The sequence below is a fragment of the Entelurus aequoreus genome, linkage group LG05 (genome assembly GCF_033978785.1).
Source record: "Entelurus aequoreus isolate RoL-2023_Sb linkage group LG05, RoL_Eaeq_v1.1, whole genome shotgun sequence".
Classification (NCBI taxonomy): Eukaryota; Metazoa; Chordata; class Actinopteri; order Syngnathiformes; family Syngnathidae; genus Entelurus; species Entelurus aequoreus.
The window spans coordinates 83,719,618-83,834,617 of NC_084735.1; the positions used below are offsets into that span (position 1 = coordinate 83,719,618).

At 38.6% G+C, this 115,000-nt stretch overlaps 2 protein-coding genes across 5 annotated transcripts in view; one reads left to right on the top strand and one right to left on the bottom strand.

The window, feature by feature from the left end:
* The window catches only part of rab24 (RAB24, member RAS oncogene family), a 15,364-nt gene extending 106 nt beyond the window's left edge, over positions 1-15,258 (top strand). The window contains exons 1-9 of one of the 2 annotated variants that reach the window (XM_062049086.1): positions 1-310; positions 2,830-2,989; positions 3,110-3,181; positions 3,284-3,362; positions 4,752-4,819; positions 6,581-6,680; positions 6,890-6,940; positions 8,915-8,974; positions 14,553-15,258. The exon at positions 1-310 is cut by the window's left edge and continues 106 nt beyond it. In XM_062049086.1, coding sequence (XP_061905070.1) covers positions 2,873-2,989; positions 3,110-3,181; positions 3,284-3,362; positions 4,752-4,819; positions 6,581-6,680; positions 6,890-6,940; positions 8,915-8,974; positions 14,553-14,629 — 624 coding nt within the window. In that variant the 5' untranslated portion in view covers positions 1-310; positions 2,830-2,872 and the 3' untranslated portion in view covers positions 14,630-15,258. The remainder of the gene's footprint in view (positions 311-2,829; positions 2,990-3,109; positions 3,182-3,283; positions 3,363-4,751; positions 4,820-6,580; positions 6,681-6,889; positions 6,941-8,914; positions 8,975-14,552) is intronic. The other variant, XM_062049087.1, reaches the window with a different exon arrangement.
* A 7,892-nt stretch (positions 15,259-23,150) lies between these two features.
* Positions 23,151-76,857, bottom strand: nsd1b (nuclear receptor binding SET domain protein 1b). 3 transcript variants are annotated; one of them, XM_062049090.1, is made up of 25 exons: positions 76,674-76,857; positions 70,309-71,108; positions 69,814-69,952; positions 69,559-69,731; positions 63,102-69,474; positions 58,482-58,594; positions 58,136-58,397; positions 57,969-58,069; positions 57,811-57,853; positions 57,502-57,722; positions 55,878-56,015; positions 53,152-53,275; positions 52,872-53,072; positions 52,629-52,808; positions 43,748-43,904; positions 43,366-43,571; positions 37,469-37,581; positions 37,235-37,381; positions 34,766-34,888; positions 34,590-34,706; positions 29,484-29,625; positions 29,301-29,407; positions 29,030-29,231; positions 25,000-25,660; positions 23,151-23,754 (listed from the first exon to the last, which is right to left on the bottom strand). In XM_062049090.1, the coding sequence occupies exons 2-24, from the start codon at positions 71,089-71,091 to the stop codon at positions 25,017-25,019; spliced, it is 10,809 nt and encodes a 3,602-aa protein (XP_061905074.1). In that variant the 5' UTR covers positions 71,092-71,108; positions 76,674-76,857; the 3' UTR covers positions 23,151-23,754; positions 25,000-25,016. The 3 variants fall into 3 exon arrangements, with proteins under 3 accessions (XP_061905074.1, XP_061905073.1, XP_061905072.1); XM_062049089.1 differs by having other exon boundaries at positions 23,151-23,897; XM_062049088.1 differs by having other exon boundaries at positions 23,151-25,660.
* Positions 76,858-115,000: the final 38,143 nt, after the last annotated feature.

Here is a 115,000-nt window from a genome sequence, read left to right on the forward strand (position 1 = left end):
TTTTTTATTTTAAAACACAATCAATGAATTAACAGCATTTATAACGTCCGAGCTGTGTTCATGGTATTTTTCCCGTGACGACTTTTGGAGTGGCAGATTTCCCTGTGGCCATTGCGCAACACGCTGACGAACCGCAGCTCCTTTTATTAGCTAGTGAGGCTGGGCGAAGATGACAAGCGGCTTTCTGGCACCTTCGGCCCGGTAAAGACTCCATGTAGACGCCGGTGTTGCCACCACATTTTATTGCCGCTTGCCGCCGTCATTGTGGAGTGACTTGGATGCTGGTCGATATTTCCAGCTAGCTGCTAAGGTAAGCGTCGCCGCCATCGTTTCTTTATTGCCTGTTTTTCCCCAGTTTCATTTGACGAATTTGGATAAACCATTGTTGATTATGTAAATCAACGATGGAACCGGTATTATCAGACAGGTTCGTAAAGACGATTCTAGTGAGGGAAGTACAATGTCCCTCTAATAAGTATTCAGAAAGTTAAAACCGGTGAAAATGCACGAATTTCTGGTCAAACTCCTTGTTATTAAGTCAATGGGGCTCAAGATTTTAGCTCTGACCTTTTTTTTTTAATTCCGACTTTCAAAATGCCATAACTTTCTAAATATTGACCCCCTTTTTAAAAATGTTGGTAACAAACAGACATAATTTTTTTATCTTCGTGTTATGAATGTTAGCTACCTCTCTTTGTTTATAATGTCTATTTTCTGCTGGATCTACTCTCTATTTTATGCTGCAGCTGTTATATATATACACCGTAATATTGTACATGGTAATTGTTCTATATTATATAAAATATAATATAACCGTATATATCATATACTACATATTTTTAATATGTAAATATTACATGTTATATTTTATATTGCTACTACGGTACATTTTAGTCTACTTTATACCTGCATTATCCTTTCCATCCTTACACTTTCCATCCTTTGTAACTGAGCTACTGCGTGGAACAATTTCCCTTGTGGATCATTAAAGTTTGTCTAAGTCAGTGGTTCTTAAACTCCCGACGTTCGTATTACCGTTTAAAATTAAAATCGTGATTGATAAACTCACAGATTGGTGCTACTGCTCATTTACTGGAGAAGCATGCTAGCGCCAGCTTAAATGCTAACACGAATACAAGAGACATTAACGTCTTACCCCAAACTAAACTTACAGTAAAGGCCAAAAGTTTGGACACACCTTCTCATTCGATGCGTGTTCTTTATTTTCATGACTATTTACATTGAAGATGGTCACCGAAGGAATCAAAACTATGAAAGAACACACGTGCACACTCTTGGCATTCTCTGGATGAGCTTCAAGCACACCTGTGAAGTGAAAACCATTTCAGATGACTGCCTCTTGAAGCTCATCCAGAGAATGCCAAGAGTGTGCAAAGCAGTAATCAGAGCAAAGAGTGGCTATTTTGAAGAAACTAGAATATAAACATGTTGTCAGTTATTTTACCTTTTTTTGTTAAGTGCATAACTTCACATGTGTTCATTCATAGTTTTGATGCCTTCAGTGACAATCTACAATGTAAATAGTCATGAAAATAAAGAAAACACATTGAAGGAGAAGGTGTGTCCAAACTTTTGGCATGTACTGTATATGAACACATTACTGTCTGAGCAACTAAGACAGTGGTTCTTAACCTTGTTGGGGGTACCGAACCCCACCAGTTTCATATGCGCATTCACCGAACCCTTCTTTAGTGAAAAATAAAATGTTTTTTTTTTTTCAAATTCAAGACAAAGTTATATGTTTTTGGTAACACTTTGGTATGGGGAACATATTCTAAGTAACAAAGACTTAATTTAGAGTTTTTTGGACACTAGGGGAACATATTCTAAGTAACAAAGACTTAATTTAGAGTTATTTGGTTAGGGTTAGAGGGTTAGGGCCAGGGTTACAGGGTTAGGGTTATAATAAGACTTAGACTTCGTTTCTATTGTCATTCAAATTTGAACTTTACAGCACAAATAAGAACAAAATTTCGTTACATAAGCTCATGGTAGTGCAGGATAAAAAAGCAATAAGGTGCATATATAAATAAATAGATATATATAAATATATATATAAAATAAATAAATATATGTATATATATATTTCATAAGGCCATGCAGAATAAGGCATTAATAAGTACTTAATAATGACTAGTTAAGAGCCAATATGTTACTAATTTGCATGTTAATAAGTAACTAATTAATGGTGAATATGTTCCCCATACTAAAGTGTTACCATGTTTTTTTACTGGTGCACAAAATGAACATCACCTTGTTCAAAGAACAAAACCAACACAGTGCATAAACTCACAACAAATTACACACCTGCAAATCAGTGTGACTTCTGCTGTTGCCGTATCCGTAATACGCCGATAGGGAGAAGTTTTTATTTACACGATAAGTCGGGTGTGTCTTGACCTCCGCCGAACCCCTGAGCCCGACTCACCGAACCCCTAGGGTTCGATCGAACCCAGGTTCAGAACCACTGAACTAAGATATTTAATTGTGCACAATTAACCAGCTATCTGGGCTCTCTTAGAACAGAGTGATCGATCTAAGCTCAAAGAAAACCTGTTTAGTTCTCGTAAAAAACAAACTCTTTTACCAATAAAAATGGAAGAAAATAAACATATTTAATATGGTTCTTAAAAAGACAGAATATGTAATAGTTCTTCTGTCAATGAAAGTAAATTATGTGTCTGTGTGGTATTGAATGTTTTGAATAAAACTTGGTTCAATGATTTCTGTGATAATTCTGGTCACAATAACCATGGTATGAACCTGTCATATCGTTGTGTTTTTAATTGCGATATTTCATTTCCACAGCACCCTTCCTTGCCATCCTAACCTGGTCCTGACCACCAGGAAGATGAGCGGCATGCGCGTGGATGCCAAGGTGGTGATGCTGGGAAAGGAGAGCGTGGGCAAGACCAGCCTGGTAGAAAGATACGTTCATCAGCGCTTCCTGGCCGGACCCTATCAGAACGTACGTGAGCGTCAGCTGCTCAAACTTGAATGAACAGAGCTCGTTTTATGAGAGCTTCATGAAAACGTCATTAGTCACTGATGGGAATTGAGAATGTGTTACTAATGATCGTGTCCTTAGCAGACTATTGGTGCTGCGTTTGTGGCCAAGCCAATCCAAGTGGTAGACAAAGTCATCACTCTGGGAATATGGGTACGTCTTTAAATCTCACATTTTGCCCAGGGACGAATTCAAGAACAAGAAGACTTTTGAACGGGCTTGATTGGATGAGTTTGTCTTCTCTTGCGCAATCAGGACACGGCCGGGTCGGAACGCTACGAAGCCATGAGCAGAATCTACTACAGAGGGGCCCGGGCGGCCATCGTCTGCTATGGTAAACAACATTTTTATTTGCATTTATATGATCTTTTTATTGTGTTCAACTGCTGTATTTAGTGTACTTTAAAAAAAAAAACTGTCTTGAAATTTCCCCCACAGATTCAATGTCATTGATTGATTGATTGAAACTTGTATTAGTAGATTGCACAATGTATTTATTTTCAACATTTTATGTTATATTATTTATTATGTTAGTTTTGTTTAAAGTAATGTATTTATCATCATAATTAGCTTTATTAAGTTATTTTAAGTAATTAAGTCAATGTATTAAATCAAGGTTAAAAAAACATTTAAATGGATGTCATGAAAACGTGTTAAAAATATTTCAATTAATTTAGTCTTTTTACATTTTTAAAATCGAAAACATTTGATTTTAATATAAAATGTATTATTTTCAACATTTTATGTTATATTTTTTATTATTAGTTTTGTTTAAAGTAATAGTTTAATGTATTTTGATTGATTGATTGAGACTTGTATTAGTAGATTGCACAGTACAGTACATATTCTGTACAATTGACCACTAAATGGTCACACCCGAATACGTTTTTCAACTTGTTTAAGTCGGGGTCCACGTTAATCAATTCATGGTAAGTCATGTACACTTAGATGTTTTTTATTGGAGCAGATCTGAATGATAAATGCAGAAATTACCATAATAATACCCTTTCCACTTCCTGTCTACAATATTAGTTTTAATTTCACCATAAAAATGTAAAAGTATATATTCCCGTGCTTTTAGAGAAATTTATTTTCTACACATTTAACATGAAAAAGTTAATAATTTAATATTAATTTGTGTATATTTATAAGCACTTGCTTGTTACTTTTATTATGTTATCTTTTGTAAATTTCCTTAAAAAAAATCATAATTAGTCATGGTTTTCTTTATAGTAGACAACAAAATAAAACAAATCCTTTTAGGACTTTCATATACATTTATTTGTTTGAAATGTAACCAAAAAAAACCTAAAAAATTGTAATTAATTTAATGTGTATAATATTCATAATCACTTGGTTGTTACTTCCTGTCTTCAATTTTTTTTAATGAGTTTTTAAAATTATGTCTGGATAATCATTCCCCCAAAATCTGTAATAATTATTAATAATTTAGCTATTTCTTTAAAAGATGAAAAATCCAATCTGCCAGAACTTTCATTCCAGTTTGAATGCAAATTTATGAACAAAATGTATTAGTAGTATTTATTTTCTGTGCTGCATAATGTTGTTCCTCGTGTGCATGTATACTTTTGTTAGTGTGTAAGTGAGATGCAAGTATGTTACTGAATATGAGTATGATACCAGTTTGTATGTTATTGTTTGTGTGATACTAATGTGTCATACTCCTATGTGTTATTAATAATGTTTTATTGTGGACTTGTAGATCTGACGGACAGCAGCAGTTTCCAGCGTGCTGCTTTCTGGGTGAAGGAGCTTCAGAAGTGTGAGGAGGTAGGAGAGTTAGTTACGTTCTGCAGAGTGAGTTACGTTCTTCAGAGTCAGTTTCTACAGTCCGTTTCTTCAGAGTTAGCTTCTTCAGAGTCAGTTCATTTACCTCAGCGCCAGTTTCTACAGATTTAGTTAGTTACTACAGAGACAGTTTCTACAAAGACTATTAGTTTCTAAAGAAATAGTCTCAGAGATAGTTTCTACAGAGTCAGTGAGTTTCTACAGAGACTAAGTTTCTACAGTCTTACAGAGACAGTTTCTATAGTCAGTTTTTACAGTCAGTTTCTACAGTGTCAGCTAGTTTCTACAGTCAGTTGTTTTTTACAGTCAGTTTCTACAGTGTCAGTTCGTGTCTACAGTCAGTCAGTTTCTACAGTGTCAGCTAGTTTCTACAGTCAGTTTCTACAGAGTCAGTCAAATTTCTACAGTCCATTTTTAGTGTCAGCCAGTTTCTACAGAGTCAGCTAGTTTCTACAGTCAGTTTTTTACAGAGACAGTTAGTTTCTACAGAGTCAGGTAGTTTCTAAAGTCAGTTTCTACAGAGTCACCTAGTTTCTACAGTCAGTTTCTACAGTGTCAGCTAGTTTCTACAGTCAGTTTCTACAGAGACAGTTAGTTTTTACGGACAGTTGGTTTCTACAGAGACAGTTAGTTTTTACGGACAGTTGGTTTCTACAGTCAGCTAGTTTCTACAGTCAGTTTCTACAGAGACAGTTAGTTTTTACGGACAGTTGGTTTCTACAGAGACAGTTAGTTTTTACGGACAGTTGGTTTCTACAGTCAGCTAGTTTCTATAGTCAGTTTCTACACAGTCAGTTTTTACAGAGACAGTTAGTTTCTACAGAGTCAGCTTCTACAGAGTCAGTTAGTTTCTACAGTCAGTTTCTACAGTCACCTAGTTTCTAGAGTCAGTTTCTACAGTGTCAGCTAGTTTCTACAGAGACAGTTAGTTTTTACGGACAGTTGGTTTCTACAGAGACAGTTAGTTTTTACGGACAGTTGGTTTCTACAGTCAGCTAGTTTCTATAGTCAGTTTCTACAGTTAGTTTCTAGAGTCACGTCGTTTCTACAGTCAGTTTCTACAGTGTCAGCTAGTTTCTACAGTCAGTTTCTAGAGTCACGTAGTTTCTACAGAGTCACCTAGTTTCTACAGTCAATTTCTACAGAGTCACCTAGTTTCTACAGTCAATTTCTACAGAGTCACCTAGTTTCTACAGTCAATTTCTACAGTGTCAGCTAGTTCCTACAGTCAGTTTCTACAGAGACAGTTTTTACGGACAGTTGGCTTCTAGTCAGCTAGTTTCTATAGTCAGTTTCTACACAGTCAGCTAGTTTCTACAGAGTCAGCTAGTTTCTAAAGTCAGTTTTTAGAGTCAGCTAGTTTCTAGAGTCAGTTTCTACAGTCAGCTAGTTCCTACAGTCAGCTAGTTTCTACAGTCAGTTTTTTACAGTCAATTTCTACAGAAAGTTAGTTTCTACAGTGATAGTCTCTAAAGTCAGTTTTTGCAGAGTTAGTTTCTACATTGTCAGTTTGTTTTAAAGTTGTCTTCTCCAGAGTCAGTTTCATCAGTCAGTTAGTTTCTACAGTTTCAACAAAGTCAGTTAGTTTCTACAGCTTCAACAAAGTCAGTTAGTTTCTACAGTGACAGTTTCTGTGGTGTTAGTTTCTACATAGTCAGTCAGTTTGTACAGTTGGTTTCTTCAGAGTGCGTGAGTTTGTCCAGAGTCAGTGCACTGTCCTTAGTAAAGTGTGCCTGCTTGCAGCACTGTCAGATCTACTTGTGCGGCACCAAGAAGGACCTGCTTCTAGAAGACCGCAGCTTACGGCAGGTCGATTTTCATGACGTTCAGGACTTTGCTGAAGGTGAGAACATCCAACTTTTTAAGAGGAACATTCATGGAAATCCTCTCTCACCTAATGAGGAACAGGAACTTTTTTCCCCCCTCACACTCACTCATTTTCCTTCTCATTTAATTACTGACTCACGTACTTATTTACTAACTTATTTACCTACTGACTTATTGAATTACTTATTGACTGACTTAATTTCTTACTTGCTGTTCTGCTTTTAGAAATCAATGCGCAGCATTTTGAAACCTCCAGCAAAACAGGAAGCAACGTTGGTGAGTCACCCTCTATTTCCTGCAGGCACACTTACTCGTGTACATCATGTGCCGTTGACTATTACAACATTGGTTGTTTGCGTATCGTTACCACATTGGTTGTGTGACGAGACCAGCGATGCAGGTTTTCCTGTCCGTCTCTAAGGGCCTGAATTTGACGAGAAAAATATTTGTCGCTAGTCACTTTTTTTCCCCAGAGGAGTTTGAAAACTGGTTAGATATCACCACAGAGTCACTAAATTGACCCTTCCTGCCCCCTCTTCTTATTCTCTGGCAGATGCTTATCAGGTGTGTTAGGAAGCAGAATTACAATGCATTCTGACACCTACTGTTCACAGTTGTAACCACAAGCTGCGTTTCAAGCAGTCCCATCATAAAATGATAATATGTTATGGAAGTTCATCTATTTCATGAACGTTGACATTCAGATAAAGCAGTGTTTCCCACACATTCATTTATTTGTGGCGGCTCGCCACAAAAATTTTATTTATTTATTTTTTGTCCTGTCCAGCTTCTCAGGCAAATCATATAGTTCAGTGTTTTTCAACCACTGTGCCGCGGCACACTAGTGTGCCGTGAGATATTGTCTGGTGTGCCGTGGGAAATTATGCAACTTCACCTAATTGGTCCAAAAAAACATTTTTTTGCAAATCAATAATTATAATAATGTGCCGTCTGGTGCAGTGTTTTTTGGTATGTAAAAAGTTAACGTAAGGCTTAAACCAAAAATGAACAAAAGGCAAGTCCCGCTAGGAAAAGGCACTAGAAGCATAGGGATGGCCGTGCAAAACAAAAGTAAAACTGAACTGGCTACAAAGTAAACAAAAACAGAATGCTGGACGACAGCAAAAACTTACAGCGTGTGGAGCGGAGACGGCGTCCACAAAGTACATCCGTACATGACATGACAATCAACAGTGTCCCCACAAAGAAGGATAGAGTACGCACAACTTAAATAGTCTTGATTGCGAAAACAAAGCAGGTGTGGGGAATAGAACTCAAAGGAAGGCGTGAAGCTGCTACAGGAGAACAACAACAAAACAGGAAGGGTCACCAAATGAACAGCGCAAGACAGAGACTAAAGTACTACACATAGGAAACAACAACAAACTCAAAATAAGAAACGACAACCTGGTGGAGTTTCATTTTGTAACCTTTTCGGCTGGTGGTGTGCCTCCGTATTTTTTTTTATGAAAAAAATGTGCCTTGGCTCAAAAAAGGTTGAAAAACACTGATATAGTTGATGTAGATGCCCATATCGGCTGTTCAGATTTACTTCACAAAAGAGAAGTGTAGGATCAAGATTTTTGGAGCTCTTTGTTCAGTGGATCAGATGTTTGATGAAGCTTTGTGTCTATCTACCACCACTACTGTTTTCTGTTTATTTGTTACTGACTGTGGCAGGACACCTCTGCCTCTGTTTCACTTTATGTTGCTGGTAAATAATATGGTTGTAGTAGTAGGCTAAAGTTAAATTATTTAGTATGCACTAATGAAAGGGACAGAGCTTTAAGAGACATTTTAGCTTTTATATTTTATAAGATATATTTTTTGTAAGAACCACAATTAATAAATATATTTCAGTGAATAACTTATTGTTCAAATCTGTATATAAATATGTACATAAAGTGTTGTAATTATATTGTAAAATAGATGGATGGATGGATGGATGGACGTTTAAAACAAAACTGTCATTAATTAGTAAGCATACATTTTTTGAGCCTTTTTAGAGAAAATCATATCATTGTAGTAAATTATGCAAAGTACTCGATGATGTCATGGTAGCCACGCCCCCACCGCCACAGGTATCTTGGCAGTTTATGGGAAACACTGTAAAGCTTATCTTAATTGTTCTTTAACTTAATCAAAGCAAAGTCTATAAAGAGCAGTCAATGTAAAATAACAACTATATTTTTGCTGTTGGAATTGAAGCCTAGAATAAAACTAAAGTCGTTTTTCTGCTTCCGCTAACAGACGACTTGTTCCAAAAAGTGGCTGAGGACTACAACAACGCAGCTTTCCAGAACATGACAGGTGAGACACCTTTGATTCATGATCATAACTATTGGGATTATAGTCATATTTGTCCAGTCAATGCAACGTTTTCTCATCTTCTGTGCATTCAAACACAGTTCACTCAATTCTTTAGTTTCTTGTTTTCAATATAAACACGACATAAAAGGTCCAATCTCGTTCATGAAAACATTTGATGAAGTCGGTCACTGGCAAACTAAGAACATTAACTTTGTCTTTACACGCAGTAGCAAATGTGTGATACTAAAAGTACACTACCGTTCAAAAGTTTGGGGTCACATTGAAATGTCCTTATTTTTGAAGGAAAAGCACTGTACTTTTCAATGAAGATAACTTTAAACTAGTCTTAACTTTAAAGAAGTACACTCTATACATTGCTAATGTGGTAAATGACTATTCTAGCTGCAAATGTCTGGTTTTTGGTGCAATATCTACATAGGTGTATAGAGGCCCATTTCCAGCAACTATCACTCCAGTGTTCTAATGGTACAATGTGTTTGCTCATTGGCTCAGAAGGCTAATTGATGATTAGAAAACCCTCGTGCAATCATGTTCACACATCTGAAAACAGTTTAGCTCGTTACAGAAGCTACAAAACTGACCTTCCTTTGAGCAGTTTGAGTTTCTGGAGCATCACATTTGTGGGGTCAATTAAACGCTCAAAATGGCCAGAAAAAGAGAACTTTCATCTGAAACTCGACAGTCTATTCTTGTTCTTAGAAATGAAGGCTATTCCACAAAATTGTTTGGGTGACCCCAAACTTTTGAACGGTAGTGTATTTGTCATAGGAGTATTGTAACTTTTTTAGAGGGATTTCTTTGTTTCATAAGCTGCTGCTTAAATCACATCATCATCAGTGGTAGCTTAGATAAATAGATTTACTGTGCAGATAATTTTATTGCACTTTTGCATATGCATCCACATTTACGGATGTATGTTATATTGTCTTTGTGTCTTTATTGCTTGCAAACCTCAAATTGCACCACGTTCGTGTTGTTGCTGTGGCAACATCAGGAGCGACGTCGTCGCTGCAGTGAAGTCACAATTATTAGATTTTTGTTGTATGCGATAAATTTAGCAAACTATCAAAAGATCCAGATTTGCCTTTTTTACCAAAATGCAGATTATGATGTTTGGGTTAGTGGATGCATTCCGATGCTTGTCTACTCCAATTTTCCGCTCCTAGTCCTCAAATTTATGGTAATTTCGCCTTGCAGAGCGGAAAGCCTCTCCGAGATGTTATCTAGTTTGCAATTTAGTTCAGAAAGTTGCCACAGTCTGAGTGCCTACAGCTTATAGGTACCTTGAACGTGGGCCCTCGTCTTCCGAATTTGTCGATACACCAGAGTAACGCTCAATCCAATTAGCAGATGCCTTGGTATTTTATTTCGGAGTAGGTAAATATAATCGAATTACTCAACAGGAAGAATTGCCAGGCACATGATCCTCCACTTCTCCCATGCGTTCATTGTGTTCTGGTCCTACCGAGCTTCTCCTTGAGAGACCAGACAATCCATTCCATGTTTTAGACTTGGAAAACTGAGCCTCCAAAAAAGTTGAGAAGGAAAGCAGGGAAAGGGAAGCGTCTGTCCGCCTTTGTTGAGGAAATGCGAGAAGTTTTCGATTGATTGATTGAGACTTTTGTTAGTAGATTGCACAGTACAGTACATATTCCGTACAATTGACCACTAAATGGTAACACCCGAAGAAGTTTTTCAACTTGTTTAAGTCGGGGTCCACGTTAATCAATCCATGGTAAGTTGATCAATAGTTGAAATATTGCTACATGTTGTTCTACACAAGAAACCAACAAAACAACGTTTTGATTAGATAGTTGATGCATGCGTTTGAGACTAATTTGATTGGTGGAAAATGACGCTGATTGGACAAAATGTGCGGGGAAGTTGCGGGCACTGGTCAAAGTTGTGAAGCTGCATAGTTCACTGGCATTGTTTGAATGTGTGTAACTTCCTGGAGGGACCGACTAATGTGTAAAGTCGTGACACAATAGAGGTAATTACACACTTGTTGCGAGTCGACGAATGACTAAAGAGCAAAACGTAAGGCGATTTTGTTTTATTTGTTTTACTTACACTACCGTTCAAAAGTTTGGGGTCACATTGAAATGTCCTTATTTTTCAATGAAGATAACTTTAAACTAGTCTTAACTTTAAAGAAATACACTCTATACATCGCTAATGTGGTAAATGACTATTCTAGCTGCAAATGTCTGGTTTTTGGTGCAATATCTACATAGGTGTATAGAGGCCCATTTCCAGCAACTATCACTCCAGTGTTCTAATGGTACAATGTGTTTGCTCATTGGCTCAGAAGGCTAATTGATGATTAGAAAACCCTTGTGCAATCATGTTCACACATCTGAAAACAGTTGAGCTCGTTACAGAAGCTACAAAACTGACCTTCCTTTGAGCAGATTGAGTTTCTGGAGCATCACATTTGTGGGGTCAATTAAACGCTCAAAATGGCCAAAAAAAGAGAACTTTCATCTGAAACTCGACAGTCTATTCTTGTTCTTAGAAATGAAGACTATTCCACTAAATTGTTTGGGTGACCCCAAACTTTTGAACGGTAGTGTACATTGTTGCAAACTGCTCCTATTTAAAGTAAGTATGAATTGAAAAAAAATGTTAAAATTATATATTATAAAAGCTAATTACTTTTCACTTTTTTGTTGTTGTAAAATGTTTTTATTTTATAGTAAAAAAAAGTCATACATTTTACAAAAAATGTTGTTTTTGTTTTACTTATATTGTTGTAAATTGCTCCTATTTAAAGTGAATATGAATAGAAAAATTATATATACATTTTAAAAATATATATCAAATTATATATTATAAAAGCTAATTACTTTTCACTCTTTTATTTGTATTAGTTGTGGTGGTAAAATGTGTGTTTGCCAATAGTCGACGATCAATCCAATCTGCAGGATTTATTCAAGAGAAAAACAAGACGATATGTAGTTGTGTATACTGACTGGTCACTAGGTGTCAGTAGCGTGCTCCAACACTTGCCTAACACAGTGAATGTCCTAAAGTTAACAAATATAGTTATGAAATGAATACAGGCTTTCATTTCAGTCAACGAAACAGAAACGAGGCTAAACTGTGGTCTAAAGCAGTTAGTAAGGTTCTGGGCTCTGCATGGCGCAGCACCAGGACGACATATAACCCTTGATTAATAGAGAAAGTAACATTCATAAAGCTTTTATGTATGCAAACCAGTACAAGGATCGTTACCTTTGCAAAAGACGCGCCGCACCTCCTGGGCGAGGAGTCGGGTTCCATTTCCAGTGGGCTTCGGTCAGCATTTGCTCTCTAGTGACAGTCAAAGTTGGAATCAGATGAGAATGATCTCTTACTTTATAAAAACACAAGATCCTTTTACGAATATTTAAAGAAGACTCGATGATTTAACCTCCTTTGAATCGAATCTTCCACTGTTTGAAGACAACTCTAATAGCTACATAAGGGGACTTGGTACAGATCCCTAATTTAGCAGTCCTAGCTCGTTATGCTAACCTGGATTTGAGTGTGTTCCTTCCATAAAGCAGTGTTTTTCAACCACTGTGCCGTGGGAGATGATCTAATTTCACCTATCTGGGTTAAAAATATTTTTTACAAACCAGTAATTATAGTCTGCAAATGATGTGTTGTTGTTGAGTGTCGGTGCTGTCTAGAGCTCGGCGGAGTAACCGTGTAATACTCTTCCATATCAGTAGGTGGCAGCCGCTAGCTAATTGCTTTGTAGATGTGGGAAACAGCGGGAGGCAGCGTGCAGGTAAAAAGGCGTCTAATGCTTAAACCAAAAATAAACAAAAGGTGAGTGCCCCTAAGAAAAGGCATTGACTATTGGCTATGCAGAACAAAACTAAAACTGAACTGGCTACAAAGTAAACAAAAACAGAATGCTGGACGACAGCAAAGACTTACTGCGGAGCAAAGACGGCGTCCACAATGTACATCCGAACATGACATGACAATCCACAATGTCCCCACAAAGAAGGATAAAAAACAACTGAAATATTCTTGATTGCTAAAACAAAGTAGATGCGGGAAATATCGCTCAAAGGAAGACACAGGAAAATACCAAAAAAAGGACCAAAATAGGAGCGCAAGACAAGAACTAAAACACTACACACAGGAAAACAGCAAAAAAGTTCAAATTAGTCACGGTGTGATGTGACAGGTCGTGACTTTACACCTACTTTGAGACAAGAGCTATAGTGATGCATGCTTGGTTATGCTTTAAAGCAGGGGTCACCAACGTGGTGCCCGCGGGCACCAGGTAGCCCGTAAGGACCAGATGAGTAGCCTGCTGGCCTGTTCTAAAAATAGCTCAAATAGCAGCACTTACCAGTGAGCTGTCTCTATTTTTTAAATTGTATTTATTTACTAGCAAGCTGGTCTCGCTTTGCCCGACATTTTTAATTGTAAGAGAGACAAAACTCAAATAGAATTACAAAATCCAAGAAAATATTTTAAAGACTTGGTCTTCACTTGTTCAAATAAATTCATTAATTTTTTTTACTTTCCTTCATATAACTTTCAGAAAGACAATTTTAGCAAAAAAATACAACCTTAAAATGATTTTAGGATTTTTAAACACATATACCTTTTTACCTTTTAAATTCCTTCCTGACAATTTAAATCAATGTTCAAGTAAATTTATTTTTTCTATTGTAAAGAATAATAAATACATTTTAATTTAATTCTTCATTTTAGCTTCTGTTTTTTCGACGAAGAATATTTGTGAAATATTTCTTCAAACTTATTATGATTAAAATTCCAAAAAATTATTCTGGCAAATCTAGAAAATCTGTAGAATCAAATTTAAATCTTATTTCAAAGTCTTTTGAATTTCTTTTAAAAATTTTGTTCTGGAAAATGTATAAGAAATAATGATTTGTCTTTGTTAGAAATATAGCTTGGTCCAATTTGTTATATATTCTAACAAAGTGCAGATTGGATTTCAACCTATTCAAAACATGTCATCAAAATTCTAAAATAAATCTTAATCAGGAAAAATTACTAATGATGTTCCATAAATCCTTTTTTTAAAAGTTTTTCTCTTCTTTTTTTCGGTTGAATTTTGAATTTTAAAGAGTCGAAATTGAAGATAAACTATGATTCAAAATTTAATTGTCATTTTTTTCGTGTTTTCTCCTCTTTTAAACCGTTCAATTAAGTGTAAATATCATTAATTATCAATAATAACATAGAGTTAAAGGTAAATTGAGCAAATTGGCTATTTCTGGCAATTTATTTAAGTGTGCATCAAACTGGTAGCCCTTCGCATTAATCACTACCCAAGAAGTAGCTCTTGCTTTCAAAAAGGTTGGTGACCCCTGCTTTAAAGTCATATCCAACAATTGCGACGACTTTTTACCGTCAACCGAGTTTCGTTTTTTTATGATTTCTGCTGGTGGTGTGCCTCCGCATTTTTTTTCAATGCAAAAAATGTGCCCGGGCTCAAAAAAAAGGTTGAAAAACACTGCCATAAATAAAGCATTGAGCTGGACGGGATGTGGTTATCATGTACGACTGTTCTGTGTTTCAGCCGAAGAAACAAGCGTCAACTTGGGCCAGCAGAAACACTCGTACTACTCCTTCCAGTCGTGCTGCAACAGCAACTGACCCACCAGGGTGGCGCTTGGCGACTGGGAAGAGGAACATGGGAAGTGGGAAAAGACACTAAGAACTGACCCGGACATGAAGACTGGTCCTCATTGCTGTGCTGGTGGTCTCTGGCGGACCTCCTTCAAGGTGGACAGCTGCTGTGACGTGTGTTGTTTTGGAGTCCATTGACAAGAAAACTCTTAATTTCACTACAAAAGCCTCTTTTTTTTATGTGGTTTGAAGCCAGAAAGCTCATGAATGGTCTGGTGGTTGACGCATCACATGAGCTGTCATGTCCTCCTATAAATGTGGGGGGGGGGACTACTTTTCTACTTTCAACATTCATTTTCCTTCTTCTTTTTTTGTTCCTCAACCTGCAAACATCAAGATGTGGTCAAGACACGGAAGAAGTCTTAAAAGGCACAAACGCTCATAATCACCTCAGAAGCTGTATTTAACATTATTTATTGTCTTTTTCAAAACCAGATGACACTTTTGCCTCGCAAACAATGAAAATATTGTTCAAAACTTTTACATAAGAATGTTCTCCTGGTGTTTGTAAAAAAAACAAAACAACAACCACCTGGCAGAATAATGTGTGATTTTGTGTAATCATCTCAAAATGTGGCCTAAATATTGACCTGATGTCCCAACATGTTCTAAATAAAGGTCTAACATTTCCTCACCCCAACAGGAAGTGACGAGTTTTACAGCTAACAGAAAAATACCCGTTGAGGTGAGCATCACCTGACTTAGTTGTGGCTCATTCAGGGCTGCTGGGATATCACAGTTTTCTATACCAGACCTGGGCAAATTAAGGCCCGGGGGCCACATGTGGCCCGTTGATCTTTTCAATCTGGCCCGCCGGACATTCCCAAATCCTTTTTTTTTTAGATCTTTAAGATGGAAACTGTAGCTGCCATTATGACGTGCAGTGATGTTTTCTAATGACCGTTTCCACAGACGCGGAAGGAGATTTTCACAACAAAGTTCTAAAGCTTAGTGATATATAGCAGTGGTCCCCAACCACCGGGCCGCGGACCGGTGTTGGTACCGGGCCGCACAAGAAATTAAAAAAAAAAAAAAATTTTTTTTATTTTTTTTATTTATGAAATCAACATAAAAAACACAATATATATCAATATAGATCAATACAGTCTGCAGGGATACAGTCCGTAAGCACACATGATTGTATTTATTTATGTTAAAAAAAAAAAAAAAAACATTTTTTTTTTTTTTTTTTTTTTAAATACACCCCCCCACCCCCACCGTTCCGTGGGACAAATTTTCAAGCGTTGACCGGTCCGCAGCTACAAAAAGGTTGGGGACCACTGATATATAGAATAGAACAACGCAGTGCCCGCGGGCACCAGGTAGCCCGTAAGGACCAGATGAGTAGCCCGCTGGCCTGTTCTAAAAATAGCACAAATAGCAGCACTTACCAGTAAGCTGCCTCTATTTTTTAAATTTTATTTATTTACTAGCAAGCTGATCTCGCTTTGATCGACATTTTTAATTCTAAGAGAGACAAAACTCAAATAGAATTTGAAAATCCAAGAAAATTTTTTAAAGACTTGGTCTTCACTAACTGACAAAGAAACAGATAACAGATTTGGTGTCCAGTTCAAAGTGTGACATGATTTATTTAAAAATTTGAGAGTTGACTTTTGTATTTTACATTATTATTTGTACAAACATGGTGCAAAGTAATTCATGATTTGTTAAAACATTGTAGTGGCTAGCTAGTTAAAATGGGATATTGTGATTTCACAAGACTGTCTTAGAAGTGATCATTTGAAAATGTTCAATTTGAAAAATGTCCACTTAGAGAAAATATAAAAATAAAGTGTTGCATATTGATATTTATCTGTTTCTATATATATTTATTGTGAGAAATCATTAAGATGATCAGTGTTTCCACAAAGATAATTAATTATTAATAATAACATAGAGTTAAAGGTAAATTGAGCAAATTGTCTATTTCTGGCAATTGTGTATAAAAATGGTAGCCCTTCGCATTAATCAGTACCCAAGAAGTAGCTCTTGGTTTCAAAAAGGTTGGTGACCCCTGGAATAGAAAGTACTTTATTGATCCCTGGGGGAAATTCACTATATATCAGATTGTAGGTGGGTTTATTTTGTACCCTTCGCGTTCATATTTCACTGATTGTTGCATTTTTGTAGCGTTTCACTTGATTGTAAAATATGTCAATCGAAAGGGGGTGTGACGTTCATATTTTGTCAATATTCAGTGTTTTATCGTTCATAGAAAAACGTAAAATTCCATTACGTTTTTTAAGGCGGTCTGTCATAACGTTTCTAGCATTCAATCAGACATTATTGTGAGGTTTTGTATTAGTGTTCCTAAAAATGGATATACCGGCCCCCAGACACATTTTTTCTGTCTAAATGTGGCCCCCGAGTCAAAATAATTGCCCAGGCCTGTTCTATACTGACACAAACACAATATTCGTAAGTCACGATTTTTGACGTTTCATGTGATTAATATGCCATCAAATTGTCCGCTTTTCATGTCTAAAGTGGAACGCTTGCTTGAGGGCACTACAGTAATTTCACGTTTGCCAGACCTAATAAGCTAGCATGTATGACATCATTTACATCAGGGGTCACCAACCTTTTTGAAAGCAAGAGCTACTTCTTGGGTAGTGATTAATGCGAAGGGCTACCAGTTTGACACACACTTAAATAAATTGCCAGAAATAGCCAATTTGCTCAATTTACCTTTAACTCTGTTATTATTAATAACTAATGATATTTACACTTAATTGAACGGTTTAAAAGAGGAGAAAACACGAAAAAAAATTACAATTAAATTTTGAAACATAGTTTATTTTCAATTTCGACTCTTTAAAATTCAAAATTCAACCGAAAAAAAGAAGAGAAAAACTAGCTAATTCGAATCTTTTTGAAAAAATTAAAAAAATTATTTATGGAACATCATTAGTAATTTTTCCTGATTAAGATTAATTTTAGAATTTTGATGACATGTTTTAAATAGGTTAAAATCCTATCTACACTTTGTTAGAATATATAACAAATTGGACCAAGCTATATTTCTAACAAAGACAAATCATTATTTCTTCTAGATTTTCCAGAACAAAAATTTTAAAAGAAATTCAAAATACTTTGAAATAAGATTTAAATTTGATTTTCTAGATTTGCCAGAATATTTTTTTTAAATTTTAATCATAAGTTTGAAGAAATATTTCACAAATATTCTAAAATGAAAAATTAAATTAAAATGCATTTATTATTCTTTACAATAGAAAAAATAAATTTACTTGAACATTGATTTAAATTGTCAGGAGAGAAGAGGAAGGAATTTAAAAGGTAAAAAGGTATATGTGTTTAAAAATCCTAAAATCATTTTTAAGGTTGTATTTTTTCTCTAAAATTGTATTTCTGAAAGTTATAAGAAGCAAAGTAAAAAAATTAATGCATTTATTTAAACAAAAGAAGACCAAGTCTTTAAAATATTTTCTTGGATTTTCAAATTCTATTTGAGTTTTGTCTCTCTTAGAATTAAAAAATGTCGGGCAAAGCGAGACCAGCTTGTTAGTAAATAAATACAATTTAAAAAATAGAGGCAGCTCACTGGTAAGTGCTGCTATTTGAGCTATTTTTAGAACAGGGCTACTCATCTGGTCCTTACTGTTGAAAAGAGCCATACTGGACCAAAAATACAAAAAAAAAATCTGTCTGGAGCCGCCAAAAATGTAAAGCCTTTTATAAGTGTTATAATGAAGGCAACACATGATGTAAGTGTCTATATTAGCTATAATAGCCTACTATCAAAATGACTATGTGTCGCAGGCTGACGGAAATGTTGAAATGTAATATTTATTCTACACAATTTTTATAACATTGGAAAACATTACTAAAACTTAGGCTTTTCAGAGGGTGAGAAAACTCCTGGAAATGACTGTCTTAGAATGGCCAAAGGTAAAGATGTGTGTGTTCAAGTTGAAGGAAACGGAAAGTGCAAATAAAATGAGCTCCAATACGAGGCATAATGATGCATTATGTCCGTACAGCTAGCGTAGATAGCATGTTAGCGTCGATTAGCTTGCAGTCATGCAGTGACCAAATATGTCTCCGTAACAAGTCAATAATATCAACAAAGCTCACCTTTGTGCATTCACGCACAGCATAAAACGTTTGATGGACAAATAGAGACAAAGAAGGAGTGGCGTAAAACACGTCTTTCTGTGGCAGAATCGAGGAAAGTTAAAGTACCACTGATAGTCACACACACACACTAGGTGTGGTGAAATTACTCTCCGCGTTTGACCCGCCCCCCGGGCGGTGAGGGGAGCAGTGAGCAGCGGCGGTGGCCGCGCTCGGGAATCATTTTTGGTGATTTAACCCCCAATTCCAACCCTTGATGCTGAGTGCTGTACATTTAAACAAACTATGGTGCATTCAAGGACTTCCGAAATCAGTAAGACAAAATGGCGCGGTGAAGGATGTTTAATGTAAACAGTGGGATTTCTAACAATTAGGAAGGTTTGTGTCATGTTTGTCCTACAGAAACCATATTAAAACAAAAAAAAAATGTTTCCTCATCTTTTTCCATTTTCATACATTTTTGAAAAAGCTCCAGGGAGCCACTAGGGCGGCGCTAAAGAGCCGCACGTTGCCGACCCCCGCTTTAAGTGAAGGATGAGGTTAAAACAAATAGAAAAGCGCGATATAAATCTAATCCATTATTATTATTATTATTATTTAAACCCATACCCACATTACGAGTTAACCCACTTAAACTTGGTCATTCATAAACTGCAGTTTTCTACCTTGTTGGATCTGAAGGTTGTCATATTTGAGTTGTTGTGATAAAAATGACACATTAGATACGAGATGACGCTCCAATGCTGAAGTTGAACTGAAATGCTGACAGAATGTCGTGTGAATGTAAGAAGAGTCTGAATGTTGGAATGGTTTGAAGTAGTTTGACTGTCCAGGATGAGTGGAATGTGGAACGGTTCCAATCGGTTGAAGAATGTGGGAATTGTGGAAGTTTGAAAAATGGCCGATTAATTTTGAATGGGGAAAATGTCCCTGAAAACGGGGAATTCTTGGAAATCCCGTTATTTTATTTTTAATTGTTGAAGTAGAGCACACAATTTTGAACAGGCTGAATATTTTGGAGTTGGAAGGGTTTGAATAAAATGAAAAATGTGGAGATTGTGAAACTTTGAAAAATGATGGATGGATGGATGAAAAATGTCCCATTCATTTTAATGGGAATATCATGGAAATTTGGGAATATCGAGAAAAGCGAGATTTTTTTGGTAAATGTTAAAATACTTAAACGTTCTGAATGAGTTGAAATGGTTAGTGTTGGAATTTTTCTAATCGGTTGAGATATGTTGAAGTAGTAACATTTTTAATTGAGAAATAGTATTAAGGAATTCCTGAAATTTCGGAAAAAAACGATAATTTTTCCAGTTCGAAAAACAACTTTGTTTTTTGTCTTGATTAAGAGGAATGTTTGGATGGTTGAAAAATGTGGAAAGAGTAGTCGCCAGAAAAAAGGGTCAAAAAAGGGTTTGAAAAAACGGGAATTCCTGGAATTTTTTTGAAGTTGGAAAAATAATAGTTTGACTGTCCAGGATGAGTGGAATGTGTTGAAGGTGGAATGGTTTGAATCGGTTGAAAAATGTGGAAATGGTGGATGTTTGAAAAATGGCCAATTCATTTTGAATGGGGAAAATGTCCCTGAAAACTGTGAATTCTTGGAAATCCGGGAATTTTTTTTTTTAATTATTGAAAGAACACACCTTTTTTTTTGACAGGCTGAATATTTTGGAGTTGGAAGGGTTTGAATAGAATAGGATGAAAAATGTGGGAATTGTGAAACTTTGAAAAATGCCCCATTCATTTTAATGGCAATTTCATGGAAATTTGGGAATTTCGGGAAAAGCGGTATATTTTTGGTAAATGTTAAAAGACTTGAATGTTCTGAATGAGTTGAAATGGTTAGTGTTGGAATTTTTCTAATTGGTCGAGAAATGTTGAAGTAGTAACATTTTTAATTGAGAAATAGTATTAAGGAATTCCTGGAATTTCAGGAAAACCGGGATTTTTTCCAGTTCAAAAAACAACTTTGTTTTTTGTCCTGATTAAGAGGAATGTTTGGATGGTTGAAAAATGTGGAAAGAGTAGTCGGCAGAAAAAAGGGCCAAAAAAGGGTTTGAAAAAACGGGAATTCCTGGAATTTTTTTTAACTTGGAAAAATAATAGTTTGACTGTCCAGGATGAGTGGAATGTGTTGAAGTTGGAATGGTTTGAATCGGTTGAAAAATGTGGAAATGGTGGAAGTGTGAAAAATGGACAATTCATTTTGAATGGGTAAAAGGTCCCTGAAAACTGGGAATTCTTGGAAATCCGGGAATTTTTTGTGTTGTTGAAAGAGAGCACACATTTTTGAACAAGCTGAGTATTTTGGAGTTGGAAGGGTTTGAATAGAGTGAAAAATTTGGGCATTGTGAACCTTTGAAAAATGCCCATTCATTTTAATGGTAATATCATGGAAATTTGGGACTTTCGGGAAAAGCGGGATTTTTTGGGTGAATGTTAAAAGACTTGAATGTTCTAAATTAGTTGAAATGGTTAGTGTTGGAATTTTTCTAATCGGTCAAGAAATGTTGAAGTAGTAACATCTTTAATTGAGACATGTTAAAGGAATTCCTGGAATTTCGGGAATTTTTACAGTTTGAAAAAACACTTAGTTTTTTGTCCTGATTAAGAGGAATGTTTGGACGGTGGAACTGTTGAAGTGGGTTGAAAAATGTGGAAAGAGTAGTCGCCAGAAAAAAGGGTCAAAAAAGGGTTTGAAAAAACGGGAAATTCCTGGAATTTTTTTTAACTTGGAAAAATAATAGTTTGACTGTCCAGGATGAGTGGAATATGTTGAAGTTCGAATGGTTTGAATCTGTTGAAAAATGTGGAAATGGTGGATGTTTGAAAAATGGCCAATTCATTTTGAATGGGGAAAATGTCCCTGAAAACTGGGAATTCTTGGAAATCCGGGAATTTTTTTTTTAAATTGTTGAAAGAACACACCTTTTTTGACAGGCTGAATATTTTGGAGTTGGAAGGGTTGGAATAGAATAGGATGAAAAATGTGGGAATTGTGAAACTTTGAAAAATGTCCCATTCATTTGAATGGGAATTTCATGGAAATTTGGGAATTTTGGGAAAAGCTGTATATTTTTGGTGAATGTTAAAAGACTTGAATGTTCTGAATGAGTTGAAATGGTTAGTGTTGGAATTTTTCTAATTGGTCGAGAAATGTTGAAGTAGTAACATTTTTAATTGAGAAATGGTATTAAGGAATTCCTGGAATTTCGGGAAAACCGGGAATTTTTCCAGTTCGAAAAACAACTTTGTTTTTTGTCCTGATTAAGAGGAATGTTTGGACGGTGGAACGGTTGAAGTGGGTTGAAAAATGTGGAAAGAGTAGTCGCCAGAAAAAAGGGTAAAAAAAACAGGAATTCCTGGAATTTTTTGGAACTTGGAAAAATAATACTTTGACTGTCCAGGATGATTGAAATATGTTGAAGTTCGAATGGTTTGAATCTGTTGAAAAATGTGGAAATGGTGGATGTTTGAAAAATGGCCAATTCATTTTGAATGGGGAAAATGTCCCTGAAAACTGGGAATTCTTGGAAATCCGGGAATTTTTTTTTTTAATTGTTGAAAGAACACACCTTTTTTGACAGGCTGAATATTTTGGAGTTGGAAGGGTTTGAATAGAATAGGATGAAAAATGTGGGAATTGTGAAACTTTGAAAAATGTCCCATTCATTTGAATGGGAATTTCATGGAAATTTGGGAATTTCGGGAAAAGCGGTATATTTTTGGTAAATGTTAAAAGACTTGAATGTTCTGAATGAGTTGAAATGGTTAGTGTTGGAATTTTTCTAATTGGTCGAGAAATGTTGAAGTAGTAACATTTCTAATTGAGAAATGGTATTAAGGAATTCCTGGAATTCCGGGAAAACCGGGAATTTTTCCAGTTCAAAAAACAACTTTGTTTTTTGTCCTGATTAAGAGGAATGTTTGGACGGTGGAACGGTTGTGGGTTGAAAAATGTGGAAAGAGTAGTCGCCAGAAAAAAGGGGGAAAAAAACGGGAATTCCTGGAATTTTTTGGAACTTGGAAAAATAATAGTTTGAATTTCCAGGATGAGTGGAATATGTTGAAGCTGGAATGGTTTGAATCGGTTAAAAAATGTGGAAACGGTGGAAGTTTGAAAAAATGGCCAATTCATTTTGAATGGGAAACATGGTCCCTGAAAACCAGGAATTCTGGGAAATCTGGGAGTTTTTGGAATTTTGTCAAGGGAAAGCCCGCGATTCCCGAATAGGCTGAACCGTTTGAAGTTGGAACGGTTTGAATCGGGTGAAAAATGTGGACGGTAGAGCGCGGCAAAATCTGGAGAAGAAGAAGAAGAAGTTGAAAGAAAAGCGTATGTGTGAATGCTTTGGAGCATTCACACAATTATTAAAATGGGAATTTTCCATTTGCAGAAGTTCTACTTTTATTTGGCTTCATGTTGGAGCAGGGAGGGAAACAAAGACAACAAAAAGAAACAAGGCCGTACAAAGTGCTTATTTCACAACATCTTCTCTCTCTATATATATATTTAAGTATATGTATACATATATAGTATATATGTATACTTATGTGTACTGTAGCCTAGTTCTTCTCTTTGATGGGAGCGTGCCAATTAAATGGAGCAATGAGGCGTAAAAAGTTTAGTCAGTCGGCTTCAAAAATGTCTCCGGGGGGGGGGGAAAAAAAAAGACACTTTAAGGCTTTAAGATAAAACACACACGTAATACCTTATTAGGACACAGGACACACTTCCAATCGCCGTGGTTACAGTAATAACATAAATAAAATGACTGCAGTCGCGTTTCAGTGTTAAGACTGCAGACCTTCTCTCCTTTTTTTTTCTCTTTTTTTTCTCTTCTGGAAAGGTCCCTCAGCCTCGAGCTTGAGGAACAAAAGTGTGAGGACTCACTCAGGAAGTGACGGAGGTGACGGTTCCTACATCGAGCGGCGTCTTCTTCTGCCTCCCTAAAGCGTCGCTCTCCAATGAAGACTCGTCCAACCTGATTGACGAGGTCATCAATGTCCGAGATTTTAGTCCACAGGTTTATTCGGAGTCAACAGCGTTCTGACATCAAGTGCTTCACTCCGACACGCGTCCGTCCAGTCGGTCATGTGACCCTTGTTGCGTTGTCATGACTCGGCACTAAAACAACAACGTGTGATCGAACCTCCTCGTTAAAGATCCAATACAAGAGCTGCACTACCTTAGCTACACAATATTACTACAGCACCATCAGAATCTAAGATTATACATTTAACTCATGAAATATTAGGACATTTAAATAAATTAAACGTTATGTAATCATAACAAATGACTTGATATGAACCAATCTGACGAGTTGGAGCCTATCCCAGCAGACCAATTAACGCCTCTTTTTAATGAGTGCAAATTAACTCATTACCAGTGTTAGAAAAAACATTAGCAACAACAGCCGTGGCTGTAGGCAACCTCTTAACCAGTTCCACAATTATCAGACACACTTGAAAGTGTTTCCTACACACTCTCTTATTTTATTTCATCGCTCGCAACACGTTATGATGGGACTGGCTTGTGGCTACAAGGGTGCCTTTCAACAAGGCAGCTGCTCGGCCAGAGAATAAGAAGACGTGGCGGGAAGGAACGGTGTTGCCCACCTAGTGACTACATTGAGCGAGCGTTTTTACAACACACGTGTCATGGCCAATTGTGCAATTTCCACGACGGTGTTGTTGTGCCACAGATAGATTGCAGTCCTCTGGGGGGGAAAACACGAGCGGTTAGCGTGGCGCTAGCTTAAAATAAACATAATAAAGTTAAAAAGTTAAAGTACCACTTAAAGTCTCACACCCACACACACACTAGGTGTGGTGAAATTACTCTCTGCATTTGACCCATCCGCTTGTTCCACCCCCTGGGAGGTGAGGGGAGCAGTGAGCAGCAGCGGTGGCCGCGCTCGGGAATCATTTTTGGTGATTTAACCCCCAATTCCAACCCTTGATGCTGAGTGCCAAGCAGGGAGGCAATGGGTCCCATTTTTATAGTCTTTGGTATGACTCGGCCGGGGTTTGAACTCACGACCTTGTGGCATAATTAAGCATTTTGTAGTAAATACTGGAGAGCTCTTGTACTGGATCAGGTGAGGCGTGTATTGTAATACTGAGGAGTTTGCATGCGTATGAAAGTATTTTACAGTTGAAGGTGACAGTAAAACAGTAGCAGAAGAGATTATTATTATTATTATTTTGTTATTTTAATGTCAACACACCTGCTGGCGAGCTTCCGTCAGTCATCATCATCTTCATCTTCATCGTCTCTGATCTCAAGGTATTCCAAAGCTGCATCTTCCTCCTCCTCCTCCTCCTCCTCCTCCTGCCTTCCCACTTCTCCTTCCTCCTCGTCCTGTTCTTCTTCTTCCTCCATTAGCTCCTCCTCCTCCTCTTCGTCCTCCAGGACGTCCCTGTCCTCCTCGTAGGAGGAGATTGGCGAGTACTGCGGGAGGTGAAAGAAGCTGGCAGGTGGAGGTGAGGCAGCAGGTGGGGACACGGGAATGGTGATGGGTACCGGGATGGAAAAGGCGGGGAAAGACTCGGGGGCAGAGCCTGTAGGGGCGGCGCCGACATCCTGCACCCTGCTGGGGGCGGGGCCGGAACCCGCCGATACGCCCGGATCGGAGGGTGCGATGACGGCCATTCCCAAGCCCGACGTCAAGCCCCCGGGTCGGGCGTCGTACTCGCGGATCTCCCCCGGTTCCAAGGGCTCGGGTCCGCAGGGGTCGTGCTCGCTGCAGGACAACTTCCCGTCCAGCTTGGACACGAAGAGCAAACCTTCGCGGTGGCGCTCGCAGAAGGAGTTTGGACACATCTCGCAGAAGGACGACGCCTCCTTGCCGCAGACGTCGCACTGATGCCGAGGACACTCCCAGCGTCCTGCCGGTCCAAAATAGAAGACATTTCTAAAGCAGGGGTGTCCTAACTTTTTCACTTGGGCTAAAAAATTTGACTGGGGGCCGAAAGTCTACTGTATGTAATATATGTATATATATATATATATATATATATATATATATATATATATATATATATATACACACACACACACACACACACACACACATAATATATATATCAATCAATCAATCAATCAATGTTTATTTATATAGCCCTAAATCACAAGTGTCTCAAAGGGCTGTACAAGCCACAACGACATCCTCGGTGTATATATATATATATATACACACACACATACATACATATATATATACGTACATATATATACCTGTATATATACACACATATGCATATACACATACATACATATATATATATATATATATATGCATATGTGTGTATATATATATACTGTATATATGTGTATATATATATATATATATGTATGTATGTATGTATGTATGTGTATATATATATATATATATATATATATATATATATATATATATATATATATATATATATATATATATATATATATATATATATATACACACACATATGCATATACACATATATATATACACATTTGCATATAGACATATGTATATTTTAGGGGTGTAACAGTACGTGTATTTGTATTGAACCGTTTCGGTACGGGGCGTTCGGTTCGGTTTGGAGGTGTACCGAACGAGTTTCCACACAAACATATTAAGCTAAGCTTAAGTCTTAACAAGCTGCTCCGCTTCCTTCTGCCTGTCTCTGTCAGAACTCTACACAGCACCCAGCATTGTCCCACCCACACAACCATCTGATTGGTTACAAACAGAGCGGTAACAGCCAATCAGCAGTGCGTATTCAGAGCGGTAACAGCCAATCAGCAGTGCGTATTCAGAGCGGTAACAGCCAATCAGCAGTGCGTATTCAGAGCGCATGTAGTCAGTGCTTAGTGTTTAGCAGGTAAGCATCAGGCAGCAGACTCTCCCCAAATTATAATAAACACCTCCCAGTCAACTACTAGTAACATCACTATGAGCCCGTTGACCTTCTAGAAATATAAAAGGCAGCTCAGCTCGCTCGCAGTCCTGGCTTGACGTGAAGGCTAATTCGCTTTTAGCGTAACGTTAGCTCAATTTGCGGTGTGTATGTGTGTGCGTGTGTGTGTGTTACGGACAGCAAAGCCCTGTCTGTCTGTTATTTCACTTTAAAGGCCTACTGAAAGCCACTACTACCGACCACACAGTCTGATAGTTTATATATCAATGATGAAATCTTAACATTGCAACACATGCCAATACGGCCGGGTTAACTTATAAATTCCCACCACACTTCCGATTGAAAAAGCCTTCGGAGGATGAGTATGCGCGTGACGTCAATCATTGAACCGGAAGTATTGGTACCCCATTGAATACAATACAAAAAAGCTCTGTTTTCATTTCATAATTCCACAGTATTCTGGACATCTGTATTGGTGAATCTTTTGCAATTTGTTTAATGAACAATGGAGGCTGCAAAGAAGAACGTTGTAGGTGGGATCGGTGTACAGCGGCGGCTGTAGCAACACAAGGATTACTCACTTGGATAGCAGACGCGCTAGCCGATGCTAACCGGCCACCGCACGGATGATCGGGTGAAGTCCTTCGTCGCGCCGTCAATCGCTGGAACGCAGGTGAGCACGGGTGTTGATGAGCTGGGCAGATGAGGGCTGGCTGGCGTAGGTGGAGCGCTAATGTTTTTATCATAGCTCTGTGAGGTCCGGTTGCTAAGTTGCTAAGTTAGCCTTAGCGTCGTTAGCAACAGCATTGTTAAGCTTTGCCAGGCTGAGATCTATTAACCGTGTAGTTACATGTACATGGTTTAATACTGTTGTTGATCTTCTGTCTATCCTTCCAGTCAGGGATTTATTTATTTTGTTTCTATCTGCATTTGAGACAAATGCTATCACGTTAGCTCGTAGCTATCACGTTAGCTCGTAGCTAATGCTAAAGAGCTTCGTCGATGTATTGTCGTGGAGATACAAGTCACTGTTAATGTCCATTTCGGGTTCTCGACTCTTATTTTCAAGAGGATATAGTATCCGAGGTGGTTTGAAATGCAAATCAGTGATCCACGAAAAAGGAGAGAGTGTGGAATCCAATGAGCCTGCTTGTACCTAAGTTACGGTCAGAGCGAAAAAAAATATGTATTTCACTGCATTCTAGTCCGTCACTCTAACGTTCCTCGTCCACGAATCTTTCATCCTCGCTCAAATTAATGGGGTAATGGTCCGAATAGCTCTAGCTGCGTTGAAAACAATAGGAAAATATGAGGGAGTGAACAACTGACAACGTCATCACGCTACTTCCGGTAGGGGCAAGGTTTTTTTTATCAGAGACCAAAAGTTGCGAACTTTATCGACGTTGCTCTATACTAAATCCTTTCAGCAAAAATATGGCAATATCGCAAAATGATCAAGAATGACACATAGAATGGATCTGCTATCCCCGCTTAAATAAAAAAAATTCATTTCAGTAGGCCTTTAACTTTTTCTGTGTTGATTGAGCTGTGTTGAAGCAGCAAAAAAGGACAGTTTGTTAAATGAAGAGTTTCTGTCTCTGATAGTTGATATAATAATGTAACTGCATCATTAAGCCTACATGAACTCCATGGTGTTCAGGGATGAATAGTCTCTCCTATTGCTATTGTACTATTTTTTCAGCTACATTAATCATTAGTAATGCAGCAGCCTAGTTTTGAATGGCAGGGTCCCTGCTATCACATGTTGATAAAAATATAACATTTACATAATAAAAATCAACTACAGGCTTCCCAAATGCTGTAATAAATTAAGCATGATGAGTTGACTTGAAACTGTTTAATGTTGCACTTTTTATATGTAGAAGAAAAGTTTTGTCATTTTATTAAATCTGAGCAACAACTTGAGGCAGTTTAATGTTGATTAACGTGGGCAGAATTATTATAGTGTTCCCAATGTTAAAAGGATAAAGCCATTGTTTACAAATTTGGTAAATAAATAACCAAAAAATTCATATTTTGTTGTTTTCTTACTGTACCAAAAATTAACCGAACCGTGACCTCTAAACCGAGGTACGTACCGAACCGAAATTTTTGTGTACCGTTACACCCCTAATATATATACATATATGCATATACACATATATATACACATATATACACACATGTATATACATGTACACATATATATATACACACATGTACACATATATATATATATACATTTGAACCAACGTGAACAGCAACCAAGTTGATGGTTCTTTTCCCTGCGTCCGATCCTGAACCGAACCGGACGTCCTTTGAGGTGTGCAGCCGCATAGAGTAGAGATTTACCTGCAGGTCTCCTGGTGAGGTTGAGACAGTCTGCATGGTAGACTTTAGGACAGCCGGGCTTCTTACAGGACACCATCTGTCCACCGTCTCCGCAGCTGAAGCACTCGTCCTCCCTCTCTTTGGTCACCACCACCTTCTTCTTCCGCCTGCCGTGACTGCGCCTTTTCAGCTTGCGGCCTTTGTCGTCCGATGGCGGATTGTTCTGAGGGAAGCAGGAAGTCGTTAGCAGCCACCATTCGGTCGGGTTACGTTCAAGGAGACGACATCTGACCTTTGGCCTGACGCCGAGGAAGCCGCTGCAGTTGGACGCTCCGCATTTACAAACCGTCTTGCCGTTGCCCAGACACTCCAGGTTGTAGTTGAAGGTGAGTTCCGTGCCTGGGAGCAGAACCGTTATTGAATGACAGAATCTGGCTTTTCGGAATTGGAACTCTTGGTGGGGCAAGAAGCGTACCCGCCGGGACGTCGACCAGGGCGAAGAGTCCCACTCGCGTGTCTCCGCTCACCGTCCACTTCTGGGTCTCGCAGTTGGGCTGGCAGCAGTGGTTCATGAAGCGAGCCTCGTTCCCTTTTGGCCCGGCATCGATGATGCGGTCCTAAAACCAAGACCGGGGTCACACTTGACACAAAATACATTCTTCATATGTATAATATGAAAATAAAATACACATCAATTAGTGTTGTCCCGATACCAATATTTTGGTACTGGTACCAAAATGATTTCGATACTTTTCAGTACTTTTCTAAATAAAGGGGACCACAAAAAATTGCATTATTGGTTTTATTTTAACAACAAATCTTACGGTACATTAAACATATGTTTCTTATTGCAAGTTTGTCCTTAAATAAAATAGTGAACATATTAGACAACTTGTTTTTTAGTAGTAAGCAGTGTTGGGACTAACGCGTTACTTAGTAACGCCGTTAGTTTCGGCGGTAACTAGTAATCTAACGCGTTATTTTTTTATATACAGTAACTCAGTTACCGTTACTGCATGATGCGTTACTGCGTTATTTTACGTTATTTGTATGTAGTATCGGCTAGAAACTGAAGATCTGAGTGTGTTTTATTGGAGCGCTCCGGTGGAAAAGAAGAGGCGTGCTTTCCCCCACCCACAGAAAGCACACCTCCCCGCAGGGGAGGCGTTCCTCCAGAGCCGTACTTCGGGTCTAACAACCTTCACTTTACCCGGAAGAGGGTCTTTACAGCTGAGGGTGAATGACAAGCCCGGCAGTTTGTTGCAACTTTGTGACTTTATTGCACGCAGCCATCCACCAAGCTAGAGCACCTGCACGCACTCACTGTCGCCGCTCCCTCACCTCTCTCGCCCACTCACTCACTGACGTCACTCACCTCTCATACTGTCATATCTTAAAGGGCCACACACACACACACACACACACACACACACACACACACACACACACACACACACACACACACACACACACACACATACGCTACTCTCGTAACAACTAACAAGACATCATGGCGAAGCCAGAAGTCGAGTTTTTTAACATGGAGACATTCTCAATACTTTTCTCTTGTCGAGCACAAAGAAAATAACATTTTAGTTAAATGTAAGTTGTGTCTTGGATCAAAGATCCTATCTATTTAGAGTTAAAGTTAAAGTGCCATTATGTTGCAGCTATTTAAAATAGTTTTGTCAATTTTTTCTGGCCTGAAATAAATTGGCCCTTTGAAACATATCTTTGTCTTTGTGTGTTGTATGTAGACCACATTGTTTGTGTGTTGTATGTAGACCACATTGTTTGTGTGTTGTATGTAGACCACATTGTTTGTGTGTTGTATGTAGACCACATTGTTTGTGTGTTGTATGTAGACCACATTGTTTGTGTGTTGTATGTAGACCACATTGCTTTCTGAGTTCCGTGATGCAAATGCATGTCAAGTTGATCAACAGATTGTATTATTCTCCAGTGCAATAACAGTACTGAAATGAAGGCTAAAAGGGCATTAATGGGAGCCTTAAAAAAAGGGGGGGGGAAAAGAAGTAACTAAATAGTTACTTTTCACAGTAACGCATTACTTTTTGGTGTAAGTAACTGAATTAGTAACTGAGTTACTTTTGAAATAAAGTAACTAGTAATTGTAACTAGTTACTGGTTTTCAGTAACTAACCCAACACTGGTAGTAAGTGAGCAAACAAAGGCTCCTAATTTAGTCTGCTGACATATGCAGTGTCATTTATCATTCTATTATTTTGTCAAAATTATTAAGGACAAGTGGTAGAAAATGAATTATTAATCTACTTGTTCATTTACTGTTAATATCTGCTTACTTTCTCTTTTAACATGTTCTATCTACACTTCTGTTAAAACGTAATAATCACTTATTCTTCTGTTGTTTGGTACTTAACATTAGTTTTGGATGACACCACGCATATCAATTTGATACCAAGTAGTTACAAGATCATACATTGGTCATATTCAAAGTCCTCATGTGTCCAGGGACATATTTCCTGAGTTTATAAACATAATATACTTTTAAAAAACGAAAGAAGATGTTGTGATGCCAAAAAATATCGACGTAGTAGTATCGACTAGATACGCTCCTGTACTTGGTGTCATTACATGAATGTAAGGTGTAGATCCACCCATGGCGTTTGTTTACATTTTGACGCCGGTGAGCTACGGTGTGTAGTGAAGCATGTTTAGCTATTCCTCGTCCTGCAGCCATTTATTTATTTACTTACTTATTTATTCCCTCTTACAGATTGAGTCAAGACTAATGTGTTCGAAATTACTATAAAACAAAAAGAGGTAAGATTAAATTAGCTCTGCTTCTTTCTACTCCTTTTCGGACATGCTGTAATGAGGAACTGGAAAAATGTGACTAGCCATCAACCAATTATCAGCGCCGATATTTGTCATTTTGACATGTATCGGTATCTGCCATTTTTGTCTTTTTACTACAACAGACCTACATCAACACATACAATATATACATATATGATACCAGTATTTAGTACTAAAAAAATAAACATTTGTGAAGTAGATAGTAATAACTACTGCTCCTGCAGGAAAGTTCCCTTTTTTTAAATCAATTTCAGAATAAAATTACTCTTTTTGTAAATAATTCTCCCCAAATATGTTTTGATATGTGACAGGGCATTTATTTGAGTTCTTGTGAGAATTCTTCTCCGGTCTCACGCAGCCATGCCCCTTTCTCAACCTCTTGCAGTGCTGGTCACTGCTACAGTGTATCCCCAGCGCTTCGATTTTTAAGCCGGGAAATCCAGTTTTTGTCCTTCTTTCCTGTTTTGTTTGTATTCGCTACTGCAGTGATGGAGCTGCAAGTTTCATGTTCCGGGATTCAATCTAATAACGCGACAGAGATGGATGGACATGAAGACGACAGAAAAGATATCTCTGCCAAAAATCTAAACTTTCCGTAAATAGTTTGACAAATAAGATACTTATTATATAAGTAAAGAAGAGCAGGCAGCAACTCACGCATTCTCATCTAGGAATAAATTATGTCAGCCATCTTGAAAAATGTCTCAACTATAAGCTACGTGAGGGAGCCCAGAACTGTTTTTGTTTAAATGTTGGAAATATTTCAGGGTTCCTCACGAGGAAACCTTACAATATATTAAATCCATAAATCATTATAAATTGTATACAATGTTTTTGATGAAAAAAACTGGCAGCTCAGTCACCAATATAAAAAAATGAATAAATGTTCTTTTAATGAATAAATTAGCATTAAAATTCAAGCAACAGAGCTGCCAAAATATTGTTGTTTTAATGTTTTTTTTTGTTTGTTTTTTAGCGTTTTAGTGTCTTACTGTATATGGAAAAAAACAGTACCAAAGTAGATTTTACGGTAAAAACTCTTTCAGCGGAATTTACCATAAAATCTATTGTCAATTTTACAGTCTACAATTTGATTGATAATTTGTTTTGAAATCATAAGCCAAGCAGATATTTAAGTACCGGTACAGTATTTATTTTTATTTTAACCAAAAAAATAGTTTGGAATACATGATAATATAATAATTAGATTTTAATAATATTGAATTTTGCAATTGCATGCAGTATATGATTTTTAATGTCAAAAGGGAAAGAACAAATATATTTAGTAAGAAAAGATTAAGCATTTTATTTCAAGCTTTCGCGGGCCACATAGAATAATGTGGCGGGCCAGATTTGGCCCCTGAGCCTTGGGTTTGACACCTTTGATATAGACATGGATAGGGATCATGTTTGATAAGAAATTATCGAGTTCGAACCTATTATCGAATCCTCTTATCGAACAGATTCCTTATCGATTCTCTTATCGAGTCCAGATAGGTTGTTGTAGATGGAAAAAAACACACAATATTTGGTTTAACAAAAGCTCGCTTTTATTATATAAGAAAACAATTTAATCTAATAAATAAATAAATATTGACTGTTACCCCTCTAAAAAAATAAAATAAAAAAAATAAATATTGACTGTTGTTACCCAAAGTATATTAAGTGGGAATTTTCAGAGAAACAAATATATAGAGTAACACAAAAACAAGCTGTCTCTGTGATCACTATAGGTGTATAAATAATAATATAGTGTTAAATAAAATCAGTCCCTTGGGCACAAAACTGGAAATAATACAGCTCTCCAAAAAGTGCAATTCTGCTGCTATTTGACATAACTGTTTGTTATGATGCTTTGACATTTTTGCACTTTATTTCTTTATTGAAAGAAAATTCTATGAAGAGAAAAGTTGTTTGCAAATGTGGTTACAATGCTAAAAAATGAAAAGTTAAAGCTAAAAAAAGAAATACACTTTATTGAGTTATTATTATTTCATTATAGGGGGAAAGATGTTATGAGCTAGGGAATATAACAACTACACTACCCAGCATGCAACGGGGGTGACGAGCATGCGCGGTAGCCCCGAAAAGTGTTGCATGTCACCACCCGGCAGCTAAGAATGAGGTTATGAGCACGCTGTGAAAGTAAACGTCAAGAACTCAGCCAACACGCCTCGTCTGCATTATTTATAATTAGACAGACAACACATATACAGTGTGATTTTGTTTTGTGTGCTGCGGTTGCTTTAAGAACGTTGCGACAGCTGCCGTAAAGGAGGTGCGTTGCTAGCCTGGTTGCTATGTTTCCGGTTGGTCGTAAAAGTGTTCGTCATGTGTTTGTACCCTGCTCAAATTTCTCAGTAAAGTTATTCATTGGATTATACCTTTTTGTTTTGAACTTTATTACACCTTGGAGCGCTTTTTCCTGTCCATTTTTTTCCTACTTTCGCTATCTGCGCCTAATGACTGAGCTACGTGACGCCATTTCTTGTGATGTCACACGGAGCATTTCTGGTCGGGACGGGATTCGTTCCGAGGGATTCGAATAAAGAACCAACTCTTTTTTTTTACTATAGTGGTCTCGATAACGGGTACCGGTTCTCAAAAAGGGATTCGAGTCCGAGGACTCAGTTCTTTTCTTATCGAACAACCGGGAAAACCGGTTTCGAGTATCATCCCTAGACAGGGACAGTGAGAAAGTGCAATGTGTAGCGCGCAGAGACGAGGCGTTGTGTTGTACCTTGTCCAGAGTCAGCATGTAGAAGTTACAGATGTCGTGTTCCTGGGCGTGTCTGATCCTCCACCTGCACTCCTCCTCGTCGATCACCTCCCCGACGTACTCGCTCACAAACTGACCCTGAAAGGGAGACACAACCTTCCACCAACCGCTTCCCGTAACCAGTAACAAGGATGTACCTTCTTGATGTCGTGGACGCAGCGGAGACCCCAGCCCCGGGACAGCGTCCTGAAGATCTCCACCTGGCTGTACTGACGCCTGCTGAACGCCTGGTTCAGGCAGCGCTCGCCCGCCGGGCACACCTGCGAGGTCACAGGTCGTTATTGACAAAACATGACCATCCGTTTTATAGGCAGAAATATGTGGCGGTAGAACACCATAATGTATCCCAATGTACATCTTGTTGATAACACTTTTGGAGGGGTGGAGTAAAGACAGCAAAGAACATGTTTGGTGCAGAACAGAATAAAAGTGCTGATTGATAGTTGATAAAGATGTCACTCAGTTAATTCAGTTTTTTTAAGTAAAAAAATGTAATTGCAACAAAGCCCCTCAAGTAAGGGTGGGTGATACTAGGAAATTTGGTATCGATCCAATACCAAGTAATTGCAGGACTACTATCGCCGATTCTGCTTTTGACTTGAAATGCCAGATCCTTGAATAATTTGGGGAATTTGCCTCTGTTAGTTGATTATCAGGGCTCGAATTTAACCACGGCAACTGGGACAAAAGCCGCGACCGCCCTCGTCATTTGCCGTAAGTCCTAAGAAATTCACCAACATTTGCGACAAGAACATGCCGTGACCGCCCTTGACTTTTTACTTGTTAATGGACGAGGGATGTAACGGTAAACGGTATAATGATAATTTGCGATAAAATTCCAGGCGGTTAGTAATACAGTCTAATTTTTTAATTACCGAAAAAACGTCATTTATTTATGCATTTTAGGCAACACCAAGTCAGGCGCATACACACTAGCGTCGTTTGGCTTGATAATCATGGCGAACTAAGGACACGGACTTTGCTCGGGACATTTCCCCTCGGAGTAAACGGAGCCAAGCGCTTGGTTTAACGTCATTTCCCCTCGCTTCCCGCCTTGTTTAAGAGTGCACTGCTGTGTTTAGATGGAGACAGGTGTGGACAATATTGGAGACAGACACACTTGTCCCCACACTAAAAGTATACAGCGAAGGAGAAATCTATTTGATGTTTTGCAGCAGGGGATGTGTCGTGAACGTTGTCACAAATTGTTTATAAAGTCTTTACTTTGTTGACTGGGATGTATATCCATCCATCCATTTTCTACCGCTTGTCCCTTTTGGGGTCGCGGGGGGTGCTGCTGGGATGTATATATATGTATGGGTGGAAAAAAAATCACAAGACTACTTCATCTCTACAGGCCTGTTTCATGAGGGGTTCCCTCAATCATCAGGAGACGTATATATATATATATATATATACATATATATATATATATATATACATATACATATATATATATACATATAAATATATATATATGTATATATATATATATACATATATATATATATATATATATATATATATATATATATATATATATATATGCATATATATGCATGCATGCATGCATGGAGGCACAGCCTCGAAATAAAATAATGTTTGCCTTGGTCCCCTTTTAACTTGCCTTGGTGCCCTAAAATATGAGCCCTCCTTTAAGGCAACACTTGCCTTGACCTTAAAAAGTTAACATTCGAGGCCTGGATTATGATTATAAGAACACATGAAAAATACGTAATGCACATCAAATGTTTTAGATTGAAATACAACAATGTAAAACAATGTAACAGTACACTTAAGCATATTGTCATTCAATCCATCAAACTGGACCGTTCTGTTTGTCTTAAAAGATGGAAAAATGATTCCCTTATTCTGTTCTACTACACACAATTTTGTTTAAAAAAAAGTCAGTGTTGCAAAATAAAAAATCAACAATGTAACATAAATATAGATCTTAAAATTTAAACAAAACCACTAAAATAACAGCATTATACACATATTTGTGAAAAATAAAGTCAGTAATCAGTCGGTGTTGCTCAAAAAAATCCAATCACATCCAAATCATAATTTTTATATATTCCGATAATCGATTAAAAAAAAAAATCATTAAAAAAAATATATACATATTGTTTGCCTTTTGCAAATAAGAATAATATAATTGATATTAATATTATTATTGAGCCACTATAGACTAATTGTAAGCAACTTTTGGCCTGTTTTTATTTAAAGTCGCTTGATAATCGCAGGTTGCACTTCTTTTGGGCTTGTTTTTGAACGCACGGTTGCTTATTTGGGCTTGCTTTTCTGTCCCTACAATAAAGCACAACATGAGTGCCCGCGACCCCGTAAGAGACAAGTGATAGAAAATGGATGGATGGATGGATGGATGAGTGCGCCGGTGGGTAATGTCCTGGTTATCGTACTCCCGGGTTGACTTGGCACGTCCCCAAACACACAGATGGGAGTAGTATTATTTTAGTTTGCATCTCAATCTGTATGTGTAGTCCGATTCAGATGTGTGTGTGTATCTCAAGCCTTTGAAAGGGAGGTAAGCAGGCAAGACACCTATTGAATGTTACTGGACAGGGTGTTAGGCCTTTTCGTACCTGCGGGTGACACTCGTACAGCAGCATGCGGTTGATGCACTCCGAGTCCATCCCGCACGGGCTCTCGTCAGTGGCCTTGCAGTTGCAGCGCGGAATCTCCGATAGGTCGGCTGTGACGATCTGAACCTTTCCTATTGGTCGATTCACCTGCAGGACGTGGAAAGAAGCTCGTGTGAGGACGACCAAAGAAATATAAAGAGGAAGAGGACTATCCATCCCATAAAGATGTCTGACCTTGATGTGTTTGTACGGCGGAGGCTTCCTGTCATTCTTTTTGTCCTCCTGAAGCTGCAGAAGCTCTTTCTCGGCCTGAAGCTCGCGAAATCGCACCGCCGCATCATCCAGAGCTGCAGAAGTACACAACCAGCACACTTACACGTTTGTCCCAAAAGGAGCCATTTTGTGGCAAACATATGTAACCCGAGAAAAAAAACTCTAGTTTATTTAATTCACTTGTATTATTCAGCGGGTCGTCATTATGTCCTGACGTCTCAGCGCCGCGTGGTCATGTGACCGAGCGCGACCTATCACTGCTTTATATAATAGGAGTCTACTGGGGGGACGAGCAGCGTTGGAGCGTAGGAAAGTGGCTGTGTCCACATAGTTTGATGTCTTTAGGGTTTTCTCTAAATGTCCAAGTTACCTGTGGCGGTGGGGGCGTGTTTAGGGGTGTGGTCAAAATGGCATTACATTATTATGTATTATATATTTTCTTAAAAAAAGGAGAAAAAAATTGTATGCCACCATTTAAAACAAATCTGTTATTACTTAGATTATTTGAGCAGTAAAGTTGACATCAAACAAATAAGTAGATGAAAAAGCAGTGAAGTTAGCACGTTGTGTAAATGGTAAATAAAAACAGAATACAATGATTTGCAAATCATTTTCAACCTATATTCAATTGAATAGACAGCAAAGACAAGATACTTAAAGTACGAACTGGTAAATATTGTTATTTTTTGCAAATATTAGCTAATTTGGAATTTGATGCCTGCAACATGTTTCAAAAAAGCTGCCATAAGTGGCAAAAAACACTTAGAATGCTCATCAAATACTTATTTTAGGTGAACAGGCTAATTGGGAACAGGTGGGTGCCATGATTGGGTATAAAAGCAGCTTCCATGAAATGCTCAGTCATTCACAAACAAGGATGGGGCGAGTGTTACCATTTTGTGAAACAAATGTGCGAGCAAATTGTCGAACAGTTTAAGAACAACATTTCTCAACAAGCTATTGCAAGGAATTTAGGGATTTCACCATCTACGGTCCGTAACACCATCAAAAGGTTCAGAGAATCTGGAGAAATCACTGCACGAAAGCGGCAGGGCCAAAAACCAACATTGAATGCCCGTGACCTTCGATCCGTCAGGTGGTACTGCATCAAAAACCGACATCAGTGTGTAAAGGATATCACCACATGGGTTCCGGAACACTTCAGAAAACCACTGTCAGTAACTAGAGTTTGTCGCTACATCTGTACGTGCAAGTGAAAACTCTACTATGCAAAGCGAAAGCCATTTATCAACAACACCCAGAAACGCCGCCGGCTTCGCTGGGCCCGAGCTCATCTAAAATGGACTGATGCAAAGTGGAAAAGTGTTCTGTGGTCTGACGAGTCCACATTTCAAATTGTTTTTGGAAACTGTGGACGTCGTGTCTTCCGGACCAAAGAGGAAAAGAACCATCCGGGCTGTTATAGGCGCAAAGTTGAAAAGCCAGCATGTGTGATGGTATGGGGGTGTATTAGTGCCCAAGGCATGGGTAACTTACACATCTGTGAAGGCACCATTAATGCTGAAAGGTACATACAGGTTTTGGAGGAACAAATGTTGCCATCCAAGCAATGTCTTTTTCATGGACGCCCCTGCTTATTTCAGCAAAACAATGCCAAGCCACATTCTGCACGTGTTACAACAGCGTGGCTTCGTAGTAAAAGAGTGCGGGTACTAGACTGGCCTGCCTGTAGTCCAGACCTGTCTCCCATTGAAAATGTGTGGCACATTATGAAGTGTAATATACGACAACAGAGACCCCGGAGTATTGAACAACTTAAGCTGTACATCAAGCAAGAATGGGAAAGAATTCCACCTGAAAAGCGTCAAAAATTGGTCTCCTCAGTTCCCAAACGTTTACAGAGTGTTGTTAAAAGGAAAGGCCATGTAACACAGTGGTAAAAAGGCCCCTGTGACAACTATTTTGCAATGTGTTGCTGCCATTAAATTCCAAGTTAATGATTATTTGCAAAAATAATTTAGTTTCCCAGTTCGAACATTAAATATCTTGTTTTTGCAGTCTATTCAATTGAATATAAGTTGAAAAGGATTTGCAAATCATTGTATTCTGTTTTTATTTACCATTTACACAACGTGCCAACTTCACTGGTGTTGTACAACATGCACACGACCAGAACATACAAACACCTAAATGTACAGTATAATAATTATAACACACCAGTAAATACAAAACACAGGACATACTATTTTCAGTACTTATGCAGATGTTCAAGTCCATGGTTCACTTAAATAATTGCTCCTTCACACCTCACTCCTGCAATGCACTATGTATTTTTAGTTTTTTTTACCTTTATTCAAGTTTTCAGTAGTTTTCTATTATGTTGGCTCTATAGTTTTGTTTTAAAGCCTCTAACATGGTTTTTACGGTCCTGGCCTTGGTTATTTGAAAAATGCCAGTTCCTCTGAGCTTGTAGCACAATTTCCTGGGTCGGAAGATCTCTTAAGATACTGTAGCGAAGCATGTGGTTGTGTGCCTTGTACATCACAAATGCTGTGTTCAAATCGATTAGCTCATGCAATTTTAATGTGTTTGATTTAATAAAAAGAGGATTTGTTAGGGCACTACATTCGGCATGGTTAACTACTCCGATAGCTTTCTTTTGTAATAAGAAAATTGGTTGTATAATTGTTTTATATGCGTTATTAATTATACTATTAACGTATATTTTTCCTTACATAATATCGTTTCGCTCTATTTTTCAATTGTTGCTGCTTATTGTACAACGTTTGTTGAGAATGTTTTTTTTTCTACAGATTTCTCCAATCCTTTGAGTGACTCTTTCTTTATTAAAATTAAAAACTAATCTAGCATCTGTTCCTGGTGATATTGTAGAGTGTACTTGTGTTTAGAGACTTCTGTCGCTCCTGGGAGCTTTGCACTCTCCATAAAAGCCGCCAATGTCATCTCAAATTATCTACATTGCTGTCCGCGGGTATATCTCGGATGTATTAAATATTGTATAGTATTGTACAATGTGGAAAATGTGGCCGTTTGTGTCTATTGGTATGAGCGTTTGAATTGTGTACACATGAATAGATTTGTCCGGTCCCGTCTCTTGTACAGGCCGGGTTTTGATGGAAAGTTTACACGGGACTGTGAAAAGGCAAAAACCCTGAACCAGCACCAAACTCAGCAGGATTTAGCCTGAAAGGAACTCTGATCGAGCTGGTAGGAGGCTCGTTTGTTGCAGCCGCTCTTAATCTTTGTTTCACATTTTTGTATCTGAACTGTATGGCAAAGAAAAAACAACATGTACTTACTACATGTTCACTGTAAATATTGCTACATATGGGATTTGTCTAATGTCTTTTTGTCTAACCACCTCCAAATGGGGCGGTATAGCTCGGTTGGTAGAGTGAGTGGACGTGCCAGCAACTTGAGGGTTCCAGGTTCGATCCCCGCTTCCGCCATCCTAGTCACTGCCGTTGTGTCCTTGGGCAAGACACTTTACCCACCTGCTCCCAGTGCCATCCACACTGGTTTAAATGTAACTTAGATATTGGGTTTCACTATGTAAAAGCCCTTTGAATCACTAGAGAAAAGCGCTATATAAATATAATTCACTTCACTTCACTTCACAAATATGGCAGCAAGTCAAAAGTTCGCTCCCAGAGCTGAAACCTTCCTCTGATATCGCTAGTCCAAGGGTGCCCCAAACGTTTTTCCCTGAGGGCCACAGACTGGCAAATAAAATTGATACGGGGGCCATTTTGGTAGTTTTCACCTTCAAACCAATACAATATATAGATTTTTTTTCAAAATAGAGAAATTAGAGAATGCAATTTTGGTAGAAATGTTGTGTGAATGCCATACTTGCCAACCCTCCCGATTTTCCCGGGAGACTCCTGAATTTCAGTGCCCCTCCTGAAAATCTCCCGGGGCAACCATTCTCCCGAAATTCTCCCGATTTCTACCCGAGCAACAATATTGGGCGCGTGCCTTTAAGGCACTGCCTTTAGCGTCCTCTCTCACCTGAAACCTTCACCCCTTAACGGCCGCATGCTGTCCAGGCGTCCGCTTTTCCTCCATATAAACAGCGTGCCGGCCCAGTCACATAATAATGTAGCGTTGGACGGGTTTAAAAATGGTCTTTACTCGAAGATGTCAATAAATGCTGACACATTGTATGATCTTTTAACCGGTTTAATGATAACGTTAATTTCAAGCACACAAGTGAATGCGATGCATACTTGGTCAACAGCCATACAGGTCACACTGACGGTGGCCGTGTAAACAACTTTAAAACTGTTAGAAATTTGCGCCACACTGTCAACCCACACCAAACAACAATGACAAACACATTTCGGGAGAACATCCGCACCGTAACACAACATAAACACAACAGAACAAATACCCAGAACCCCTTGCAGCACTAACTCTTCCGGGACGCTACAATAACATCTACGGCTTTTGGAGCTCAGTGCACAACTGCACACACAACAAGAAGGAGACGAAGCAGGAGAACAAAGGAAGAGACATGGCGACGACGAGTAAGAAGAAGAAATACGCTTGCAAGTTCCAAAATGATTGGAAAAAAGAATTTAATTTCATCCAGGACAGCTCAACCTGGTGAATGCTGAAGGGCCAAAGCCAAATTGAAATGCTATCAGTTAGCACACTGGCAAGATAGCATCAGGCAACAAAAAATATGAGCAAACCGAGCTACAAATGCTAGCATGCTAACAGTACCATGGTAACAGTTAGCATTAGTGAACTATCAAAACATATGACACCGAGGTGCGTACCTAGTTAAAAAGCCTAGCATTGAAATGTTAGCATGCTAAAACGCTAACTGTAACATGCGTCAAGAATCAAAATGTATTACACCCAGGTGTGTACCTGAAGAAACTGTTTTAAATGCTAGCATGCTAACACTAGCATGCACCAAGTACCAAAATAGGACTATGGTGTATACGAACAAAAATGAGTTACAAAAAACCCAGCATACTAACAGGTATCATTTGTCAAGTGACAAAACATTTGACAAGAGAGGGAATATCAGCAAAAAAACCACCATGCTAATATTAGAGTACATATTAGATATTATATGATATTACAAAATAAAAAAATACCTACGGGCCGCACTTTGGACACTCCTGCACTAGTCCAACCATTAATATACTTGTGCTACATTGATATATTATTACTAGGGATGTCCGATAATGGCTTTTTGCCGATATCCGATATTCCGATATTGTCCAACTCTTTAATTACTGATACCGATATCAACCGATACCGATATCAACCGATACCGATATCAACCGATATATGCAGTCTTGGAATTAACACGTTATTATGCCTAATTTGGACAACCAGGTATGGTGAAGATAAGGTACTTTTTAAAAAAGTTAGTAAAATAAGATAAATAAATTAAAAACATTTTCTTGAATAAAAAAGAAAGTACAACAATATAAAAACAGTTACATAGAAACCAGTAATGAATGAAAATTTGTAAAATTAACTGTTAAAGGTTAGTACTATTAGTGGACCAGCAGCACGCACAATCATGTGTGCTTACGGACTGTATCCCTTGCAGACTGTATTGATATATATTGATATATAATGTAGGAACCAGAATATTAATAACAGAAAGAAACAACCCTTTTGTGTGAATGAGTGTGAATGGGGGAGGGAGGTTTTTTGGGTTGGTGCACTAATTGTAAGTGTATCTTGTGTTTTTATGTTGATTTAATTTAAAAAAAACAAAAAAACAAAAAACGATACTGATAATAAAAAAAACGATACCGATAATTTCCGATATTACATTTTAACGCATATATCGGCCGATAATATCGCATCCCTAATTATTACCCATGATAACATTATGCCTATCATACCTTTCCTGTAGGTGGCGTCGACACCTTTTCCCATCCTGTCCTTGCTGTTGGCGTCCACGTCCATATAAGGAAAGACTCGGGCCTGGTAGGTCCACAGGTAGTCGTTGGAGCCGAAGAAGTGAACGGGGAACTCGCCCACGTCGTGCCGCATACGCTGGATGTTCTCCGGGATGGTATTGGGATGGCTGACCTCGGCAGGCCACCACCTTGGCGAGGACACAAAAGCAACAGAAAGGCATTACTGCAGACCACCATCATGCATCCCATAGGGCATCCTTGTTGTGGTTGCTGGTTTACGTCACATAGCCTAAAAGTAGGTTGTTCAACAGTAAAAGCTGTTTATTTAATACACAGACTACAAAGTTCAAAGGTCACCACTCACCTGTAGCGTCCGACCTTGACCCACAAGATGTCCTTGTAGTGAGGTTTCTTCCCCGCCTTGCAGTCGTTGCAGTACCAGCTGCCTCTGGGCATCTCAATGTTTAGACACTCGCGGTGGAAGGCGGCGGGGCAGGACTCGCAGCACAACAGACTGCCCCCTAAAGGACAGAGGGCAGCATGTCAACTGTGAATTACAGTCGTGGTCAAAAGTTGACATACACTTGTAAAGAACATAATGTCATGGCTGTCTTGAGTTTCCAACAATTTCTACAACTCTTGTTTTTTTGTGATGGAGTGATTGGAGCACATACTTGTTGGTCACAAAAAACATTCATGAAGTTTGGTTCTTTTATGAATTTATTATGTGTCTACTGAAAATGTGAGCAAATGTGCTGGGTCAAAAGTATACATACAGCAATGTTCATATTTGCTTACATGTAGCTTGGCAAGTTTCACTGCAATAAGGCGCTTTTGGTAGCCATCCACAAGCTTCTGCTGGAATTTTTGACCACTCCTCTTGACAAAATTGGTGCAGTTCAGCTAAATGTGTTGGTTTTCTGACATGGACTTGTTTCTTCAGCATTGTCCACACGTTTAAGTCAGGACTTTGGGAAGGCCATTCTAAAACCTTAATTCCAGCCTGATGTAGCCATTCCTTTACCACTTTTGACGTGTGTTTGGGGTCATTGTCCTGTTGGAACACCCAACTGCGCCCAAGACCAGTGTTTCCCACACTATCATTTATTTGTGGCGGCCCGCCACGAAAGAATTACGTCCGCCACAAAAAAACAAACAAACCAAAAAATATATATATATTTTTTTTGTCCTGTCCAGCTTCTCAGGCAAATCAAATAGTTGATGTAGATGCCCATATAGGTTGTTCAGATTTACTTTACAAAAGAGAAGTGTAGGATACTTCTCTTGTTGCCTTATTTGTCTTTGACCACTACTGTTTTCTGTTTATTTGTTACTGACTGTGGCAGGACACCTCTGCCTCTGTTTCACTTTATGTTGCTGGTAAATAATATGGTTGTAGTAGTAGGCTAAAGTTAAATTATTTAGTATGCACTAATTAAAGGGGCAGAGCTTTAAGAGACATTTTAGCTTTTATATTTTATAAGATATATTTTTTGTAAGAACCACAATTAATAAATATATTTCAGTGAATAACTTATTGTTCAAATCTGTATATAAATATGTACATAAAGTGTTGTAATTATATTGTAAAATGGATGGGTGGATGGACGTTTAAAACAAAACTGTTATTATTAATTAGTAAGTATACATTTTTTGAGCCTTTTTAGAGAAAATCATATCATTGTAGTAAATTATGCAAATTACTCGATGATGTCATGGTGACCACGCCCATAGTCACGCCCCCACCGCCACAGGTATCTTGGCAGTTTATGGGAAACACTGAAGACCCAACCTCCGGGCTGATGATTTTAGGTTGTCCTGAGGAATTTGGAGCTAATCCTTCTTTTTCATTGTCCCATTTACTCTCTGTAAAGCACCAGTTCCATTGGCAGCAAAACAGCCCCAGAGCATAATACTACCACCACCATGTTTGACGGTAGGAATTGGTGTTCCTGGGATTAAAGGCCTCACCTTTTCTCCTCCAAACATATTGCTGGGTATTGTGGCCAAACAGCTCAATTTTTGTTTCATCTGACATCACATGGACAAAGATAAGACCTTCTGGAGGAAAGTTCTGTGGTCAGATTAAACAAACTGAGCTGTGTGTGTATGTAAGTGTATGTAAACTTTTGACCACGACTGTATATGCTCTTACTTTATATTACCTCCACCAAGGTGCTGATGCGACATTTCTTGGCCTTTATCCTGAAGTTAATGTGATTTAAATGAAAGTATTTTAGGCCTTGGCAGAGACACTTCTTGTCACTTTTTGATATAATCAACATCGGATTCTACTAAGCCGCGTCCATCCATCTTATTCTGCTTATCTGGGGTCGGGTTGCGGGGGCAGCAGCCTAGGCAGAGAAACCCAGACTTTCTTCTCTCTGCTACTTTGTCTAGCTTCTCCCAGGAGATCATGAGTCGTTCCTAGGCCAGCTGGTAAACATACACTACCTTTCAAAAGTTTGGGGTCACATTGAAATGTCCTTATTTTTGAAGGAAAAGCACTGTACTTTTCAATGAAGATAACTTTAAACTAGTCTTAACTTTAAAGAAATACACTCTATACATTGCTAATGTGGTAAATGACTATTCTAGCTGCAAATGTCTGGTTTTTGGTGCAATATCTACATAGGTGTATAGAGGCCCATTTCCAGCAACTATCACTCCAGTGTTCTAATGGTACAATGTGTTTGCTCATTGGCTCAGAAGGCTAATTGATGATTAGAAAACCCTTGTGCAATCATGTTCACACATCTGAAAACAGTTGAGCTCGTTACAGAAGCTACAAAACTGACCTTCCTTTGAGCAGATTGAGTTTCTGGAGCATCACATTTGTGGGGTCAATTAAACGCTCAAAATGGCCAGAAAAAGAGAACTTTCATCTGAAACTCGACAGTCTATTCTTGTTCTTAGAAATGAAGGCTATTCCACAAAATTGTTTGGGTCACCCCAAACTTTTGAACGGTAGTGTAGTCTCGCCAAGGTGTCCTGGGTCTTCCTCTGCCTCCTAGCTGTCGGACGTGCCCTGAACGCCACCCTTCAAGACCCTGATTGCGCCTAAAAATTCTGTCCATACAAGTTATGAACAGAATCGTTGACAAAGGGCAGCCATGGCGCAATCCAACCCTCACTGGAAACAGGTCAGACTTACTGCCGACTAAGCTCTGACACTTATCAAACAGGGAGCGGACCGCCACAGTCAGAGCACTCCCCACAAGACTTCCCCAGGGACACGGTCAAATGTCTGCTTCAAATCCACAAAGCATATGTAGACTGGTTGGGCAGACACTCATGCACCTTGAAGGACCCTGCCAAGAGTATAGGTCTGGTTCAAAGTTCCACGACCATGACAAAAACCACACTGCTTCTTCTGAATCCAAAGTTTGACTATCCTGAACAGACCTTACCAGGCAGGCTGAGAACATTGTACCGAGCTGTGGCACATTTTAATGATCAAAGCAAGTATTTGTATATTCATGATAGTGACACAACTGCCCCGTGTGCCTTTTGCTCTACTTAGCTATAACCACATTAGCGCCTCCAACACGGAGGTGCTAATGCATGCTTTTATTTCCTGTAATTAGACTATTGTAATGCTCTCGGCTCTTCCCAAAAAGAATATATATGTATTATTACAAACTCAGCAGCATGCATGCTGACGAGGACCAGAAGGCGGGAGAACATTACATCAGTTTTAAAGTCGCTGCATTAACTTCCCGTCCGCTTCGCGGTCCATTTTAAAGTTCTATTAATAGTTTTTTAATGACTTAATGGCCTTGCGACGTCTTATCTAACAGACCTGCTTTGACTGTATCAACCTTCGCGGATCCTGAGGTCCTCTAGCACTGGCCTTTTATCTTTACCAAATTCCAGGACAAGACCCACGGTGAGGCGGCATTTAGCCACTAGGCCCCCACCTGTGGAACAGCCTGCCAGAGAGTTTCAGGACTGCAGAGACTGTTGAAATAATTAAAAAAAATAGGCTAAAACCACACCTTTTTAAATCAGGCTTTTTACTGATCATGTTAAACTCCCATGTTTTTGTTTTTTGTTTTTTTTAATTGTGTTATTTTTAGAGATGTCCGATAATATCGGCCTGCCGATATTATCGGCCGATATATGCGTTAAAATGTAATATCGGAAATTATCGGTATCGGTTTTTTTATTATCTGTATCGGGTTTTTTTAAATAATTTTTTTTATTTTTTATTAAATCAACATAAAAAACACAAGATACACTTACAATTAGTGCACCAACCCAAAAAACCTCCCTCCCCCATTTACACTCATTCACACAAAAGGGTTGTTTCTTTCTGTTATTAATATTCTGCTTCCTACATTATATATCAATATATATAAATACAGTCTGCAAGGGATACAGTCCGTAAGCACACATGATTGTGCGTGCTGCTGGTCCACTAATAGTACTAACCTTTAACAGTTAATTTTACTCATTTTCATTCATTACTAGTTTCTATGTAACTGTTTTTATATTGTTGTACTTTCTTTTTTATTCAAGAAAATGTTTTTAATTTATTTATCTTATTTTACTAATTAAAAAAAAAAAGTACCTTATCTTCACCATACCTGGTTGTCCAAATTAGGCATAATAATGTGTTAATTCCACGACTGCATATATCGGTTGATATCGGTATCGGTTGATATCGGTATCGGTTGATATCGGTATCGGTAATTAAAAAGTTGGACAATATCGGAATATCGGATATCGGCAAAAAGCCATTATCGGACATCCCTAGTTATTTTCCATATTATCTATTGTTAGTATTACCATTCTCCCAATGTTATGTTTTTATTAACTTATTAATGTATTATTTTGCATATATTTTATCAAAGTTCCATACAATTTTCTAGATGACGTTCATTTTAGGTATTCTCCGGTGTGGACGCCCTAATGGTGGCGTTTTTCCTCAATCCTCAGTGCCATGCCATGATTTGTTTTGTTTTTGTCAATAATGCTGTGTGTGCGTTTATGTATGTATTTTCTTTTCTTCTTTTTTTTTTGTGTCTATACAGCATTCTTTGTTTGCCACTTTCCTGTGCATGAAAAGTGCTGTATAAATAACGTTTGATTTAACTACCAATTAATAATACTTTAAAATAAGTCATGTGGTTCTATTGTCAGGGTTTCCCCTACATGTGATTGATCGTGGCGAGGCGCCACTGCAAAATAAAAGCGGCCACACCTTACAAATGAAGGTTGTTTTTTTTTTACATGAAAAGGAATGAAAGTAATACATTGTATGAATGTATATATATACATAGCTTATTTTTTACGCACTATTAACTAGTGATGCACGGAAAATTCGGCCGCCGAAAGACTTTGATCACCAAAATAGCAGTGCCAAAACAGGATGTTGTGCTGACGTAAGTAAGACGCGATTGTCTGGAGCGGACGCAGCATGTTTACGATGTACACATATTTATTTGACATACAGCGCAGGCCAAAAGGTTGGACACACCTTCTCATTTCAGTGCGTTTTCTTTATTTTCAAGACTTTTTACATTGTAGATTGTCACTGAAGGCATCAAAACTATGGCACCTGTGAAGTGAAAACTATTTCAGGTGACTACCTCTTGAAGCTCATCGAGAGAATGCCAAGAGTGTGCAAAGCAGTAATCAGAGCAAAGGGTGGCTATTTTGAAGAAACTACAATATAAAACCTGTTTTCAATTATTTCACCTTTTTTTGTTAAGTACATAACTCCACATGTGTTCATTCATAGTTTGGATGCCTTCGGTGACAATCTACAATGTAAATAGTCATGAAAATAAAGAAAATGCATTGAATGAGAAGGTGTGTTCAAACTTTTGGCCTGTACTGTATACCTATAGACAGCGATCTACAAAATGTGTAATGTGCAAATGTGAAGAGGACATTGGCGCTCATGACCAAGGCGCTGCTGCCTGTACATTGGCTTCGGTGGATAGCGGCTTTGGCTGTGGCTCATCTGTGGCACGCGCACAGCCCCGCTTCACACACCAGCCCTTAGAGCCAATCCTTGTCCCGACGTTACGGATCTGACTGGCCGACTTCCCTTACCGCCTTGTTCTAACTTGCCAAAGGCTGTTTACACTGGATATACGGCAGTGGCGATTGAAATAAGACTTTTTTCTGATTTATTCGTAGCACAGAGTAGGTTGTTGCACTGCAGCCAAATTAGACAATCAATGAATAAATGCTTGGCTTTGTCCCACCCACGGACACTGAGCGTCTCTGGAAGTGAATATAAAGTGGGCTCGGCCTCGGCTGGCTAGGACGCCGGTCTTCCGCATGATGATTGGAGGATCTGTCTGAGGCTGAATCCCTATTTGATTGACAGCAAATTGAGTGAATCAGTGATCTTGAATTATAAACCACTGCCAGAGCATTTTTAATCAATTCATTCCATTGTTCCGTGTTGATATGGAGAATTTTACAATCATGTAAGTCAGTCTGAGGGCCGCCAAAAATATGTTTCTCAGCTGTGGTCCGTATGAGCCGCAGCGGTACTCAGTTGTAATAAACTTTTCCACCACTTGTGGCAGTAATGACAAACAGAAGAAGTCTGGCGCTAAAGTCATAAAGAAGTTCAAGCGCAAAAATTATGACTAGAGTGGTGAAGCTGTATTTTCATTTGCTTATATTTGTACTGGCAATTTAGTAAAGAAAAATATTCATTATTAATTTAGTTTATTTATTTTAGCACAACGTATGCAGTGTTTCCCACACATTCATTTATTTGTGGCGGCCCGCCACGAAAGAATTACGTCCGCCACAAATAAATAATTTTTTTTTATTGTAATTATTATTATTTATTTTTTTTGTCCTCTCCAGCTTCTCAGGCAAATCATATAGTTAATGTAGATGCCCATATCGGCTGTTCAGATTTACTTTACAAAAGAGAAGTGTAGGATACTTCTCTTGTTGCCTTATTTGTATTTGACTTTATTAAATGTATTTGTATTAGAAACACAACATGTGTATATAACAAAGGGTGCAAAGTCTGCAGGCAGTAGGAAACACATGGTTAAGTGTAGGGAGTAAAACTGATGGCAGTCTAAAGTTCAAGATTTTTGGAGCTCTTTGTTCAGTGGATCAGATGTTTGATGAAGCTCTGTGTCTATCTACCACCACTACTGTTTTCTGTTTATTTGTTACTGACTGTGGCAGGACACCTCTGCCTCTGTTTCACTTTATGTTGCTGGTAAATAATATGGTTGTAGTAGTAGGCTAAAGTTAAATTATTTAGTATGCACTAATTAAAGGGGCAGAGCTTTACGAGACATTTTAGCTTTTATATTTTATAAGATATATTTTTTGTAAGAACCACAATTAATAAATATATTTGAGTGAATAACTTATTGTTCAAATCTGTATATAAATATGTACATAAAGTGTTGTAATTATATTGTAAAATGGATGGATGGATGGATGGATGGACGTTTAAAACAAAACTGTTATTATTAATTAGTAAGTATACATTTTTTGAGCCTTTTAGAGAAAATCATATCATTGTAGTGAATTATGCAAATTACTTGATGATGTCATGGTGACCACGCCCATAGCCACGCCCCCACCACCACAGGTATCTTGGCAGTGTATGGGAAACACTGGTATGTGTATGTAAATTAAGTTTGTGTCCCTTCTTATGTAGAATATTTGGTTAGTACTTATTTTTCTAATCAGCCTGACCTAAGCCTAAGGTTTATGTGTTAAATAAATTATAACCTTTGTGATTAACACATGGTTTCATATCATTTTACAAGGTTGTAAGCTGTAAGTAGGTTAGATATACTTATTGAATAGGATTAAAATTAAAAATAAGATTACTCATTCAGTGTTAATATTTGAGTGGAGTAGTGTCTGTCGTGGAAAAGTTAAGAACCCCTGATGTAAATAAAACGTTTTTTGGTCAAATCTAGCATCTTTATATTTTGTGTCCGTTATTGGAGACTGTGCTTGTGTTTAAATAGTAGCTAAAAATGAGCTTCCCATACTGAAAAACCAGCAGCCCCCACTGGAGTACGGCCTGTGTTACGTCGTACAATAAGCAGCAACAATCGAAAAATTTAGCAAAACGCTATAAGAACAAATATAGTCATCCATTTTCTACCGCTTGTCCCTTTCGGGGTGGCGTGGGGTGCTGTAGCCTATCTCAGCTGCATTTGTGCAGAAGGCGGGGTACACCCTGGACAAGTTGCCACCTCATCACAGGGCCAACACAGATAGACAGACAACATTCACACTCACATTCACACACCAGGGCCAATTTTTAGTGTTGCCAATCAACCTATCCCCAGGTGCATGTCTTTGGAGTACCCGGAGGGAACCCACGCAGTCTCGGGGAGAACATGCAAACTCCACACAGAAAAATCCCGAGCCCGGGATTGAACTCAGGACTACTCAGGACCTTCGTATTGTGAGGCACATGCACTAACCCCTGTTCCACCGTGCTGTTACTACTAATTACTAATAATACATATTTGTTTTTAAATGTACACAACACATTTTTATAGCCTTTTTAAAGAAAATGCTAATTATGCAAATTACACGATGACGTCATATTGACCACGGCCATAGCAACACTGTGACCGCCACAAGTATATTAAACCCTGATTGTACTGTGTTATACTAACCCAACCAAAGAGAACACAAAATATCAGATGTAACGTGTACAACTACACTACCGTTCAAAAGTTTGGGGTCACATTGAAATGTCCTTATTTTTCAATGAAGATAACTTTAAACCAGTCTTAACTTTAAAGAAATACACTCTATACATTGCTAATGTGGTAAATGACTATTCTAGCTGCAAAGGTCTGGTTTTTGGTGCAATATCTACATAGGTGTATAGAGACCCATTTCCAGCAACTATCACTCCAGTGTTCTAATGGTACAATGTGTTTGCTCATTGGCCCAGAAGGCTAATTGATGATTAGAAAACCCTTGTGCAATCATGTTCACACATCTGAAAACAGTTGAGCTCGTTACAGAAGCTACAAAACTGACCTTCCTTTGAGCAGATTGAGTTTCTGGAGCATCACATTTGTGGGGTCAATTAAACGCTCAAAATGGCCAGAAAAAGAGAACTTTCATCTGAAACTCGACAGTCTATTCTTGTTCTTAGAAATGAAGGCTATTCCACAAAATTGTTTGGGTGACCCCAAACTTTTGAACGGTAGTGTACGTATATCAATTATGCATACAAAAAAAGATGGTTTGGCAGGAAGCGGCGTTGTTACCGTCTGTGCAAACAAAACACCAGCTGACGTTGACGTGCTCGTGGTTCTTCACACCCCGCCGCGGCGCGAAGTGGTTGGGACAGATGATGGTGTTGCTGGACAGGACCACACAGCCGGCCGCCATGCAGAGGTCGTCGGCATGGTATGCGATCGGGCAGCGCACGCAGCGCATGAGATGACCTGCCCATGAGAAAACCTTGTCAGCCCAGCGGGCGCCACTTTTTCACGATGACACAAACGCACCTTTGGAGATGGAGGGACTGGTGGGGTTGGCGATAAAGCAGGTGAGGCAGACGTGGATGGAGCAGCGGAAGCCTCGGTTGACGGGCACGGTCGAGGCGAAGGCGGCGATGCACTCGCCGTGGTAGAACTTGCCGCAGATGGGGATCATGCAGCGGCGCACGTCCTCGCTGCGCTTCTTGCACACGAAGCAGGTGTGCACACCTGGAAGCATTGTAGAGGCAGACTTTTGGGTACAGCTCATTTAATGTTGATGCCGTTTGTTTTAAGTCCTTTAGCTTACCGGATTTGCACTCGGGGCACACAAACTTTCCTTTAGGGGCCTCGGCCAGAGAGATGCAGGCCAGGTGAAAGGCTCCACAGCATTGACCCTCACACAGCAGCAGCTCCCCGGTCTTCTCACACACCTGGCACACACAACATGCCTTTAGTAACACAATATAAGAATACGAAGCTACATGTTTCTGTAATCCTTCGTTTGCAACTTAAAGGCAGTTCCACTGCCAGCAGATAAAAGTAGTATTGTTATATCTGTGAGGGTACAATGCCTTGTCACTGGGGAGTTTATAAACCCTTTACACTTTTCAGATTGACACTGCAGCTTAGCTGGTACTGCAGAAGGGACGGACTATTGCCTGGTAAATCCCGTAATTAATGCGCTACTTAAAAGGGAAACTGTCTTTTTTTTTTTTTTAAGAATTTTGCCTATCACAAGCCTTGTGTAAGACAAGTACACATATTTTTCTTTATTTATGCATTCTAAATAGTAAATAAATAAGATGAAACGTTGCTCTATTCTGCCTATAAAGATTGATTGATTGAAAGTTTTATTAGTAAATTGCACAGTTCAGTCCATATTCCGTACAATTGACCACTAAATGGTAACAACCGAATAAGTTTTTCAACTTGTTTAAGTCGGGGTCCACGTAAATCAATTCATGGAAGCCCTTAAAAAACATCCAAATACCTCCAATAAAGTTTTATATACATGATGTAAGTATATACGAATATACAATAGGAATACGAATATGATGAGCAACACCCTCTGCATGACCTGCTACCTCCAACACGAGGCAGCCGCACTGCCAGGACATTGAGGAACCAACATAAGCTGGCTGAACCCGAGCCCAAAGCCAAGACAAAGAGACTTCAAAACTCTACCCTGCATACTGCAATTAAACTGTATAATAATACTATCTAATTAAATAAGTAATACAGTCATATACCAGAATGCTAATAGTTTCCATGCTGCTGTTGCCCTGAAAATGAAAATGTTTTTTTTTTATATAAAATACTGTCTGTTCTTTTAATTTTTTTTTATCTTTGTTTGTTTAATATTCATTGTAAAGTTCAGCTGTTTTTTCAGTGGGGCCTTGGCTCCACTGCAAGCATGAATAAATAAAGTCAAGTCAAAAAAATATATATATACGTAATGTAGAAACAGGCACATTTATAATAACATTCAATATTTATGTATTTTGCTAATTGTAAACGCATTAATTTAAAAAACGCATCACCACGTTCGCTTTTTTTTTCTAGCATCACTGATTACTACTCACTGCAGACTTTATGAGAGCCAACAAACAATGAAACATCACTTACTGCATAAGGTCTGCTGTCACTTGGATGCCGACTGATAAAATCTTGCTATATTCCCGTATAGATGGAAAATGACTCATAATCCTAGCGAAAACAAGGGGGATGGAACCAAGCGTGTTTTTGTGTTGTTCTCATGTCTAAATTGGATGCCAAAGTTGACCAACTTGACAGATTACGTCCTCATCCTTCTACTATCCAGTTGAGAGGAATGATTTATGATTTAGAATAAACCTTCATGATCAGAGGCGAGGAAACAACTCACCAGTTGACGCTTTTAAAATAGCCACCTAAGCTAGTGATCACGGTGCCGCTCAAAAAAGTTGTCTGCGTTAACGCTTATCACTAATATCACTAATACTCGGTTAATATAAGTCACAAAATGTAAATGGAGTATTGTTGGAGGTTTTTGGATGGTTATTTATTAGGTTTTATGGGCAGAATAGAGAACATCCTATTTAGAGATGTCCGATAATGGATTTTTTGCAACAGATATCAACCGATACCGAAATATACAGTCATGGAATTAACACATTATTATGCCTAATTTTGTTGTGATGCCCCGCTGGATGCATTAAACAATGTAACAAGGTTTTCCAAAATAAATCAACTCAAGTTATGGAAAAAAATGCCAACATGGCACTGCCATATTTATTATTGAAGTCACAAAGTGCATTATTTTTTTTAACATGCCTCAAAACAGCAGCTTGGAATTTAGGACATGCTTTCCCTGAGAGAGCATGAGGAGGTTGGGGGGCGGGGTTTGGTGGTAGCGGGGGGTGTATATAGAGTTAGTGCTGCAAGGGGTTCTGGGTATTTGTTCTGTTGTGTTTATGTTGTGTTACGGTGCGGATGTTCTCCCGAAATGTGTTTGTCATTCTTGTTTGGTGTGGGTTCACAGTGTGGCGCATATTTGTAACAGTGTTAAAATTGTTTATATGGCTACCCTCAGTGTGACCTGTATGGCTGTTGACCAAGTATGCATGGCATTCACTTGTGTATTTGAAAAGACGTAGATATGTGACTGGGCCGGCACGCAAAGGCAGTGCCTTAAAGGTTTATTGGCGCTCTGTACTTCTCCCTACGTCCGTGTACACAGCGGCGTTTTAAAAAGTCATACATTTTACTTGTTGAAACCGATGCCGATAATTTCCGATATTACTTTTTAAAGCATTTATCGGCCGATTATATCGGCAGTCCGATATTATCGGACATCTCTAATCCTATTGGCTCTATTGTAAGCTGATTTTTATTTACATTTAGTTACGAGTTAGAATGCATTACGAAAAAAAACCATCAGTTTTGTCCCTCATAATGATTGTGAATGATAAACAAAATTCCCCAAAAAGTGCAGTTACCCTTTAAATGTGAACGTAAGTAGAAAAGTATGAACGTAAATAGAATGTGGCTCACCTGACACACGTTCTCCTTTATGGAAGCAGTGCCGCCTCTGTCCCCGATGATCTTCCTGGCAGATCCGAGTGGATCATCAAACAGCGACGAGTCGTCTTTAGTGGAGGAGAAGCTCTGATCCAACATGGAGGCTTCACCCTGAGTATTACACCCCAAAAAACATGCTTTCATTTTTGTTCTTGTACCTAAAGGGGAACTGTACTTTTTCAGGGGGAATTTTGATCAGTCACAATGATGTGAGACAAGAACACATTTTTAATTTTTATGCATTCTAACTTGCAAAAAAACGCTAGCAAAAGTCAGCTAACAAAGATTCGCTCTAAAAAACCTCCATCCACGTTTTATATACACGCTGTAAGTATATGTAATGTAGTAACGGCCACATTTATAATAACATGTAATATTTACGTATTTTGGTCATTCAAAGCTTCACAGATGCATCACAAAGTTCGCTTTTCCCTTCAACAACAACACTACTAATTATGAAAGACTTCATGAGATATGACGACAACCACTTTGGGACAAATAATGATCCAGAAACTTAATTTTTTTCAGCCTGAAATAAATGAGAATGAGCTAAAAGTTTTAGAAGCTGAGTGAAAAGCAGATCCAGCAAATAGCACTATTGCTAAGTGCCGAACAAAAAATTCAAACTATGAACATAATAAAACTAGGGCTGTAACAACTAATCGATTAAATCGATTCAAATCGATTATAAAAATAGTTGGCGATTAATTTAGTCATCGATTCGTTGGCTCTATGCTATGCGCATGCGCAGAGGCAATTTTTTTTATTTATTTTTATTTTTAATATATTTTATTTTATTAATATAAACCTTTATTTATAAACTGCAACATGTACAAACAGCTGAGAAACAATAATCAAAATAAGTATGGTGCCAGTATGCTGGTTTTTTTCAATAAAATACTGGAAAGGATAGAAATTTAGTTTGTCTCTTTTATCCGATTATTAATCGAAGTAATAATCGACAGATTAATCGATTATCAAATTAATCGTTAGTTGCAGCCCTAAATAAAACCATAATTTACTGTACAATGCTGCACCGGGATGCTGACTGATGGGATGCTTATATCTTTCAGTTTAGATGAAAAATTATTCATAATCCTCAAGCAGGAAAAAAACAGCAGGAAAAAAAACAAAAACAAATGAATCAAGCGACTTTTCATGTCCTTCTCGCCATCTCCAGGTTTAAGTTGAATGTCAAAGTTGACCAACTTCTCGGTTTATGGCCACAACCTTCTACTTTCCAGGTGAGAGGCATGATTTATTAACTTTCACCAACTCAGAGGCGATGCACCAGCTCATCGGTACAGTATGTCAATAGCTGCCTAAGCGTTAGCGCTTATAACAACTAATATTCAGGTCACGTGATGTAAATAGTGCATTTTTGGCGGTTTTTGGATAGTTTTTAGAGGGCTTTTTGGGCGCCATTATCTGCATTGTTAGCCACCTCATATTTTCCGTATATTACAAATTAGAATGCATGAAAAAAAGGAAAAACACATGTGTTCTTGTCTTACATAGGGATCATGAATGATGAGCAAAACTCCCCAAAAAATCAAATTCCCCTTTAAATAAAGTGATCACAACTCTATGAACTGACCTCGGACTCTGTAGTGTATTTAGTGTCTTCTAGTTGAGTAGCGTCAATGTCTTCCGCTGTAGGGTCCGCCCCTATTGGCTCAGGTAGCGGCAGTACCACTGGAGTGCTGGTTGGTGTCAAAAGGGAAGGAGTGGGCGAAGAAGTGGAGACTTCCGGGCTTGAAGGCGACGAGGGCTGCCTGCTTTTCAGTTTCAAAGATGGCGGATCAAGATCTGGAGGAGCTGCAAGGCAAGATGATTCGGCATCAGTCCTGAAGGAAACAAGGAACTGAGGAAACTGTCAGTTAATAATACGAGGCTTGTCACAGACCGGCCTGAGGAACAGGACTAGTAGTATTCTTCACGGTTTTGACCTGTGACAAAGAAACAACATGTCACTAGTACATTTAAGCAGAAAATTAGACTCACAACCATATAAGATGGGAAATTGTTGTTCAATGTGCGACATACACTCAAATCATACCGCACCTTCTTCTTAGGGCCCACTGAGGCCTCCGATTCAAGACAATATTCCAGGATCTTTGGAGTGGGTTTCCTCTTGCGTTTCTTCTGTAGCAAAGGATCATGTGCTGGCGAAGGAAAAGGAACAGTAAATAACATGGAAATAAAACATTAGGTAGATAAGTCACACTTACGCTCACTGACGTCTTTGGCGGGGCTATCAGACAGCGGCGGTTCAGCTTCGGCCTCGGGAGGCGGGGTTAAAGTGTCGATGGAAAGCACCTGTGCTTCCCGCTGAGACGGGTTTTCAGCGCTGGGAACTTGTAGTTCCGTGGTGAGGGTGAATTCTTCCGGAGGGGGCGTCTGTATCTCAGGAAGTGCGTTCAAGGACGGGGGGTCAAGTGCGTGCTTTTCCAGTGCTGACGTTTCGGACGTGGGCAAAAGTGCTTCGTTGGCCTGGGAGAGTAAATTGTAACTCCAGTCTTGTATCGTCATGCAGAAAAGAGTTGTGATTTATGAAATGATGATAGGTTTTCTTACCATTGTAAATGGCTGCAGAGGCTTTTTGTTTTTCTTCCTCGAGGAGAATATCTGGTCGTACTCTTCTGTCCATTCGAGAAGCCTCTTGCTTGGTTTTCTAATTCGTTTATGTGCTAAAAACATCATCTTTGATTAGGCACAGTAAGGGTAATATTCATGAACATGTTAGAATTATACATTTAGAAATCAAGAAAAAACAGCAGAATTTAATTTAAAGATTTGTAGTGATCAATAATATCTTTGCAATGAATGCAGGTGTACCCTAGGGATATATACAGTCGCGATCAAAAGAACATAATGTCATAGCTGTCTTGAATTTCCAATACTTTCTACAACTCTTATTTTTTTGTGATAGAGTGATTGGAGCACATACTTGTTGGTCACAAAAAACATTCATGAAGTTTGGTTCTTTTATGAGATTATTATGGGTCTACTGAAAATGTGACCACATCTGCTGGGTCAAAAGTATACATACAGCAATGTTAAAGGCCTACTGAAATGAATTTTGTTTATTTAAACGGGAATAGCAGATCCATTCTATGTGTCATACTTGATCTTTTCGCGATATTGCCATATTTTTGCTGAAAGGATTTAGTAGAGAAAATCGACGATAAAGTTCGCAACTTTTGCTCGCTGATAAAAAAAGCCTTGCCTGACGTCACAGGAGTTAGTATTCCTCACAATTCCCCGTTGTTTACAATGGAGCGAGAGATTCGGAGCGACAAAGCGACGATTACCCCATTAATTTGAGCGAGGATGAAAGATTCGTAGATGAGGAACGTTACAGTGAATGACTAGAGAGGCAGTGATGGACGTATCTTTTTTCGCTCTGACCGTAACTTAGGTACAAGCTGGCTCATTGGATTCCACACTTTCTCCTTTTTTTTATTGTGGATCACGGATTTGTATTTTAAACCACCTCGGATACTATATCCTCTTGAAAATGAGAGTCGAGCACGCGAAATGGACATTTAAAGTGACTTTTATCTCCACGACAATACATCGGTGACACACTTAGCTACTGAGCTAACGCGATAGCATCGTTCTCAAATGAAGATAGAAACAAAAGAAATAAATCCCTGACTGGAAGGATAGACAGAAGATCAACAATACTATTAAACCATGTACATGTAACTACACGGTTAAAAATTCTCAGCCTGGTAAGGCTTAACAATGCTGTTGCTAACGGCGCTAAGGCTAATTTAGCAACTTAGCAACCGGACCTCACAGAACTATGATAAAAACATTAGCGCTCCACCTACGCCAGCCAGCCCTCATCTTCCCATCAACAGCCGTGCTCACCTGCGTTCCAGCGATCGACTGCGCGACGAAGGACTTCATCCGTGGGTTTGGCGGCAAGCATCAGCTAGGCGTAGTAAGTAGTCCTTGTTGTGTTGCTGTAAGTATTGTACTTAGCCGCTAACACACCGATCGATCCCACCTACAACGTTCTTCTTTGCAGCCTCCATTGTTCATTAAACAAATTGCAAAAGATTCACCAACACAGATGTTCAGAATACTGTGGAATTTTGTCGAAGAAAACAAGAGGTTTTTGTACAGGGTCGATGGGGTACAACCACTTCCGTGGATTTTGTGACGTCACGCGCATAAATCATATCCAAAGGAGTTTCTCAACCGGAAGTGTGGCAGGAAATTTAAAATGTCACTTTATAAGTTAACCCGGCCGTATTGGCATGTGTTGCAATGTTAAGATTTTATCATGGATATATAAACTATCAGACTGCGTGGTCGGTAGTAGTGGCTTTCAGTAGGCCTTTAATATTTGATTACATGTCCCTTGGCAAGTTTCACTGCAATAAGGCGCTTTTGGTAGCCACCCACAAGCTTCTGACAAGCTTCTGGTTGAATTTTTGACCACTCCTCTTGACAAAATTGGTGCAGTTCAGCTAAATTTGTTGGTTTTCTAACATGGACTAGTTTCTTCAGCATTGTCCACACGCTTAAGTGAGGACTTTGGAAAGGCCATTCTAAAACCTTAATTCTTGCCTGATTTAGCCATTCCTTTACCATTTTTGACGTGTGTTTGGGGTCATTGTCCTGTTAGAACACCCAACTGCCCCCAAGACCCAACCTCCGGGCTGATGATTTTAGGTCGTCCTGAAGAATTTGGAGGTAATCCTCCTTTTTAAGTTGTAGAAATGATTGGAAACTCAAGACAGCCATGACACTACGTTCTTTACAAGTGTATGTAAACTTTTGATCGCGACTGTACATTAACCACTATGGTTTTTTGTTTTCCCTAGATTCCAATACCATTATCAATGCAATTAGTAACTTGAGCTTGCATAAAGGTACAGTAAAGTACAGTCGTCTCTCGTCACATCAAATGTTGCGACATTACCATAACACTTTTCTTAAAAGTATCAGTGCGGTATTTGTCTTATTTTCTATTATATTGTGGCGGTCGATAAAATATAGTCACCAAGGGTGACTTCCATTTCCGGATTAACGGTAACTTCTATCACGTGTGTTCATAAGTATAGCTCAATCACTCTATGCCAAGGAAGCACAGTCTGTAGGTTCAATGCACACAACTGAATATATTTGCTGCTCAGACAGTAGTAATGAGTTTATAAAAATTGTTAAGAATATTGTCATTAATAGTGTTTATTACGTCTTTTACCTGACCGCTTCTATGTTGCTACCTCTCTTTGTTTATAATGTCTATTTTCTGATGGATCTACATACTCTATTACAGGGGTCACCAATGCGGTGCCCGCGGGCACCAGGTAGCCCGTAAGGACCAGAAGAGTAGCCCGCCGGCCTGTTCTAAAAATAGCTCAAATAGCAGCACTTACCAGTGAGCTGTCTCTATTTTTTAAATTGTATTTATTTACTAGCAAGCTGGTCTCGCTTTGCCCGACATTTTTTAATTCTAAGAGAGACAAAACTCAAATAGAATTTGAAAATCCAAGAAAATATTTTAAAGACTTGGTCTTCACTTGTTTAAATAAATTCATTAATTTTTTTACTTTGCTTCTTATAACTTTCAGAAAGACAATTTTAGAGAAAAAATACAACCTTAAAAATGATTTTAGGATTTTTAAACACATATACCTTTTTACCTTTTAAAATCCTTCCTCTTCTTTCCTGACAATTTAAATCAATGTTCAAGTGAATTTATTTTTTTTATTGTAAAGAATAATAAATACATTTTAATTTAATTCTTCATTTTAGCTTCTGTTTTTTCGACGAAGAATATTTGTGAAATATTTCTTCAAACTTATTATGATTAAAATTCAAAAAAATTATTCTGGCAAATCTAGAAAATCTGTATAATCAAATTTAAATCTTATTTCAAAGTCTTTTGAATTTCTTTTAAAATTTTTGTTCTGGAAAATCTAGAAGAAATAATGATTTGTCTTTGTTAGAAATATAGCTTGGTCCAATTTGTTATATATTCTAACAAAGTGCAGATTGGATTTTAACCTATTCAAAACATGTCATCAAAATTCTAAAATAAATCTTAATCAGGAAAAATTACTAATGATGTTCCATAAATTCTTTTTTTTAAGTTTTTCTCTTCTTTTTTTCGGTTGAATTTTGAATTTTAAAGAGTCGAAATTGAAGATAAACTATGTTTCAAAATTGAATTGTAATTTTTTTCGTGTTTTCTCCTCTTTTAAAACGTTCAATTAAGTGTAAATATCATTAATTATTATTAATAACATAGAATTAAAGGTAAATTGAGCAAATTGGCTATTTCTGGCAATTTATTTAAGTGTGTATCAAACTGGTAGTCCTTCGCATTAATCAGTACCCAAGAAGTAGCTCTTGGTTTTAAAAAGGTTGGTGACCCCTGCTCTATTATATGCTGCAGCTGTTACATATACTGTAATATTTTACATGGTAATTGTTATATATTGTATATATTATATACAAATATAATATATCAATATAAATCATATACTGTATATATAATATGTAAATATTACATATATGTTATATTTTATATTGCTCCTACGGTACATTTTTTGTCTACTTTATACCTGCATTATCCTTTCCATCCTGACACTTTCCATTCTTTGTAACTGAGCTACTGTGTGGAACAATTTCCCTTGTGGATCAGTTTGTCTAAGTCTAAGTTATTGTTGCAACCCTAATCTCCACATTGGTGAGCAAAGTTGAACGACAACAACTGGACCAACGCAGCAGGACTCGATGAGACTCAGCACGCCATTTCATGCTAACAATGCTAAGCGGAGAGGGCAGTGTTGTTGCACTTTATTTTCGACGTCAATAACACAGCTTCACATGACACATGGTGATATTTGAGGTGAGCGATGTGGAATGATAGCAGCGGGGGGGAGGGGGGGGAATGGCAGGACACCCAATGGTGACAACGCCGCTAATGTCAAGAGGGATCTTTGCTGCGACTATCAAGTTTTTGAAGAACGAGAACAACTGACGCCCGTGGTTTCAGCACATGGAAGCCCGGTTCTAACTTAGAGGAACTACCTAGGGTATATATAAAAATAACCAAATTTAGCAAACATTCGTTAACCATAGTCAGGCTTGAAACCATTTAGACACGATAAACAAGGGACGACTGTACAGCGGTTCATAACCTAATACAAGCTGTCATCAACTCCGTCCTACCTGATGATGCATCGTCGCTTTCTCCAGTGTTGCAGCTGGAACTAGATTTGGCTTCTGTGCGGTCGGAAACGAAGTCGTTCATCTGTCCGAAGTCTCTGCTCCACCTCAACATGCCCTCATCGCTCCCAGCCTGGCCCTCCCACTGGCAGGCTTGCACACCCAGCAGGGACCGGACCTTGGCGGAGTAATCCAGTACAGAGGAAAAGTCCATCCCTAGCAAGGATCCTACTCCTGGGTAACCGGGTCCAGGCCTCTGAGAGTGACCAGGAACTTTGCGGTTAGTTTTTTTCTTCATCCAAGAGAAACTGCTCCTTCTGTTGGAAGGTCCTTTTGAGACATGACTCTCATCCAAATATGTGTGTTTGCCCAGGCTAAAACTTGGATCACCATTCCTGTCTCGATCTAGGCCTACAACTTCAGCCATGCCAGGCATCACCAAAGGCTCCTCCCTGACATGTGCACTTGGTGGCCCAATCTCCAGTTCTAAAGGGGCACCATCTCGCTCCCGCGTGTCATGCACATCTTTGAGCATCATGAGAAAAGTGCTGAATTTGTAATTCATGTCTGGCTTGAACGAGGGGGCTTTTCCATTAGCCTTATCTGTCAAAGACTGGAAAGATACATCCTTAACATTTGTCAATGTACTCATGAAAGACAATGGCGAGGATGGAGAAGATAATGTTGTCTGATCCAATTCTTTTGCCTTCACGCTGGAAGTAAGAGGTATGAAGTCCATTGGAGACGATGCTAGAGAAAGGTCCTCCTCTTCACTTTTGACTCCAACAGAATCTTGGAACATCAAAGGCGGTGTATTACAGCTGGAAACCGTGTCCTCATCATTAGCCTCACGATCAGACTTGGACTTTGCTTTGGTGGTGCTTAAGTCCAATTTGCTTTCTGAAATAATTGTGGTGTTTTTAGAGGGCTCTATCAGGTTTTTGCTATGATGTAAATTATCTTTGTGCCCAGCTTTCCTCTTGGCTTTTCTATGTTTCTGCTTTTGCAGAACTTTCATGGTCTTCAGAGCTCGCGTCATCAGCCCATTGCTGGCTGGAAGATGGGCAGGTGGATCTTGTGGCGTAACTTCAGGCAACTTCTCTAGGACAGGCTTTAATTGGAGGGCAGTTGTCTCAGAGGATGGGTCTTGGGGCCCCTGGTCACTGCCAGATACTAGAGCTCCCTCCAACTGAGGGGATAGAAGAGCCACAATTGAGACAGAAGTATCTAGCTTCTTTGGGCTTTGTGGAGGTTCGGTCAAAATTTTGTTGGCGGTACCAACCGTCCCCTTTTCTTCCAGGTCCTTCACTAACATAGTTTTTGATTCTGAACTGTCTACACTGGAAGTGCTTTTGTCCACTTTATCTTCTTTAACCTCTGCCACTTTGTCCAATACATCCGACTCACAGGATTGGTCTGCAACTGTCTCTTTTGAAGTTTCTTTACCTTTAGCGTATGAAATCTGGTCATTGGGACCAATAGTTATCTTGGAATTCAGGATTCTCTTGATGTCTATGCGATTCAATTTGACAAAGGGCATCTTACACTGGGAGATCAGAGCTTTTTGAAGGTCCATTTTTGCCAGCTGAGCTGTTGATTCTTTTGTCTGGTTAGAACTGGGTACAACAACCTTTTTAATGGTCCTCACTTTATAATGTTCACTTTGACTGTTATTCTTGTCACTGGTCTTCTTGTTGGTCTTTTTAACATGTGCATTACTTGTTGGATTAGACTGTTTGCCAGTAATTGAATCTGTAAAATCCGAGATGACCTGCCTACCTCTTGAACAGTCACCCTTCTCAGGTGGTCTATGAGAATCCACACACTCTAGCTTTTGTGACAGCCCTTGAAGTTCAGAACCGATCACAGACTTCTGCTTGTGGGACAATTTTTGAGGTCCAGAAGAAGTCACAGCCTCCTGATTTTGTGAAAACCCATTAGATTCAGAATAATCTATGGACGCTTCATCCTTTGACAGTCCTTGAGATCCAGAATCTTGCTTCTGTGACAATACTCGTAATTTAGAAGAAGCCACTGACTCCTGCTTTTTAGACAATCCTCGAGGATCAGAAGAAACCATAGACATCTGCTTCTGTGACAAACCTTGGGGTGTTAAAGAAGCCATGCACTCCTGCTTTTTTAATAATACTCTGGGTTCCAAAAAACCTATAGGTCGCTGTTTCTGTACCAGTCCTTGAGGTTCAGAAGAATCTACTGGTTCCAGCTTCTGTGACAATCCTCGTGCTTTAGAAGAATCCACTGACTCCTGCTTTTTAGAAAATCCTTGAGGATAATAAGAATTCATGGATTTCTCTGTCTGTGACGATTCTCGAGGCTTAGAAGAATCCACGGACTCCTGCTTTTTAGACAATCCTTGAGGATCAGAATAATCCTTGGACTTCTCCTTTTGTGACAATCCTTGAGGTTTAGCAGAATCCACGGACACCTGCTTTTTAGACAATCCTTGAAGATAAGAAGAATTCACAGACTTATCGGTCTGTGTCAATACTTGAGGTTTAGAAAAAATCACTGACTCCTGCTTTTTAGAAAACCCTCGAGGACAAGAAGAATTCATGGACTTCTCGGTTTGTGTCAATTCTCGAGGTTGAGAAGAAACCACTGAATCCTGCTTTTTGGACAATCCTTGAGGATACGAATAGTCCATGGACTTCTCATTCTTTGACAATCCTAGAGGTTTAATAGAATTTATTAACTCCTGCTGTCCTGATGATCCTTGAGGATCAGAATAATCCATGGACTTCTCCTTCTGTGACAATCCCCGAGGTTTAGAAGAATCCACAGACTCCTGCTTTTTAGACAATCCTTGAGGATCAGAAGAATTCCTGGACTTCTCTGTCTGTGACAATCCTAGAGGTTTCGAAGAATCCACTGACTCCTGCTTTTTAGACGATCCTCGAGGATAAGAAGAATTCATGGATTTCTCTGTCTGTGACGATTCTCGATGCTTAGTAGAATCCACTGACTCATGCTTTTTAGACAATCCTTGAGGATCAGAACAATTCAAGGACTTCTCTGTCTGTGACAATCCTAGATGTTTAGAAGAATCCAATGACTTCTGCTTTTTAGACAATCCTTGAGGATCATAAGAATTCCTGGACTTCTCTGTATGTGACAATCCTAGAGGTTTCGAAGAATCCACTGACTCCTGCTTTTTAGACAATCCTCGAGGATAAGAAGAATTCATGGATTTCTCTGTCTGTGACGATTCTCGAGGCTTAGTAGAATCCACTGACTCCTGCTTTTTAGACAATCCTTGAGGATCAGAAGAATTCAAGGACTTCTCTGTCTGTGACAATCCTAGAGGTTTAGAAGAATCTATTGACTTCTGCTTTTTAGATGATCCTCGAGGATCAGAAAAATCCATGGACTTCTCCTTCTGTGACAATCTTCTAGGTTTAGAAGAATCCAGAGACTCCTGCTTTTTAGACAATCCTTGAGGATCAGAAAAATCCATGGACTTCTCCTTCTGTGGCAATCTTCTAGGTTTAGAAGAATCCACAGACTCCTGTTTTTTAGACAATCCTTGAGGATCAGAAAAATCCATGGACTTCTCCTTCTGTGGTAATCTTCTAGGTTTAGAAGAATCCACAGAGTCCTGTTTTTTAGACAATCCTTGAGGATCAGAAAAAACCATGTACTTCTCCTTCTGTGACAATCTTCTAGGTTTAGAAGAATCCAGAGACTCCTGCTCTTTAGACAATCCTTGAGGATCAGAAAAATCCATGGACTTCTCCTTCTGTGGCAATCTTCTAGGTTTAGAAGAATCCACAGACTCCGGATTTTTAGACAATCCTTGATGATAAGAAGAATTCACAGATTTATCGGTCTGTGTCAATACTCGAGGTTTAGAAGAAACCACTGACTCCTGATTTTTAGAAAACCCTCGAGGACAAGAAGAATTCATGGACTTCTCAGTCTGTGTCAATTCTCGAGGTTTAGTAGAAACCACTGAATCCTGCTTTTTAGACAATCCTTGAGGATAAGAATAGTCCATGGACTTCCCATTCTTTGACAATCCTAGAGGTTTAGTAGAATCCACTAACTCCTGCTTTTTAGATGATCCTTGAGGATCAGAATAATCCATGGACTTCTCCCTCTGTGACAATCCCCGAGGTTTAGAAGAATCCACAGACTCCTGCTTTTTAGACAATCCTTGAGGATCAGATGTATTCATGGACTTCTCCTTCTGTGACAATCCTAGAGGTTTAGAAGAATCCAATGACTTCTGCTTTTCAGACGAACCTCGAGGATCAGAATAATCCATGGACTTCTCCTTCTGTGACAATCTTCTAGGTTTAGAAGAATCCACAGACTCACGCTTTTTAGACAATCCTCGAGGATAAGAAGAATTAACGGACTTCTCCTTCTGTGACAATCCTTGAGGTTTAGTAGAATCCAACAATTCCTGCTTTTTAAACAATCCCTGAGGATGAAAAGAATCCATGGACTTCTCCTTCTCTGACAATCTTCGAGGTTTAGAATCCACTAACTCCTGCTTTTTAGACGATCCTTGAGGATCAGAATAATCAATGGACTTCTCCTTCTGTGACAATCCCCGAGGTTTAGAAGAATCCACCGACTCCTGCTTTTTAGACAATCCTTGAGAATCAAAAAAGTGAATTGACTTCTCTGTCTGTGACAATTCTTGAGGTTTAGAGGAATCTACTGACTCCTGCTTTTTAGACAATACTCGAGGATCAGAAGAATTCAAGGACTTCTCTGTCTGTGTCAATTTAGTAGAAACCACTGAATCCTGCTTTTTTAACAATCCTTGAGGATGAAAATAATCCATGGACTTCTCCTTCTCTGACAATCCCAGAGGTTTAGAAGAATCCCCCTGCTTTTTAGACAATCCTTGAGAATCAAACAAATTCATTGACTTCTCCGTCTGTGACAATTCTTGAGATTTAGAAGAATCCACTGACTCCTGCTTTTTAGACAATACTCGAGGATCACAATAATCCACAGATTTCTCTTTCTGTGACAATCTTTGAGGTTTAAAATAATCCACTGACTCCAGCTTCTGTGACAATTGTCGAGATCCAGAAGAAATGGACTTCTGCATCTGTAACAGTCCTCGAAGATCAGAAGTATCTACAGATTTCTGTGTTTGTAACAATTCTCGAGCTCCAGAAGAAGTCACAGACTGCTGCTTGTGTGACGGTCTTTGAGGTGCAAAAGAATCCACTGTTTCCTTCTGTGACGGTAGTTGTGATGTTGTAGAAGCCACAGACTCCTGCTTTTGAGATAATCCTCGAGGCTTAGATGGCTCCACCAACTCTTGCTTTTGTGACACTCTTGGAGGTTTCAAAGAACCCATAGTCTCCTGCTTTTGAGATAATATGCAGGAGTCAAAAGAATCAACTAACTCCAACCTTTTTAAGAAACCTTGAGTTCCAAAAGAACCTGCAGACTCCTGACTCTTAGACAATTTAGGAGGCCCACAGGAATCCATGGAATCCTGCTTTTGCGGAAATATTTGAGGCCCAGAAAAATCTATGGGTTTCTGCTTGTGTGGAAATCCTTCAGGTCGAGAAAAATCCATGGAATACTGCTGTCGCGACAATTCTTGGGGGTCAGAAGAATCCAATAACTCTTGCTTTTGTGACAAAAGTTCAGCAGGACTTCCAAAAGTTGTATTAGCAGCAGTGATGTTTTTAGAGATAATATACTGCAACTTCTCAGGTACAATCTTTGTTTTAAGTACCACCTGAGACTGGTCACCTGGTGCAGGACTCAAGGCAGGACCACCAGGAACCACTAGGTTTTTACTAGCAACCGGGGTCTTTTTCTTACCGAGCACCTTTGTAAAAACGGTACGATCAACAGTTTTTGGTCGTCTGTCTTTACCTGATTTGCTGAACCACAGACCACTTTGCATCTCAGGTTGTTTCTTTTCCTCTTTAGCGACATTAGCCGCCGGTTGAGTCAATTTAGACTGACGTTCAAGTGCTTTAGGACACAAAATCTTAGGGACAGAGTCAAGATCTGAATAAGGGCACTCTACATTCCTATCTGATGGATTTTTACATGGGATCTTTTTAGACTTTTTTGATGAGTCACCTTCTTTCCTCATGCCAGATGATTTTTTTAAAGTGCCATGCGTAGTTTGTGTTTCTACTGGGGATGATGCCGTCAGGGAAGTTAGTGATCCACTTATCGTGTGCGAAATTTCTGGAAGATTGGAGACGGGCAACATGGAAAGAGAACTGGGAGGACAGGCCTTTTTTACTGCCGAGGAACTGTCCTGGAAAGCATCGTCTATGGACAAAGAGACTATGTTGGGTCTCTGCTGGAGAATAATTTCAGCTTCATCCACACTGGACTGCCAAGACGCCTCAAAGCGTTTAGCAATCTGTAAAGAGATAAAGGCAATGAAGATCAAGATTGACATTTCAATAGGGCATGCAAGTGGGAATCAGCCAAGGAATTACTGTACAGTGTATTTGTGGTTGTGCGCCCTTTGCTTCCCCTTCCGACGCAGTTGAGCAAGCTGTTCGAACTGAAAGCCTCCATGGAAGATATGAGTTGATTTATCTTCCACCCAGGCTTGCTCCTCTGGCTCCCCAAATGTCCTGACATGGTAGAGGCGACAGGGACGATCGCTGGGCTCTAAGACACAGTAAATCACAATCATCAGTTAGCATCTCAACAGCCAGGCCTAGTAAGTCAGTTAACAACACCGCTCGCTCACCTTTGACCCTGTGATAGACTCCTAACACAGGGTCAACGATCACCTCGCAGGGCCACCACGGCCGTCGGTTGAACTTTGCCCAAATGAGTTCGCCCTCTAAAAATTTCACAGGCGGCACGGAAGTTCTTTTCAGGTCACTCTGCTCTCAACAACACAGGAAAACAGTCATGAGAATTTTGTACTTGGATAAGATTGTGTTTATCAATAGACACTGCACCAGTTAGGGTGTAATTGGAGTTTAGTTGTAGGCTAGGCTACTCTAATAGTGTTAGCTGAACTGCTGAGACAAGACGCATGCTCCACCTGAAGGGCTGCTAAATTGTAACCATTACACAACTGCTGAGAAGTGGGAAATATCCCATTCAGTGCTTACAAGGTCTGACATCAACAACATTCCAGTCAAACATAAACAATAAACATGGCTGACAAACACACTAAACTACTATTTGTTTAATTCATAAATAGTTTACTGGACGTCATTGGAGTAACACTTGCCTTAAAATGCCCGGAGGGGCTATCTCCGAACAGAAAGAGCTCGGTGTCGCTCTCCCACTCGTCCTCGGAACCATCCCAGTACCTTCGTCGCACCCCTGACGACTGGGATCGAGTGATGACCTTTGCTGATGAAACCTTTGTATCCTTGGAGTCTGCAGGGATGGATTGGATCTCATTCCCTGCTGTTTCGTGTTTGTTGTACGAGTCTGTAATGGTGGGGAAAGTCTCCTGCTGCTCTTCATCGTGGTTGTCCTCATCTTCGAACAAGGACGACTCAAAGTGAAGGAGGCCATTTGCAAACGGGCTGTTGCTATCCAGAGAGAAGGCTGGACTCGGAGGACACGAGAAACAACCGTCTGTTTTCCTCTCAGACGTGCTAGGACTGCTACAGCTAGCTGACGGCGCATCTTTAGATCCACCGCGTTGGACCTCGGGTTGTTTCTCATCTCTCCTTGCGAGGGGGGCACCACAATAATCCCTGCAACCGTCCCAGGAGTCCTGCTCCGGCTCCTTCTGACTCGAGGCCCACTCCCAGCTCTTAACCGGCTGGGCCGGCAGGACCAGGTCAGGCTGGCTGACCATGGTGGTGAGATGCTGCAGTCTCCTTAGGGGGCTGTAGGTGGAGGACGGGGGGGACGGGTCCCGTTGCGCAAAGCCGTAGACACGTTGCAGGGAGGAGGCGGCGGACATTGTCGGGCGGGGGTTATTGTTGTGGGAGAGGTCACGGGCAGCCGTCAAAGTGTAGCTAGATGTCTGGTTTGGGCCTGCATGTGGCCCACTCATGCTGGCATCGTTCCTCCCTTAAACACAACCAAGAACAATCATTATCAACACGTTTACATACAAACACGATATTAGAATTGTAATACACTTGTTTATTTTACAGCACAGGTTCCCAAACAAGGGTTGTCAGTATAAATACTGGACCATGCTGTAAGTCAGTTAGTCCATTAAAGGCCTACTGAAACCCACTACTACCGACCACGCAGTCTGATAGTTTATATATCAATGATGAAATCTTAACATTGCAACACACGGGTTAACCTATAAAGTGCAATTTTAAATTTCCAGCTGAACTTCCGGTTGAAAACGTCTATGTATGATGACGTTGAAACAGAAGTATTCGGACACATTGTGTCCAATACAAAAAGCTTGGTTTTCATCGCAAAATTCCACAGTATTCTGGACATCTGTGTTGGTAAATCTTTTGCAATTTGTTTAATGAACAATGAAGACTGCAAAGAAGAAAGCTGTAGGTGGGATCCGTGTATTAGCAGCTGGCTGCAGCAACACAACCAGGAGGACTTTGACTCGGATAGCAGACGCGCTATCCGACGCTAGCCGCCGACCGCATTGATGATCGGGTGAAGTCCTTCGTCGCTCCGTCGATCGCTGGAACGCAGGTGAGCACGGGTGTTGATGAGCAGATGAGGGCTGGCTGGCGTAGGTGGATAGCTAATGTTTTTAGCATAGCTCTGTAAGGTCCCGTTGCTAAGTTAGCTTCAATGGCGTCGTTAGCAACAGCATTGTTAAGCTTCGCCAGGCTGGAAAGCATTAACCGTGTAGTTACAGGTCCATGGTTTAATAGTATTGTTGATTTTCTGTTTATCCTTACAGTCAGGGGTTTATTTATTTTGTTTCTATCTGCAGTTAAGCCCGATGCTATCACCTTAGCTCTGTAGCTAAAGTGCTTCGCCGATGTATTGTCGTGGAGATAAAAGTCACTGTGAATGTCCATTTCGCGTTCTCGACTCTCATTTTCAAGAGGATGTAGTATCCGAGGTGGTTTAAAATACAAATCCGTGATCCACAATAGAAAAAGGAGAGAGTGTGGAATCCAATGAGCCAGCTTGTACCTAAGTTACGGTCAGAGCGAAAAAAGATGCGTCCTGCACTGCACTCTAGTCCTTCACTCTCACGTTCCTCATCCACGAATCTTTCATCCTGGCTCACATTAATTGGGTAATCGTCGCTTTCTCGGTCCGAATCAGGCAAGGCTTTTTTTTATCAGCGACCAAATGTTGCGAACTTTATCGTCGACGTTCTCTACTAAATCCTTTCAGCAAAAATATGGCAATATCGCGAAATGATCAAGTATGACACATAGAATGGATCTGCTATCCCTGTTTGAATAAAAAAAAATCATTTCAGTAGGCTTTTAAGTAGCAAGGAGCTTTTTGACACATTTTCTATACATATCTCAAAAAGTTTGTGTTCTTTGATTCTAATTCAAATACAGTAATGGTGTCCAAAGGCCACAACATGTTCTTTAGTGGCCTGCCACATATTTTCAAAATGTATAGATTGGATCAAGTGTGAAAGGTTAAGGCAACCCAATCCATCATTTATTATTTTTGTTTAAGTCCAAAATGCGTCTCGGGTACATTTTTATTTATTTATGTATTGTCCTGCCACTTGGGGCGCTGAGAAAATATCAGGTAACCACAGATGATGCGCTAGCTGTTCAAAGTTGGGACCTGGGGTGGACCATTAATCTGTGCATCAGTTGATGGCGTCTCTGCGTTGCTGACTTGTCTCTACTCAAGATGATCCCCTGCTGGCCCCACTATGGACTGGACTCTCACACTATTAACTAGATCCACTCGACATCCATTGCACCGGTCGCCCAGGGGCATTGTATCCCATTGGGTTGAGTTTTTTCTTGCCCTGGTGTAGGATCTGAGTTGAGGATGTCGTTGTGGCTTGTGCAGCCCTTTGAGACACTTGTGATTAAGGGCTATATAAATAAATCCACGGACTCCTGCTTTTTAGACAATCCTTGAGGACAAGAAGAATTCATGGACTTCTCTGTCAGTGACTTTTCTCGAGGTTTAGAAGAATCCACGGACTCCTGCTTTTTAGACAGTCCTCGACTATAAGAAGAATTCATGGACTTCTCCTTCTCTGACAATCCTTGAGGTTTAATAGAATCCAATAACTTCGGCTTTTTAAACAATCCCTGAGGATGAAAAAAAATCATTGACTTCTCTGTCTGTGACAATTCTTGACAACTGACTCTTGCTTTTTAGACAATACTCGAGGATCAGAGGAATTAACGGACTTCTCCTTCTGTGACAATCCTTGAGGTTTAGTCAAGTCCAATAACTCCTGCTTTTTAAACAAACTTGAGGATGAAAAAAATCCATGAATCCAAAGAAGGCTTCTGGTTGTATCCCATTGAGTTGAGTTTTTTCTTGCCCTGATGTGTAGGGTTGGGTATCGTTTGAATTTGAACGATTCCGATTCCGATTCTTTGTTTCGATTCCGATTCCTGGCGATTCTCGATTCCAATTATTTTAAGAGGCAGGGTCAAAAAAAAGTTTAGGATATTTTAAATGAGCTAGCTAACCTACAGTCTTTCTGAATTAAATAGTCTGACATTCTCCATCAATTTTAATTCTATTAACTTTTTATGAACTTTACTATAAATTCCTCACAGGGCTGTTTTCAACTAGAATATAAATATCAAATCTATGAACTTGAATATAAATATTATAAATTATGAATACATTTCCCAGGGGTACACTTTCCTCAAGAGAGCTTTATTTTTGAAAACCTCATGAAAACACATTAACACACAAGTGTATGATGCTGCAGGAAACCTCATGAAAACACATTTACACACACAAGTGTATGATGCTGCAGGTACTTAAAAATGTTACCGTGCTCCCACTGATGGGCTAACCTGGTGCAGAAAAGCAAATAAACAATAAGAAACAACTTGCAAAACCCAGTCCAGATTAGCAGCAGGTACAGTATAAAATCAGAGACAGTTCTTGTTTAGGAAAATGACCATATCCGCCTTCTCAGGCAGGATGCGTGAGCGTTCTGGACAGATAGTGTCTCCTGCTGTGGAAAATACACGTTCGCTGGGTGTGGAAGAAGCTTGAACGCATAAATATGAGAAAGCGAGATCTGACAGCAAAGGATAAGTCTTTTGTTGGTTCCACCGGACCACCACCATGCAGCAGGGTCGTCAGACATAAGTATCAGTGGAACGTCCTGGTACATCTGCAGCTCTCTCTCCACTTGTTTCTTGATGGACATGGAGCTCTGTTATTTTGCGGTTATTTCATTTTTTTTTGTAAAGTAAAGCCATACTTTCGACCGCCGACGCCCGCTATCCATGCTTGAGCTTGACTGACTCGCTCGGCTATGCTAACACTTCCGGCAGTGGGCGCTTCTTCGTTGGTGTTCAGCGGCTTCTTCTTCCGGTTCGGCGGACATATTTTTTCCCGGTCGGCTGACTGGGTATCGAAAATAGGAATCGAAATTTAAACTTTTGAACGATTCCGGGAGAATCGGAAAGTTAGTCCCGGTTCCAATCGATACTCGATACCCAACCCTACTGATGTGGGATCTGAGCCGAGGGACGTCGTCGTGGCTTGTGCAGCCCTTTGAGACACTTGTGATTAAAGGCCTACTGAAAGCCACTACTACCGACTAGCAGTCTGATAGTTTATATATCAATGATGAAATCTTAACATTGCAACACATGCCAATACGGCCGGGTTAGATTAGTAAAGTGCAATTTTAAATTTCCCGCGAAATATTCTGCTGAAAACGTCTCGGTATGATGACATTTGCGCGTGACGTCACGGATTGTGCTGAAATATTGGGACACCAATGTGGCAAGCTATTAAGTCGTCTGTTTTCATCGCAATATTCCACAGTATTCTGGACATCTGTGTTGGTGAATCTTTTGCAATTTGTTTAATGAACAATGAAGACAGCAAAGAAGAAAGCTGTAGGTGGGATCGGTGTATTAGCGGCTGGCTACAGCAACACAACCAGGAGGACTTTGAGTTGGATAGCAGACGCGCTACCGTGAGTACAGCTTTGGCTTCCAAACATTTGATCGCTTGCCCGTCCGTGCGTCCCGCTATGTGCATGTCACGTACGTAACTTTGGGGAAATATATGTGCTGTATGAACTTTACGGAGGTGAACGGTACTTTGGGCTGTGGGATTGAGTGTGTTGTGCGGGTGTTTGATTTGTATTGGTGGGTTATATGGACGGGATGGGGGAGGTGTTTGTTATGCGGATTAATTTGTGGCATATTAAATATAAGCCTGGTTGTGTTGTGGCTAATAGAGTATATATATGTCTTGTGTTTATTTACCGTTTTAGTCATTCCCAGCTGAATATCAGGTCCCACCCGCCTCTCATAGCATCTTCCCTATCTGAATCGCTTCCACTGCCCTCTAGTCCTTCACTCTCACTTTCCTCATCCACGAATCTTTCATCCTCGCTCAAATTAATGGGGTAATCGTCGCTTTCTCGGTCCGAATCGCTCTCGCTGCTGCTGGCCATGATTGTAAACAATGTGCAGATGTGAGGCGCTCCACAACCTGTGACGTCACGCTACTTCTTTAAGGCTTTTTTTATCAGCGACCAAAAGTTGCGAACTTTATCGTCAATGTTCTCTACTAAATCCTTTCAGCAAAAATATGGCAATATCGCGAAATGATCAAGTATGACACATAGAATGGACCTTCAGTAGGCCTTTAAGGGCTCTATAAATAAACTTTGATTGATTGATTGGATTCTTATTTATTACAATTTCTAATTATTTTTTTTCCCGTTAACTAGTTTTTAAAAAGACGTTTTAGGCCGTCTATACGTTCACTCACTGCGCGTTTATGCGTATATGTAAGAGAAGCTTTTTGTAACCGAACACCTGTCATTTTGGTACCAAATAATACATTACGAGAATCGGTTTGAATCAAGAATCAATTCTGAAGCGACTTGTCACCCCAAGATTCGTAATGAAATCCCGTCCTGTTGTAAGAATCGCATCCTTTCGCATTATATTATGTTGTATCCGGTAAACGGATCGGACACCCCCGCCCGCCTCCCGTAATGGTTTTTCTACATCATTTATTTCGGTGCCGCTGTTATACTTCCAAACCGAGGCGCAAAAAGGACCCCTCCATTCATGACACCGAAAGCTAAAATAGCAACACACCAACAAAAAAAAAAAATCCATCACGTGTTCAAACCACAACATCCCCTGGCTGACATTAAGGCGGAAGCCATTGTGTGTGATGTGACAAAGATGTTTGTCTCCTGCATGGGGAGGAAGACATAGAAAACGGTCCTGGTCGCGCGCGTGCACGGGGGCGTGCACGTGTCTTGACACTGTGTGTGTGTGTGTGTGTGTGTGTCGTGTTAAAATACAACATAGGAGGACAACGACGCCAGATTGCACATGCGTGTACACACACATGTAAACACACATATGTACACACACATTTATACACACACATACACGTACATTGTGGTTTTAGGAGTTACGAGGGGGGGTGGGAATAACATGCAAAAAAAAAGGGCGACCGACGCGTCATCCAAGGCGAGATTCTTACCATTCCGATGTCGACCACCATCAGGGAGAGTCTCCTCGCCTTCATTTTGCCCCCCAAATGAGGCAAATCCCGGGTTTTTGACAGCGGATGTGGGAGAGTCCCGGCGGCGGCACTACTAGGCCCGCATCCTGAGCCGAGGAGCACACACCCCCCCCTCCACCTCCTCCTCACTACCTCCCTCCTCCTCGTTGACTTGCTCCTGCGGCCCCTGCGAGAACAAATCCACCCCCAGCAAGAAACCCTTCCCTTTTTTTCTTTTTGCACAACTCTACCTTTTTCTATTGATGTTTACCTATTTCCTGTTTGTCTGCTGCGCGCACCGACCAGGCGTCCCTCCAAAAAAAAAAAAAAAAGAGCCGAACCTTTCTTGCCCTTTTGCGTGTGTGTGTGTGTGTGGTGTCACATTGTCATTAACGCAATAATAAAAAAAACAAAAACAATAATTAATTATTAAAAACGCCTTTTTAAAATCGCCCCTCCCCCCATTTATGATTAGGCGTCAATTATGTCAGCCGGCGTGACGTCACACGTCAAACTTAAAAAGTCTCAGCCTCTTCCCCCGGCGACACGAACACGCCCGTCCCTGTGTACACATTGTTAATGTTAATATTTTTCAAAATAATAATAAACTAACCAAAAACACGCGTGTGTTCGTCTTCCCCCCCTTGTGTGGAATCTGCTGCTCCTTCAAAATGGAGTCCTCCACTCTCAGCAGAGGGGGAGGCGAAGAAGGGGTACCAAAAAAAAAAAAAAAACAGGCCACAAAGTGTTAACGCGCGCGGGTTTAACGTTGACCCAAAAAGCCGGAGAACTCTGTTGTCCACGAAGCGTGAATCAGTCACACGCTTCTTATATGTTTAGGACCCACGCAGTGTAAGCTATAAAACAATGTTTACTTCCGGTGTTGTTTTGGCGCGTGGAGCCACAACAATCATGGCGGCTATGTTTCCACTGGGGGTGTTACCGTGAACATGCTGCGTGGGTTGCTTTTTTTTAAGCACGGTGGGGTTAAACGCCCACTTCAAACACTGTCACCTCTACGAGCACGCCGAGTGGATGTATCTTGACTCTTTAATGCCGGAAGCGGCGCGCATCGCAAAATGGCAACCACGTCGTCCTTGTCAAGTCACCGTGAAACACGAGTGGGCGACACATGTGTCAACACAACCAAGTCACGGTGGCAAAAACACGCCACCCCTTCATTCGCGTGACAGTTTAAGACATGTGTGTTGTTGTTTTTTAACCCCCAGACAAATTCGGCGAAGAAAAGTGGACTTCCAAGGCGGGCAGACGGGGCCTGTAACTGGGCTTGGCGCAGGCTACGGCAGAGACCCCTGGCGGTAGACGGCTGAAACTGCAGTTGGTGAGTGGCCATTTTTGTTATTTAGGTCAAACTTAGTTAATGCAGGGGCGCAACTATACCTACTTTTAAGGGCTATGGCATAGTGCTGTGCAGTGAACTAAACACCACCCTAAACTAACACCCTCCTCGGATTGTTAATAATCAAATGTAAACAATCAAATGCAGATACTTTTCTTATGCCTTATGATCTCTCTCTCTCTCTCTCTCTCTCTCTCTCTCTCTCTCTCTCTCTCTCTCTATGTCCACTACCGCACCCCGGATTGTAAATAATGTAAACCATTTAGTGGTCAGTTGTACGGCATATGTACTTCACTGTGCAAACTTCTAATAAAAGTCTCAATCAACCAATCAAAACCGGTGAGGCATAGATACTTTTGGATTTTTTAAAAATTTTTTTTAACTTAAATTCATATGTGCAGCTCTAATCATTGTTGATTTAGGTTTTGATGGATTGATTGATTTCTTGGGTACTGATTAATGCGAAGGGCTACCAGTTTGATACACACTTAAATAAATTGCCAGAAATAGCCAATTTGCTCAATTTACCTTTAACTCTGTTATTATTAATAATTAATGATATTTATCTTTGTGGAAACACTGATCATCTTAATGATTTCTCACAATAGATATATACAGAAACAGATAAATATCAATATGCAACACTTTATTTTAATATTTTCTCTAAGTGCACATTTTTCAAATTGAACATTTTCAAATGATCACTTCTAAGACAGTCTTGTGAAATCACAATATCCCTTTTTAACTAGCTAGCCACTAACATTTTTTAACAAATGATGAATTACTTTGCACCATGTTTGTACAAATAATAACTCATGTAAAATACAAAAGTCAACTCTCAAATGTTTAAAGGCCTACTGAAATGATTTTTTTTATTTAAACGGGAATAGCAGATCCATTCTATGTGTCATACTTGATCATTTCGCGATATTGCCATATTTTTGCTGAAAGGATTTAGTAGAGAAAATCGACGATAAAGTTCGCAACTTTTGCTCGCTGATAAAAAAAAGCCTTGCCTGTAGCGGAAGTAGCGTGACGTCACAGGAGCTAGTATTCCTCACAATTCCCCGTTGTTTACAATGGAGCGAGAGAGATTCGGACCGAGAAAGTGATGATTACCCCATTAATTTGAGCGAGGATGAAAGATTCGTAGATGAGGAACGTTACAGTGAATGACTTGAGAGGCAGCGATGGACGTATCTTTTTTCGCTCTGACCGTAACTTAGGTACAAGCTGGCTCATTGGATTCCACACTCTCTCCTTTTTCTATTGTAGATCACAGATTTGTATTTTAAACCACCTGGGATACTATATCCTCTTGAAAATGAGAGTCCAGAACGCGAAATGGACATTCAGTGCCTTTTATCTCCACGACAATACATCGGCGAAATGCTTTAGCTACGAGCTAACGTGATAGCATCTTGCTTTAACTGCATATAGAAACAAAAGAAATAAACCCCTGACTGGAAGGATAGATAGAAAATCAACAATACTATTAAACCGTGGACATGTAACTACACGGTTAATGCTTTCCAGGCTGGCGAAGGTTAACAATGCTGTGCTAACGACGCCATTGAAGCTAACTTAGCAACCGGACTGCACAGAGCTATGCTAAAAATATTAGCTCTCAACCTACGCCAGCCAGCCCTCATTTGCTCATCAACACCCGTGCTCACCTGCGTTCCAGCGATCGGCAGAAGGACGAAGGACTTCACCCGATGCGTTTGGCGGCCCGGAGACGTAGGAAGTCAAGGTGAAGTCGGCGGCTAGCGCTCCAACAAAGTCCTCCTGGTTGTGTTGCTGTAGTCCGCTGCTAATACACTGATCCCACCTACAACTGTCTTCTTTGCAGCCTTCATTGTTCATTAAAAAAATTGCAAAAGATGTCCAGAATACTGTGGAATTATGAAATTAAAACAGAGCTTTTTGTACAGGATTCTACGGGGTACCATAACTTCCGTTACTCGGACTTCGTCACGCGCATACGTCATCATACCGCGATGTTTCAGCCGGATATTTCCCGGGAATTTTAAAATGTCACTTTATAAATTAACCCGGCCGTATTGGCATGTGTTGCAATGTTAAGATTTCATCATTGATATATAAACTATCAGACTGCGTGGTCGGTAGTAGTGGCTTTCAGTAGGCCTTTAAATTAATCATGTCACACTTTGAACTGGACACCAAATCTGTTATCTGTCTCTTTGTCAGTTAGTGAAGACTAGGGATGTGCGTATCGATCCTGTGGTATCGATATATCGATACTCACACGCTACTCATTTGGCATCACTTTTCTGAAAAAAGTATCGATATAAACCAAAAAACGGCGTGTGGGGGGTGCAAGCGTCACTTTCAGATGTTTTTGATGACTTACTTAACTTACTATGTGCTGGGACAGCCCTGTACCTGGCAGAGTATAGAGCTGGCCCAGTCACGTGACAGGAGACAGCCAATGAGCGTCGTCAACGTGCAACACACACACAGCCAGCCGACAGCGATGCAGCCAGGCATATCCAGTGTTGTCCAATTGTTGACTTAAAACAGGCATTGTTTTTTTTGTTTTTTAGTAATGTTTACTGAATATTTTTGTTTAAATGATTATCCTAAATTCAAATAATTTCCACACAGGGGAATTTACTGTTAGTTGAAAATTGCTTGAGTATTTAAAACAAGATAAGAAAGAGATACAATTTGGAGATTATTCATCTTTGCATTACAGTTTTATTTTTTTCCAAGAAAATCTTGAATATATGATTGAATGTGATTTTGGTTTTAATCTGTAACATGATTTCTTACATTTCGAAAACATTATCTATTTCATATTTCATTAATTGCTAATTATATCACAAACTTTAAAAAATAACTGCAGCTTCTTGCAATTCGGATTTGACTGTTAATTGGAAAGCCCTAATATTTAATTATTATTATATATAATATATAGTTATTATTATATATAATATTTAATAAATTTTTCATATTTATGTTATTTATTTTAATTTTACTTTTATTATACATTGACCATAATAAATGTGGTATAAATGGTCTGTATTTGTCTTGTGATTTGTCTTAAATAATAACAATAGTAATAATATTTTTGACTGACAAAAAATTGCCAATAACAAATTATTGGTATCGGTATCGTATCGAATCCTAAAAGTGTGGTATCGCCCATCCCTAGTGAAGACCAAGTCTTTAAAATATTTTCTTGGATTTTCAAATTCTATTTGAGTTTTGTCTCTCTTAGAATTAAAAATGTCGAGCAAAGCGAGACCAGCTTGCTAGTGAATAAATACAATTTAAAAAATAGAGGCAGCTCACTGGTAAGTGCTGCTATTTGAGCTATTTTTAGAACAGGCCAGCGGGCTACTCATCTGGGGCCGTACTTATCAAGCTTCTTAGAGTGCCATTTTACACTTAAGTCCTGAGAATTTGCGAAATTTAGTCCTACTCTCAAACTTAAGAATAAAAGCTTTTTATCAACGTTCTTAAGTCCAAGAATCACTCCTACTCTCCACGATATTTAAGAGACCTTCAGAGGTGTCTTAAGTGGTTAGGAGTTGCCAGCAGGGGATGGCACTGAGGCGAGAGAGACGTGCGCGAACGTTCAGGGAACGGAACAATGTTTTTTGTTTTTTTTTGATGACGAGCAGCTGATCAAACGGTATCGTTTAGACAGAGCGGATATTATTTTTGTCACAGATTTAATACTTTTCGATTCTTTGTTGATTTCTGCATGTGTCTGCAGTGGGCTAGTATATATAGAGCCACCCACACCAGTTTCAAATTAGTTGCCTAATTAATGAATTGGAAAGAAAATGTTATGAGAGTAGCGTATGTGTGTGGCCGTGAGGTGAGTGACGTCAGTGAGTGTGTGGGCGACAGAAGAGAGGGAGCGGTAGCGTGAGTGCCGGCGGGGACTAGTTTGTTTTGTATTATTTTGTAGTTTATTGTCAAAATATACACTCCCATTGTCCACTTAAATATTTCCAAGATATTTCTTTATTCTTAGACAACGGATTCCCTTCCGTGATTGGTCATTTCTATGGACACAGAAATGACGTCACCTAAAATTCCGTTTACGGCACATAGTAATGTCGTAATTCAGCTCTGAGTGTGACACTTAAGATTCAGTCCTACACTTCGCTGAAAGTGTGAGTAAGACGCTTGATAACTAACTTTTAAGTGCAGCTTTCAGCGAAGAATTTATTTACTCTTAAGTCAACTCTTAGCAGACTTCTTAGGAGTCATTCTAAGAAGCTTGATAAGTACGGCCCCTGGTCCTTACGGGCGACCTGGTGCCCGCGGGCACCACGTTAGTGACCCCTGTACTATCAGATATATACTATCATCATAATACCGTCATCACACAAGATAATCATCAGAGTATATACATTGAATTATTTACAATCCGGGGTGTGGGATGTGGAGGGAGGGGTTAGGTTTGGTTGTTATCATCACTTCAGTCATCAACAATTGAGAACAGAGAAATGGACATTGAAACAGTGTAGGTCTGACTTGGTAGGATATGTACAGCAAGTAGTGGACAAAGAGAGAGAGAGAGAGAGATCAGAAAGCATAAGAAAAAGTATCTACATTTGATTATTAACAATCCGGGGAGGGTGTTGGTTTAGGGTTGAAGTTGCCTGGAGGTGTACTTTTATTGCGGTTTTGAAGGAGGATAGAGATGCCCTTTCTTTTACACCTGTTGGGATTGCATTCCATATTGATGTGGCATAGAAGGAGAATTAGTTAAGACCTTTGACCTTTGGGAGTTATTCGCTTTCATAAAAACGTTATCATAAAGATATTATGATAAATGGGTCCAAAAAGTATTTGATTAAGTTGTTATTACATACTTTTTGCTTCCATTTTCTTTTCACAAAATAAATCCCTGTTCATTTTAGAATTGATTTTAAAACCTTGCTGTTTGTTTTTAAAGCTTTACATGGACTGTGCGGCACGTCAGTATATCTCGGACCTCATCCAAATTGACACTCCTGCGCGCGCTCTGAGGTCCGAGAGCCAGCTCCTGCTGGTGGTGCCCAAGACCAGACTTAAAACCAGGGGAGACAGGGCCTTCTCTGTAGTTGGCCCTAAGATCTGGAACACTCTGCCCCTCCATGTTCAAACTGCTTCCACGGTGGAGTGTTTTAAGTCTCGTCTTAAGACCCACTTTTATTCTTTGGCTTTTAACACTACGCGAGTTTTGTGGTCTTCTGTCCTCTGTTGTCCTCTGTGGGTTTTTTTAAAAATACATTTTGATATCTATTTACTGTTTAATTGATTTTACCCTTTTAAATAGTTTTTAATCATATTTATTTTATATTGGTTTTATATTTATTTATTTTTTGTTTTTATTCAGTCATTGGTGGAGCATAATATTGTTTTTAATATTGTTTTTAACATCTTTGGAAACATTCTTGTTTAAATGTGCTATATAAATAAAGTGAATTGGACTGGATTAAATCAAGTATTGTGTACTCCAAGTATTTTTCTGTATTTGTATCTGAAGCAGCAATAGCTATCCTCCATGAAAACGTACTTTGTATGGTCACATTCATTTTGTCTTAAAGTCCAGTTTAGTATTTAATCTTGGATACAGTATATAATCCTCCATATTGGTGTTATGTTCTCTGTTTCACCTATATACTTATTTAGGTGTCTTAATTTAATAATAGTCAGGCAACACGTTTCAACTCAATGCCTCGGATCGCTCCTTCGAGAGTAAAGCATCTCCCCCGCTATCGTGACGTCACACACTGAACACCGGCTACGGTGGCTCTGACATGACAAAACAGTACATGACACCTGGCAGACACATTCATTTAATTACATTTCAATTCAAGCAATAAAACAATAGTTTTGCATCTCACAAAAAACACCAACAAACGCTGGCTTACTGTAATAAAAATGCCATATTTCTTATAAATACTGTTTTAATACCGGAGAGACATGTATGCTCGCTTGAGCGCCCCCACTTCTCCCAGTGTGGCGAGTCAGAGTACTGCAGAGGCATTGAACTGCAAGTTGACAATATATCGCCCCCTACTGTGAGGCAGAGGTACTTGCTGCCTCATGGCCTGCCTTTTCCCCCATGGCAACAAGCACACGCTCAATACACTTTGTGTGTCGCTGTAGAGGCACCACTTGTGTCTGCCTCACATACTTGCCAACCCTCCCGTTTTTAGCGGGAGAATCCCGGTATTCAGCGCCTCTCCCGACAACCTCCCGGCAGAGATTTTCTCCCGACAAACTCCCGGTATTCAGCCGGAGCTGGAGGCCACGCCCCCTCCAGCTCAATGCGGACCTGAGACTGAGTGGGGACAGCCTGTTCTCACGTCCGCTTTCCCACAATATAAACAGCTTGCCTGCCCAATGACGTCATAACATCTAGGGCTTTTAGAGACTAGAGTGCACAACTGCGCACACAACAAGGAGACGAAGCAGAAGAACGAGGAAATTACAGACATCAAATGGCGACGCCGTCGACGATCAAGATGAAGAAATACGCTTGCAAGTTCCAAAACGAATGGAAACAAGAATTTCAGTTCATCAAGGACAGTTTGAAGGGGAAGGTGTATGTTGCCTGTAAATTTTTTAGAACATACTTCTCCATTGAACACGGTGGCCGAAATGATATACTCATCATGAACGGAGAAGTTAAACAGGACAATACTGCCATCTAGTGGATAGCCACCGGAACACTGAAATTTAAGTATTTTTTTTTCTTTCTATGTAGATAAAATAAATATATATATATACATATATATAGCTACAATTCACTGAAAGTCAAGTATTTTATATATATATATATATATATATATATATATATATATATATATATATATATATATATATATATATATATATATATATATATAATACTCGAGTTGGTGAATTCTAGCTGTAAATAGCCACGCAGGAATCACACCAAAATCCCATAGAAAGCCTAGACCAAAAGAGAAATATTCAAACTTATTTTATTTTTTACTTCGTTTTTGAACATCTCCTGGTTAAGCCACCTGCCTCCCCTGACAGCACGTCACTGATATTGCACCAGGGTGATACATACTGCACATGTTATAATTAAATAACTAAATATTCATAATCGCAATATTGTATAGAATTAAACAAAACTGAGATTTTAAATAAAGATATTAATATAAAATAAAAATTGCATTTTGAAAATGTCTGAATTTGCATTGAAATATTGTAAAAAATAATTATTATCCAATAATAATCCAATGCAAGTATTTAATACAAATAAATAACACAGAGAAATAACACAAACATAGCATAGATAAATATGACTGCTATTTAACACCAAGAAAAAACACAACTATCACATACATAACACGAATAAGTTACTCAGATAAATAACAAATAAATAGCACAATTAGAAAATAACATCAGAGGAAAATAACACACATAAACTATACAAACAAATAAAAACACTGTAAAAATATTGTTAGATTTTACAATACTTAATCACCAGAATTTTACTTTATAATATACAGTGTTTTTTTTTTTTTTCAAACAACATATTAGGGTAAATGAAAAAAAAACAGTACAATACATTGATACATTGATTATATAAATACAGGTCTGTTAAAAGTGACTTCAAAACTACGTTGAAAAATACAAAACCCAAAAGCAGGGAAGTTGGCACATTGTGTCATTTGTAAATAAAAACAGAGTACAATGATTTGCAAATCCTTTTCAACTTATATTTAATTGAATAGACCGCAAAAGCAAGATATTTAATGTCCGAACTGAGAAACTTATCCATCCATCCATCCATCCATCTTCTTCCGCTTATCCGAGGTCGGGTCGCGGGGGCAGCAGCCTAAGCAGGGAAGCCCAGACTTCCCTCTCCCCAGCCACTTCGTCCAGCTCTTCCCGGGGGATCCAGAGGAGAAACTTAATTTTTGTAAAATGGCAGCAACACATCGCAAAAATGTTGGCACAGAGGCATTTTTACCACTGTGTTACATGGCCTTTCCTTTTAACTACGTTTGGGAACTGAGGAGACCAAATTTTGAAGCTTTTCAGTTGGAATTATTTCCCATTCTTGCTTGATGTACAATCCGGATGGTTCTTTTCCTCTTTGTTCCGGAGGACACAACATCCACAGTTTCCAAAAACAATTTGAAATGTGGACTCGTCAGACCACAGAACACTTTTACACTTTGCATCAGTCCATCTTAGATGAGCTCGGGCCCAGCGAAGCCGGCGGCGTATCTGGGTGTTGTTGATGAATGGCTTTCGCTTTGTATATTAGAGTTTTTACTTGCACTTACAGATGTAGCGACCAACTGTAGTTACTGACCGTGGTTTTCTGAAGTGTTCCTGAGCCCATGTGGTGATATCCTTTACACACTGATGTGGCTTTTTGATGCCGTACCGCCCGAGGGATTGAAGGTCCGTAATATCATCGCTTACGTGCAGCGATTTCTCCAGGTTCTCTGAACATTTTGATGATATTACGGACCGTAGATGGTGAAATCCCTAAATTCCTTGCAATAGCTGGTTGAGAAATGTTGTTCTTAAAGTGTTCGACAATTTGCTCACGCATTTGTTGACAAAGTGGTGACCCTCGCCCCATCCTTGTTGGTGAATGACTGAGCATTTCATGGAAGCTGCTTTTATACCCAATCATGGCACCCACCCGTTCACCTGTGGGATGTTCCAAATAAGTGTTTGATGAGCATTCCCCAACTTTCTCAGTCTTTTTTGCCACTTGTGCCAGCTTTTTTGAAACATGTTGTAGGCATCACATTTCAAATGAGCTAATATCGTCAAAAAATAACGTTTTCCAGTTAGAACGTTAAGTATTTTGTCTATGCAGTCTATTCAATTGAATATAAGTTGAAAAGGATTTGCAAATCATTGTATTCTGTTTTTATTTACCATTTACACAACGTGCCAACTTCACTGCTTTTGGGTTTTGTACAATAACAAAGCTTTATATTGAATAAAAATAAACACTCTCACCTTTCTTCTGCCACTTTTAAAGCAAGCCTAATAAACATTTATTGGTGAAGTTATTTATAAAATATATAATTATGCAAATGGTGGGCATGAGTTTGAAGAAGCACCGCTGATGTCCACCACTAGAGGGAAGCAGAGCACCTGTGTTGAGATTGAGGCCTACTGCGATTTAACATGCACTATATATTAATTATATAGTGCATGTAATATTATATACAATATAAACACAAAACAATAGTCATCAAATGTATTTCAAAAATACATTAATAAGGCTTGAAAATACGCCACAAACACAAAACCGTGCGTGTGTGTACTTGTACAAAAGCAACACACTCTTTGTTGTCGTGGTTACGAGCAAGTCAGTCCTCCCAGCGACATCAGAGTGTGTTTTGTATGTTTCTTTCATTTGTTTTAGATTCCACTTCTCTCCCCCACCGCCAATGCCTGACCTCTGACCTCAGCTCAACCCAGCTGTCAGCTGCCCCCCCCGCCCCCGTTCCCTCTCCCCCCCGGTCACTTTCACTCGTTCCGGTGTCTTTTATGCTCTTTTTCACACAGAGTAAAAAAAAAAAGAAGATATAAGTGGTCCATAAATTATACTAAAAAAAAAATCTAAAAAGTGTTTTATTGCTGGTTTGAACGTCACAGTTCATAGCAGCGACCGAAAACAGTGAAGTTACGCCCCCTAGTGGCTGTAAGCAGGAGAATCTCATTTCGCCCTTTTATTGACAAAGACAGAAATTAAAGGTGAAATAAATACAAATTATTTAAAAAAAATTCAAATAGACAATTAGAATTTTTTTTTTACATTTATTTGAAATTTTATATGTATTTAGAAAATTATTTAAAAAAAAGATTAAAATGTTGATAGTTGAAAATATTTGGGTGCCAATGTCACAAAAACATAATAACATCAATAATGTCATGTGTAGAAGTGTAAAAATACACCTTCCAGTGGCTTTCTCTTCAATGGCGCTACTTTTTAAATGAACGTACTGTATATTTTTCAATAATTATACATTTTGAAAACTGCATTACATTCTATTTCACATTTTAAAATCCTAAAATAATCAAACAAAAATATAGTGCGTATTTTATCATTAAATATTCATAACATAATATTGTAAAGAAGTAAGCAAAAACTGAGATTTGGAATAAAGATATTAATATGAAAGAGCAATCGCATGTCGAAAATGTGTCTTAATCTGCATTCAAATGTTGTAAAAATAATTATGCTGAATGTCCAAGACAAATAAATAACACATATAATAAATAACACACATATCACATATAAATATGACTAATAAATAACACAAATAAATAAGAAAAATACAATTAACACAAATACGTTACACAGATAACTAACCCTAATAAAAAATAACGAATAACACTGATAAATAACACAAATATAAAATAGCACAAATAAATACCACACGTAGAAAATAACACAAATAAACTACACAAATGAATAGATAAAATACATACAAATAACAAATACGTATATAACAAACAAACAAATAAATAAAAGAAAACAGCAACTAATACATGAACAACACAAATAAATAGATAACACATAAAAAATAAGACAAATAAAACACATACATTACACAAATGAAATAATAAGATAAAGGAAAAAGATTAAACAAATATATAAAAATAACACAAATAACTATGAAATAAATAAATAACTGGAAAAAAAACTAATATCAAATAATTAACACAATTAAGTCACACAGATAACTAACCCTAATAAAAAATAACATATAACCATGATAAATAACACAAATAGAAAATAACACAAATAAATAGATAAAATAATTAAAAGATAAAAAATATAAAAAACCCTAATACATACATAACAAACAAATAAAATAAAATAATACATAAACAACACAAATAAATAGATAACATACAAATAAAACAAATTACAGAAATGAAATTAAATAAATAAATAAAAATATTAAAAAATAGCTATAAAATAAATAAAAGAGAAAAAAAACTAATATTGAATAATTAACACAATTTAATCACACAGATAACTAACCCTAATAAAAAATAACATAGCACTGATAAATAACACAAATAGAAAATAACACAAATAAATTACACAAATGAATAGATAAAATAAATAAAAGATAAAAAATATAAAAATAACAAATACATATATAACAACAAATAAATCAAGCAAAAAATAAACATAAAACAACAAATACATAAACACACATAAGTAGATAACACATAAAATAAGACAAATAACACAAATAAATTACACAAATGAAATAATAAAATAAATAAAAAAGGTTTAAAAAATATAAAAAATAACTAAAATAAATAAATAACAGAAACAATAACTCATAAATAAACAACACAAATACATAACACATAAAAGTAAGACAAATTAACAAGAATAAATAACACAAATAAATTACTCAAATGAATGAAATAAATAGCATGAATGACTACCACAAATGAATGAATAACAAAAATAGGGCCAATGTGGCGTAGAAAAAGGCGGCAAAGCACAGCGGCAAAAAGGAGAAGTCATGAGCGGTAGTGAAAAGTGTGGTAAATATGCTCTCATTAGCTCTCCTCATATACATAATCCCCATCAAGCCCCCTTGTAGTGGCCAACAAAGCGTGAAAGGGAAGAATCTGCTTCAACTCTCCGCTGCCTGAGGACACAAATATCTCTTATTAGGAATAAAAAGACAACTCTCTCCTTCTCCAGAAGCGCACAAAAAAAGTTGTGTAAAAAGTGAAAGGAAGGAAGAGGAAGTGGCTTTGAAAGAGAGAAAAGGTGAACAACGGGCGAGAGAAAGACTTTAATGAGAAATTCCTGGTGGTTTAAGGGGGGCAAAGGTCTTCATTTTCTCACTGAGCCCAAAAAGGGGAAAGAGGAGCTGATGGTGTTATTACACGTGTATAACGATATGTGTGCCTATTAATGTGCACTCCTCTTGTGTGCCACATCTTCAAGGTTTTTACATGATTCAAAAATATACTGAGGTTTTATTCACAACTAAACCACCCAAAATAATGACTATGAAAGTGAACTTGTAAGAGAATAACATTAAAGGCCTACTGAAATGATTTTGTTTTAATTTAAACGGGGATAGCAGATCCATTCTATGTGTCATACTTGATCATTTCGCGATATTGCCATATTTTTGCTGAAAGGATTTAGTATAGAACAACGACGATAAATTTCGCAACTTTTGGTTTTTGATTAAAAAAAAGCCTTGCCCCTACCGGAAGTAGCGTGACGTAGTCGGTTGTTTGCTTCCTCATATTTTCCTATTGTTTTCAACGCAGCTAGAGCGATTCGGACCGAGAAAGCGACGATTACCCCATTAATTTGAGCCAGGATGAAAGATTCGTGGATGAGGAACGTTAGAGTGACGGACTAGAGTGCAGTGCAAACATATCTTTTTTCGCTCTGACCGTAACTTAGGTACAAGCTGGCTCAATGGATTCCACACTCTCTCCTTTTTCCTATTGAGGCTCACGGATTTGTATTTTAAACCACCTCGGATACTATATCCTCTTGAAAATGAGAGTCGAGAACGCGAAATGGACATTCACAGTGACTTTTATCTCCACGACAATACATCGGCGAAGCTCTTTAGCTACTGAGCTAACGTGATAGCATCTGGCTCAAATGCAGATAGAAACTAGATAAATAAATCCCTGACTGGAAGGATAGACAGAAGATCAACAATACTATTAAACCATGGACATGTAACTACACGGTTAATAATTCTCAGCCTGGCAAAGCTTAACAATGCTGTTGCTAACGACGCTGAAGCTAACTTAGCAACCGGACCTTACAGAGCTATGATAAAATAATAATACCTGGGATTTATATAGCGCTTTTCTAAGTACCCAAAGTCGCTTTACATGTTAAAAACCCATCATTCATTCACACCTGGTGGTGGTAAACTACTTTCGTAGCCACAGCTGCCCTGGGGTAGACTGACGGAAGCGTGGCTTAATAAAAACATTAGCGCTCCACCTACGCCAGCCAGCCCTCATCTGCTCATCAACACCCGTGCTCACCTGCGTTCCAGCGATCGACGGAAGGACGAAGGACTTCACCCGATCAGAGATGCGGTCGGCGAGACGGAGGAATACACCGATCCCACCTACAACTTTCTTCTTTGCAGTCTCCATTGTTCATTAAACAAATTGCAAAAGATTCACCAACACAGATGTCCACAATACTGTGGAATTATGAAATGAAAACAGAGCTTTTTTGTATTGGATTCAATGGGTCCGAATACTTCCGTATCAACCGTTAACGTCACGCGCATATGTCATCATACATAGACGTTTTCAACTGGAAGTTTAGCGGGAAATTTAAAATGTCACTTTATAAGTTAACCCGGCCGTGTTGGCATGTGTTGCAATGTTAAGATTTCATCATTGATATATAAACTATCAGACTGCGTGGTCGCTAGTAGTGGCTTTCTGTAGGCCTTTAATATAATAATGTGGCCATTTTTCCTGGGTCTTTTTACATGATTCAATTATTATTCACCCTTTTTATCAATTACATTTCAATTACCGTATTTTCCGGACCATAGGGTGCACCGGATTATGAGGCGCACTGCCGACGAATGGTCTATTTTAGATCTTTTTTCATTCATAAAGCGCACTGGATTATAAGGCGCATTAAAGGAGTCATATTATTATTATTTTTTTCTAAATGTAAAACACTTCCTTGTGGTCTACATAACATGTAATGGTGGTTCTTTGCTCAAAATGTTGCATAGATGATGTTTTACGGATCATCTTCAAGCCGCTTTCTGACAGTCGCTTCCGGATGCGCCATTTTGTGGGCGGTTTTATTTACATTACTTACCTTCGGCAACGTCTTCTCCCCGTCATCTTTGTTGTAGCGGTGTAGCGTGCAAGGACGGGAGTGGAAGAAGTGTCAAAAAAGATGGAGCTAACTGTTTTAATGACATTCAGACTTTACTTCAATCAACAACGGAGCAGCATCTCCTCATCCGGAAACAACAACAAATGTGTCCTGTGAAAAAACGGGTTTTTCCAGAACTCTCTAATAAACTAAAGTTCCTTGGGTGAATAATGTAAACTCACTACACCGGTATGTTTTAGCGCTTTCATGGCGAGTTTACTGACATATATAAGTAAGAACTTTACACTACTTTATATTAGAAATGGCAACAGCGGAGGATGAATGTCACATAACAAGAAGATAAAGAAAAAGAAGAAGCTTATCGACTACCGCGTCGGCCCGGACTATAAAGGCGGACTCGCGCAATTTTTCAGGACTTATGCAGATCCCAAATACAGATCAGCAGGTACCAGAAGGTAAGAAAAGTTGCTTTTGCATAATATTGCGAAACAAAACGCCAGATAATATGTCTTACCTTATACACACACCATAATAATACTCCTATGTTGAAGCACAGTACAATCCATCAAGCGGTGCGGCTTCATAGCTTACCAAAGTCGTACTAAAACATTTTGATAGATTTTTGAGCGCCGCGTGTAATGTTCTATATTTTCAAAGGAACATATAAAACGTTGGTGTTGTTTGCTTGAGTCATACTGCCATCAAAGTGCAGTCTACATGCTACTCTCTTATGTTTGACTGCCATCTACTGGTCACCCTTATCATTACATCATGTACCAAATAAAATTGGCTTTGAGGTCGGTAAGCAAAACCAGAATTATTCCGTACATTAGGCGCACCGGGTTATAAGGCATCCAGTTTTGAGGGCAAAAAAGGATTTTAAGTGCGCCTTATAGTCGGGAAAATACGGTACACTAATCCCTTGTTTATTGCTGTTAATTGGTTCCAGACCTGATTCGGGTAAATCATTGTTTTATGAATAAATCATTCATGATCAAGCAAATATTTTAATAGCCAAAGCATAACAACTTGTTTACGGCTTTCTAAGTAGGTTACTAAACAATATTAGAGCACTCTAAATATGAAATAACACTCACACGGTTTTAACCCAATACAGTAATGCTGCCTGAGGTTCAACCAATCAGTGGCCACGATACTGAACTCAATTAGTGGCAAATACTTCTGTGTATTATTGATATTTTTTTAATCCTCATTTAACCATTTTTATGCTTGCAAATGCATCATTTCGGCCCAAAATACGTAGAATGTGCTTTAAAAAAAAAGTCTACTAAAAATGGGGGTGAAGCTGCAAACTTCAAATGTAAATAACTGATGTTGCGCAATGACTGTTGTGTTCAGGTTCATGTGGGAAACTACAGCTTCACTTGTTAAAACTAGGATTACTTTCCCTTTTGTAAAGTTATTTTTAAATTACATTTTCTGGAACTTGATGGCATTTTTCCACCACTAAAATCTGCACTGTAAAAACGATTTTATGGAATATTTCAGTAAAAATAAATAAATAATGATAAATGACATTTTTTAAGGAAAAAATAAATAAATGTGACATTTATGACTGCCAGTTTTTTACTGCCAAATCTACAGATATTTCTTTGTGTTTTGACATGGAAATAGATTTAAAAAATGACCAATGAGAAGTCTGAAAAAAGTCACATGATGTTAAGCTCCAAATAATGTTATGTTTTATGTATGTTAGCCATAGACCAGTGGTCCCCAACCTTTTTGTAGCTGCGGACCGGTCAACGCTTGAAAATTTGTCCCACGGACCGGTGGGGGGGGGGGGAGGGTATTAATTTTTTTTTTTTACATAAATAAATACAATCATGTGTGCTTACGGACTGTATCCCTGCAGACTGTATTGATCTATATTGATATATAATGTATATATTGTGTTTTTTATGTTGATTTCATAAAAAAAAAAAATTTTTTTTTTTTTTTACATAAATAAATACAATCATGTGTGCTTACGGACTGTATCCCTGCAGACTGTATTGATCTATATTGATATGTTATGTATATATTGTGTTTTTTATGTTGATTTCATTAAAAAAAAAAAAAAAGTTTTTTTTTGTCTTTTTCTTTTCTTGTGCGGCCCGGTACCAATCGGTCCGCGGACCGGTACCGGGCCGCGGCCCGGTGGTTGGGGACCACTGCCATAGACTATAAAATGCTATATTTGAATAAATGGCACAACATGCACATGAAGACATAACCTCCTGCCCCCCGCACCTCCAACCCCAAAAAGATGTAAAGTAGTCCACTTGAAAACTTAGCAGCTCTTCAGTTCTTTTAAAAACATTCAAGTGAACCTTTCTGGTCCTGATGCGAGCGTGCAGTTTTCTTCTCTTGAGTGTTTGAGCACCAGAACGTGTCGAGTCGAGGGCCCGCCGCCTGACTCAGACCCACACTGTGGCCCCCAGGACCTGGGCCATGCAGGGGGAGTTCAACAAACCCACTTGGCAGTTTTTTTTGGACACCTGGGTCCACAAATAATGTAGAGCAGAAAGAGAACCCTCTGGAAATTAACTCCCAACCTCATACAAACTGTAGTGTGAACACAAAGTGGTTCCGATTCACTTTCATTTATGTTTGCATTGGGTTCACTTTGGGCCCCATTAGAAATGAAGTGAAGCTTCTTTCAAACATCAATCAAATGGTATTTTTAAATAATTAGGAGTGCCTCAAAGTCCGTGGCTTTGTGGAGGAGATGGTAAAAGCAAGAAGTTAGTGAGTGCATGAAGTCATCATTTGTCAGCACTTCCTTCTTTTATCTGATACTTTTCTATCTTCCATCGTCCTCATCCCGCCTGCACATCCTTCTCACAGCGCGGCTGTCACAAATGTGGGCGTGTCTTTGTGTGTTGGGAGGTGTGGCAATGGAGATATTTGCATATTTTCTAAATATTAGATGTTACACTTGGTGAAATATTTACATTAAACGTTTAAATTTAATATTTCTATCTATATTGAACATTTATATTTTTATATCTGCATTTAAAATGATATTTAACATTTATATCTGATATTTATGTTTAACGTTTAAATTTATATTTAACATTAAATTGAACATTTCGATTTATGTTGAACATTTTGGTTTAATATATTTATATTTAACATTTATACATGTAGTCCTAATATTCCTATTTAGATTTAATATATATATATATATATATATATATATATATATATATATATATATATATATATATATATATATATATATATATATATATATATATATATATATATTTAACTTTCATAGTCATATTTAACCTTTTTATCTAACATTTACAGTAGTTGGACATTTCATATTTAAATTTATGTAAATAATTTGATTTATATTGTTTATATTTAACATTTGCAATTAGATTTAACATTTTGATTTTGATTTTTTTTTAAAAATTATTTAACGTTTATATATAGTTTAACATTTGTGTTTACGATTTAGATTTAGATTCAACATTTAGATTTAAAAATGCGTGTAAGAGAAAGAATATAAAAATGTTTCAATGTACACAATGTTAAAATGTGTCAAGAAAAAGTATGTGAAAATACGTGAAGATGAAATATATAAAATGCATGAAGATAAAATGTGTAAAAATGCGGGAAAGACAATGTATATAAAAGTGCATGAAAATAAAGTATGTATAAAAGTTTGAAGATAAAGTGCGTAAAAGATCATGTAAAAAAATGTGTCAAAATAATGTATAGTACGTAAAAGATCATGTAAAAAAAAGTGTTTAAAAATTTGTCAAAAATAATGTATAGTACGTAAAAATGCGTGAAGGTAAATTATGTAAAATGCTTGAAAGATAAATTATGTAAAAATGCGTGGGAAAAAATGTATGTCAAAAGCGCAAAAGATAAAGTACGTAAAAATGCACAATAGATGAAGTATGTAAAAATGTGTAAAAGATAAAGTATGTAAAAAAGCGTAAAAGATAAATTATGTAAAAAAGCATAGAAGATAAAGTATGTAAAAAAGCGTAAAAGATCAAGTATGTCAAAATGTGTAAAAGATCATGTCAAAATGAACAAAATAAAGTATGTAAAAAGTGTAAAGATAAAATATGTAAACAAATGTAAAGATAAAGTACGTAAAAAAAAGTGAGAAGATTTAAAATATGTAAAGTGTAAAGATAAAGTATGTAAAAATGCATAAAAGATAAAGTATGTAAAAATGCGTAAAAGATAAAGCATGTAAAATATGTGAAGATAAAGTATGTAAAAATGCGTAAAAGATAAAGTATGTAAAATATTTGAAGATAAAGTATGTAGAAATGCGTGAAAGATAAAGTATGTAAAAATGCGTAAAGCATAAAGTATGTAAAAAGTCTAAAGATAAAGTATGTAAAATTGCGAGAAAGATAAAGTACGTAAAAATATATGAAGGTAATGGATGTAAAAATGTGTGACAGATTAAATATGTTAAAACGTGTGAAAGATAAAGTATGTAAAATGTGTGAAAGATAAAATATGTGAAAATGTGTGAAGTTAAAGTCTGTAAAAATGTGTGTAGGTAAAGTATGTAAAATGCGTAAAAGATCATGTATGTAAAAATATGTGAGGGTAAAGTATGTAAAAATGCGTAAAAGATGAAGCATGTAAAATATGTGAAGATAAAGTCTGTAAAAATGTGTAAAAGATAATTTATGTAAAAATATGTGAAGGTAAAGTATGTAAAAATGCGTAAAAGATGAAGCATGTAAAATATGTGAAGATAAAGTCTGTAAAAATGTGTAAAAGATCATTTATGTAAAAATATGTAAAAGATAAAGTATGTAAAATATGTGAAGATAAAGTATGTAAAAATGCGTAAAAGATAAAGTATGTAAAAAATAAATAAATAAAAAGGAGTGTGAAAGCTGATTCTGCATTTCTTTGCCCCACAAAGACAAAGCCGTGAAACTTTGCGACTAAAAGCTCGCTGCTCATCTCATTGAGTTGTCAATCGGCACGGCGGGTCCTCGCTGCCATGAGACCCGTGGCGGGGCGACAGGGGCGGGCGGGATGACCTCATGTTTAACCATGCGGCGCCATGGCAGCCGACCAATCAGCACGGTGCACATACATGAAGACAATGTTGCTCTCCGGTCCAGTCTGGACTGAAGCTGTCAAAGGAAAGGCCTTTTGTCTGCGTCACCTCAAACTATGTCCCCTTCACTTTGTCCTGCTGACGCCTTGACGTCTCTGTCTGTCAGTCACATGACACGCTAGCGCGACCCGGTCACAGCCACGCCCCCTTTTGCCCCCCCACAGATTACATGTCAATTTAGGAAAAAAATGTTTGACATCTTTTAAGGACGAACAAGCAAGCAAAAAGCAGCAAATCAAGCAAAACCAACAAGAAGTCATCTTTCTAACGATGACAAAACAAGAATACTAGCATGTCTCACAAAGCATCCTGAACACAACCCATAGGGGGCGCCACGAGTGTCGTTTACACAAACATCGGAGCCTCGCTTTCACATATTCTACCCAACCTAAGCCACTTTTTCTAGGAGAACTAAAGTACAGAAGTACTTCAGAGTATTTCGAGATTAGCAAAGTGCTTCTGAAATAGTGGGGATTTGCATTATTGGTGTCTACACTCTACTATTCATGTTAGAACGATACACAAGCAGCAGTGCTCAATCCAACCAACAAGCTTCCTCTTCTACTGGGTACTGTGTACGTACTACTTCTACACATAAGAGATAGTAAGTGCACAGGAACACATCACGGGAAAACGTGTACTTGCTACTTTTACCCAGTAAGACTAGTAAGTACACAGGAATACGTGTGTACTTACTACTTTTACTCAGTAATACTAGTAAGTACACAGGAACATGTGTGTACTTACTACTTTTACACAGTAAAGGTAGCCTACACGAACAAATATGTGCTTACTACCTCTACCTGTTAGAGATAGTAAGTAAGCAGGAACACATCACAGGAAAACATGTGTACTTACTACTTCTACCCAGTATAGGAAGTAAGTACGCAGAAACACATCACAGGAAAACATATGTACTTACTACTTTTAACCAGTAAGACTAGTAAGTACACAGAAACATGTGTGTACTTACTACTTTTACACAGTAGAGATAGCCTACATGAACAAATGTGTGCTTACTACTTCTACCTGTTAGAGGTAGTAAGTACACAGGAACACATCACAGAAAAACATGTGTACTTACTACTTCTACCCAGTATAGGTAGTAAGTACGCAGGAACACATCACGGGAAAACATGTGTACTTACTACTTTTACCCAATAAGACCAGTAAGTGCAGAGGAATACAAGTGTACTTATTACTTTTACTCAGTAAGACTAGTAAGTACACAGGAACATGTGTGTACTTACTACTTTTACACAGTAAAGGTAGCCTACACGAACAAATATGTGCTTACTACCTCTACCTGTTAGAGATAGTAAGTAAGCAGGAACACATCACAGGAAAACATGTGTACTTACTACTTCTACACAGTATAGGAAGTAAGTATGCAGAAACACATCACAGGAAAACATGTGTACTTACTACTTTTAACCAGTAAGACTAGTAAGTACACAGAAACATGTGTGTACTTACTACTTTTACACAGTAGAGATAGCCTACATGAACAAATGTGTGCTTACTACTTCTACCTGTTAGAGGTAGTAGGCACACAGGAACACATCACAGAAAAACATGTGTACTTACAACTTCTACCCAGTATAAGTAGTACGTACGCAGGAACACATCACGGGAAAACATGTGTACTTACTACTTTTACCCAATAAGACCAGTAAGTGCACAGGAATACAAGTGTACTTACTACTTTTACTCAGTAAGACTAGTAAGTACACAGGAACATGTGTGTACTTACTACTTTTACACAGTAAAGGTAGCCTACACGAACAAATATGTGCTTACTACCTCTACCTGTTAGAGATAGTAAGTAAGCAGGAACACATCACAGGAAAACATGTGTACTTACTACTTCTACCCAGTATAGGAAGTACGTATGCAGAAACACATCACAGGAAAACATGTGTACTTACTACTTTTACTCACTAAGACTAGTAAGTACACAGGAACACGTGTGTACATACTACTTTTACACAGTAGAAGTAGCCTACATGAACAAATGTGTGCTTACTACTTCTACCTGTTAGAGGTAGTAAGTACACAGGAACACATCACAGAAAAACATGTGTACTTACTACTTCTACCCAGTATAGGTAGTAAGTACGCAGGAACACATCACTGGAAAACATGTGTACTTACTACTTTTACCCAATAAAACTAGTAAGTGCACAGGAATACGAGTGTACTTACTACTTTTACTCAGTAAGACTAGTAAGTACACAGGAACATGTGTGTACTTACTACTTTTACACAGTAAAGGTAGCCTACATGAACAAATATGTGCTTACTACCTCTACCTGTTAGAGATAGTAAGTACACAGGAACACATCACAGGAAAACATGTGTACGTACTACTTCTACCCAGTATAGGAAGTAAGTATGCAGGAATACATCACAGGAAAACATGTGTACTTACTACTTTTAACCAGTAAGACTAGTAAGTACACAGAAACATGTGTGTACTTACTACTTTTACACAGTAGAGATAGCCTACATGAACAAATGTGTGCTTACTACTTCTACCTGTTAGAGGTAGTAAGTACACAGGAACACATCACAGAAAAACATGTGTACTTACAACTTCTACCCAGTATAGGTAGTAAGTACGCAGGAACACATCACTGGAAAACATGTGTACTTACTTCTTTTACCCAATAAAACGAGTAAGTGCACAGGAATACGAGTGTACTTACTACTTTTACTCAGTAAGACTAGTAAGTACACAGGAACATGTGTGTACTTACTACTTTTACACAGTAAAGGTAGCCTACATGAACAAATATGTGCTTACTACCTCTACCTGTTAGAGATAGTAAGTTAGCAGGAACACATCACAGGAAAACATGTGTACTTACTACTTCTACCCAGTATAGGAAGTAAGTACGCAGAAACACATCACTGGAAAACATGTGTACTTACTACTTTTACCCAATAAAGCTAGTAAGTGCACAGGAATACGAGTGTACTTACTACTTTTACTCAGTAAGACTTGTAAGTACACAGGAAAATGTGTGTACTTACTACTTTTACACAGTAAAGGTAGCCTACATGAACAAATATGTGCTTACTACCTCTACCTGTTAGAGATAGTAAGTAAGCAGGAACACATCACAGGAAAACATGTGTACTTACTACTTCTACCCAGTATAGGAAGTAAGTACGCAGAAACACATCACAGGAAAACGTGTGTACTTACTACTTTTAACCAGTTAGACTGGTAAGTACACAGGAACACGTGTGTACTTACTACTTTTACACAGTAGACATAGCCTACATGAACAAATGTGTGCTTACTACTTCTGCCTGTTAGAGGTAGTAAGTACACAGGAACACATCACAGGAAAACATGTGTACTAACTACTTTTACACAGTATAGGTAGTAAGTACGCAGGAAAACATCACTGGAAAACATGTTTACTTACTAGTTTTACCCAGTAAAAGTAGTAAGTACACAGGAGCACACGTGTACTTACTACTTTTTCACAGTAGAAGTAGCCTAAATGAACAAATGTGTGCTTACTATTTCTACCCTTTTAGAGGTAGAATGTACACAAGAACACATTACAGGAAAACATGTGTACTAACTACTTCTACCCAGTATAGGTAGTAAGTACACTGGAACACATCACAGGAAAACATGTGTACTTGTTACTTTTACTCAGTAAGACTGGTAAGTACACTGGAACATGTGTGTACTTACTACTTTTACATGGTAGAAGTAGCCTAAATGAACAAATATGTGCTTACTATTTCTACCCTTTTAGAGGTAGAATGTACACAAGAACACATCACAGGAAAACACGTGTACTTCTACTACTACTACCCAGTATAGGTAGTAAGTACGCCCACATCACAGGAAAACATTTGTACTTACTACTTTTACTCAGTAAGACTAGTAAGTACACTGGAACATGTGTGTACTTACTACTTTTACACAGTAGAAGTAGCCTACATGAACAAATGTGTGCTTACTACCTCTTCCCGTTAGAGGTAGTAAGTACACAGAAACACATCAGAGGAAAACATGTGTACTTACTACTTCTACCCAGTAGAGGCACCTAGTGGTCACAATAATTCATGAAGTTAAGCTCATGAGGCAGTAAATTGAATGATGCGGACACGTTTGTTACTTTGTATGTGTACGTAACTATAATTATTTGATAATTGTTCATATTGACAAATGTGCTGTTTTGCACTGCAATATTGTTCGATTAGCAGTACATATGTCTGTCAGGGGTGTCCAAACTTTTTCCACTGAGGGCCGCACATTGAAAAATCAAAGCTAGCAGGGGCCATTTTGATATTTTTTATTTAAAAAACAATACAGTATATGTATAAAAAATATACATTTAGGCTTCCACTCAGGCTTGATCCCGGGGACCCCAAAGGGTTTTGGTCCAAAAAATATAAAAAATGTGTCATTATTCAGTATTATTATTTGTGTTATTATTCAAGTTTTTAAATCTCTAGATCAACATTAGGTCTATCTGTCAATATAAATTTTTTTTAAAGATTTAAATTGTATGCTCTTTTTGTCAAAGAAAACCCCTTTTTTTAAATGAAAAAAACCCAGAAAATATGCAATATTTTCACCCAATAAAATTTTTAAGTGGGATATTTGAGATTATATAATACTTGGAGCCTTAAAAAGGTCAATAATTCATAACACCATTGATTTTAATTCATTATTATTTTTTGAGCAATGACACTTAAAAACTAATCACACTAAAATTGTAGGGGATCCAAAACTCATTAAAGTGTTAAAAAATAAATTATAATTTATTTTTTTTACTGTTTACTTTTAACACAATAATCTCGAGATCAACTTCAGGGGCCGTACTTATCAAGCTTCTTAGAATTACTCCTAAGAAGTCTGCTAAGAGTTGACTTAAGAGTAAATAACTTCTTCGCTGAAAGCTGCACTTAAAAGTTAGTTATCAAGCGTCTTACTCACACTTTCAGCGAAGTGTAGGACTGAATCTTAAGTGTCACACTCAGAGCTGAATTACGACATTACTATGTGCCGTAAACGCAATTTTAGGTGACGTCATTTCTGTGTCCATAGAAATGACCAATCACGGAAGGGAATCCGTTGTCTAAGAATAAAGAAATATTTTGGAAATATTTAAGTGGACAATATATTTTGACAATAAACTACAAAATAATACAAAACAAACTAGTCCCCGCCGGCACTCACGCTACCGCTCCCTCTCTTCTCTTCTCTCGCCCACACACTCACCTCACGGCCACACACATACGCTACTCTCATAACATTTTCTTTCCAATTCATTAATTAGGCAACTAATTTGAAACTGGTGTGGGTGGCTCTATATATACTAGCCCACTGCAGCCACATGCAGAAATCAACAAGGAATCGAAAAGTATTAAATCTGTGACAAAAATAATATCCGCTCTGTCTAAACGATACCGTTTGATCAGCTGCTCGTCATCAAAAAAACAACAACATTGTTCCGTTCCCTGAACGTTCGCGCACGTCTCTCTCCTCAGTGCCATCCCCTGCTGGCAACTCCTAACCACTTAAGACACCTCTGAAGGTCTCTTAAATATCGTGGAGAGTAGGAGTGATTCTTAGACTTAAGAACGTTGATAAAAAGCTTTTATTCTTAAGTTTGAGAGTAGGACTAAATTTCGCAAATTCTCAGGACTTAAGTGTAAAATGGCACTCTAAGAAGCTTGATAAGTACGGCCCCAGATCTATCTGTTAATTATAAGTTTTATTGTTGTTTATGTTTTTTTGTTTGTTCGTTTTAGGCCCTTTTTAAAAAAAAAAAAAAAAAAGCTCGTTTTTTTACACGGCAAACACAAAATATGCAACATTTTCCCCCAAAAAATATCTCAAAATATTTAATGTGACGTAATTGGAGCCTTGAATTGGTCAATAATTCATAATGACAGATTTTGATTCATTATTATTTTTGAAAGAAAGAAACAGCCTACATGGCAGCTTTGTGTGATTAGAGTAAACATTGCTACATTTTCTTGTTACATTTTAATGTTTTTTATTTTTTTCAATTGTATTTTTAAAATGACCCGCGGGACGCACTTTGGACACCCCTGGTTTAATGTCTATGGCTATTGTGTGCTTAGCTGTTGTGTATCTGCTAGCTCCTAGTAGCCTGTAGCCTAGCATGCTTACCTTTTTTATAAATAACTTGACTAAAATAGCAGAAAGAGGACATTCAGATGTCAACTGGCTGTCCAGCTTTGCACAAGTAAACACGCTGCAGGACCGCTTGTATCGCACATGATATCACACACCATCCATACTTGTTTATTTGATGGTATCAATAATGGATTTGGATGCTGTGGAAGAACAAGGACACGTGTCACATGTTCTCCCTCCTATTCCCTTCAAGCTAACACGTCCAGTGAGTTGTTGTGTGTAAACTCTTTAGTCTGAGGGACAATTAGTGTCTCCCATGAGGACGTCTCCACCTGTCTGGTGGCGCTGTCAGCTGACCCTTAGCTGTGCGGCGAGACGTTGCTCGCAGCTTTAAGCCTCGCGGTCACCGGGGCTCTCGCCACACTGTCTCATCCCCACGGCGCTCCTGTGTGTGTGTGTGTGTGTGTGTGTGTGTGTGTGTGTGTGTGTGTGTGTGTGTGTGTGTGTGCGTGTGTGTGTGTGTGTGTGTGTGTGTGTGTGTGTTTTGAGCCCTGACCACAAGCTGCGTATGTTCCATTGTCAGATTGGAGGAGTCGTTTCTATTGCGTCACTGTTCTTTCGCTAGCAATTGGAGGGAGTACAGTGTGATCACAGCATATCATAGCAACCATGGAATGACGCCCCCAGCACAGGAATGACATTGGAGCAAATCAAACATGTTTACTTGACCCACTTTCTGGGAAACTTATCAAGGAGCTGTTTGTAATATTAGGACCATCAGTGGTAAATCTTATTAACTTATCACTTTCCTCTGGCAGTGTTCCCCTAGCACGGGGGTCAGCAACCCGCGTCTCTAGAGCCACATGTGGCTCTTGAGCGGCGCCCTGGTGGCTCCATGGGGCTTTTTCAAAAAATGGGGTGAAAAATATATTTTGTGTTGTAATATGGTTTCTGTAGGAGGACAAACACGACACAAAGCTTCCTGATTGTCAGAAAGCCCACTGTTGAATATGTTTGTGTTTTTGTGATGAGTGTTTGGCGAGCGCCGTTTTGTCCTACTAATTTCAGCGGCCCTCGAACTCACCGTTGTGTGGACCGTGACTCAACAGTTTGTTTACATGTACAACTTTCTCCGACGCTGCCACAGAAAGACGTGTTTTATGCCACTCCTTCTTTGTCTCATTTTGTCCACCAAACGTTTTATACTGTGCGTGAATAAACAAAGGTGAGGTTATGTAAGTCTTTTAATGTTTTGCGGCTCCAGACAGATTACTTTTTTTGTATTTTTGGTCCAACATGGCTCTTTCAACATTTTGGGTTGCCGACCCCTGCTTAGGCCTACTACGCTTTTCTACTTTAATGTTAATTCTGTCCACTGTTTAATATTTTTGTGTTTATGCTTCACTGACGAGAGTATTAGGCGAGCGCCGCTTTGTCCTACTAATTTCAGCGGCCCTCGAACTCACCGTCGTGTGGACCGTGACTCAACAGTTTGTTTACATGTACAACTTTCTCCGACGCTGCCACAGAAAGACGTCTTTTATGCCACTCCTCATTTGTTTACTTTTGTCCACCACACGTTTTATACTGTGCGTGAATGAACAAAGGTGAGCTTATCTAAGTCTTTTAATGTTTTGAGGCTCCAGACGGATTACTTTTTTGTATTTTTGGTCCAATATGGCTCTTTCAACATTTTAGGGTTGCCGACCCCTGCTTAGGCCTACTACGCTACTCTACTTTAATGTTAATTCTGTCCACTGTTGAATATTTTTGTGTTTATGCTTCACTGACGAGAGTATTAGGCGAGCGCCGCTTTGTCCTACTAATTTCAGCGGCCCTCGAACTCACCGTCGTGTGGACCGTGACTCAACAGTTTGTTTTACATGTACAACTTTCTCCGACGCTGCCACATAAAGACGTGTTTTATGCCACTCCTCATTTGTTTAATTTTGTCCACCACATGTTTTATACTGTGCGTGAATGAACAAAGGTGAGCTTATCTAAGTCTTTTAATGTTTTGCGGCTCCAGACAGATTACTTTTTTGTATTTTTGGTCCAACATGGCTCTTTCAACATTTCGGGTTGCCGACCCCTGCTTAGGCCTACTACGCTACTCTACTTTAATGTTCATTCTGTCCACTGTTGAATATTTTTGTGTTTATGCTTCACTAACGAGAGTATTAGGCGAGCGCCGCTTTGTCCTACTAATTTCAGCGGCCCTCGAACTCACCGTCGTGTGGACCGTGACTCAACAGTTTGTTTTACATGTACAACTTTCTCCGATGCTGCCACAGAAAGACGCCTTTTATGCCACTCCTCATTTGTTTAATTTTGTCCACCACACGTTTTATACTGTGCGTGAATAAACAAAGGTGAGCTTATCTAAGTCTTTTAATGTTTTGCGGCTCCAGACAGATTACTTTTTTGTATTTTTGGTCCAACATGGCTCTTTCAACATTTCGGGTTGCCGACCCCTGCCCTAGCATTCAAAAAAGCGGTTATTCATCCTCTGCTCAAAAGACCTAACCTCGATCCTGACCTCATGGTAAACTACCGGCCGGTGTTCCACCTACCCTTTATCTCGAAAATCTTCGGAAAAATTGTTGCACAGCAGCTAAATGAACATTCTTTGTGAACCCTTTCAGTCCGGTTTCAGGGCAAATCACTGTACGGAGACAGCCCTCGCAAAAATGACCAATGATCTATTGCTAACTATGGATGCTGATGTGTCATCCATGTTGGTGCTTCTTGATTTTAGCGCTGCTTTCGATACCGTAAACTACCGGCCGGTGTACCACCTCGCAAAAATGACTACCGTATTTTTTGGATTATAAATCGCTCCGAAAATGGCCGAAAATGCATAATAAAAAAGGAAAACTTGTGTTTAAGTTAAAGTAGCAATGATTGTCACACACACACTAGGTGTGGTGACATTTGTCCTCTGCATTTGACCCATCCCCTTGTTCGCCCCCTAGGAGGTGAGGGGAGCAGAGGGCAGCAGCTGTGGCCACGCTCGGGAATAACTTTTGGTGATTTAACCCCCAATTCCAACCCTTGATGCTGAGTGCCAAGCAGGTAGGTAGGTCCCATTTTTATCGTCTTTGGTATGACTCGGCCGGGGTTTGAACTCACAACCTACCGATCTCAGGGCGGGCACTCTAACCACTAGGCCACCGAGTAGGTAAGAATTGGAAATAGAAAGAACGGAAGGTACACGGACCGTATGTCATTAGTTTTTTTCATTTGAAACCAAGATAAGAAGAAAATAGATAATTACTTTTATTTTTTTTATTCATTTTTTAAGTAAAACAAAAAAAATTGCAATAATTTAGTTTTTCTCATTATATTTTTATTAATTAAATCCAATATGTAGATAAAAAAACAACAAGCGTCTTAACATGACGTTTACCCAGAAGTAGTCGCAGTGTTTCCCACACATTCATTTATTTGTGGCGGCCCGCCACGAAAGAATTAAGACCGCCACAAAATGTATTTATTTAAAAAAAAATTTTTGTCCTGTCCAGCTTCTCAGGCAAATCATATAGTTGATTTAGATGCCCATATCGGCTGTTCTGATTTACTTTACAAAAGAGAAGTGTAGGATCAAGATTTTTGGAGTTCTTTGTTCAGTGGATCAGATGTTTGATGAAGCTTTGTGTCTATCTACCACCACTACTGTTTTCAGTTTATTTGTTACTGACTGTGGCAGGACACCTCTGCCTCTGTTTCACTTTATGTTGCTGGTAAATAATATGGTTGTAGTAGTAGGCTAAAGTTAAATTATTTAGTATGCACTAATTAAAGGGGCAGAGCTTTAAGAGACATTTTAGCTTTTATATTTTTATAAGATATATTTTTTGTAAGAACCACAATTAATAAATATATTTCAGTGAATAACTTATTGTTCAAATCTGTATATAAATATGTACATAAAGTGTTGTAATTATATTGTAAAATGGATGGATGGATGGACGTTTTAAACAAAACTGTTATTATTAATTAGTAATTATACATTTTTTTAGCCTTTTTAGAGAAAATCATATCATTGTAGTAAATTATGCAAATTACTCGATGATGTCATGGTGGCCACGCCCATAGCCGCGCCCCCACCGCCACAGGTATCTTGGCAGTTTATGGTAAACACTGAGTTGTACGTGTACATGTGCTTGCAGGTAAGCAGCACAAAGCCGTACTTCAGTACTACTCTCCTCGACTACATTGATACGTCTTCTTATTCTCTGGCAGACCAGCTGTGTACACAGCAGAGTTATGATGCCAATACAATGTGTTTATAAGTGAGCGCTAAATCTTTCTGTGGCACACATGTTGAGTTGTATAAATGTAAACAATGTGATATTTCTTAGCATGTCCAAAACAAATAAACCAAAACATACCATACCACGCTATGCCATGTCATACCCACTCATACAGTACAACAGGGATATTGTCTGGTGTGCCGTGGGGAATTATGCTACTTCACCTAATTCAGGGGTCGGCAACCCAAAATGTTGAAAGAGCCATATTGGACCAAAAATACAAAAACAAATCTGTCTGGAGCCGCAAAAAATTAAAAGCCATATTACATGTGTCATGAGATATACATTGAATTAAGAGGACTTAAAGGAAACTAAATGAGCTCAAATATAGCTACAAATGAGGCATAATGATGCAATATGTACATATAGCTAGCCTAAATAGCATGTTAGCATCGATTAGCTTGCAGTCATGCAGTGACCAAATATGTCTGATTAGCACTCCACACAAGTCAATAACATCAACAAAACTCACCTTTGTGCACTCATGCTCGACGTTAAAAGTGTGGTGGACAAAATAAGACAGAAAAAGAAGTGGCATAAAACACGTCCTAGAAAGTCGGAGAAAGTTATACATGCAAACAAATTATACGGTGAGTTCAAGGACCGCCAAAATTAGTAGGACAAAACGGCGCTCGCGAAATACTCGAATCAGTGAAGCATGTTTAATATAAACAGTGTGATTTGTAACAATTAGGGAGGTTTGTGTCATGTTTGTCCTCCTACAGAAACCATACTAAAACATAAAAATAGATTTTTTTCCCCTCATCTTTTTCCATTCTTCATACATTTTTGAAAAATCTCCAGAGAGCCACTAGGGCGGCGCTAAAGAGCCGCATGCGGCTCTAGAGCCGCGCGTTGCCGACCCCCGACCTAATTGGTCCAAAAAATATTTTTTGCAAATCAATAATTATAATCTGCAAATAATGTGCCGTTGCTTAGTGTTTGTGCTGTGTAGAACTCAGTAACCACGTAATACTCCATGTCAGTAGGTGGCAGCAGGTAGTTAATTGCTTTGTTAAAGTCGGAATGTGTCGGGTGAGACGAGGATGGTTTGTTGTGATCCCGATATGCAGACCACAGCAAAAGGGAAAGGAAAAGGCAATCGCTATGCAAAACAAAAGTCAAACTGAATTGGCTACAAAGTAAACAGAAACAAAATGCTGGACGACAGCAAAAACTAACGGCGTCCACAAAGTACACCCGTACATGACATGACAATCAATGTCCACACAAAGAAGGATAGCAACAACTTAAATAGTCTTGCTTGTTAACGCAAAGCAGGTGCGGGGACTACCGTTTAAGACAGGAAACTGCTACAGGAAAGCACCAACAAAACAGGAAGGGACACCAAAATAACAGCGCAAGACAAGAACTAAAGAACTACACACAGGAAAACACAAACGAACTCCAAATAAGGCACGACGACCTGGTGGAGTTTAATTTTTTTTAACGTTTTCTGCTGGTGGTGTGCCTCCGTATTTTGTAATGAAAAAAATGTGCCTTGCCTCAAAAAAGGTTGAAAAATACTGCAGTACAAGATACTATACCACACCAAACCATAGTAGGACAAATTATAACGTACCGTAGCAAACATAGACAAAGCATGAAAAGTCAGTATCCAAACAGGACAACAACCCAATAAAGGTTTAAAAAAAATTGTAGGTTTGTTTTTGCTTGTCGTAGTGGTTTTGAAGACAGTTTTTAAAAAAAATACAAAAATGTAAAAGCGGTTTTGTTTGTTGTTTTTACAGCCGCAGATTCCTGACCGCCCTCGTCTCTGAGACGCCGCGCTCTTATAAACCACAGGCGTCCCCTTTGTCTTAGTGTCCTTGAATGCAGCAGCATGACGGCTCAACCACAACAAAGTGCATTGAACGCATCGCAATATATTACACAAACTCTGCCCGGCAACAAGCGCAAGATGTTTTTGTAAGGCTGCATGTCGACAGAGAAAAGACAGTTTGAGAAAGTGGCCATTTTGCAACGACGTATTTGTTTGACTTGTGTCACATGACTCTGTTTGACCAGTGCGAGTGACCTTTGACTTTGTTTCACCAATCAAACGGAGCCTGACCAATCAAACTTTAGTTACAAAGCCCTTTTCATACATAAAAGAAATGCAACGCAAAGTGCTTTACAAACTTCAAAAAAATATTTAAAAAACCTGTAAAATAGTTAGAATCGTGAGTAGATATAAAGGATAAAATACAAGTAAAACATAAGAAGGTTAAACAATAAAATAAAAAATTACGGATGTCCGATAATGGCTTTTTGCCAATATCCGATATTCCGATATTGTCCAACTCTTTAATTACCGATACCGATATCAACCGATATATGCAGTCGTGGAATTTAACACATTATTATGCCTAATTTGGACAACCAGGTATGGTGAAGATAAGGTACTTTTTAAAAATAATAATAAAATAAGATAACTAAATTAAAAACATTTTCTTGAATAAAAAAGAAAGTAAAACAATATAAAAACAGTTACATAGAAACTAGTAATGAATGAAAATGAGTAAAATTAACTGTTAAAGGTTAGTACTATTAGTGGAGCAGCAGCACGCACAATCATGTGTGCTTACGGACTGTATCCCTTGCAGACTGTATTGATATATAATGTAGGAACCAGAATATTAATAACCGAAAGAAACAACCCTTTAAATGCGTTAAAATGTAATGTCGCAAATGATCGGTATCGTTTTTTTAATTATCGGTATCGTTTTTTTTTTGTTTGTTTGGTTGGTTTTTTTTGTATGTTTTAACTAACATTATGCTAACATTACCACTCTTATAAGTAGAGATGTCCGATAATATCGGCCTGTCGATAATATCGGCCTGCCGATATTATCGGACGATATATGCGTTAAAATGTAATATCGGAAATTATCGGTATCGTTTTTTAAATTATCGGTATCGTTTTTTTATTTTTTTTATTTTTATTTTTTTTAAATTAAATGAACATAAAAAACACAAGATACACTTACAATTAGTGCACCAACCCAAAAATATGGTATATCACATTCCAGCCTACGAGATTTCCACGTCCAACTCGAGAAAACATTGTAGATGTTTTTTGTATGTTTTAACTAACATTATGCTAACATTACCACTCTTATAAGTAGAGATGTCCGATAATATCTGCCTGCCGATATTATCGGCCGATATATGCGTTAAAATGTAATATCGGAAATTATCGGTATCGTTTTTTTTATTATCGGTATCGTTTTTTTTTTATTTTATTTTATTTTATTTTTTAAATTAGATCAACATAAAAAACACAAGATACACTTACAATTAGTGCACCAACCCAAAAAACCTCCCTCCCCCATTTACACTCATTCACACAAAAGGGTTGTTTCTTTCTGTTATTAATATTCTGCTTCCTACATTATATATCAATATATATCAATACAGTCTGCAAGGGATACAGTCCGTAAGCACACATGATTGTGCGTGCTGCTGGTCCACTAATAGTACTAACCTTTAACAGTTAATTTTACTCATTTTCATTCATTACTAGTTTCTATGTAACTGTTTTTATATTGTTGTACTTTCTTTTTTATTCAAGAAAATGTTTTTAATTTAGTTATCTTATTTTACAAATTTTTAAAAAAAGGACCTTATCTTCACCATACCTGGTTGTCCAAATTAGGCATAATAATGTGTTAATTCCACGACTGCATATATCGGTTGATATCGGTATCGGTAATTAAAGAGTTGGACAATATCGGAATATCGGATATGGGCAAAAAGCCATTATCGGACATCCCTACTTATAAGTGTTAAGTGTTAAGCCGAGGATGTCGTTGTGGCTTGTGCAGCCCTTTTAGACACTCGTGATTTAGGGCTATATAAGTAAACATTGATTGATTGATTGATAACTTCCTACGTTACTGTAAAGTGTTTTTTTGTTACACATCTCTCACACACACATTTTTTCCAGCATTTGTTTATCGAAATGTTTTTGACCGCTATAAGAAATACAGTACAACACAAATCAAATGTTCCCCTTCCTCATTCTGAAAAAAAAACCCAACACTAACAAAAATCAGTCAAATTCAAGCTAATATTGATACAAAACCACTGACAACTGCACTTCCAAATTGGGCCAAAAACATGTTTTTATGTCCTTTACAAGCGTTCACCTCTGGCATTACATCCTAAAATAACCAATACATTTTTTTCTTCATTTAAAAACCCCACAGAAGGTCCACAAAGCTGAGAGCTTTTATGAGCGGCACTTATTTTGGTACAGAACTTCAGCTCACACCCCTCAAAGCAGGCAGCCAAAGTACTCGAGTAAGTACTGTTACTTTACGGTAACATGACCCAAGTACAACACCAGTGAAGTTGGCACGTTGTGCAAATGGTAAATAAAAAACGGAATACAATGATTTGCAAATCCTTTTCGACTTATATTCAATTAAATACACTGAAAAGACAAGATACTTAACATTTGAACTTATTTTTTGCAAATATTAGCTCATGTAGAATTTGATGTCTGCAACATGTTTCAAAAAAGCTGGCACAAGTGGCAAAAAGGACTGAGAAAGTTGAGGAATGCTCATCAAACACTTATTTGGAACATCCCACAGGTGAAGAGGCTAATTGGGAACAGGTGGGTGCCATGATTGGGTATAAACGCAGCGTCCATGAAATGCTCAGTCGTTCACAGACAAGGATGGGGCAAGGGTCAACACTTTGTCAACAAATGCGTGAGCAAATTGTTGAACAGTTTAAGAACAACATTTCTCAACCAGCTACTGCAAGGAATTTAGGGATTTCACCATCTACGGTCCGTAATATCATCAAAAGGTTCAATGCACATAAGCAACAAGGCCGAAAACCAACATTGCATCAAAAAGCGACATCGGTGTGTAAAGGATATCACCACATGGGCTCAGGAACACTTCAGACTGTCAGTAACTACAGTTTGTCGCTACATCTGTAAGTGCAGGTTAAAACTCTACTATGCAAAGCCAAAGCCATTTTTATCAACAACACCCAGAAACGCAGCCGGCTTCGCTGGGCCCGAGCTCATCTAAGATGGACTGATACAAAGTGGAAAAGTGTTCTGTGGTCTGACAAGTCCACATTTCAAATTGTTTTCGGAAACTGTGGACGTCGTGTCCTCCGGACCGAGGAGAAAAAGTACCATCCGGATTGTTCTAGGCGCAAAGTGTAAAAGCCAGCATGTGTGATGGTATGGGGGTGTATTAGTGGCCAAGACATGGGTAACTTACACATCTGTGAAGGCACCATTAATGCTGAAAGGTACATACAGGTTTTGGAGCAACATATGTTGCCATCCAAGCAACTTTATTATGGACGCCCCTGCTTATTTCAGCAAGACAATGCCAAGCCACGTGTTACAACAGCGTGGCTTCGTAGTAAAAGAGTGCGGGTACTAGACTGCAATGTGTGGCGCATTATGAAGCCTAAAATAGCACAAGGGAGATCCCGGACTGTTGAACAACTTAAGCTGTACATCAAGCAAGAATGGGAAAGAATTCCACCTGAAAAGCTTCCAAAATGTGTCTCCTCAGTTCCCAAACGTTTACTGAGTGTTGTTAAAAGGAAAGGCCATGTAACACAGTGGTAAAAGTGCACCTGTGCCAACTTTTTTGCACTGTGTTGCTGCCATTAAATTCTAACTTAATGATTATTTTCCAAAAAAAATAAGTAAATATCTTGTCTTTGCAGTCTATTCAAATGAATATAAGTTGAAAAGGATTTGCAAATAATTGTATTCTGTTTTTATTGACCATTTACACAACGTGACAACTTCACTGCTTTTGGGTTTTGTAGTTTATTAGAGCGAGAGAGAGAGAGCGGCTTGGAAGTCGTAACATTTTAGGAAGTTTCTTGACTGTGTCAGAGGTCAAAGGTTAAGGAGTGTAGGATTTATTAGGTTATAAATGAGACGTTCCCACTCCTAACTCTCCATTTCCAGTATTTTATTATTGTCACGTCCTAGAGTTCCTTTTAGTTTTGAACATTTGCTGCTTTTCTTTAAAGGCGCTAACAGCAACCCTGTTAAAACACAGCAAGTACACTCACGTGAAGTTAGCTAGCTAAGTTAGCGGGAAGTACAGTCATTCTTCAGCGCTGTAGGTTAGCTAGCAGGAAGTACACTCATCCTTTAGCTCGTTATATTAGCTAGCTAAGTTAGCGGGAATTACACTCATTCTTCAGCACATTGGATTAGCTAACAGGAAGTATACTCATCCCTTTGCGCAAAGTACACTCATTATTCAGCGTGTAGGTTAGTTAGCTACATTAGCATGAAGTACACTCATTCTTCAGCGCTGTAGGTTAGCTAGCAGGAAGTATACTCATCCTTTAGCTTGTTATGTTAGCTAGCTAAGTTAGCATGAAGTACACTCATTCTTCAGCGCTGTAGGTTAGCTGGCAGGAAGTACACTCATCCTTTAGCTCGTTAGGTTAGCTCGCTAAGTTAGCGGGACGTACACTCATTCTTCAGCACATTGGATTAGCTAACAGGAAGTATACTCATCCATTTGCGCAAAGTACACTCATTATTCAGCGTGTAGGTTAGTTAGCTTGATTAGAATGAAGTACACTCATTCTTCAGCGCTGTAGGTTAGCTAGCAGGAAGTATACTCATCCTTTAGCTCGTTATGTTAGCTAGCTAAGTTAGCATGAAGTACCCTCATTCTTCAGCGCTGTAGGTTAGCTGGCAGGAAGTACACTCATCCTTTAGCTCGTTAGGTTAGCTAGCTAAGTTAGCGGGAAGTACACTCATTCTTCAGCGCATTGGATTAGCTAACAGGAAGTATACTCATCCCTTTGCGCAAAGTACACTCATTATTCAGCGTGTAGGTTAGTTAGCTACATTAGCATGAAGTACACTCATTCTTCAGCGCTGTAGGTTAGCTAGCAGGAAGTATACTCATCCTTTAGCTCGTTATGTTAGCTAGCTAAGTTAGCATGAAGTACACTCATTCTTCAGCGCTGTAAGTTAGCTAGCAGGAAGTATACTCATCCCTTACCGCGTTAGCTGAGCTAGCTAAGTTAGCGGGAAGTACACTCATTCTTCAGCACATTGGATTAGCTAACAGGAAGTATACTCATCCCTTTGCGCAAAGTACACTCATTATTCAGCGTGTTGGTTAGTTAGCTACGTTAGCATGAAGTACACTCATTCTTCAGCGCTGTAGGTTAGCTAGCAGGAAGTATACTCGTCCTTTAGCTTGTTATGTTAGCTAGCTAAGTTAGCATGAAGTACACTCATTCTTCAGCGCTGTAAATTAGCTAACAGGAAGTATACTCATCCCTTAGTGCGTTAGCTGAGCTAGCTAAGTTAGCGGGAAGTACACTCATTCTTGAGCACATTGGATTAGCTAACAGGAAGTATACTCATCCCTTTGCGCAAAGTACACTCATTATTCAGCGTGTAGGTTAGTTAGCTTGATTAGAATGAAGTACACTCATTCTTCAGTGCTGTAGGTTAGCTAGCAGGAAGTATACTCATC

What these genes read in the sequence shown, in the direction of transcription:
- nsd1b (XM_062049090.1), bottom strand. Translation starts at nt 71,091, where the DNA reads ATGAGTGGGCCACATGCAGGCCCAAACCAGACATCTAGCTACACTTTG. An exon ending in CGCACAACCACAAATACACT is followed by an intron (nt 69,475 to 69,558) that starts GTACAGTAATTC and finishes ATCTCTTTACAG; the next exon opens with ATTGCTAAACGCTTTGAGGC. An exon ending in CGCCAAAGACGTCAGTGAGC is followed by an intron (nt 58,070 to 58,135) that starts GTAAGTGTGACT and finishes TTCCTTCGCCAG; the next exon opens with CACATGATCCTTTGCTACAG.